Raw genomic sequence first — 144179 nt, 5'->3', positions numbered from 1 at the left:
TCCCGGCAAACAGGGACAGCTGGTTTGCCCTGCTCACGTTCAGGCAGGGCTGGGAAGGAGCCTGGACAGACGCAGGGGCGTCCACCTGCTGGAGGCTGGGGCGGCGGTACACGAGTTCTAACATCCGTTCCAGCTTTGAGGGTCTGTGGTCCCGGGTCCCTGCCCACCCCAGCAGATGCTGCACGGACATCCTCTCTGGTGCCTGACTCACACCCGCAAGGAAGCGGCCTGAGAGCTCTCTACTTGGCACTGCGCATGCACCCCTTTCCGGACTGTGGGCGCTGCAGTCCTGACTGCCAAGCAGAGGAGGCCCAGCCTGCACCCAGCTGTTTACCTCCAAGGGCATGTCCTCGACACGGGCTCAGAGGTCACCAGAGGAAACACCGCCCCTTCGTGAGAGCGGGCCTGCTCTGCCCTCTGGCAGTCACCACTTCTTTGCTGTCTTGACTTTTTATTCTATTTGAAAGGAGGACTTCCTCTAAGAGCCAGGAAAGCCACACAGTCCTCCATCAACAACGTTCTGACTGGATACAGCCCAAGCCCCGAGGCCCCATTTGGAACGCGTTCTGCTTTTCATTCAGTTTAGACTTCACCTGAATTTGAAGGGTGAAGGGCCTCCAGGGATTAAAATAAACCATTCGTAACTTGCATGTTTTATTTCCCAGTAGCTTGACTCTTTGTATATGATTTGGACTTTGGGTTCCATTTATGGTTCAGACACATTGGCCAATAAATAAAAACTACAAAGCGAAGGGTCGTATTGAAATCCGCGAGTCTGGCTCAGGGCGCCGCTCACTTCTGCCTGCTCCTCTTTACTCCGCTTTATCCCCTCTCCCACCTTCCATCTGCGTGTTTCCCACGTCTGTCATCTAACTGCCGGCCTATCTACCCTTTACTGAGTATCCGACCTTCCTCCTAGAACGCACGCCGCTCATGGCAGGGCGCCTGGGGAGCCCCAGTGCCTACTGCGGTGCCTGGCTCCTCAACACATGAACGTGGGTGAATCTGCTTCCTGTCATCAGTGGGTTGTCCTTGATTATAGCCGCTACTGCTCAGGACCATGAGTGTCTCAACAGCAGGGTATGCGTTTAGTGGATACCGTAATTTCCATTCTGGCACTTGTAGTAAGAGTCCTACTTAAGCTCAAAATTGAGTATCCCACAGGCTATATACTAAAGCCAAGGTTCCGGTCTTTCCATATCTGTTTCTGTGGCTCGGGTTCTCACTTTCTAAAGACATCAATATTCTGTTTTGACTTAAAGATGAATAGTTATCAATGGCTTAATACATTCTCCCCTTCAGAAAGCATTTCAATTTTAATGACAATTTTCAAGGAGATGACACAAAGATGACAATTGTAGGATTGGGGACATTGTAGCAGAGAAAATATTACTGGATAGGAGCGCACTGCCTGGTGTTTCTGTATTTTCTCCCCATGAACTGCTCCTACTTCCACGACCAGAGTTATAAGCTCCTGGTTGAGAATTTGCTTTCCTTCTTGTTCGGTATTTCCAACCTGGAACATTTAACTATTATATAAATTAATTTATCTCATCACAGAAAACACAAGCAAAGTTGAAACATCTAACCGCTGTGCATCACTTCATTGCTTCCGTCTTATCGAATTTTCAAAAAGGGAAACAGAAAGGTGAGAACTCACGTTTACCTGAAGGAAGACAATGACAGCTGCTGTTGGATTCTGTGATGGAAGCCACGTAGCACGATGTCGGGACAGTTCTGAACAGTTACAATCAGAGGTTTCGACAGTCCCCGGGGGCTTGTCCATGGTCTTCGTGGAAATACAGGGTAAACTATTCTCCAGAATCCTGTCTTCGGATGCTTGTGTGGATTTGTGCATAAGCCACTGCAGGACTGAAGAAGAAGCTGGCCTGGCTTAGCCGGATCAGCTAGAGACTGGACTTCCCCACTGGCTCAGGCCCACATCTCCAGTACCAGCAGATACAGAGAGCAAAGCTGCTGTACGTAGAGTTTGCCTTCACCAAGGAGTTAACTAATGGGAAAGGTTACAAACTATACTCTCATTTTTATCTTTGGACCCAGTTTACAATGATAATATTAATAAACCATGAAGGAAAGAAAGTTAAACAAAAGACTGATGAAACAAAGAAAACCAACGCGCTAAACATTCAAACTGTTTTCATTGCATTCCGTCTCCAGGGAGAACTGGAGACTTCGGACACCACATGGCTCTCCTGGGCCAGATTTTAGAATGCGCTCCTCATTTCTACTGATAATCTGCTGAGATGATATTAGGAAAAAAGGGAGAAAGCCAAAGATTTGAGTAATTATAATAAGCAGACTCTTGCTTCAGTTTTTTCACATTGTACAAATTCATAAAGTAATACTAAAAATGATAAAAAATACTTTATTTCCTTGATACAGAATATACAATATTGCACTCATGTCGCAAGTAGCGTGCAGAAAACATGAACTCTATTCAGAAACAGCCATAACAATTGTCTGGGCCTGATATCTTACGGAATCACCAACTACAGCACTGCACCTTTAACCCACTGAAAAGGGCAACGTTTGATAAATCCTTCTTTGTACTCCAGTGTCAGTGACCAGCAGTTTAGAAACTATATGCATCAGTATATAGTGAGGAAGCTTTCCAGTTACATAAATACCTTTCACTCTGAGGCATTGCTGATCTGTACCCATGTATTAATGAAATAGATACTACCAAGATATTTTCCATGCTGTATCAATAATTTTTTCTCTCCATCGTGCTTAATCATATTATCTGAGAAGCTATTCTTTTGTGAACAAAAGAAACTATTTTGCCGCAATAGTGAAAAGCAATTACAAGCTTTTTCATTCAGATTGAGCTACACAGTTTGATTTTCTCAAAGTCACTCAGCAAATCGGGGTAATTCAGTGAGGAAAGGACCTCTGGCCTCCAACCACACACTCAGGCCCGGAGCTTAGGCATGAATCTGAACGGACAAGAGGGAGCTTAACCCATCCTGCTGGGGTCTGGGGATACCCTGTTCCTGACAGCTCCTTCCAGGAGTCGCCTCCACTGAAGTGCAAATGCTTCTCAAAGATCTTGGTGCTTTTAAATGGTAACCAATTTGTTTTTCTCTTTTTCATCTATTACACGGATGGTAGAGTCCGCACCATTTTGATCTCAGATAAATCTGAGCTAGGTTTCGGTTCATCCTATTCTGACAATAGAAAGGCACATAACAATTTTACTTAAAGCATTCACATATAAAATTAATGGAACCTGTAAACAAGGGAACTGCATATATGAAAAGGTCCTTTAAAGAAAACTCCTCTCATCTTTGACATTATCTTTAAACTAAGTGTAATCCAGTGAACAGCAGAACAGCAGCATTTTTAAAAAAACAACAGGGAAACATTTCTTAGAGCAGGGAATCTTTGTCTTTCTAGAGACTACATTGACAGAGGTACATCCACCAGCCAACAGAGCCTCCCCAAATGCGCATCTGTGTTTTACTTGAAAACAAATCCCTCGAGTACAGAGCACTTTCTAGAGCAGTGAGCACTCTGCTTACAGTCAAATCTGGAAATTCAATTAAACAACACACAAAAAGATAATCAAGGAGAGAATGATTTAAAATTATCCTGATAAAAACTAAAACCATACGAAGTGTAGGAAAACTATTTGAAGACCAATAACTATGTAAAAATAAATATTTAAGTAATTCAAGGACATATTCACAGTAAAACAGTTACAAAAATAGAATACAATATTAAACAAATACATGAATATATCAAAATTGGTTTATAAAATATTTTACCACTGAGAAAGCTATTTCTCTTCCCTCCCGATTCTTCTAATAATTTTATTCTTGAAGGGATATATTCTGACAAAACATTGTAAGCTTTGACCAGGTGACAAGTTTTCTTTGGGTTGTCATCATCGATACAAAATTCCTCCCAGAAGTTTCTGAATCTGAAATCTATTTACTCTGAGTGCCATGAGCTGGTTCAGATTTAGGGTCACAGTAACTCCTTATGGACACCCAGAGGCTAACCCTTGTCTCAAACACACCCTTTTCAGAGAACGGTGAAGTGTTGCCAAGTTTGGAATGATTGCCTGATAGGTGGGTGTGTGAATTAGACCAGAGAGCAGGGCACATCACTTGTCATGAGTCCATGTTCTGTCTAAACCGAGGCTTTTTATCCTTTTGGAAGCTGGGAGCAAGAGAACCATGGAGGCCCATATTCTAAACGGTGCTGCAGAAGAGGACCACTGCTGTTGATCTGAAGGAAGGAAGCTCCAATATTCTTCTGCCAACTCTCAAGGAACTGTCCAGGTACAAGAAAAGGTTTCCGAGCAGTATTTCAGCTCTTTATCTTTTACTGGTACCTCTGCATGTCTACAACCCAACAGGAGTGATGTTCACAGAATGACCTTGCAGCTCTCAAGTGGTTTTAAAAGTGCTTTCTGATTCATTTCATAAGATGATCCGTTGCACAGTTTGGGAATTCACTGTAGTTTACGGTGCAGTGGTGCTTAGAAATTGAGGTCTACGTGTGAGTATGCAAGTGTGAGCATGTGTTTGCTCTTTGTTAGCCATAGTATTTGTGTAGAATATAACTTCTTAAGATCACAGAACTTTGATTTAAATGGTGCCAATCCATCCAATATGATTGAAGAAGTAAATACCGTGGCATTCGCGTTTGCTTTTCATGCTCTTTGCCTTTTTTCTTTTTAAAATTAATTTAGATATCATCAAAATGTATAATTGTACCTCTTTGTCAGCAAGCCACTCAAAAAGATGCCCTTGAAAATATCTCCAAGCAGTTTTTCCCTCTTCTGCTGCTCTCTGGAAGCAAGGATAGGTCCACCTAACACAAGAAAATATCTTCCAGAGCTACAGCTGTGTCATAACAGTTATAACTCAGCTAATTTCCAAGTTCTATGTTCCCATCTTCTCCATAGCACTTCCAACCTTCTGAAATTGCTTAGGCTTCTTCAATGGTGTGCTTTATTCCTGGGAAAACAGCAATCATATGGACACCTGGGTACACTGGACAAAACCTGGCATGAGGATGGCCCTGGGGTCCCAATCAACCAGACGTACTCCAAGGAGTCCCCACTGTCGGGAAGGCTTGCTTCCTGAGGATAAGGAAAAAGCTGTCAATCAACACCATTCTAGGCAAAAGTTATAAAGCCAAGCATTGAACTACGAAGTCAGGTCCCTGCAGTTTTTGGTTTTGTGATATTTTCTGCATTTTAAGCATCTCCTTTGCACATTTTAAATTTTGAAAAGAAATCAGTGGCAAAAGCAGCTATCATCTGGTTTCTCTGCATCCATCTCCCCGCAGGCCTTTTTCTGGGGAAGTAAAGAAAAATTTCTTTGAATGTTGATGGGTAAGGCCAGCGCCCACTAGCACAGAGCCGGACAACAAAACAGAACACAAAGGAAGCAGTACAAATAAATTTTTAGAGGCAAACAGATTCTTTGCTTTCAAACACAAATCTCTCTAAAAGGCCCAGGGGCTGGCCTGAAGACAGAGTAGGTAGCCTTATTACAGCTCAAGCCACTAGCTTACCTAAAATGTACTCTTAGTTGGTGACTACAGAGCTTCCCAGCTAGTCAAAAAAGAAAGAAGCAGAAATTCAGGGGTGTCCCAGTTTGTTTGCACTATCTCCCCACGGCATCTTTGCAGATGGTGAGACAGTTCTACCCCCTAGCTTTCAGTTGCCCCACATCTATCAAAGAGAAATGTGAAGAGAGCTGGCGATGTCTGAGATTTTTGCCTTAAAACCGAACAATGTTTAGCCCTAATTAATTCAAAGGGCAAGTTACCGTTCTAACAATTTTAAGATCGGTAACATTTATTTGTGCAAAAGATAGAAAACCAAAAACCGAAATTTTGGCAGGCCTATCATTTTAATGAATTGAATGACAGGAAGATGACTGAACACCAGTAGACAGAAGAGCAGTTTTCAGGAATTATACACTGGGAAACAGAATACCAAAATTATCCACATGTAACTATCTATCACTAATGGATCCCAGCGGGACTGCATGCAGATTCTACAAGTCATTCTCCAGCTCTGATATCCTCAGTTTTGGAAAGCAAATATTTTTACTCCATGGGGTAATAAATTTGTGAACCTTTTATTTAATTCTGGATGGGATATTTTTATTTTACTTTATAATATCTCTATCTAGCAAGGGGACAACACCCTCCATATAAAATGTTTTCTTTTTTCACTTAGAAAGCATATATTTGTTCATCTCAAATTTTCTGAATTTTCATGAAATCTTAAAATGAATCCGTATGGACTCCAACACAAATGTCCTGATAAACTAGAGAAAAATTACACCTTGTAGTCTTGCTTCCACAGCTTCCAGAAGTTATGGAATTAATCTCGGCCAAGTAATCCTGTGGGAGAAGGTCAGCTGCATTTTGTTCAAGCTGCCAGAAGACCTCACCAATGAAGGCGAAGGGTCTAAGCGCCCTCCTGGCTCTTCTTCAGAGGGGGCTTCGTGTCTGCGAATGGCAAGTTGAGGGGCCGTGATCATGGGCAGACATCGTCCCAGTCCCAGTGGAGCTGGAGAAAGGACATGCATTTCTTCCTCACAGTTCTCCGAGCAGCCAGCCCTTAGGTGTCCTGGGTGGAAGTTCAAATAACCTGAGCTGTTTTGGGTCTAGGAGAGTGAATTTGTAGAGAAAATCTTTACAGTGCTGGTGATTGCCAATGACATACAGAAAATTGGGCAGGTTCCGTGTCAATTCCATCTCCCTTCTCTGAGCAGTAATATGAAACAGCTCAGGATACAGGTGACATCCGACCCCCACCTGAACAAACAGAGTTATGTAGAGGGAGGGAGAGGGTGAGTGAGTGAACCTCTGTTCTTCTGCAGAGGCTCACCTGGCCAGTTTCCTAAACCTGTGTCACTTTCCCTCTTGCCTCAACTACTTCTCTGTCATAAAAGTGAAAGTTCTTACAGGCTAACCAACCTTCTTAAATCTTACACAGACTCAGACCTAAAAGGAAAGGTTATTTGGAAAGTTACTTCATGGACTGAATCCTCAACTCCCTCTCAGCTTTCACACTGGAGCACTGGGTGAGCGCTGTGGGTGAGCACTGTCGGTGAGCACTGTGGGTGAGCACTGGGTGAGGTGGGGCTGGGTCTTGATGGATCAGAGGACAGTGCTTTTATTTTTTTGGTGTCAGGTTTTATTTTGGTGTGTTTGCGCACCACTGTGTTACTTCAGCACTATTTGCACCACCAATTTCACCTACACTCTTTGCATAAAGTACAGTGCACTCTGGCCACTTGGAAGGAGCTTATTTGAAAGTTTACTTTTTACATACTACAATAGACGACAGTTTTTTTGTTTTCCTTTTCTGGGTTTCAATCGTGCAACACAGACATACAGATTACTGACTCTGTGGAATCATAAAGCGTAGAGGCTGGAAAGCATCTGCTATCTACCTTCGTTTTATGGACAACGAAGCTAGAAGTGCGGGAGTGGTTGCTACCAGAAGCACTCCCCACTCCCCACTGAGGGCTCCAGCCTACACAACATCCCTCTGGGACATGCTGGCCTCTGCAGCTTCCTTCCTCCACATCAGGGTGTTCATGGCCAACCCTAACCCTGGCCAGCATTCACTCGTCTCAGTTCCCAGCACAACCGGTGAAAAGTACAAGTTAATGTGTGCTTTTAGTTTAAATTCTGACTGCCTATATACATTCCTTGGGGATTCAGGCTAGTGGAAATGCAATAATCCTCAATGAACTACAAGGGAGCACTTAAGTCATGACCCCTCTGAGTTCAAGAGAAACAATGAACTCCTCTGTTTTTGCGAATTGTCACAACCGTACCAAGACCATGGCCACTAGGGGAAGTCAGGCTTTTTCCAGGCCTCAGACACAGGTGAGCTGTGTGCATCATGTCTGTGGCAGACTCCCCACCACGCTGAAGACTGATACTGTGTGTTCAATCAGTCATCTCAACGGCAGAAAAAATACTTCCACCACGTGAATTTCACAAACACCTGTAGCAGGTTGTCAGTGCAGGGTCAGAGAAAACAAGATGTTGCAATGTTTAAAATCTTGGCTCCCAAAGAGAGCCCTGAAAAGGTACCTTCCCTTCTCTCTTCAGCAGCCCCGGAAGTGCTCTCTCCATAGAGCTGACAGTGAGGATAAGCACTCCTTAGCTCCTCAGGGAAAAAGAACTTCTTGCGATCAACCCTGAGCTACTGACGCCCAAGGCGAAGAAATTTACCTCCCAAATTATCGTCAGAGGCAAATAAAATACAGAATCACTGCCAAGCAGCACTCTAAGATGCTAGTTCCGATCTCGTCCAGCTCCAGTTCAACAAACCGAAGCTCCTTCCTGTGAACTACGCTGCAGCGGCTCTCCGCAGGAAGGTCTCAGAACAATTTGAACAAACTTTAGCCAAATAAAGATCTCTGCAGCTAAATGAATGTCAAACTGCTGACAAGATCCTGTAGAGAAGTTCTCCTCCCTCCCACTTGGGTAAAGGCCTCCAGGAAGTGCAGAGCCTTCCTTTCTGCTGGAGGGGAGATGGCAGCCCCACCCCAGGGCCACAGGCTGACCGGTCAACTCACATCAAAGCTCTGGATGCCCACAGGAACTGGGGCTCTCAGGCTACGTTCAAATCAGGATAACTGCTGAGGTGTAAAACCACTTCCTAACTGAGCATTTATAATCCCAGTTTCTCCACTTTTCACAATAATAGACCAACTGGGATGGTGTTACCTCTCCAGGCAGCCAGAAATCGCACACTCAAAAGAACTGGTGCAGGCCCTGCGGCGACCTGGCCTGGCGGCCCTTCTGCTCTTCAGCAGCGGCCACTCTGACGCAGGAGCCTCTGCGTCGCTATCGCTAGGGTCCCTCGCTACTTGAGAAGGCTGGATCTACCCGGCTCGGTCACTCCCCAAGCCCTCACAGGCACGCCGCACACACACCCCTCCCGGCCTCTCTGGACGCAAACCTCGGTCCGGGTCTCCCGGGGCGCAGCGGTCACGCCGGGCCCTGCAGCCCCTGGCCGGGGGTCTCCTTGGCCTTCTTACAGGTGTACAGCCACTTGATGATGCGGGCGTTCCTCTCGACCACCGAGGTGGTGCTGGGCACCTGCTCCGTGAGCTCTTCTTCCTGCAGCCCCTCGTCGCCGCCGCTGTGCCGGGAGAAGCCGCTGTCGGAGGTGGCGACGCTCACGCTGCGGACCTTGAGGGCGACGACGTCCGACCCGGCGGAGAAGTTCTCCCGCCCGATCGCCTCCACCACCTCGGGCTCCAGGCCGCAGTACTGGAAGAAGGTGTCAAATTCGGCCAAGGACGCGGAGTAGCGCGAGCTGAGGTCGGACTGCGAACGCTGCAGCCCCCGGTGCCTCGCCCCGAGCAGCTCCGGACCCCGGGGCGCAGCCGGAACTCTGGAGGGCGCCCTGACCGGCGGGGCGGGAGCCGGGGGCGCGGAGGGCCCTGGCACCGCGGGAGCCACGACGGCGCCGGGTTCGGTCGGGGCGGCCTCCTGGGCCCCGGCCCCGCCCTCCTCTCCCACCCGGGACGTGCCGGGGGACCCCGGCGTCTTGTCCTTGCCCGGCCCCGGGAAGAGCTTCTTCACCAGGCCTCCCCTGGGGCTGTCGGCTCCCGACCCTCGGACGAACTCGCATTTCTGTCGGTAGATAACCAGCGAGTCCGGCCTCAGCGGCTTCCGCGCTATGGCCCTGCGCGCCACCGCACCGGGGACGCGCGCCGGGGGCCGAGGGTCGCCCGCCTGCCCTTCGCTCGCCCCGGGGCCGCTGCCCTCGCAAGCCGGGCCTGGGCCGGCTCCCGGCGGGCCCCGCACGTACTTGGAGCGGTCGGCTGCCAGCCTTTCCACCGCGCTCCTGCGCGTCGGCCCCGCCGGGTCCTGGGCCCGGGGGGCCCCGGAGTCCCGGGACAGGAGGCGCTCGCTCGGGGGCGCGTCCAGGGCTGGCAGGGCGCGCATCCTCGGGGCTCGACAAACTGCGGAAACGCGCTGCGGCCGCGGCGCCCGTCAGGCCGCCAGCCAATTCCGAAGTCCGCGAGTGGTGGGGAGCGGCTCCCCAGTTCCCGCCGGCTAGTCGGGAGCCTGGGCGAACCCGAGTCCGCGCGGATTGGCTAGTTGCCTGGGTCCCCGCCCCGCCGGCTCCTCCCCGCCTGTTCCCGCCCCCGCCCCTCACCGCGCGCCCGGTTCCCGGTTCCCGCCCCCGCCCACACTGGCTCCGGGCAGCCAGTAGCCTGGAGGACTGCGGGCGGACCTGCCCCCAGGGGGCTGCGCGCGGAGCCCGGCGCTCCGGAGCTGGAAGGGCCAGTCAGCGCCACAGGGCAGAGGAACGGGGAGGGATCGAGTTGGTTCAGATCCAGGTATCCACCGCCTCCTCCCAGCCTGGGAGTGCCTCGGGTCCCCGTTGGACGCTGGCATTTCCGGACTGGGGGAGGGCAGAGCGGCTCACGGCCCCCCCACCACCCCGGCAGGTGTCTCGTGTCCTTTGAATTCTTAAAGTGACCTCAGCGTGTTTGGAAACTTCTGACTCTTTAATTTCCTAAATCTCTACCTGAGCACTACTCTTAACTGTCAGAAAGAAAAGTCTATAAACAAGGAAAGGAAACGCGTCGCAGGTCAGGTCCGTCTATGTGTTGGGTAGTAAGAACCCAGGAACCGGGTAGGGACCTGGACTGCGTCCATACTCCGCCGGGCGCCTACGGGGGGCCTAACCGGACCGGAGCACCTGGTGCCGGGACTCGCCGGAGAGCAGTGGTGTCGGAGACGAGGCTCGGTGGATTTGGAAAAAAACCTGAACAAATTCCCAGAATGACTGCTATTTTTACCGTAATCAGGGCAGCGGGGAAACCACGGGCTCACCGGGGTAGTGAATCAGCCTAGGAATGCTAAACGTCTAAGGCGAAACATTTCCAAAATTCCATTCTTTCAAAAGTTGGACAAAGGACTAAAAATATCTGCCAGACGAGTGAAATGTCCACGTTATCTCACGTTAAGGCCGCGACTCCGAGATAGGCTGACCTTTCAAAGTTGTGGCTGAGTGCGCCTGGTGCGGGGCAACACAGCAGCCCGTGGGCCGCAGGCAGGAAGGTGCCTTAGGTCTGGGTCTGATTACGTTTCCAGAAATGCCAGTGGGCACCGAGAGGGGGCTTGTGGTGAGTCAGCAGGAGCAGCAGCTGAATGATTTCCAACAGGTTTGGCAAACTGGCGCCTACTGACCACCAACCGCTCAGCATCGCAGCAGGTGCCAAATGCGTCTTTGCACCTTGAGTTTCCGTGAGGTCAAATCCTGTCGTCAGTGACAGGAGCACAAGAAACCAGGTCTCCTGAGAATCGGACTACCCAGTTAGTGTGACCAGAAAATGCCACACTGATGCGAAAAGATGACTGTGGTCCTGAGGGTGAGAGAGAGAGATGGAGCCGGTGCCAGCTCCTGGGTTGGACACACTGTTTCCCACAATAGGGTACTACTGGTGGAGGGGGACCAGGTGGGAGCCCAAAGTCCAGCCTTTTCTCTGCTCAGGCGGCCTGGTCTATTGTCAGTCAGAGAAAAAAAAATCTTCTTAATTGCTTAGCCCAACGTGGCTCCTTTTCCTCCTTTGCACTTCATGTGCAATTGCAGCAGATCAGGGAGGGAGAACTCCTAAGCGGACGATATCCAGAATTCGTCTGAGCCTGGGTCCACCATTTATTAGCTATGTTCCATTGGACAGATAACAAACCTCTCAGGGTCTTTGTTTTGTCATTTGTAAAAATCCTCATTTTTATAGCTTAGAACATTCATTGCTTTGTAGTGAGCACTAAATGAATGTTAAAGAAAGACCTAGGCTTAGGTCTCGGTTCTAGCTTCTGGAGAGGCTGTCAGGTTGGACTTCTCAGTGACTCTGGTTGCTCCTCTGTAAACTAGAGCTCCTTACATCCACCTGTTAGGGCATTTGTTAATGAGATTATGCATATAAAGGGCTTAGCACTATGTCTGGTACAGATCAAATTTTCAATAAATAAATGTTTTGATTATGATGTTTATGACTAGTTGTTATCACATTTTAAATAATGTTCGTGAATTCACATATGAGTACTGAACATAAGAATAAAAACTACTATAATGTTGTATTTAAGATTTATTGCTATTAAAGCTAATTATATTTATATCCATAATTTTCTATTAAGCAGATAACTAACTGGATAAATAGACTGGAGTAATAAGATACTGACAAGAAAATTTTCTAAATAAATTGTTCTCATTGCTCAACTGGTAGCTTAGATTTGAGCCTAATTTCCTCTTCGGCATCATCTCAAAAGATTAGGTCAGAGCAGGAAATAATGCTTACAGACCCAATGATCCAGGAGCTCTACTCCAAGGAATATATACTAAGGAACTAAGAAGAGATGTGTGCACAGAATGAGGATATTCGTTGCAGACAAACAGTTGAAATCAACCTACATTCAACAACAGGAAGAAGGTTAGATAATGTATGACATACTTGTGGGATGGAGTATTATGCAACCATTTACAGTCATGCTTCCACAGGATATGTTATGGAATGGGAAATTATCATGATGTATGTGAAATTTTAAAAATAGGACAAATACGGTGGCAGTCTTGAATAACTTTCTAGAAACATAAAACCTCCCAAGACTAAATCATGGAGAAACAGAAAATCCAAATAGACCTATAACTAGTAGGAGATTGAATCAGTAAACAAATGTCTCCCATCAAAGAAAAGCCCTGAACCTGATTATTCACTGACCAAATTTTAAAGAAGAACTAATACCAATCTGTCTTAACCTTTTCCCAAAAAGTGAAGAGGAGGGAACACTTCCTAACTCATTCTATAAGGCCTGCATTACCCTGATAGCAAAGCCAGACAGAGACAACACAAGAGATCTACAGATCCTTATCTCTTATCAACAACGTTGCAAAAATGCTTAACAAAATACTAGCAAGCATAATTCACCAGCATATTGAAAGGATTATCCACCATAACCAAGTGGGATTTATTCCTGGAATGCAAGGGTGGTTCAACATATGAAAATCAATCAATGTAATATGCCATATCAACAGAACGAAGAGAAAAAAAAACACATGGTCATCTCAATTGATGCAGAAAAGGCACTTGACAAAATGCGGCATCCTTTCATGATAAAAACACTCAACAAACTAGGAATAGAGGGAAATGACTTCAACATAATAAAAGTCATATGTGAAAAAACTAGAGTGAACATTATGCTCAGTGGTGAGAGACTGAAAGCTTTTTCTCCAAGATTAGAAACAAGGCAAGGATGTGTGCTTTCACCACTTCTATTCAATGTAGCACTGAAAGTTCAAGCCAGAGTAATTTGGCAAGAAAAAGACACAAAAGCCATACAAATTGGAAAGAAAGAGGTAAATTTTCCTCTGTTTGCAGATGATATGATCTTATATGTAGTAAACTCTGAAGATTGTGGGGAAAAAAAAACTGTTACAATGAAAAAAATTCAGCAAAGTAAGAGGATACAGGTCAACACAGAAAAATCAACGGCATTTCTATACGCTAACAATGATCAATCTAAAAAGAAACTTACAAAACAATTGCATTCACTATAGTATCCCCAAAAAACGAGTAAAATACTTAGGAATTAACTTAAACAAGGAGGTAAAAGACTTGTATGAAAAGTACAAAACGCTACTGAAAGAAATAAAAGAAGACAAAAATAAATTGAAATACATCCCGTGTTAATGGTTTGCAAGACTGAATCTTGTTCAAAAGCCAACACGACCCAAAACGACCTACAGATTGAATGCGATCCCTATGAAAAACCCCATGACACTTCTGCAGAAATAGAAAAAACTGCCCCAAAATTCATATAAAATCTCAAGGGACCCCAAATAGCAAAAGCAAACTTGAAAAAGAGGAGCAAAACTGGAGGACTTACACTCCTGATTGAATAACTTGCTACCAAGCTAAATCAAAAGAGTGTGGCCTTGGCATAAAGACAGGTATAAAGACCAGTGGAATAGAACAGAGAGTCTGAAAATAAGCCCCACATATATGGTCAAGTGAATTTTTACAAGGGTGCCAAGACCAGTCAATAGGGAAGGGACAGTCTTTGCAACAAATGATGCTGGGAAAACTGGATATCCACATGCAAAAGGATGAAGTTGGACTTTTACCGAACTCCATATACAAAAATTAACTCAAATTGGATCAAGAACCTAAACATAAGCCTTAACACAATACAAATCTTAGAAGAAGACATAGGACAAAACTTTATGACATTGGACTTGGCAATGTTTTCTTGGATATGACACCAAAGGCACAGGTAACAACAACAACAAAAATAGATTTCACTTCATGAAAATGTTTTAAAATGTGTGCATCAAAGACACTTATCCACAGAGTAAAATGGCAACCCATAGAATGGGAGAAAATATTTGCTAATCATGTATCTGATACAGGATTAATAGTCAGAATATATAGAGAACTCCCAAAGCTCAACAACACAAAAACAAAAACCCAATTCAAAGGTGGACAAAGGATTCAGACATTTCTCCAAAAAATGATTATACAAATGGCCAATAAGCACATGAAGAAATGTTCAACATCAGTAATCATTAGGAAAATGTAAATCAAAAGTGCAAAGAAATACCACCTCACACCCATTAGGATGGCTACAAGGAAGGAAGGAAAGAAGGAAGGAAGGAAGTCCAGAAAACAAGTGCAGTTAAAGATCTGGAGAAATTGGGACTCTTATGCTCTCTTGGTGGGAATGTAGAATGATGAAACTGCTGTGGGAAAGAGCATGGCCTTCATCAAAAACTTAAAAATAGAATTACTGTATGTTCCAACAATTCCACTTCTGGTTATATATCCAAAAGAATTGAAAGCAAGATCTGGAAGAGTATTTGTACACCATGTCCATAGTAGCATTATTCACAATAGCTAAAATGTTGAAGCAACCCAAGTGTCCATCAACAGATGAATGGATATGCAAAAAGGTATATACATGCAAGAGAATATCATTCAGCCTTAAAAATGAAGAAAATTTTGCAGTAGACTGCAACGTGTATGAAGCTTGAGGACATTATGCCAAGTGAAATAAGCCGGTCACAAAAAGACAACTATAGTGTGACTCCACTTATGTGAGGTACCTAGAGTAGTCAAAATTATAGAGACAGAAAGTGTAATGGTGGTTGCCATGGGCTAGGGGAGAGGACTCTAGGGAGTTACTGTTTAATGGTAGGGTTTCAGTTTTACGAGATGGAAAGAGTTACGGAGATGGATGGTGGTGATGGTTGCACAACAAAGTGAATGCATTTAAAACCACTGAACTGAACACTTGAAATGGTCAAGATGGTGATTGTCATGTTATACACATAACAATAAATATTTTACCACAATAAAAAAGTGGAAAAAAGCAAGAACTGTGGTACAATCATACTATGGAACATCACTCAGCAATAGAAAGGAAGGAACTGATACACCCAATTCGGATGAATCTACAGTGAATTATGTTGAAGAAAAGCCCATCCCCAAAGTTTACATACTGTGTGGTTTTATTTGTATAGCTTTATCACAATGACAAAGTTATAGAAATGAAGAACAAATTAGTGGTCCCAGGGCTTAGGGAAGAAGTAGGAGAGAAGTGGGTCTAACTATAAGAGGACAACGTGAGACATGATAGAAATGTATCTTCACTGTATGAATGTCAATATACTGGTTGTGATATTTTATTACAGTTTTGCAAATATCACCGTTGGGGAAAAATGGGTGAACGGCACGCTGGATATCGCTGTATTTTTTCTTATAGCAGCATGTGAATCTATCTTTTTTGTCTCAAAATATGTTTAATAATTCAAAAATTAAAATAGTAATATAAATAAGTGAATAAATAAATAGGTGTGTCAGTTACTCCGGTACTTCAGCTTCTGAGTACATTCTAGAACATAATAAATATTTACTGGCACTTACTGTATGCAGAACACTGTTCCAGCTACCAAAGATACAGCAACAAACAATGATAATAATAATAAAAAAAAGCATAAGCCATACTTCAATGTAAGTATCTCTTTTCAAGTTGATTTAATGTTAGCTTTTCTGCCTTAATGATCAAAGTGTTTTCTGAGTTTGTTTTCTGAGAGGAATAACTGTTGATTTTAAAATAATACATGAGTTATAAACACATTTATGTACAAATAACCACAATTACTCAGAAGCATGTCATTTAGTTATCTTTGGATCCGATTTGTAAGCAGCAATACACTTCACCAATGTGCTCATTCACCTTTCCGGCGACAGACTCTGGCTACAACATTTATTCACATGATGGTCATAAACATGTGTTTGATTAAAATAGTGCTGGACTATTTTAATAAATGTTGTAATAGAAGGTTTGTATATTTTTAAAATTTATTTATTATTGGAATAAATTTGGCAATATGTCTTTCTCTCTCGATTTATGAACCAATAAACATGGAGAATCTATCTTTGAATTTATCAGTCACTTAAAACCCTGCAAAATGATTATGATACAAAGTATTTTGATTCCTAGCTGTTTTTTGCAATATTTATCACCTATTGATGGTAAACTATTAAAATTCCTCTGGGGGATAGTCTTTAATTTGAAGTTAACTAAAAGGAAAATATATAAATAAAGTGTTTTATAAATGCACGTGGAAAGTACTGATAAGGTTAATGCCTTGTAATGCAAGATGGTTCAGATAAAAATTAAGGGATCCTTCTGCCTTCCTAATATAGGTACACACTCATCAATGTGTGAATGTGTGTATAATATGGGTTATGTATTTAATAGATATGGTTCAAAAGAGAGAACATTATAGTTAAAATTATAAAACTGAAGTCCTAATTCTAGGTATTTCCATAAATAACTGAATGAATGTGTTCACATCATTTAATTTTTTTTGAGTCTCAGTTTCCTCATCAGTAAAATGGAATAATAATACCTGCCTTTTATCTCTTACAGGGTCATTATAAAAATAAAATTAAGTAGTATACATAGAAAGCGCTTTGGAAAATAGAGAGGGTTCTTCAAACAGAAGATTTTATTGTAGAACACAGCAGAATTTTGTGATAGGTTGACTCAAATTACTTAATAATTTTTGAATGACTAAATAAATCTTTTAAACATGTGATTAGTAGAGAAGTAAGGGAAAGTTAAAGATGCCCATAAGTGACTTTCCAAATGTTTACCAGTGTTCCTATGCCAACTCACCATCTTCTAATTAAGCTTGTTTCAATATATGCACAATCGGGAAAAATGAAAATTTATTTATTATGCGTTTTGTTCTGTGTTGTGTTTAGTTATAAGGGCTCCCTGACTTATCAACACCTAATTTAAAATTTATTAGCTAATTCTATCCTGAGAATAAATTAAGAGAATAGGAAAAGCATAACCACCCTGCTGTAGTGAGACATTCCCCCCATAGACACATTACTCGAAATCATACTATTTAATAATAGTTCCAGGGTTTCCCTGACGGCGCAGTGGTTAAGAATCCGCTTGCCAATGCAGGGGACACGGGTTCGCGCCCTGTTCTGGGAAGATCCCACATGCCATGGAGTAACTAAGCCCGTGCACCACAATTACTGAGCCTGCACTCTAGAGCCCACGAGCCACAGCTACTGAGCCCATGTACCACAACTACTGAAGCCTGCACGCCTAGAGCCCGTGCTCCGCAGCAAGAGAAGCCACCACAACGAGAAGACTGTGCACCACAACGAAGAGTAGTGCCCGGTCGCCTCAACTAGAGAAAGCCTGTGTGCTGCAAGGAAGACACGCTGTAGCCAATAAATAAATAAAGTTTATAAAAAATAATTAATAGTTCCAGTGCTATTACTAGTACAGTAGCTTACACCATTCAACCAGCACCACACTATTAATAAGATAGTTCTATTTGTTTCTGACACAGCTGAAATTGACACAGTTTCATCTACTTATGGGCTAAATAGTGGTTGTGGTGGATTATCCATGATATCAACTGTTTATACTGTTTTTTCTGTAAGAAGGTATATTTGAAGTTCCCTTAAGTTTATTTATAAAGGGACTTTAGAAACATATTCTTTTATAATATGCCTATCCTCTCATTGTAACAATATTGCTCTGTTTTTTTTTATTGGAAATGCATTGCATTGAACTACATATGACATGATAATATTTGAAAATATTAAAGGCTTTTCCAGTATTTCCTTTTCCTATTTAGGAGCATCTAGGTCATTCTCTGCTCTGTGCTTCAGAAGAAGGTGGATGACAAAAGAAAGGAAGATTCAAGAAGATATTTCCTGGCATTTGGGGATCAGCCCTGGATAAAGGGGTGAATGGGGAGGAAATGAAATAAACTCAGTTCAAAGACAATAAAGTTGATTCAGGGCAGCACACGATATTGTAAGGGTAAACTTTCCTGGCTCCTTTCTACCTCCAGACGAGATCAAAATCTCCTGGACCCAGATTGTAAGAATATCAGAAAGGAAATTAGAAGTGAGTAGATATTGATAACGGCGGGTGTTATGATGCTGCCTTTCTCCCCGCAGCTGAGCTCTGGAAATTGGCAAGGATGAGACAAATGTCATGATAGGCTTGGGCTCTGAAAGCAGAGGTCATCCCTGGAGACCATCTCTTGTCAGGGGACATGCATCCTAGTGCAGCGTCTCAGAGCTGGACCTGGACCCCTACCGGTGGTGAACAGGACTCAGCAAAGAGCGACATGGATGGACGACCAGAGGTCAGAGGGAGCAAAGCACAGTTCAGTAGATGAGTACAGACAGATGACAACCAGAAATCCACCTGCCACACATCCGCCCTGTGCTGAGGTAGCCTCCAGGAACCTAGGCGGGATCCTGGGTAAACAAGGGGGCCGAAAATCCAAGCTGAGTGAGCAAAAAGAGAGCTGGAATTGTTTTCCTGCCGACATTAGGGGCTAAGTGGGCACGTGTGTGAGCAAGGCTTTTATCACAGACACCCTAACCCTCGTCTTAAGAAGAGTATTTTGGTTATAAACCATAGACTTACAAATAATTTATTTTGCATTAAAATAAATATTTAAAGTTAAGGATTGTATTCATTTTTTTGTATGAATCTCTTATTTGAGTAGAAAGTAAATTACAGAATGTTATGTACATTTTGATATCTAAATAAAAAGAATAGAATATGCTATTCTGCATATATAACTATAAAAATAATATAAAAATGTGGAATGAATGTCTACCAAATTTACCACGGAAGTTTCCTCTGAGGAGGGGAAGAATGGGACAGGGGCTTCAACTATAGCTGCAATGTTTGTTTTTAGAAAAACATATTTAAAACAAGCATAAAAGTATGTAAATCTCACTCTTTCTCACTGCTTCTTGCTCTCAGAATAAGCCTTTGGTATAAAGTGCTGATGTATCATCTACTAGTTTTCTCTTTTCCTCAGTGGCGGTTGATATTGATGATGATGCGACAGTTCGAGTGTCTAAAAACGTGTCGGAGTGTAACTATTATGGTAACTGTGAGGTAGTGGTAGATGAGTTGGATGTTACAAATAGAATTTCAGCATGAGGAGATTGGGGTGAAAGTTCCCTGCTACAGGGAACTGAGACAAAGGCTTCAACCTGAGACAGTTGACTGTCATTTTCAAAGGGGGACATCTGGTGGTGGGGAAAAATAGAATGATAATAACCTGAAAAGATGGCCAAGAGAAAGATGCTGCTTTGGATGGTGAGAGGTGAACATACCGTAAACACGAGGCAAAGAACCACCGAAGGTGCGTGTAAAAAGGAAGTGGCTGGGGGCATGGTGAGGGGAAGGGACAGTTAGGGAGTTTGGGACTGACATGTCCCCACGGCTATATTTAAAGTGGGTAACCAACTAGGACCTGCTGTAGAGCACGGGGAGCTCTGCTCAGTGATATGCGGCAGCCTGGATGGGAGGGGAGTTTGAGGGAGAAGGGCTGATTTTCTTTGCTGTGCACCTGAAACTATCACAACATTGTTAATCGACTATACTCCAATATAATATAAAATGTTAAAACGAAACAAAAACAAAGCAAAAATAAATAAATAAAAACAACGCAGTTAACAAAAAAGGTTGAGTGGAGATTCACTTTCTTTAATTATGACAGTGACTAAGAAAACAAATAAACATATCTACAAACAAGCATAACATGAGAGGAGGTGGCTGGCTAAAGCACCTGGGGAGGTGAGAGTAACAAAAGCCAAGCCTGGACGGGGACTATTACTCCAGAGAGAAAATAGTGGAATAAAGTAAGAATTCAAGCAGAAGAAGACAAACCATAAAGCAACCTCTCCCCAGCCTCAGCATACTCTCTACCCTCCTTCCTGTTGAGGGTAGTGTTAACAGACTCCACAGAAGAAGTTCGAAGTAGAATATTTAAAAATAAAAAAAGATACTGGGTTCTGGTTTCTCTTTAAGATTAGAAATACCTGATATACTCTAGATAAATACATTTAACTAAATTAAGACTAAACCACATTTTGAAGCATAAGATTGAATCCTATTGTTTTCTAAACACAGTAATCAAGTCAGTTAAGCAAAAAAATGCCACCACAAAACCTTCAAAACTTAGATGAACCCCAACTGTTGAAACCTGACTAGTTTGTTACAGCAAACACACAGACAAAATCACAGATGGTATCCGATGTTCACATCTCAATTTGGTTACAATAACTCTGGCAAGAGTCTTAGGAAGTTCTTTAACAGGTGAAACTTATCAAATTTCCAGGAGGTTTTGTTGTCGTCTTTCTTTTTCTTTCTTTCTTTCTCTATTATTTAAGAAGAATAAACCTTGAGTATAAGATGTCCATGCATCATTTACTAACTTTTTTCCCCTTTGAATTGAATTTGATATTGGTGGTGCAATGGGCAGTTCAAGTGTCTACAGAAATGTGCTGGAGTGTAACTGTTATCGTAAAGCTGTCCCCAAGCCAGGAAGGTAAACATTCTCTACCGTGGGACACGTTAACTGCCTTGTTGAATGCTCTTTAGGAGAAGTAATGAGTAGACACTAGAAACCAAGTCATGAATGATGCTATGCAGATGAGCTCTCTCTCCTGCCTACCCATGGCCAGACTATGGCTTTAAAATTAAATATCCTCAGATGAGTGCATAAAGTTACGTTAAAACTACCGGCTTTCATTCCAACAGACAGAATGTCAAGTAAAAATTACCAAAAATACCTTCCCATAGTCAAAAAGCCATCAATGCAAGAAGCTGATCAAATTAGGGAAGTTTTGACATGGTGCTTCTTTAAATATTTCACAAAGATTATAAGAAAAAGATGACACTTATTTGGGGGAGATGGTTTAATATCTACCCAGTAGGAGAGACTGAAGTTATTTCCATATCTCTTTATTATTTTTAAAGTTTATTTTTTCTCATTCTAAATGTAACACAGAAATGAAACAAAACAAAAAAATGAATCAATACTGCCCATGGTACCTAGTATGCTTAAACTTACAGGGCACGAATACACGGGTTCCAAACCACTGCCTGGTTCAGCCTAAGCCCTGCAAGCTGATACTTGGGGCCCCTGCTGATGTTGGGTGTTTCCCTGCAGCTCAACCAAACCTGCTTAGTGATCTCTGCTTCCAGCCACACACCCCTGCAGCCCAGCTCCATCCTTTCTGCTCTTTGTCTGTCCTTGCTCTCCCTCTGAAATTATCCAGCAGCCCTACTCACAGGGCTCAGAGTCTGCCTGGTGCTGTCAGGTGTACTGTTTTTAAAACTATATGCAATATGTTTTCTAATCAACATTATGTAGGTTCCTCAAGCCCAGAACCTTTATTTTTCCATAACTGAATCCCTAACTAGCAGAGTTATCTGCATTCATTAAGTAACCAATAGAAGTTTGTCAGTTGATTTGTATCTGTATTTTCTTGGTCAATTATTGACATCTCTGCTTTTCAGTTACTTCTTTAAATAAGTCATTAAAATGCATCACTCAGATTTTTATTATAACAATATATTTTCATGTTTTATTTTCACTCCATAATCAGAAGTTTAATTACAGTAGCCATATTTTCGTTTATAAACCTTGACGCATGTTTCTACATATAGATAATGGCCAATCTCTGAATCTAATATGAAAGCTAAATTAACTTTCAAAGTTATTAAAATATAAATCTTTGATGAATGGGTTCTTTGCCTTCTTTTATTCAATCTGAGGAATTTGAAAAATGACATTATTACTTCAGTGCTTTGTTGTGTTCTTGTTATAATAATGCAGAGTTATAATATTACGGCAATGCCAATGAAGGTGGATTCAGGATTTACTATAGTTCATCGCATAGACATTAGAATAATTTTTTCGAATAGAGTTTGTGAAACAAAAGATAAATTATTTTCTCCATCAAAAACCACTTTTATTTTCAATAAAACCATTGCACAAAAGTTTTCTTACTGTTTGTACTAATCGGTGTTACGGTAGGCTGACTATAAGTTGCAGAAGATCTGATTACAGTTGGGGGACCATGGATCTTTGTTTGTCTGGAACAGTCCTAATTTATACCTATTATTCTGACATAATTATTAATACTGCCCCTTTACTTAACCAAAAATCTTAGTGTGTATAGTCACTCTAGTTATGCTGCCGGTTCAAACCAATTGTGTCTTTATGTAGATTAATTAACTTCTACTGGGCTCGATTTCCCATTTTTAAAATGAGGAGGTTGACCTAGGTGATATGTCAGGCCTGTTCAGCTCTACCGTTATGACCTGTGAAGAAAGCATAGGTAGGTCTGAAGAATGATGCTGCCTATACTTTTCTAGATCTCAGGGTAACAAACGTCCCCACCAAAGATTCGCAGAAAGGCTCCCTTAAAACAGCTACTTAATACAAAACAAAACTCCAGACTCCGCTCTCTGATCTGACTCTGACTCACATAGAGCTGTTATTTGCTAAGCTCTATGTGACGCATGCCTCTTGTAAAGACTTGTCAAGAATGACAAAACCCTTTCAACAATCAATCGTTTTCTTACGTAGGTCTTTAAGTTAAATAAACTTTACCTCTTCTGTGGCTATAACCTGGGGAAGGAGGCAGGGAGCCGGGGAAAAGCAGGAAGAAGCCATATGAACCAACAGCAACAGCTAAACGGGGGTGTGCAGGAGGGCCGAGTGCTGCCTCGGGCCTGCTTGTTAACAAGACACCCACTAGAAGAGGGACTTCTAACCCAGACGCCCAGGACACTTGAGATCCTCAGACGTAATACAAGGGATCTATAAACTATTCCAATATTTTGAAAATCCAAATGGAAAGTGGTCATCAACTTTATAGCGGTATTAGCTTATCCAGAGGATTGGATTCCTGTGCTTTCAGCCAGCATTCTGTGAACCCCTTGTGATGGGGGCAGGACAGGACAGATAACCAGACAGAAGAAAACCTAGTTGAGACGATTCTGTAACAAAGGACAGCTGACCTCGCTCTAGTCATTTCTGACAAGACACTTTTACTATAGAAGTCAGAGTCGCATGCAGTCCAGTTGTTACATATAACATCCCGTGAGTAGTTCTTTAGCTTGGGGATTTATGAGGAAGAATATAGGTTTTGTTGAGAATACCTGAAAGCAGTCTGCAGTGGGAGGGATACAGGCAGGTTGGCTACAAGGCTTGCATGTGCAGAATTACACCAAGTGGAGGCTGGCGGCAGTATCCTTCTCCATGCTGTGCTCCATAACCGGCCTTTCAGGGCAGCTGGGGACACTGCTCTGCTTCGGAAGCTGTTTCTTCTGGACACAGAGAATCCTCCTGTGTGTGTTGTGGTCGTTGCTCTGTGCAGTCTCTGCTGCACACCTGCTCCCGTCTAGGGTTCACTACTAGTTACAGAGAGTTCTTGGATTTTACTAAGGCATTTTCTCACTATGCAGTCACTATATGCAATTTTTTTCCTGTTGACTTCCATCTGATCTGCTCTAAAATTTGCTGGATGCATGCTTTGCTAGTCGCAGAGGTCAGTGTTTCTTGTATGGTAAATCCGACCCAGTAGGAGGAGGCCCTGGACAGGTTGTGGGGAATGATGATGGCTAAATGTGGCAGGGCAAGTTTGGAGGGGGCCTTGAAGGCCAGGCAGGGGTGAGGTTTGAAATGCTAGGAGACAGGGCTCACCAAATGTCTCTGGTTAGGAGAGTGACACAATAGTGGGGCCCTAAATAAATTAAATTAGTCTAATTTTCTTGGGTCCTAAATTAAAGTCATATTTAAAAAGGGACTTTTTATTTAAGCTCCCGACTCCAGGAAGAAAAGTGTTTTCCCAAGTGGTCTTCAGAACTCTTGAAGGAGATGTTTATAGGAATGCCCAGGGAAACAGGTTTAGTCATGAGGTAAGCTTGGGAAATTGCCTCTTAAATTATCCTTTGTATGCCTAAGATTGTCCAATAACATTTTAAACATCTTCTACACTAAAGAAATCAATTTAAGTTTGGCTGCCATGTAACTTTCAGACCTACTGGAGAGCAACGTTTGTGCTTCTGCACACATGTCTCGTAAAGCATCAGTCAGTGTTCTGCAAAACTCTGGCACGTGGGCCTTGTTCACAAAGAGCAAGATAATTCAGTATAAAAGCCCTTCTAATGCTGAAAAACCTGACGAGATAACGCACTTGTTAAATTCTTCCTATACGTCAGGAGCTGTGCTTTCTACGTGCTGCCTCCCACAGAACCAGACATCTCTGGAACCCACGTCAGTTATGGAAAGATGAACGTCCTTTCTCTAGACTGCTAAAATATCTCTGCTTTAAGTTAAGCCTATTTCCTCTTGCTGACATTCACACACGTTTTGAAAGAAAAGGATCAATATCCTGTTTATATAATAAGGAGAAAACTTTCCTTTCAATAACTTCCTTTTAAGTTTTCTCGTACTATTCAGTTTGAATCACTTTGGTCCCCTTTTTTGAACTCTCACTAGTGTTCCATCCTCTTTCTTACAATCACTCTAAGGTCGCTTTGAAGTTCATCAGAAAACAAGAAACAGGGAACAGAGACTTCCTAGTACAAAAGAGGCAGCTGAGTCATAGGTCCTGGAGCAGAAAACTCCGGGTCCTGTGGACGTGAAGGCTCAGGGGGCATGTGGGCTGAGAGGGGAGGGCAGAGGGGAAGCCTGCCTCAACCCAGCCATGGAGAGACGAGATCCACGCGCCTGCCCGAGGCCCTCAGAAGTTCCAGAGCTGAAACATTATCCCACAGCTACCTGACGGGCACTGAAGCAAACACACAAAGACTCCTCAGGAATATTATGGGAGGCCAGTCAAGATGATAAAGTGACACAATTGTTCTTTCCTAACAAGAGCCTAGTGTTGCTTAATCTTGAGTTTAATACTTCAAATAGTGACAGTTTAACCTGAGTGGAAAAAAACATTGGGGTCAACTTGTAGTCACGTGTTTATAATTCTCTCTATAAAGACGTGGAGGCTTTGTGCAGATGTTAATCTTCACTAAATATGATTTCACGTAATCGACTGGCAGTTCACACATTACCTGAACTTGTTCTGAGGGGCAGGTGAGAGTTACAACCCTAAAGACCTGTATCAGGGCACCTGATTACTTTGTCCACGCCTGTGCCAAGAAATGAAGGGCAGCCGGGGAGGCAGGGGTGGTGTATTTGCTCTGGGAGGCCGCAGGACGCAACCTCCTGTGACACAGTGGAGGGCTAGTAGTGTCACACCTAAGCAGCATTACATCCCCTCTGAATCAAAGGGATTAGGACGTTTCCAAAACTGATGCCTCAGAACTGGATATTAATTAAACAGGAAGGTAAATAATAAATTACCTCTACAAAGATACACTTCCCGAGATAATTGAAAAGTTTAATCATTTATTTTGTACTTTAAGAAGGAAGTTTATTCATTTTCAGAAATTTTTTTTCTTAAAGATCTAGGACGTGATAGACCAGGAGAAATAGCTGCATGGGCATGCCTGCTCCAAAGTCTGGACCATAGAGCAGATTCCGATTGTGAATCAACCAGGTGTGGGGAAGGGCACTGGTTTATAAAGCCAGGAAGTCTGGAACCGAATCCTGGCTCTGCCAGCTACTAGTTACATGGCCTGGGTGTATGTCATGGGATAAGTCTACCTTCCTAGCATGGCTTCGTAGGGATGGTGAAGGGCAATGTGTAGAAAAGTCTCTGACATAGTCGACAGCTTTTCCTCTTCCTCTAATGAATTCTTTTCCCGTTTACCCACACATATCCTTTCCCTCAACCCCGGGGCTCCTTAAGCTACGAAGTGTGTTGGGTGAAGGCAGCCGAGGGAGTGTGGGTGCTCTTTCCCCGGCAGCTTCCCATAGGACGCCTGGGGCAGGAACGTCTATAGGAAATTTGCTAAAGCCATCAATTTTGTATTCCAGCTGAGCAGACAGGTACTGTTTTTGTTGGGGGTTTTTTTGCGGTACGCGGGCCTCTCACTGCTGTGGCCTCTCCCGTTGCGGAGCACAGGCTCAGCGGCCATGGCTCACGGGCCCAGCCTCTCCGCGGCACGTGGGATCTTCCCGGACCGGGGCACGAACCCGTGTCCCCTGCATCGGCAGGCGGACTCTCAACCACTGCGCCACCAGGGAAGCCCACTGGTACTGGATTTTATCCTAAGAACTCAATCTTTTATGTCCCGGGGTACCCTCGGGCTCCAGGGATGGGGAATTTGCATCCATGTATTGTGAAAGAGCCACATCAATCATTAGGACTTTGTTCTAGTTTTTGATTAGACGAGGATGAAATAACATACATGGCGACTTCTCTATCAACATGTTAATTTCTAGGAAAGCCAGAGTGGGCACTGAGGCACGTTACCTGTACTCACGGCGCAGCCCTTCAACTCTCATTTTTCTGGTGCCCTTTACTTTGCCGTTTTGCAGCCCCTGTCTTCAAGGGCAGAGGCCCCTCCCCCGCTTCAACCTCAGCTGGTCATGTGACTCACTTTGGCCGATAGAATGTTAGCTGGCCCGGAGCAGGCAGGGGTCTGAGAAGCCCTCGCTATTCCTGCTGCCTCCCTCACTCCTCTGCCTCACGACGGGTATATTGTATTCCCGTTATAATTCCAACGTTAACAGAAAAGATATGTGTGTATGTATAGAGGGATTGCATATCCTGTACAGGTTTCCCTGCTATCCCAAGGTAGAGTGTTCCTGCCAGCCTTTCGTAAACCAGAATAGCTTAAGGTGAAGAGCAATGAACTAATCACGGTGAAGCACAGATACTCACAGACACAGTGCATGGCACTGGTGGCATGGGGGCATGCGAACAGTAAGAGCTGGAGATTGTACCATGAGTACAGATAACCTGCCACAGTTCACGCTTCTGGTCTTCCTGGAAGTTAAAATGGTTGATAGCGAAGTCTCCACATGCATTGTTTCATCCTTACTTTATTAAAACCTAGAATAAAGTTATAACAACTGACGTGGCTCTTTCACAACACACTTGAGGTTGTTACGAGGTTATAATTGAAGCAACAACATCAGCTCTGGCCTCAGTGATCATTGTGAAGTCCTCTTTCATGCAAAAACAGTTACAGAGCCAACTGTAAGATGTAAAAAAAGCAACAAATCCCCCAGGGCCCAAGAGTGTGTCTGTGTGAGAGTACAAATGTGAGTAACTATAAAGAGCTGGAATGAACTGTCTTAGGGCTTCATCAAGGGAGGTACTGGGACACCAGTCTCTCCTGTGTAAAGCTCTGAGCATTCTGGCTGGTTGCCCGCTCCCCTCTCCGCCACCCCCCACCCCCCGAAGGCAATGTCTTACAAACGAATGTGCTGCCAGATAGATTTTACTCACCACACAGACGGCCTTGAAGTCCCTGGCCCTGTGGGGAAGCGAGGCAAGTCCTAGCACCCTTCAGTCCTGCTGATGCTCAGGTAGACACCGTCTTGGTGGGCTGGTGCTCTGGGTCGCCATGTCAGCATTCTGGACTAGGAGTGCAGAGTCTGAAGAGCTGGCATTGATCAGAGACAGACTGCTAGACCCTAGAAACTTAACGACTATCGAGGACTGTCCAGGTAGAAGGTGGGGTAGAAAGGTGGCAATTTTTATGATCTCTAGGGTTTCCAGTCTTTCCACCAAGCAGCGGGTGCTCATCATGTGCCCAAACCAGCAGCCGATCACATTTGCCTGTTTTCTTTCTTTTTAATAAATTTATTTATTTTTGGCTGCTTTGGGTCTTCGTTGCTGCACGCGGGCTTTCTCTAGTTGAGGCGAGCAGGGGCTACTCTTCGTTTTGGTGCACGGGCTTTTCATTGCGGTGGCTTCTCTTGTTGCGGAGCACAGGCTCTAGGTGCACGGGCTTCTGTAGTTGTGGCACGCAGGCTCAGTAGCTGTGGCGCACGGGCTTAGTTGCTCCGTAGCATGCGGGATCCTCCCGGACCAGGGCTCGAACCCGTGTCCCCTGCATTGGCAGGAGGGTTCTTAACCACTGTGCCACCAGGGAAGTCCCACGTTGCCTATTTTCAAGGCTTTATTTAACCAAAAATTCAAATTTCTCTAAGCATCTTCCCTTGGGGGCATATTTCAGGTGGCAAAGCGGGATGAGCAGCATCGTCAGCTCAAGGAAACTCCCGCATGATCAGCTGCCCACATCACACTTGAATGTTTAACTCCTGTCAACACAATTTCAATCATTACACTAACAAAACTTCCTAAGCCTGAAAAAATAAAACTGAGGAACTATCACCTGGGAAACTTAACAGACAAAACTTACTGAAGATCAGCTGCATCGCTAAAGGGCTTTTATAGTTTTGCTGAAGGAAAGTGAGTCAAGGTGAGGGTGGCGATTGAAGCCGAGTTCTCCAGAGAAGCGTTCACCTATGCTTGGTGGTCCGAAGCTGGACAGCAGACCACTGAGAGATGGAAGCGGAGGAACAACAGTCATCGGTCCACTGGGAAATAAAACGAAATCCTCCAGCATATGTGTGTTACTGTGTGTATTGTGTGGAGAGGGTGAGTCACTGCCCCATCTGTAATGGGATGCAGTAACACAAGAGCTTTGGAAATGTCATACTTCCCTAAAGCAGGCAGAAAAGCAGATCAGTGGTGACCCAGTGAGAATATGGACCTTCCAGGATCTGCAGAAATTCTCTTTACCATCTCAGTGTGAACTGAAACGTTTCTGTAGCAGGCAGATCAAGGTTCCTCTCTGTTTCCTCCTCCCACCTCTCCCTGCCTTCTCCAGTCTGTGTTAGCGGGGCTTTGCCTGTGTGTGTCATCATTCGAGACAGCATTCCATAGTGCAGGAGTTTGGGGGACGCTGGCGCAAGCTATTGGACAACCCGTGTCCCAGACAAAAGGCAATTCACTATTTCTGCATTTAATCAAGCCAAGTGTCCAGGAGGCTGCATTGGGTTTGGGGACTAGTCCTGGCCGGTAGTAAAGCATTTCTGCCTTGGCGTCCAGGACCAGAAGTGGGTGTTAGCAGAATATTCGGGCTTTCAGATCCCAGTGGAGTATCACTCATCATCATTAATCACTCATCATCATCATCAATAGCAAAGTCCTGAGTGAAGGAATCCAACGCTGGAAAGAGCGTGCGTGCTGGGGCGATTGACCCAAACATCAGTGTGCTGTGTCAGCACTGACTTATTTCTAGTTTCCCTCCATTTGGGGTGAGTTTCCATATTTGACAATTAGTTCCCATCAGTTTGCTCCCAGAGGGCCTGTCCCTCCTTTTCCCGCAGAAACTCTTGGCTGTGGGCCTCAGCCTGGCTGCCCTTTTCTTGGCCCATCTCATTTCCATGCAGCCACTGTGGCCTCAGTGTCAAACAGCACAGCCTCAGCTGAAGAGAGAAACAGAAGCTCTGGAAAACTCTCTGGAGATCCACTGAAGACTTTGCCAAGGGAAGGAGGAAAAGGTAACTAGTTGGCAAAAAGGGATAATAGCTTTGGACTGTTTTGGGGGACAGTTGGGAAAGGGCAAAATGGAGAGTTTTGAAGTCAGAGACAGTACCGTCCACACATCACATTTGGAGAGATGCAGGATTCCCTGTCTCTGAGCTCCCTCAGCATTTTGGGTGTTTGGTCATCTCAGCCTGACGCCAACCCTTCGACTGCCTTGGAGATGATTCCTCACTTACTCTCAGAATCTCCTAAGTCGGTGAGCCCTGTTCCCTGAGGCAGCAACGCGCAAAGCCCAGAGCAGGGGATCTGCGGCCATACGGCTGGTTTAACCCTGCCTCTGACTTGCTAGCTGAGGCGTACTGAGGAGTACTGAGTACCCTCCCTCTGCTTTAGCTGCGTGGGGCTAGGCAAGTAGCCTCTAAGCTATTTGAGGATTAAATAGGTTTTGTAAGAAAGCGAAAGCTTTTACTACACCACCTGGTTCATGGTAGGTGTGCTATTCCTTTTTGACAAATGAAGGAGCTTGTTCTCAGGCTCACATGGCCTGGTCTCTTTAAAGACCCACCTTTGTTACTTCTCTGCTGCTTTATCTTCTTTCCTCCTACTTCCAAATCTTGGTAATAGACAAGTGGTAGTTGGTGGCCATCCCTCTGAGGTGTGGAATGTTCTCCGTGGTATCAGTTAAGAAGGAAACACAAGTTGAGATACTGAAAAAAAAAAAAAAACTTGCAGTGGCTTCACATAACAGAAGTCACATTTCTCACTCATATAGGGGCAGGGAGGGGTAGGTGGAAAGCCCTCCACCAAAGATATTGCTCCCTCTGCAGTGCAAACGCTTAGCTGAAAAGCTGCCGCGCACGAGGACTCCTGTCAGCAGCCCATCTTGCATGGTGGACCCAATAACTGGGTCCCAGTCAGCACAATACGGACAGAGTGACGTGGTGTACGCCTCTAGGCCGACCCATAAGGCATCCTTTGATCCTCTGCTCTGGTCTTGACTCCATTGGCTGCTGGGTGTTGGTGGAGCTGCCTTCAGTGCGACTTAGAAGCACACATGGAAGAGAGCCGAGTCTCCCCTGGGCTGGGTCCCTCCAAGTTTGCCTGATGTTGAGTTCCTGTCCCTGGTCTGAAACACCCAATCCTGGGCATTCCTGGCGGTTCCTCCAATGTGAAAACTAAGTCCTCAGTGTCTGCCCCACTGCTTGAAATGCATGTGGGCTCATGTCCTTTATTCCTTTTGATGAATTTGGTAGCTCAAATGCATTTGACCTGAGAAAACAAAGACAGGAATGTTTGTGTTGATGTAAACTGTTACTACATTTTGGAATATTGGTCTATTGCACTTCTTTTTATCCCACTCTATTAAAGTCTAAACATGAGGCTTACGTTTCTAGGATATAAAAATATTTTCATTATTGATACATGTACGATCTTGCCCAATCAGTTGACAGAAGGGAATATTTTATTCCTGGACTAAGAAACATATCCCTGTGTCCAATGCAGAATTTAAAAATAATTTTAATCACTAAGTATTATACACATGGGAGAAAGTTCATAAAACATAAGTGTGTGGTTTAATGAATCATTACGTGAACACTAGTGTGACCACCACTCAGACCAAGAGATGAAAGGTCCTCAGCATCTCCTGTATGACGTGTCCTGACTTCATGTCTTCCCACCGAGCATGATTAAGGCACAAATTATTACTCATTAAAGAGAAGAGGCCAACCACAGGGGGACCTCGGGGCTTCTGCCAAGAGGGTGTTAGGAAAGACCCTACCAGATGTGGCTGCTGTTCAGTAATCTGGGGGAGAGTGTGAGGAAGCAGGGCTCTGCTCTGGGATAGAGGCTCGGGGGACGCAGGCAGTTTTACGACTGGGGGGTCTCAACAAGTCTTAGCAGGAGGTAGGAGGCTGGGCTGATGGAGCTGTGTAGCCGTCACTCATACCAGCTGGGGTTTTGTGGTTTGGACAAGGTTTATGTTCTGTCTGTTCAGACGTGATCACCCAGGGCTCGTGTTTTTGTCTTCCTCCTGCCTGGTGCTGACCTGTTCAGGAGCGGATCAGCAGGCCAGCTTTGGGATGCAAGGCGTGGCTTTTCTCTCAGGGTTCACAACCCTTTTGCAATGGGTCATTTAAAAGTCCCTCTCATAACGCTGGGAATTAAGGGGTTTAGACTTGTCCACTAGACGGTAGCAGGTGCACTTTTTGACCTCACATTCAAATGGAAGTTTTTTCTTCTTCTCCAAGTACTATTGAAATAATAGTTAATTTTCCTCGATTTTTACATTAACTCCAGGAGCAAGCAGTTAAAGATTGAAGAAAACCATCAGACAGATTATCACAATTCTCCAGGATACATGTTCTTACTTCCTTAATAATTCTTTATATATGATTCTCAAGAGGCCTGCTTGCAACTTGGTGTGTGATCATGTTGTAGTGTTTAACCTTTCTCTGCCCTCAATTTCATGCTAAGTATCTATCTGTGAAGATGTGAAAAGAAATGACGTGTAAAGGACAATTTCAATACTCAGCTGACTTTCAGCAGGAAATTTGCTTCAAAACCATATAAAACATATTTTCTTTATTTGACCATATTGGTAGCTAATTTATAACCCCATGGTCAAGGGACTTGCACTATTCTTCTAACTTTGATGTAACTTGCTGTGGAACATTGGGGTGGACCTCCCTATCTGTAACATGAGGATGATAAGAGGGCCTCCAGATATAAAAGAGGTAACACCAGAGGAGATGCTGTAAGTTCTTCATAAATTGCTTCATATTTTACCAAGTTCTTCTAACTTACCTTTGCAAATTTTATCTATGTTATACTCTTGTGTAACAGTTATTATTTTCAGTAGGAGAATATTCAACCAAGAGTGGCTCAGCGATTTGTCCAATTTCATTTAGTTTGCGTTAAGGCCAGAAACCAAGCTGCTGCTTCTTTTTTCACTCTAAACATTTATAGTCTAATCGCTCTTCTACTGCATTTTTACAGCATGGCTGCTCAAGGTTTTTCTCCTAAAGAAAATTATGCTAGCTCTATTTATAATAGCCAGGACATGGAAGCAACCTAAGTGTCCATCGACAGATGAGTAGATAAAGATGTGGCGCATATATACAATGGACTATTGCTCAGCCATAAAAAGAAACGAAATTGTAAGTTAGTGACTTGAGCCACCTGGCTGTAAAGTCTTAGGAAAACCACTGTAAGCTTGTTGCTCGGTGATCTGACTGGGCATATGACGTTTCAAGAAGTTTTGTTTTCTTTTCTTTTTGTAAGAGAGCGTTCACAGAGAAATAGTATAACCTTTCCAAGGTCAAGGTTACTTATGAGCTGACAAAAAACCAATGCTGGCTGTGCCAAGATGTCACATTAACAGAAATTCTTAAAATTAGGGGAAATGGAAGAGGCTGTGTTTGTTGGAAAAGCTGGTTGTACGCACATGTAATTGGTGTGTATTTTAAGTAATGACTCACAGGTTGACTGTCAACTTATCCAAATACCGAGAGACCCTTCATCCTTAATTCATCTTGACTTTCAGGCTTACTTGGAACTGCTAAGAAATTAGCAAAATTAATACTTTTTCTGGTTTCCTGAAGGCAACTCAAATGTGATACAAGAATCAGTACCACCTAGTAAGGCAGGACCAGAATTTTAAATGTTCCTCACTGACATTAATCATTTATCATTTCTATGTTAACCCAAAGAATCTAATGGAAACTAAACACTAAAAAAAAAAAAAAAAAACCCTCAGATATGGGGATATTTCCAAATTGTTAACTGTTTACATTTATGTAGACAAAACATCTGGATATCTGACTTAAAAAGCTTTCCAACTCTGTATTTGTATTAGGTGAACAGTATTTTTTTAAGTCCCAGGACTGAAAATGTCTTATCCTTTAGAACTTGTTGAAAGAGTTGTTGCACTAAAGAAAGCCCCAGGGACAAACAGGAAATTCAGTAGATTCTAACATTTTGGCAAATTCCATTTTTATTTAAAAAAACACATTTGTAATATAGTTTGAATAAAATAAGCAGACCTTACTAAAGGTAAGACCTTACTAAAAGTAAGACCATTTAGTGATTTAAACCTCCTCCCCTGCTTATTAGCCTTTATGAGTCAGGCTTAACATAACCCTGATTCCCCTGAGTGAAAGATTATATATTATTTGATATAAATTACTTTGATTTAGGCCAATAATATTCAAGAACTATTTTCTTCTCTTAAATTAATCATCATATTTTCATCCTCAGAAACTTGGAAGACAAAGAAGACACTTATAAGATAAATTTTATGTACATTATACAGAGTAAAAAAATGTTAAAATGTGTAAACATCAACGGTAATTAGTATACCGTTTACTGAGTGCTCACTACGGGCCAGCTGGTTTACAGACTTGACCTCATTCAGTCCTCCAGCTATAATTTACTAGGTGTTCTATTTGTTGATTTGCAGGTAAGGAAACAGATTCAGAGCGTCACTTGCCAAGGTCACTTAGCTCTAAGTGGCAGAGCGGGGCTTCAAGCCCAAGTCTCCCTGATGGCAGGGCCAGCCCCTTTCTTTGTGACACCGTTTGCTCTAGGATCTTGGTAGAATATGCAAAATACATTAAAATTTGGGGAAAGTTATTTTTTCTAACTCAAACCCATTACTGAGTATTATATTCGAAGGGAATATGTTACCTTTTAAAAAGCCCTGGTTACTCCTTTCCTTCACTGCAGAGACCAGACAGCGGCGTCAGAGGTTTCCGGAGCCCTGCTGTGTGGACTGAATAACTCTCTGGGCTTTGGAGAGAGCACATGCCCTGGGCCAGCCCACTAGCTCTGAGTTCTCAGCGACCGCCACACTACTTTGTTCACTTTTTCATTTTTGACCTTAAAGCAGCTCATATTCACCAGGGCATAGAGGATTATGGCATAAATCAATTCTCTATTTTTCAGACAGCTTTTAAACTTTAACTTTCTAATATAAAACCAAGAAAACTATAACTCCTAATACTCCAAATGTAATACATTGTGCTGACCAGCAAAACCGTCCTTTCATGATGTCTTCAGGGAAAGGAAGTAGGTTAGAATTAAGACCAGCATAAACTTGAGTTGGGTTCGAATTATATTTGTTGAATAAGTGAAATGAAATATTGAACGTATTCTTTACCATGTACTGAATAGAAAGGTAATAACATTTGGTCAACAGGAGTTATTTTCCACTTTTGAGATATAAATAGGACAGCCAAAGATCAGAATTAAGAATGTACCGGAACTTTAGCTGCCCTTTCTTCATGTATGAAGAAAAGGTCACGTTTGGTTTTGTTTATATGTTCTATCTCTTGTGGTTAGCACAGTGATGGGCACGGAGGCAGTAAAAACACTCATGATTAATTAGTTTAACAAATACTCTGGTAACTAAACTTCTGACACTGTAGCATAAGGTGAAATTTGCTTTGCTTTTCCCCACGCGTTGCTGTTGTTGTTTTGCATTTATTCATTTTTTTTTCCTTTAAGGTTTTTTAAAAAAATTTTTATTGGGGCATAGTTGCTTTTCAATGTTGTGTTAGTTTCAGGTGTACAGCGAAGTGATCAGTTATCCGTATATATATGTATAACTGATAAGTTATAAGTTATGTATACATAAGTTATACATATATATGTATAACTTAAGTATACATAAGTTATATGTATATGTATATATGCATATAACTGTATATCCACTCTTTTTTCAGATTCTTTTCCCATATAGGCCGCTATACATTATTGAGTGGAGTTCCCTGTGCTGTACGGTAGGTTCTTATTAGTTATCTATTTTATATATAGTGGTGCCCCACACATGGTTGATTTATTTTTAGTATGGGACCCCTAGAGATAACAGTGGCATTTTCATGAGTTTTTTTTATAACTAAAATCACAGCTCATTTTAAATGGCGAGCCAGGATCCAAACCAAGTCTGTCAGATTCTGGAGCGCTTATTTCACACTGTTCAGATAAAGAGTCTTTGCTCCTGACGAGGAAGGAGCCAGGTGCTAATGCAGCTGCTGACGGTCTCCACCAAAAAGTCCTCTGTGTCACACGCGCACGTGCGTGTGTAACACAGAAGTCAGGATGTAGGACTCAGAATGCTTCTGTGATGGGCTTGGGGGCCGCAGAGAGCTGCAGACATTTACAGGCTCTGCCCCTGGGGGGCGGGTCACACTGCTGCAGCTCCCTCTCCCAGGCAGGGAGACGGTCTCTCTCCTGCAGTCTCAGGGAATGTGGGGCAGAGCTCAGCAGTGTAAAAATAATCACGCCAGGCTTCATTTTATACCACGGCACTGAAATGTAACTACTCTTTGTCACACTCTGCTAACAACCTGTTAACAGATGTTTCGTTTAATAGACGTCAGTAGATGCCTAACATCCCATGGTTTGAAATGTTGGTTCCCAAACAGCTATGTTTAATTTTGTATTTGCCCGGTCGCTTCTGGTCCCTCTGGCTTGGTATTTATGTCCCACCTGCTGGAATGAGACTGTTTTCTAGCATAAGGTTTATATAACGAGTGAGGGCTACGTTTGCTTAAAAGCTAGAACAACGGCTTAATGAATCTGAAACAGCCCTGATGTTTACACTCAGGCAAGGAGAGTTCTCCTCCACCGTCCAATTCAGAGGAGCATTTACTGATTGTGGATGGAGTCTCCTTCCCTCCCCAAGAAAGAAGGTGCCAGTGGCTGAATTCCCAGACAAGAAGATTCACGACTAGGACTTACACAGGTTGGTTTCCCATTTCTACAGCTTATGGAACAGGACGAACTCCTGGTCTCCTTCTAGTGTAACTTTTGAAGTGTTTTTGACTTTCTGTCATTGCAAAGGCATTGGCATATTCATGGGAATGTTGGTGGGATTCACTTCCTGCATTCCTTCATTTTGTGGATGTAAGGGTCTGTCATCAGAACAGGTCAAAGTCATCATGCAGCAGTTACAACTAATATCCAGTCCTCATGGCCCCTGTAACAATGGTTTTCTCACAGCTGTGCACCTGAGGGAGCAGTCCCTTCCTCAGGCCCTTTGGGACGGTGTTTGGCGGGGAAAGGGAGGGCACCACTGGGAGGGGCACAGCATCCCCGGTCCTGGGGAGGGCACAGTGGTGTGTGAAGTCTTTGTATGGCTCCGTTGGCCGAAGTATATGTTGGCAAACGGTGCCTGACACCCGTAAGTGCAAAGCCTTCAGTAGAAGTTCTCAGGTGATACGGCAACCATGCCCCTTCCTCCCATCGTAAAAGCACAGAAAAGTACTGCATTTTGTTTAGTCTTTGAAGGAAGTGAGGAAGATCACTTGCAATATAACAACCTTGCAAAACCTCAAGATTTTAGACGTAAAATGTGTAAATGGGAAAATCCTAGTGGTACTTACAGCTACAGCCGTTTGGTGCAAGTGTCACGACGCTGACAACAGGGCCTGTTTCAATCTGTTAGCAAACAAGAAAGGGTACTTCCCAGAGCAGGGGGACAGCAAGCCTCCTGGGAAGAAGAGGCGGAACAGCTCAGGGCAGAGTCAGAGCTGTGCAGGCCGTTCACTTAGCCACGGAGCCTGCACTTTGCAGAAGTAAGGCATTCTGCGAAAGACAGGCAACCTACACGTGTGTACTTACATAATTTGCTTGAATAAGTACAGAGTTGAATAAATGATATTAAACATCAAAGACTATGTAATACGGGCGTTGAAGCAAGAAGGGGGACTAAGAAGTGAGAAACTCAGAGAAAATTCTGTCTGCACCCATTAGCACTTGCCACCCATTCTTTAGGGCCAGAACTAGAGGGGGCCTCCTAACCTCTGCACACCATTTATAGCTTCATGGTGCGTACATGCGGAGACATCACATTTAGTTCTCGTAAGACTTTTTATTTAGTGATTGTCAACAAATATAGGACTTTATAGAAATATGGAATATGTTTAGTAAAAGACTGAAAATGACAGTGTTCAGAATAGTAGAAAATTATGATCGCAAGAATGTAACATATGAAAATAATTTACAAGAAGCCCCCGTCAGGGAGACGCTCACCCTCTGTCTGGCTCTCCCAATGTTCCCGGTCCCAGAGCTGACTTGACAGTGCTTTTGTCCATGAGAGACATACAGGGAAAGTCAGCCCTCATGGTTTGGGGGCTTGTGCTCTGCCGAACATAAAGTCAGCACAGCTGTTATGCAAGCTGCTGAATTCACCACTGGTCTTAAAAGTGAAAACCTGCCCTTGCTGATGGTTGACGTACGTTCGGGGACTGCCATGCCATGGGCCACATTTGAAAGAACAGAGGTCTTCTAACGTCGATGGGAACTGAGGTATCACCTGGAAAGTTGCTGGTTTGTGAGAGTCACTGCAGTTTCCTACCTAACAGATTTCTGTAATGCATCCTGGAGAACAAGATGAAATAGCCGGAGGACATGAATTTGAGAACCAAACCGCAAAAAGGGCTTATAAAGTTTGAACTGGGGAAACTGAAGCCCCATTACTTCTGCCCAGGGCCTCCTGTTGACAGTTGCAGCAGTGTGCAGCCCTCCCAGGACTAGAAAGTTGGAAACTGAGAGGAGCTACGGATGCCATAGGAAAATGAGGGTGCACAATGGAGTTATCCCCATCCTGGCTGTTACCTGCTCCGGTGGTTTTTTCATGCCAGCAAACTCATTTGAACAAAAGTATATACTGAAAATCTCGGACTCTTACCACACTTGTAACAGGGTCAATTAATTCAGGAAATGACATAAAGGAGTGCTGTTTGTCAGAAAAATTATTTATGAAGAACATCTATTCTAAGGCACGGAAGCCCACTGGGGCCATCATGACTTGGGACTTGGTGGAAATGGACTTTCTAGAAATTCTGCCATCAGAAGGTAAGAAAGCGTTCTCAATGGCTAAGACAAATGCTGACATGGTGATCAAGGTCTTACTGAATTATATCATCCCAATTCTTAATGGACTGTATCATCCTAATCATCTGGACTCCAAGAGGGGAAGCCATTTTGTTTCTATGGTAACTCAGGGCTCTCTAAAACCCCAGAAATACCTGTAACTTACGTACTCCTTATCAGCCCCTGACTTCTGGACAGTTGGGATGATTAAACCATACCCTAAAGAATTCTTTGGTTAATTTATACCAAGCCAGTGGCTTATCGTGGCCCAGAACATTGCTACCGGTTCTGTGAACATAAGGTCAGCTCCTTCTAGCAAGCATGCTACTTTTTCCCTCTGAGTCAATGTTCGGAGGTCTGTGCATTTATTGAATAGAATTTAAGCCTACTCTTAACATGAAAACACGGTGATCAGAAACCAATGAGTTAGCTTGTTTCCCTAGCTCATGGCGCCATCCTGTGGCTGGGTGCTGGAAGGTTAACCAAAGAAGATGGTACGGTATCGACTAGGAGAGCAGGGCTACACAGGGCTCCAGTGACAGTCACCGCGCTAAACCGAGCCTACCAGGTGCTGATAACTCAGAGGACGTCGAAGCGAAGGAGAGACCCCGCTTCACAAACGAGGTTATAGCACCCGTGACCATAAATACGCTTACATTTTTCTATAATATCTTAATAATATAGAGTGACTGTAGCGCCCGTTAAGGACCTCAAGGTTAAATTCTCCAGACAGTAACCTCCAGGTCAGGTACTTGTAATTAGGCATAATCTATAAACACTATAACACTGGGCAGTATAGTTTTTTAGAAATATAGAACCTACATATTTATAAGGAATTAATAAACATGAGAATAAAATATTTACAAATTATGAATTTCAAAAAATTAGAAAGCAATATTGTCACTACTTTAGTGATGAGCCGTACATACGATGGTACTGTCTATATGACGAGAAAGGCAGCGATATACATTGAACCATTAAAACATTTATATTCTTTGTCCTATTAATTCCACTTCACAATATCTATCCAAATTAAATGATCAGATTTGTTTAAACATATTTATCTGGAGATAATACAAGACAGAAAGTGAAGAAGAAATAAAGTTATTAAAAGCCCCCCATATAGGGAACTGGTTTAAATAAATTGTATGTTTTGGTTAAATGAGATTTGACTTAGCCAATAAGTGTCATTAATACTTTTGATATATGAAAAGTGTGTATAGTATAACGTCTAAACAAGAAAGCAGAGGACAAAATAGACTAAAAAGCTTATCCTGGAAGAAATCCTGCCAAATACTGACAGTAATTACTTTCCAGCGCAGGGCTCTCACACCCCTTGCTCCTGCCCCAGTCAAGGGTGCTGCCGACTCTGCCCTGCGTGTTCTTGTTAAAGAGAGGTCCCTGCCCTGCCAGGTACGGGTGGCCAGGAAGCAAAGCCGTGAACCCTCCTCCCTCTGCTTTTCCTTCTGGGTGATGGAAACCTCATCAACCGACTGGATGATGCCCACTGTGGAGCGCAGGCCACTGCTTGACTGACTCCACGGATCCAAGTGCTCAGCTCAGCCAGAGACACCCTCACAGACACACCTGGAAATAACATTTCATCTGGGCACCTCTTGGCCTAAAGTTGACACATAAAATTAACCATCACAGTGTTATCGACCAGAGAGGAATTATCCAGATATTGTATGAAAGCAAACGTGGAAAGCAGAACAATGCACGTTCAAGTTATATCAGGAAAAGTTACAGAAATTAACCCAGCACCTGCCAAAATCATCAGTGTTTTATCCTGTCGACTGGAATTATCTCAGGTGGGTAAACTGAAGGAAAAACGTCCATTAGCCTGACAACTAAATAACTGTAAAAAACCTGAACTATCAGCGATAGTGGGTATAGAAATGGAAGAACTATTTAGTTAATTTTTCTATTGGCTCCAATACTGGAATGAAGTTTTAATCGAGGACAACATTCAGAATGATACGTAGAAGCAAGGCTATGGTTCTAATGGGTCAAGGTCATGCGAAGCCAGAGTAAGGACAAGAGACAGGAAGACCACCCTGAGACAAAATATAATTCAGAGCACGGTTTAAGGAGAAAAGTGCTACCAGCATCGGACCGCTGTTAAATCCGCGGAGGAGGACCCCTCCCAGGAGACTGGCGGCAGCTGCCCCCTTCCCCCACCCTGTGAAGGACCAGCACTGGAGACAATAGCCTGGAGGGGGAGGAATAAGGTGCTACTGGGTTTCCTCAGGTCGCCCAAGGGTCCAGTGCTCTGGTGCAGAAGACAAAACTCTGTGAACGGGAGGTTTCCACATCCTGATATATGGGAGCTTCTGCTAGATCTAATCCCACTTCTAAAAAGAAAGAAATATGATCCTCTTGCATTTAAACATTGTGGAATAGTTAATGATTGTAAACTGGACGTTCTTGATGTTGAGATCCTGTTAACTGAACCTTCACCACTCACGAATTGGTACTTTTCCCCAAGATCAGAGACCTCACTGCAGCAACTGTAAGGTGTGACCTGACTTCAGAAATATTAAAACATGAAAAAGCATGCCAAGAAATGGAGGAAAAACAGTGGTTAAACTGGAATTTAAATCTAAAATTTGTAGTTTATGAAGCTCCTTGGAGTTCGCTCTCAGATCTCACTAATTGAACCAGATAATTTGCCTCCATGTGGGATCCCATTTCTCTGGAGGTGGAGGATTCTGATAGAATAGGACAGGACGGGGTCCTGGAGTCTTCCCTTTCCCGGGACGGGGTGGCGCTGCAGGGTGGACCTCAGCCACCAGGAGGCGCCACGAGACTGTCGAGGACACAGGCCAGGACGCAGAGGACTAAAGCCACAGTGCAGACCCACGCGGCAAACACGGGGAGGTGACCGTACAGACTCCTCTCAAGTTTACTTGCACACCACACACCAACAGAAGATAAGAGACATAAATGCCTGCTTAGCGTGTGAGGGCTGACGCTCATAACTAGTCAAGCTTGGCAAAGAAATTCAAAAGGATGGAACACCATGTGGTGTAAGAGAACGAACAGCAATTATGAAATATAAAATCAGGTGCTAGTTTCAATTCCACTTGAAAAATTTCTGAGCCTCAGTTTACACCTCTGTGAAAGGGTAACAGTGATAGTTACCACCCTGTCCTGTTTTCCTCTAAAAATTTCCCATTCCTCCAGTACCCACAGCTAGATGTTCCATAGGGATATGATATCAGGTCATTCTGTCTTTTATCCAAAAACTTCAAGAAAACCAATAAAGACATTAGAATTCCCAAATAATATATGTTTTTTTCAAAGTACAATACCTGTATATGGAGAAAAATTTATATAGAGAAAAGAATCAATTTTGTCTCAAATAAAGATTTGGTGACACTGTTAGTATGGCATTAAAGAGTAGTTAAGTAATTTCTTCCAAGAAAACGTTATATCAAAATTTGATTTGTACTTTCTGAGGGTGAATAATACCACAAAACCTGGCACAATATATTTAAGACAAAGCAGAAGCTAAGTAATTAACTATTCTCTTATCACCAGTTTCAGGAAACACAATAAGTTGGTGCCTCAAGATGTTCAAATTGTCCCCAAAGTTGAGTTACTGCATATTTTCTCAATCTTTGCTATTAGTTGGAGGAGAAAGCCTTCCAGATTAAAGATGGTGGACCAAGTACTCCCCCATAATAGCCTTTCCTTCCAAGACAGCGTCGTTATCACAGTATCTCTGTCATAGGGGGTGGAGAAGCGATCAGCAGAAGACCAGAACTGACTTGGAGCTCACACAGAGTGAAGGAAACCTCAGTCCGCACGTGTGGGGAGGGATTCTGGACGCTGAGATTCAAGGCGTCCAGGGTAGAACTGAGACAGCTCTCTGAAAGCAGAGGGATTTATTAAACTCTGCACCTGGAATGGTGGACCCTCAGTACCTCACCTCAACCCTGCCTGCACACCCATTCTCCCTGCCACTAGTGAGGAAAACACCAGCAGCCGTGCACCCTCCTTCCGAGAGGAGAGGAGGGACTTTCCTCTAGAGAAAGGAAGAACTCTAGACCAAAGACACCCCTTTCTAATATTTGGGAAATTTCAGCATAGTGAGCACTCCCTATCAAATCACCCCAAAGAAAGCCGCTTGCTAATGACAAACCTTACAAATGACAATGGAGACTCCGTTCACCTTTTTGAAGTGACGCTGTTAAATGTGAACAGGAAATAAAGCGTCACCAGACATTTAAGGGAAACGATCTCCAGGTGAGAAAGAGATGAAAGTAAATGAGCAGATATGCTTATTCTTGAGAAACTAACCCGCTAGCAAAATGAGACACAAACAGCATTGTTATGTTGCCACTACTGGCCCTGTTTAGGTTTTAGACAATGCAAATGTATCACTTTGCTATATTTTTAATTAGTAGGATAAACCACGTGAAAGTGACATTCTTAGAGGTGAAAATAGTCTAATATCAGCAATTTCGCACATAATAACTTTTTTAAATAGAAAGGATAGAATTAATTCAATATCCAGGCCAGCGATCGAGGAAGAAGCAGGACTGGAGGATTTTATCATTAAGTAATGATAGCAAGATCTGAGCTTCAAGTTTACAAAATGACTGACATATACTGTCTTGTTTGTTCTTTAAACAAACCTGTAATTAAATTAATATACCCAAATATTGTTAACTGTTGAGAAATCCAAGACCAAATAAAATGCAGCCTCCTCTGGGACACAGCTTTAATTGAGCAAGGAAGTGGAGATGAGACCAGAAGCCAGGCTGACTGACTCCGTGGCCTCTGCTTCCATTGCCCCAAAGAAGTCAGCCAAGATGAGACCCTGGGGAGGACACGAGACAGAGGCAGAGGGGAAGGAGCGGAGGAAAGGATGACATGTAAACGGAGGTAAAGGAAGGAAGCCTTAACCACAGGAACATATGTCCATGGAGTCAGAACTCATGTGAACCCATGTGACCAGACACGAATGTTATGCGTACACGTGCACTCACACAAGTGCACACATGCATATGAATATACAAGTGTGTGCATGGTCTTTTGTACACCATTCACACATGAGTGCATATCACGTGTTCATGCACACGTGTGGTGAGCTGTCCAAGCAAAGGACAAACAAGTTACCTGGGCGGCTGGTGCAGGGTGACTGTTGTCTCTACTGGCAATCTCATCTTGTCTAGGACTGAATCCCATTCACACACTAATGGCCGTGCGCTTGCTGAATTCAACTCAGCTTCCTTTAGAACCAAAAGACACCTCTGCGTTTCATCAGAACTGATTTCCTTTTCATTTTCTCACACAGCCTCTAGGAAAAGAGAACAGCTGAGAGAGAGAGTGAGCGGGAATATCCGCAGTGTTTGGTTGAATACAGCGCCTGGAGAGGAACTTTTAATACCTCCTAGTCCCAATAAAGTATAAACAGTCAGGGGGTGTTACAGACATCACTGCAAACCAGAAAACACAGCTGAGTCATAGCTTCATGCAGTGAGCGTTTGGCTGCAGCCTTAGAGGGGCAGTGAGAGGCTGAGATGTCAGATAAGATCAAGACATAAAACATCACCTCCTCTGTCTATGCAGCACCACTGAAGTTCACAGGAATTCCCCATTCCCTCCCCGCTTGCACACCTCTGCTCAAAGGATGGATCCCTCCACAGAGAAGGATCGGTGCCTCTTGTGTAGCACCTCGAATAAACACCTGCCTTGTTTCATTCTCCACGTCGATGGCTGGGGACATCCACGCTCTTCACATGCACCCCCCAGTGCGACCAAAAATGTCAATACTACGTTGTCCCGGCTAACCTTAGCACCTCCTAGAGTAAAGGGGCAAGTCACAGCTAAGAGCCAGCTCTGGCTAGCTCAGATTCTCCGAGGCGAAGGGACACTGCTTGTCCTTTGTGTGATACAATGAAGCCACATCACACCCTTGGGATGGTAACCGAAGCTGTGCTCTAGCCTACCCTCTTCAGATTTTTCATTCCGCGTGAATACAGACCTCTTTGATCTTTCAAATGATCTGTTTTGGAAATGTGTAAAAATAAAACAAGTTGAAACTGTGTGACTCCCAAGAAAAAAAACATTCAGTTTAGCAGAGCGCCTTTGTAACCTAAGACGCGTTGGTCATTGATGACGGTGACTTCAATTGCACTCGACACTCCCATCTGGAATAATAAAAACAACAGAACAAGGTCTTTGCTCTTCCTCTTCTAAACTTTGTGAACATCAGCAGGTCACCTAGATCCTCAGGCTGCCTGTTTCTTCTTTTGGAAAAAAAGAGGTGGCTTTGCACAGGACTCTGGACCCTGGCGGAATGGATCCGGGCAAAGGGCACAGGGCACGCTAACTGCGTGTGCAGTCCTGGGGATTAGTGCAGATTATTTTTAGATACTGTAACCTTGGCTTTACTGACACCTTACATTAAGCAAGTCTCACTTACCAAATGCCACAGGATGCAGGCCGACAAATGTGCTTTGAAAGAAAATTCCTGTGAGCTAAGACTGTCTTGGACAGAAAATGTTGAGATGGTTAAAGAGAACACACATGTCTCCACACAGGGCAGCCTCCCTGGAAGCCTCGGCCTGTAAAATGTGGCCCCATCCCTTCTTTTAGAAATGTGTTTAGATTTTATGGATTTCTGCCAGGTTTTGTTATGTAATGTACTGAAAGGTCTTAATTACAGATTTTTAAATGTTGAGAAAAATGTTCACCAGTCTAGTTTGTAATATATATAATAAACCTGTCATATAATTTATTTTCTTTAAAAACAAGCTTCTTATACAAATTGCCTATGGAACTTTTGTTTACAATTTAAGGTCATTTGGCGGTTCGTGTCTTGTAAACAAAATTCTCTAAAATGCTATGGTCTGTTCTCGGGGTGTTACATTCCTACAGGCCATGACCAAGGCAGGGTTAGTCAGCTCCTGCAAACACAGACCCTCCTGGGTCTGGGAGCTCAGACGCCTAGGCTGTGCCAGATGAAGTTTCCATTCCTGAGTCATAAACGCCTCGATGCTTGTATCACAGAGAAAAGACCACCTTTAGCTTTGGCACAGTGATCTGGCGAAGGCCTCAGACATCTCCACTGCAGCAAAATTTGCAAAAGGCCTGTCTGGCTAGAGGGCTCTGATCCAGAGAAGAAAGTCGTGGAGACTCTGGGTTTATTGCTCATTGAGTCTGGCAACAGAGCGTGCCCATCAGGAAGTAACTGGGCTTTGAGAGGAAAGCGGAAAGGCACTGGGTTTCAGAGCTTGGACATACTTTTTTTTTTGTAACATCTTTATTGAAGTATAGTTGCTTCACAGTGCTGTGCATTGCAGCTCTGTTTACAGTAGCCGGGACATGGAAGCAACCTAAGTGTCCATCGACAGATGAATGCATAAAGATGTGGACGTACTTTTTTAAACTTCAGTTTTCTTCTAGTTAAAGAAAAATAACAATATCTGTGTCTTAGGGCTGGCGTGTGGGTGAAATGTGTGGCCCGGTGAAGTGCCCAGAGCAGTGTTTGAACCAGAAAGGGGAGTCGGTGCGCTGGTCTGTTCAGCGCTGGGTGCTGTGTAAGGCAGAGGCGGAAGGCACGAGAACGTCAGAGAGCGGGGCATAGTCCCAGACGAGGGACAGGGCGCGCGAGGGCAGCAGGAAACCAGGGCTCACCGGAGCAGGCAGGCACTCCTGACTGACCGCTGAACCTCACGGGTCTTCACTCCTGTGCCTCTGGATGAAAGGTGACCCCCTGTGCACATTTTCATCCCGCAGTGCGGTTGTTTGTAAGCATCCCTCGTTTCCCCTGCTGGCCTTAAGAGCAAGTTAAATACAGGGACGGCATCTTCTTCCTTTGGCCCACTGGACCTAGCTCAAGGTTTCCCAAAACGCTTTTAGACTAAGAGGAAGAAAAGGAAAGGAATAAGTGGACACAGCCCCAAACCGAGAGACATCATCTATCTCAGGAGCGTGAGTGTGTTTATGGAGGTGAGTCCCAGGCAGGCCCTCGGGGTACCCGTGCTGCCCAGAGCTCCCTGTCCTGGGCCCACTCCTGTTCCCCACACAGCGACATGCTGCCCTTTCAGCCACGCAGCTGACATATTGATCTAGCTGAAGACGGGGTAGAGAGGCAATCAGGGAGCCTGCGTAGCTGAGTTGTATAAAATTCCCTTTGTGTATTTACAGGAAAACAAACAAGATGATACCTCTTTTAAAGAAAATGTGCAAATTATTTAATTATTTCCAAATATTCACTGCTTTTCACTGGGGAAGGGAAACTGTTAGGAGTACGATTTGTATTCCAATTCCTCCAGGACCATGAATGTGAACTATTCTAGGGGAAATAATACTCCAGTTAAATAGCTCATCAATGGAAATGTGCTTCTATTATAAATATGTGAAAGTACTATTAGTTTTTGTGGCTTTTTGTAACATAAAGCACACATAATCAAACTGATTTGGGAAGATGTGTTGTGGCATTCAGCTTCAAAAGAGTTATTCAACTTTTGGAAGCTCTCTGGAGATGGGTGGTCAGAATTGATCAAATCTTTCTTGCGGTAGGCAGCCCTGAGTTGCCCCCGCAATGATCCTGTCTCCTGGTACCCATGCTTTTGTGCAAAGTCCTCCCGTGAGGGTGGGCTGAACTGGTGACCCACGTCTAATAAACAGAATGTGGAGGAAGTGATGGGGCATGCTTCCAGCAGAGGCATCTGAAAGACTCTGAGTCCTCCGTGCTGTTGCTCTCTTGTTCTTGCCTCTGCCTGCTCTGATGCAGGCCGGCTGTCACGTTTTGTGCTGCTCTGTGAAGAGTCCCACATGGCGAAGAGCTGAGGGTGGCCTCGGGCAAACAGCCACGAGGAGCTGAGGTCCCCAGTCCAACAGTCCATGGAATCAAACACTGACAACAGCCATGGGGCAAGTGCGAAAGCCACGCCCGCCTCAGCCAATCTCCAAATGAGAGCAGCCCCAGCTGAGGATGCGAGAGCGGGAGACCCGTTATGTCACCCGGATCCCTAAGGCACAGAAGTGTTTGTTGCTTCAGTCGAGTAAGTTTTGGAGCAATTTGTTATGTAGCGTTAGATAAATCTATTCCTCTACCATGAATTCTCACTTTTAAGAAATATCCACCTGAGTATCTAAGGATAAAGTGGTCCACTGTCTCCGACTTACTCTCAGATGGTTCAGAAAAAATAATATGCATGTATAAAAACAAATAAAGATCTATAAAATAATAAGCAAATGAAGCAAAATGTAAACAACTGGAGAAAATGATGAAGTTTTTTAGAGTATTCTTCCAATTATTTCAACTTATATAAAAATAAAAAATAATCCCTAAGGCCAATATAAAAGATCAGTTTAGGAACAGAATAGTTAAAATTATAAAAGTGGTGATTAACAAAGTTGCGAGAATAAACAGAAATACACAATCGAAGCCCTCGTCACAAGAAAAAGAAAGGAAAAAATATTTGGAACTATGCAAGGTGACAGATGGTACTCAGACTTATTGTGGTGACCGTTTCACAATGTGTACAAATATTCAATCATTACCTCGTGCGCCTGAAACTAATACAATGTTATATGTCAATGATATCTCAATAATAAAAGTTTTTAAATAAAAGAAAAAAGAAATTCTGTTTAAAAGCAAAAACAAGTGAGCCTATGTTTTTGATTAGTTATGAGTGTGGTATCTGCATATGGAAACCTGTGGTCAACATATCACACCATGTCCAGAGTAACAATAGCTATTAAGAAAGAAACCTGACTTGCCTAGATAAAGAAAAATTGTGTAAGACAAAAGCACTGGACTGTTTACTTTTTAAATAGTTATCAGTTTCCATTTGGAAAATCTGGAAAAGCCTTTGGGAAACGTGGATGTTAGCTATTTCAACTACTTCTTTGCTTAGCAGCTCTACTTTTATAAACAAAAATGTATTCATCTTTAAATGCACACCTATATAATTCTACATGCTTCTGTGATTTTTTGGAAACATGTCATATTGGAAATACTTATTTATATTGATGTTGAACAAATGTGTACAACTTATTAAAGAAACAGTTGTTAATATATATCAAAAGTGTTGAAATACAGCCTTTGACTTAGTATTTTAGAAATTTCTCTGGGCAAGTGAGTGCTACAAGAAAACTTTATGTACAAAGATGTATACGACAGTGAAAAGCTGGAAATAATCCACATGTATAACAACAAGAAATTATTTAGCAAGTGGAGAAAATGGAATATTATGTAATAATTAAAATTATGTTCAGGGATTTTTTTTAATGGAGAAATGCTAAAATCTAAAAAGCAGTGTATAAAAATAGCAATGCAATAATTTTTTAATTCATTTCAGACTTGGAGGAAACAATCTTCTTCTCTTAATACTATTATATATTTCCAAATTGATCTGTAAAAGTATTATAGCCGTGTGCATATATGCCAAAAATATACAGTAATATGCATACGATACTCCATTCCCTTGTAGGAAAGAGATGATGACTTATTTGATATTTTCGTTAATGATTAATGCAGCTAAGAAGACATGTCAGCTGTGTTAAACAATTTTTGGTAAACTATAGACTTAATTTGCTAAAGTGGACACCAGGGAAAAATTAAAAGGAGAGTTTTTGTTGTCATTTTTAAAGAATATGTGCGCATGCCAAAATTGAAGGGCGATTACGCGGAGAGTTTCTTTTTTTAAGACTATTTATAAGCGGTCTCGAGAGAGACGTTTTATATTTATATTCTTAGAGTATAGTACACACATCAAATATAATTGGAATAATACTAAGCTAGTTGTTTTCTGAACAAATTGTATCTCCATGTTGGCTTCAAACCATTTGCTGATAAGATTTTTTTAAGTAAAAAGAAAGTATAAATTCCTCTAAAATATCACCATTTTCCCTTGGAGTCATTTGTATGCCCCCAAAGTTTAACCGATGGAGGACCTTCAAAAGGAGAGTTAGTGGATATCTTTCTTTCGACCTTCTCACACGTGCTTACAAGTCATACAAAATCCTCCTCACTCCAGTGTGAAATATTGCTTGGGTGAGAAAGGAAAACCTTGACAAAATAGGTCTTTAGCGTCCTGGGTAACACCCAGAATAAGATTCCAGTGAGGCTTCGGTATCACAATGACTCCTGGATCCTCATACAATTAAGCCAGAGATTCTCAACCGGGGGTGTTCAGGTCCCTGCCCCCCCCAACATGTGCCAATGTCTGAAGACATGTCACAACTGGGGGGAACAGGGTGATACTAGACACATGTGATACACAGAATATACATCACAAAGATTATTCAGTTCAAAATGTCAGTAGTGCTGAGGTGGAGAAACCCTCAACTAAATGAAATCTCAAAATGATACATTTTCCTTTTCTTTAATACTTGTATTAACCCTAATATCAGATGACAGATTCTAGGCGCGTGCATCACTTAAGGGAAAAAGTCCCCCCGTTTCTCTATTAACTTGAGGTAATTGTGTGATTTAACAGCATGTGCGCTTCAGCAGCAGCAACAGCAACAAAACAAATAATCTTGTTAGAAAATGGGCAAAGGACTTGAACAGACATTTCTCCCAGGAAGACACACAAAGGATAAGCAAACACAGGAAAAGGCTCTCAGCATCACTAATCATTACAGAAATGCAAATCGAAACCGCAGTGAAATACCACCTCATACCCACCAAGGATGGCTACAATCAAAAGAATGGACAGGGCTTCCCTGGTGGTGCAGCGGTTGAGAGTCCGCCTGCTGATGCAGGGAACACGGGTTCGTGCCCCGGTCTGGGAAGATCCCACATGCCGCGGAGCGGCTGGGCCCGTGAGCTTCGGGGGAAGTAAAGAAAGAGAGGGTTATTTTAGAATTTTTTTAACCTCCCAATTTTACATTGCCTTGGCCGCACTATGGCCTATCTAGACATTTTTCCATAACCAATAACTCACCATAAGCCTGAGGAGAAGGTTGATTTAAAAAAACCACCAATCCTTAAAATGTCTTTTTTTTAACTAGCTCACAACCTGTATCTGATAGAGAGCAAACTAAATAGAAGTTAATTCTGAACCGAGACAGGCCCTGGGTCCACAGGAGGGGCAGCAGACAGGGAAGATCGGGGCCCACAGGACAGACTCTCACTGTGGGTTCCAAAGACCAGAATCAGGCCAAGCAGGCGTCACCAGCCGGTGACAGCGGGAGCACCCCTCCTGAGGGACCAGGACCTGGCACGTCCGCGGTGGCCTCACCAGGACCCGTCTGCAGACACAGATACATGCACGCCTGTGTGACTATCCCCATCCAGCCTCTGGCTTCACGACATGCACCTGTGGTGAACCAGGGCGGGTGTGGGTGGAGCTTCAAAGATCATCTCATGCAGAAACAAGACCGTAAAAAATGAACAAACTCAGAATCCTTTTTCTTTCACTGACATTCTCCCTACCCTAACAAGTCATTTGCTAGCATTTTCCGACGCACTTTTCCAGTTCTCGCTCATAGGTATAATCATGTTTACCTCACTTTAATCATTGCTTAGAAGAACGCTTCTGGTATGGTATTGACTTCACCTTTATTATACTGTGCGTATCATGTGCTGCCCCATGTCAGGTGTCTCCTCTCCACGCACCCTTCCCTCTTCCTGACTCTCTTGGGGAAAATACACACACAGTTTGTCTTCAGTACCAGAGCGAGGCCTGGCATCTCTCCCCTCAAAGAGTGTCCTCCCACCCCTTTTTTGGTCTTTTCTCACTGTCTGCTCTTAAATTGGCCTCTAAGCCCCTTCTAAGAAGGAGCTGGTCCCTGAAGGGGAAGCTTGCAAATAATACATAACCAAAGAACAAGTCAGGTGACAACTCTGAAAGTAAACCACGCCAGCACCTTGTGTCCGTTGTCTGGGACATCCGGGCAGGTGGGCGTCCTTCCCTGGGGTTGCCCTGCATGTTTGTCTGACCTGCCCTTCGGCCCGGAGCCGTGGCCGCCACTCTGGGTCTGCCCCACAGAGCCCAGGGTGACCCCAGGCCTGGAGATGGGCCCCTTTAGCCTCAGACCACGCTTCTCAGTCAGCCCTGCGGGCCACCCAGAAACGACGTCGAGTCCCCACAGTGGCTACTTTATGCTTTTTCTTTTCTCCTGAACCTCTCGCGTCTCATGTAGAGACTGAGCTACGTGAGATCAGAGATGGGAAAGCCCTGCTCTTCTGAGCCCAAGCCTACCAGCCCGACGATTTCTGAGCACAGTGTGCCTTTCACCCTGAGACAGTAACTGGACGAGTCTGAACATATCAAAGGCCACCTTCTCGAAGCCCCACCTTCAGGTGTCCTCTCCAGGCCCTGCAGGCACCATTGCTGTCCACGTGCTCCACTTCTGCACTTTTCTCCACCACCTTCACGGCGGATTCTTCACCTGCCTCCCTGCCAGGCCTCCCTCCGCGCAGTTCCCCTCAACCTGCCCTCGCCCCACTCCAGGGGGCTCAGGCTTGTACCCGCCCAGGGAGGACTGTGGTCTAGACTGTCACTGACTTCCACACCAACCCCCAGGGGCTCTCTTCTGTCTCCACCTCACGTGTCATCCCAGTAGCTCTGGTCCTCCTGACCAGTGCCTCTCATTTTAACTATTTTTTTCTCTTGTTTTTTTTAAATTTATTTATTTATTTATTATTTATTTTTGGCTGCGTTGGGTCTTCGTTGCTGTACGCGGGCTTTCTCTAGTTGCGGCGAGCAGGGGCTACTCTTCCTTGTGGTGCGTGCGCTTCTCATGGCGGTGGCTTCTCTTGTTGCGGAGCACGGGCTCTAGGCACGTGGGCTTCAGTAGTTGTGACTCATGGGCTCTAGAGCGCAGGCTCAGTAGTTGTGGCACACAGGCTCAGTAGTTGTGGCACACGGGCTGAGCCTCTCCGTGACATGTGGGATCTTCCCGGACCAGGGATCGAACCCGTGTCCCCTGCATTGGCAGGCGGATTCTTAACCACTGCACCACCAGGGAAGCCCTCTCTTGGTTTTTATTTCATTAAATCTTCTTGCTTTTCCCAACTTTGCTGGCTACTCATAGCCCCAGTCTTTCTGCTCTGCCCCTCACGGAGCTCTCGCAGGACCCGGTCTCCCTCCTCCTCTTTTGTATTCTTCTTTAGGTAAATGCATGTTCCAAAGGTAGATGTTAGCGTTCTTTGGGCTTTAGGTCTGCAGACACAGGTCTCGCTTAAGAGCACCCCCTTGGATGTCTAAGAGGCACCCGAGAATTCACACAGCCAAAGGAGAGCTGCAAGTCCCCCATCGAGCAAATGGACCGCCTTCCTCCCTTGCTCTCACCTTCAACGTCCAAGCCATTTGGAAGCTAGGTTCCACAATAATTCCTCTGTAGCCCCTTTTTGGCCACCACTCCCTGACATTGGAGCACATCTGATTGTCACTCTTCTACCAAAATATCTTGTAAAGGCCTGAAATTTTGGATCTTGGCCTATATGGCCCTAAAACCCAGGCCATCCTTAAAGCCCTTTGTCCCAAAGAGGATGTGTATTTGCCCTATCTAGTCCTGGCCTTTACGTTTTAGAATTAGGGTTTGGGGGTCACAGAGGCACGTGGACTGAAACCCCAAACTGAAGCGCTGTGCTCAGGAAGACTCTGGAGTGACTTTTTTCTCTTTTATCCTGTTTTCCCTCCACCAGGATTCAAAGAGAGCTAAGTATTTCTCCCAGGTTGATTTGCTTTTCAAGCGCTCTAGTTGTCCCCTTTCAGAGGACCTGAATTTACAAAGACCATTTCCACTTCCTGCCACGTGAGCCCTGTGAAATCCCACACTTCTGGCCACCAAGAATTAGCATTGCCCTGAGCCAATCAAGACATGCCTGTTCTTGCAGATTAGACTCCAAGGCTTGCTTTATTTGTCTATGTCCTCCGCTGTAAGTTTTCAAACGACTCATTTGTTTTTGTTTTTCCTGGCTCCCTGGTCCATAGGTCGCCACATCACAGACAGTGAGCCCTCTTTGCTATTGTTCGTTGTGGTGAAGAACTTAGTGTAATTCTCAACCAGTGCGGTGTCAGATCAAACAAACCTCGAGGAGGGGACTTTACGACAACGGAGGGGAGGTTCTGACCGTGAGGTCTTCGAGCATCTCCAGCCTGGGCAGACGAGTCTTGGTCTTTCTGGGGAGGAGTGAACGAGGATGAGAAGACGGTTGTGGGCAAGCCTGACCGCAGGAGGTCAGAGGTCAGCTGTTCCACAGAGAGGCAGTGGGAGGGGGCATTCCTCATCTTAATGCTCAAGGGAGGGTCCAAGTTCAGGGGCCACGGGGAGGAGAGAATCTTAGCCAAAGTTTGGTTAACAAGCCGACAGGTGTGTTTCCTGCAGCAGTGGCGACAAAGCAGTTCAGCTAATCGTTAATGGGACAAAGAACGGGAACATGGACAAGTGGCCTTGTCACTGGTGAACAAGGGGGTCTCATCTCAGGTGTGGGGAAGATGTTCTTTGCAGTCGGTCCTTTCTCAGAACACAAAGTGGGGATGCCTAACCTTTGCTCTTTGCCAGGAGCCCACGGCTGGGCAAAATGCAGCATCGTCAGTAGCTAGAAATAATTTTTGTCCAGGATGGATTTCATTCTCTATCCAGTGTTCAATCTTGTATGGAGTTCCCTATGCTACAGTGTTGCTCAATTCTTACCTCAGGTCCCTTATTACCAATCACGCAGTATTTAGCTCACAATACTGAGAACTTCTTCCTGGGAGAAGAATTAAACTGAAAATAGAACTTCCATCCCCCAGAATGTGGGAGCCTTAGTGAAATCATTGTAACTGCCTGGGAAACGGAAGCGTAAGGACTTTAATCACCTTGTTTCTAGAATTACGTGGTTTGTGCCTGCATGCATACGGTATGAACTCAACCTTTCTCAGCTAAATATTTCATAGCATTTTTAACGTCCTATATTTAAGAAACCCTTCAAATATTGTTGAGAGTTAAAAACCTGGACCAAGTGGACCCAACTTAACTGCTGCAGCCACCCCAGGGCAGACCTGGGCAGTGGGCGGCAGGGAGGCCCAGGCAAGGGCTACCCCTCCGTTGTCACCCAGACGGGGGGCAGGGTTACAGTTGCTACATATTCACAGTTACTCCTATTCCATAAGAGACAATTTACTTCTAGTGACTTAAGCAGGAAACGTACTCTCTAGGTATGTGTACTGATGCGGATGGCTGCCCAGGTAACTTTCAGAACCTAAGTGACACAGTAACCCATCCACATTGCAGTGCACCTACCTGGCTTCTACAGGGTTGACCGTGTAACCTCATGGGAAGTCCTCTCCTCAGGACTGACACTGTCATTATAATCTCTGTGGAGGTGCTAAGAGAGAAATTCCAGCTTGTCTGGCAAAGGTACACCAGAACAAAAAAAAGCAAACTAATATCCTGGTTATGTTTATTTTTACCCTTTGGAAAAAAAGTAATTTCTACTTGAAATCTTTTTTAGCTGTTATTAAGAAAATAAAACATGATATAAAATGTTAGACAAAGAAAAATTTGACTGCACGACCTCAGCGCCCTGACACACAGCCTGTGCTCACCTGTATTTTCCCTTCCAACCTCCAAACATGTATACATTTCGCTTCGTCATAACGCATGTAAAATTGTGTGTCCTCATTTTCTCTGAACAATATATTGTAAGCACTTTTCTGAGTTGTTATTTAGTTGTCATAATCTTAATTGTAACGGCTGCACCATATTTCAGAGTTTCTCAACACTAATAAATATAATGTTCATATGGCTGTAAATAAAATAATATTGAACCACGATGGGCCTTTAAAACTTAAATGTGATTACCTGCACGGCCAAAAATAGCTGGCTTTTCCCTGGGCTGCAGGTACTTTGAAACTCGTGAAATATTTAAAAGTAAAGTTAATTCATCTCATTTCTTGCATCCTTGGCTCCAGTCTCCATGGTGTGGGTCACCTTGCTGGGGTGAGTATATTACAGCAAGACATTAAGCAGCCCTCGCTGCCATTCTCTTTTCTCCAGCTGTGTTGTCTGCATTCCCACAGTTTAAAGTTTATTTTAAACTTTATCCTTTCCCACGTTCTTTGTTTCTTTTAGATAGTGTGCATGTAATTATAAAAATAAATTCAGATCAAGGGTGCCTTTGGAGAGATGGGTGCATCTCAAAACAACCAACGTCTGTAAAAGGAGGTATTCCTCCTCTGTTTTGTGCCTGTTGTGTGGGAATAAAGCAATGTGACCATTTTAGAATAATTAGCGGGATAAAAATCCAAAACACTGACTAAAAGTTAGCCTTGCTAGTCTGTTGATCATTTTTGAGTTCCTCAAACTTACACCCGTATGTATTTATGTCTTTTTCTGCCTTAATTTTGTTTTCAACTGCTTTGCAAGAGTGCAAGAATGCAAGCTACAGACTTACTTCCGTTGGGTTGGGCCTTTGCCGACCTGACATGTGCTCGGTGATAGACCTGAGGAGAGGCGATGAGCGAGACACAGACTGCGCATCGGAGCCCGCAGACAGGAAAAGGGCTGTTATCCGGCAGGCTTGTGTTTTGGCTGTGGGAAACGCCTGGCTTCAAGGTGTCTGGGGCAGGAAGGAGGGGATCTGAGAAGGCTTCATGCAACCTGGATGACTTTCAGCTTTATTTCATAGTGTGGCATCAGAAAGAGTTGTTTGACCAAACACTGCTTCTAAGGCATCCTTGTGCTATTTTTCGAGACCCTGACGAGTGACAAGAGAGCTAGAACCTCCTATTTTGCACAGTACAGTAATAATTCTCACACCACTACGGAAGCACGGGGATATTAGTCTTTTTTATTCTCTGCCTTGAATGGTGTCTGGCACACAGTATTCAATAAACACATGTTGACTGAACGTATAGATGGTCGAATAGGCATTTCACGTAATAGACTAGTACAGATTTCATTAGAAAGTGCTCTTGTTATATATGTAGGTACAAATTTAACATGGGAACTGCAAGGCTTACCCAGCTTCCATTTATTAACCAGCAGTTACTGCAGGTCTGTTAGTAGGCTAAGCTCCGAGGGCGCAGCTACAAAGCCCCGTCCTATCAGGGACATACGGAGATGGAAACAGGCATAGAGAATACAGTGTGCATTAGGTAGGTTCAGTCCTCAATAAACATGCTCAGAAACTACAGGTAGGACCAGAAGGTATCCACAAGATCCTTGGGTGCAGTGATTCCTGAATTAACAGCCTGTGTGATGCTCAAGGACCTCCTACTCTCACGTTCCTTGAAGATCATGTCTACTGATGATCGGGCCAGAAAGTGGCAAGAGCTAAATAAAGCTACGGATGGTTGACGTCTGAGCCTCCAGATGGGTTTATGCATCTTGATCAACGGCGAGTGCCAGTTCAATTTGCAAACTTTATGTGACAATAGTAACAATAACCTCAGTAATGCTTACGGAGCATTTCCTAAATGCCCGGCACTCAGTGAAATCACCTAAATGCATTACTTTATTCCACACCATTTCTACAGATGGGAAGCCTGAGGTTCAAAGATGGAAAGTCCTCTACACAAATCATAGAGCTTGTAGGCAGTCGAGTCCAGGTCTGGTATTTACCACTGGGCTCAGCAGTCTGATTCTAGCATATCACACTGACTTAAAATTTATGTGACTCTATATAAATTACTTCAGACTCAGGACCCAGACAGGATGTGGTAGAAAGACCCGTACCTGCAGATGGTTGAGAGCCGTCGGTGAGGCAGCTGGTTTCCCCACAGTCTCAGGGCTGACTGGAGCCTCCATGTGAGCTTGGAACCAGCACAGCCACCAATCTTGGAGCTCTGGGTCCGCCACTTACTAGCGGTGTGATGTTGGGCAGGACACCAAGTTTCTTCACCACTAATATTTGCACAATGGTACTGTCTTCCTTCAGCTGTGAGGATTAAATGAGAGAATGGTCTGGAAAGTACCTGGTAAACCATGAGGACTGAAATACACATGTAATATTTTTATTTGACTTAAGTGAAAGTGTGGACAATTCGACATGCTAAAGAAAAAAAACATTGCTCACCTCTGTGAATATAAAATACTTACATGAGATTTGAAAATTTTGCTTTATTGTTTTTAGCTAAATTCTTTAATCAGTCTTTTCTTCGTATGACACACGTCCTCTGGATTTACTCTGTAACCAGGAAGGATTTGGGGGTATTTGACGGAGGGATCAGTCTATCAGATACTCAACTGGCCCCACAGTTTATCTGAACGTGAACCTTAACCATACGTGAAAACCAGATGACGTCTGGAAACTACTGGCAGAACAAGCTGGTCAAGGAGCAGTGTGTTCACAGCGCGGCTTTGTCCAGACTGAGAAAGGAAAGGGAAATCACTCAGGACTGATTTCTTTTTGTTTCTAACGAATGTCAAAGTCTGGGAAGCTTTCCCAGAAATCTCACTTCCTACATGAGCACAGCAGCCCTAGGACCACCAGGTGACCTGCTAAGCTAAGCGAGAAGGACCCCTTGCTTCAGGCAAAGTCTCCTTCCTTGGTTTCCACTTTCCATCCTCTGCTTATGTAGTCCCACAAGAGCTGTGTCTGAAGACAGACAGCACTGTTTGCTCTGCTATGATAATAAAAACACGGTTATGAAATAATGTAAACGTGCATATAAAAACATACAGAAAAGCCAAGTACAATAACAGCCCAGCCAAGCACAGCAATTTAGCCCTAACCCTTAGGAATGCCAAGGAGAGAGACTCGGGCCTTACAGGCATAATCAAGCAATGCTTAAAAACGTGCAAAACGTTTAAAAACTCCTCATGCACAAAAGTCAATTGCAATTTTTTAATTTTAACATAATTTTAGACTTACAGAAAATTTGCAAAAATACTGCACAGATTTTCCGCATACATTTCACCCATCTCCTTCCGATGTTAGTATCTTATCAGTTATCAAAACGATTAACTGCAGACTTTATTTGGATTTCCTGTTTTTCCATCGATGCCCTTTGTTGTTGCAGGAGTCTGTCTCCTTGCTCTCGTTCAGCATCTAACATTTCTCAGTCTCCCCATCTTTCACGCTGAGAAAGTGCTTTTGGAGGGTATGCTCAGGTACTCTGCAGACTGCTTCTCAGTGCTATTATTGATGGTGTTCGCCCTGGCCACTTGGCTGCAGCACTATCTACTGGGCTTCTCCCTCGTAAGGTTACTGTTTATCCCTTTTCATCAAAGATCTCGGGGAGACACTTTGAAGATATGTGCGAATCCCTTGCCCCTAAGTTTGCATCCGTGAGTGGATCTGGCCTGCAAGAATGATTACTGTAGTGTTCTAACGGCGATTTTATATTTTCTTGATTCTTTTCACATTATTGATTAGAATCTTCCCTGAGGAAGAGCTGCCCTTCTTCCCCATTTACTTACTTATTCAATTATTTACATCAGTATCGACTCTGGGTGTTTGTCTTCTGGGTTATAATAGATAGTTTTCATTACTTTTTTCTCAGGTTATTCAAGCTCAGGTCACTGGGAGCTCTCCCCAGTGCATACCTGGCCCTCCCCAGGTCCGCAGACCCTTTCTGAGCACTTCCTTACTTTCTGGTCCCACAGATTTCCCAGGCTCATCTTGTATTTTCCCTGCCCCCAACCCAGGAATCAGCCAATTCTTCTATTGATATTTAGATGGTATTTTAGTGGTATTTCAAAGCCAGGATCTGTGGGGGGGGGGGGGTGCTGGATGAGCTCATGACGACCGGGTTGCCATGGCTCCTGGGCTCTCTCAGGGGACAGAGCTGGAAATGCATGGTGTGGACATTCTGTGCGCATTTCTCTGCACACATATTAAAGACCATGAGCTCGCGGGGCTGCCTCTGATTCTAATGCCACACCAAGGGCTCATTCACGCCTAATTCCCTGCTGTACTTGTAACTTCTTTTCCTGAGGATGCGAAACAGGGCTTTCCTGTTTGTTCAGTCCTAGCACTCCAAAGTTATGATTGCTACCCCACACTACTGAACACATTTACTAACTACAGTGTAGGACTAGTGCATAATTTTAAGTTTGTTTTTTTCAGTCAAAATCCTGTTAAAGTTAGGTTAGCACTTTTCCTTCCTTCCCCTTCCAGCGACTCACCTGCAACACAGTTCGTTTCATTCTGTGGTTTTTACTCTCATTTTATGTCACTTTCATGTTCTTTGCTGCAGTTTAAAATGATGCTTTATTTACATGGTAATCTCCAAAGACTGCTGTTAAATTTGCTGGAAACTGCTCCCTGGAGGTGAATGTCAACATCATGGGGCCTTAGATGTTCATCTGTGTTCTTGTACATAGAGAGGCATTTCCAAAAATACTATAACAGAGATTGGATTCCAGACAAGCACAAAACCTGTCCAACTCCAGGTGATTCCAAGTCAGACATGCCCATCTTCTCCTAGTTGCCCCCAGAAACGCCCGACGCTCCCACATGCTTTTACCTGTGTGGTTTACTTCGTCAGCATCCATTCTGACGTTAGTCACTTAATCACACTCTCGCATTCCGAAGGACACTGCAGGATCAAACCAGGGAGAGAGTGTCAGGCTGGCCCACTTTTCTCAGGTCCCAAGAGGAGAAAAACATATTTTGAGAAGACAGATTTCCTTCCTTTCCTTTGCCTAAGATAGATATTGGGTTGGCCAAAAGGTTCATTTGGGTTTTTCAGTAACATTTTGGCCGACCCAATATCTTGCTGAAGATAGACTGTGAATTAAGAGTATGGACATTCTTGAATTGCCATGTTCGCTTTTTAAAACTATTCCTTTGCCACCTTTATTTATTCAACCGGGGTAATGGGCTGTGGGGAGGGGAAGAAGATGCTGACTCTTGTGTTTATTGTAGTTGGATTATATTAGATTTGTCCTTTTACTCTAGTTTGTAAACACATTTATATACTGAACTGTCATTTTACATATTTGTAATCCCTGCCAAATTTGCTTAATCTACGAATGTGATAACCAAGACCTTTTTAGTGAAATCCAACACTCCAATGAAAACTTTGAGTAGAAATAGGGTCAGGAAGGGCAATTATTATTCCAATTTTCCATAACATTAACATTAGTCTGTAGTATTGCATTTCTCAGATTGTGTTTATTTTATGTCCCCCCCCAATTTAACTTAAGTGAAATTAAATCAATAATGTGTTTCATTGACTGTACATTGCATTGTTTGTTTTGTAGACTGGAGATCAAACATGGAAACTGACTTTCACAGTGATCTATGTCTTCATTTTTACAAGTTCTCTCTAAACAATTCTACTGCAGTAACAGCATCTTTCTCGTGAAATTCTAGGTTTAAGAGGAAGCAGATATTTGCCACATTTCTTAAAAGCAGGTGCCTGTAGCTCCTAAGGTACTGTTTCTCAAACATCAGTCACTTAGCTGTAATTTCACAAGTTTATTCACCACATCAGAAAACCATCTTCCTTGTTACTTGACACTTTTCAAAAGGAAATCTTGTATTGGCATCTTAAATGGAAAATTGGTATCATTTGACATAAATAAAAACAGGAAATATTTATATGTAAGCCTGAGTTCATAAAAAAAGATCACTTTTTATAAATAAAAATAATTAAACATACTTAACACAGCTATTGGGTTTTACAAAATGAAAACTTAGATATTTCCCAAGTGAGAAAAAATGATTTATGAAGAGTTAGTAACAAACATATTTTGAGTAGATGTCATTTACTCTAAGATAAAGGTAAGTTTTTATTTAAGAAAATCAATGTTTTATTTAAGAAAATAAATGTTAAACCATTCTCCAAATACCAACTCATGTGTTTGAAAAAAATCACAATTATTTTACCACTACTTCTCATTAATTTCTCATTAGTTTACAACGAAAATTAAGAAAGTAACTATTTTTAAAAAATACTTTTGTTTCCAAAAGACTTCTAGAGCAATGGAGTGTTCTTTTGCTGTGTTAAACTATTTCATAATGTCTTGAAAGAGAGCATACAAGGTCTATTTTTTTACTTACTACTGCCACCTGGCTTGAGAAAATATTCGTGGAGCTCAAATTTGAAATGTTTTATATGACTTTCTTTAAAATTGAGATTGCAGTATCCTGCTCTTACCGTAACTGACAATTTTTAACCGTCATGTTAAATCTTCAGCATAACTCCCATTAATGAGTGAAAAGGTCCCCAAAAGCAAAGAAAAACCGCCCAGGCTTTTAGCCTTGAGAGTCCTCCCCGCCCTGCAGCTGGAATCAGCCCAGGGTGGAGAACAGGAGGGGGAGGGGCGCCTTCCGACAGAGCCAGGTGTGAGACTGTTTGTGCGGAAGCCTCATTCCTTTGGGGGCTCACCCAGCAGGTGGCAGGAGGAAACTGCAGGAATGAGCCCCGTGGAGGACCCGGGCTTAGCAGAATTTTGTTTTGAGGAGGTATTGTGAATACCAAACCTAGAGGAAACATCCCTGTCTGCGTCTAAGGAGCTGGCCCCATCACCAGTATACATACGGCAACACATTCTGGGGCAGAAGATAATTGTTTCTTCCCTTTTTTGGTTGGTTGTTTGTTTGCGGTACGCGGGCCTCTCACTGTTGTGGCCTCTCCCGTTGCGGAGCACAGGCTCCGGACGCGCATGCTCAGCGGCCATGGCTCACGGGCCCAGCCGCTCCGCGGCACGTGGGATCCTCCCGGACCGGGGCACGAACCCGTGTCCCCTGCATCGGCAGGCGGACTCTCAACAACTGCGCCACCAGGGAAGCCTTGTTTCTTCCCTTTTTGATATAGCTTATCTAAACTGCGAGTACAAGCGATTACTTGAAAAAGCTGGTTAAGCCAGTGTGTCAGTTAGACATTCTTCTGGTTGCAAAGAAGTGCTAATATTTATTGAGCTTTTCACGTGTTGGGCACTGTTCTGACTGCTTCATGTGACCGTCAGCGATAAGGCAACCAAGGCACAGAAAGATTAAATAAGTTGTCTGAGGTCCCGGTCATGGAGGCTGGATCCGGAGCCTGCAGTCTTAACTGCTGGGCTCGCTCTCCTGTTACAGAAGGATCTCATCCAGGACAGATTTTTTGCCAGTATCACTAGGGGAACATGGGCTCTGCCCGCTAGATGAGCCCCATCTTCACGGGATGACCGAAATCACCACTGTGTTTGCGGGTGCATTTCCCCCAGCGCCCCAAAGTAGTCATCAATTAGCTCCTAGATGAGTTCAGCGGGAACTCTCAGTTGAACATTCTTCGAATACGTGTGAAATTAAAAAATAGACATTCGTGACCTTTTGCATGTTCCTTATGCTGTGGGAAACAGCATCTTAAAGTGTTCCAAACGTTTTCCCTACCTCGGATCCGACTTATACTTGGCATAGAGCTCGACTGTTGGCCCTCGGGGGTAGTGTGTGTGGAGGAGGCCCCGCCCCCGCGAGGAAGAAGCCGGTGCTTCCAACCCTGCCCTGCTGCTGCTCTCCTTGGAGGTTTCCAGAGTTTTCACATCCATTAGCTCATTTAATCCTCCCAAAAGCTTGTTACGTGGCTATGATAAAAATTTACCAAGACTCAGAAATTCTATTATTGATCCAATTTCACATGGAATTGAACATTCTTTCAAAATCCATGCTTTTGTTCATGCGGCCTTCAGGAGCTCTTGCCTATGAGAAAGAAAAAAGTGGTACGTCTTCTCCCAGAATATCCTCAGCCTGTAGCTTCTAATTTTCTTCAAAGGTTTAAATTACATGCTATAATTATAGTGATGTTTGAATCTTGAAAACAAGGGCTAATACTGTCATATAAAAATAGAAATTATATTTTCCTCAGCTGTTACAATTTACTTATGAGTGGATTAAGTTACACGATCAAATGGATTGATTTCATGTTATTTTTAAATTAAGACTTTACTTTTTGAGCAGGTTTTGGGTTTACAGAAGAAAAGGAGCCCCTAGTATGGAGAATTCCCAAGTCTCTGTCACCTCCACCCCCAGTTTTCCTTGTTTTTAACATCTTGCATTAATGTGGTACATTTGTTACAATTTCGTTTTATTTTAATGAATGGGCTGGATTTTCTTTGTAGTTCTGTAAAATTTATTTTAATTTTTAAGCCACGAAATAAATTGTTATATCCATAGTAGAAGGCATTGCTCCGTCCATTTTTATCATTACTTTCAGGGCAAATCTGATCGCAGGGGAGGTTCTAGAATGATGGATTACTTTTGTTAAAGAACTACCTTCTGTTGGTAAGTGCGAGGCTTTTCATTATGCAACATAAGGATCACTTACTCAATTTTCAATTTAGCTAAAAAAAAAAATCTGTACATGACTTTTGCATGGAAAACAGGGTGTACCATAACACAGGTGTTCTGTGAAAACGGCCAGTACTGTCCCGGGAAGGATGAGCTAATACTGAACACGTATGAGGCGCCGAGTGCTTGGCTCTCTGCTCATGCAGGCCTCCTTGGAGCCCTGCCAAGCCAGTGTCTTCAGGAGTGAATTTCTAAGCTGTTAGAGCAGGTAACTGGCTGAGCACGATGTCTACGCACAAAACCATGCCAAGCACTGAGGGATCTGACCAAGGCCGATCTTTACATTTCAAGCTTTTGGGAAGAGGGACCATCTCATAAATTCTCTGTGACAGTCAGATTTAAAATGCACCCCATTCTGAGGCAGGGAGATCTGCCTTTCGGTGTCCAGCACTCTGGGCTCAGCCGTCCTAACTGTCCGACAGTGGGCTGTGCTGTCGACGTTTTCCTGCCTGCTGTCTCTCTCTGGTCTGACTGAGTTGGCTACTCTGTCACATGTGTTTTCAGGAAACCCCGTGGCCTCATTTTACCTTTCCTAGAAGCAGTAAGGTAAAACCACATTGGGACACATCTTCACAAAGAAGAGGCCTGGTGATGTTGGAAACATTTGGGGGGGTAGTTGTTAAAATTTACTACTGTCTTTTGTAAATGCAGCCCTGACAGCACAGGATGTTGAGTCTCAAAGCCCAGGCCACTCAATGTGACCATAAATTAACGAGGTACTTAAATAGGCAGGAAAATGAGAATACTGAAATTGAAGAGAGAGTGTACAGAAAATACTCTAGATGACAAAAGACAAAACTCAAAAGGTGTTTAGGCCTCTAGCTTTTTTTTTTTTTAAGTATTTTTAATTCTAATTGAACCTCTTGATAAAATTTCCAAATTGTAGATAATATTGAAGAAATGCTCATGAACATCTTGGGTGAGAAAAGAAATTTTTCTTTTTTACAAAAGCTGACTACTAGTGAAGTCTTAAGTGTAAAACAAATATGATATATGAATAATGGTTGGAGGATTTTGTTTAATTTCATTAAATATAGACTGTTTCTGTAGACTCAGAAGAGTGTATTTTAAGTTCCAGTTCTTTTTAACAGTCTGTGATCCTTTGCAAATGGTTTAATTTTCTTGAGTCTTCTCTTTGTTTCCTTAATTGAGAAAGGGAAATTCATTCAGTAACAGAGCATTTTGCTGGGCACTGAAAATATAAAGTTGAATAAGACTTGGTCTTCTCCTCAAGGACCTTTGGTGAAACGGGAGGCATGTAAACAAATGAGATGATGAGATATTTAAAGTAGGCAGATGCGAAGCTAAGATACCCACCAAAACGATGAAGTGCCGAGACGTAACCTTAACAGGAAATATGTGAATATCACGTGAGAGCTTTAAAACACTCCTAAAACAGCATTAGACTTGGACAAACAGAAAGACAGCCATTATCCTCGCTTTGGACAAGTGAACATCATAAGGATGACAATTTTCCTTACGTTATATATATATATATATATATATATATATATATATATATATATATATATATATATATATATATTATTAATATAATTTAACACAGTCCCACTGAAAAAATAGTAAGTCTTTTTTCTGGAGATGGTTAAGTTGATTCTTAAGTTCAGACATGAAAATAAACAAAAAGAACAGCCAGGGAAACCTGCAAAAAAAAAAAAAGTGAGAAGAATTGCTTAACTTGCTACATTTAAAAAATACCATAAAGTCTTGTAATCCGATCAGTGTGGAAAAATGAGCAGAAAAGTCTTTCCTGTATTTTCAAATTTTTCAACTCACTACGCTTTAGACCTACCTTCAGCTTAATGATTCTCTTTTTGCTATGTCTAAATTACTGTTAAATCCACTTATTGTGTTTTTGATTTATTGTATTTTTCAACTCCAATTTTTTTTCATTTCTCTCCTGTAGTGTCAATTTTCTGCTGAAATTCTCCACCCTTTTAATTCCTTGAATGTATACATCATAATTTATGATAATCCCATTGCAAATGAGTGCATTCACTGTATAATTTTTATAAGTTTAAAGGTTTAAATTTTGTAAGCTTGCAAGTATGCAAGACAATACCACATAGTGCTTAGGGACACATACATATGTAATAAAAGTGTAAAGAAATATATGGAATTAATAAACAGCTAATTCAGGATGATGATTACCTTTGAGTCAGAAAGGGAGGGAGATTGGGAAGAGTGTTTTATTTCTTGCTGGGTGATGATAATGCGAGTCTTCATTTCTTTTTCCATGTCTTATGAATTACGTTATAAAAAAGTCAACACATGTTTGTATAAAATGTAAGTCTATAAGAACACAAAGCAGGATAATAATCTGGAGCATAAGGATAGTTTGGCTGCTGTGTGGAAGCAAGGAATCAAAACTGGAAGCCATGACAATAGTCTAGGGTTAGAGTTAAATTCAGAACACTCTACTGTTGTAATCGTGGTGGTGGTTAAATCACTTATAAATCTAGTGTGAAGGTTAAATAACAAAGCATTAAAATAACTATAATTACAAGAACTTGTTGATGTACACACAGGTAAAAGAGATAAATTGTAACATTAAAAACATAAAATGGAGGGGGGGAGAGTAAAAATGCAGAGCTTTAATATGTGTGCTAAGTTGTTATCAACCTAAAACAGACTGTTATAAATATAAGATGTTTTATGTAATCCCTCATGGTAACCACAAAGCAAAAATCTGCAGTAGATACACAAAAGATGAAGAGAAAGGAATCTAAGCAGACCACTACAGAAAAGTATCAAATCACAAAGAATGAGTGCAAGAGGGGAATATAGGAACAAAGGAATCACAAAACCACCAGAAAACAATGAACAAAGTGGCAATAGTAAGTCCGTACCTACCAATTATTACTTTAAGTGTAAATAGACTAAATTCTCTAATCAAAAGACACAGACTGGCTGAATGGATTAAAAAAAAAAAGACTCAACTATATGCTGCCTACAAGAGACTCACTTCAGCTTTAAGGACACATGCAGACTGAAAGTGAAGGGATGGAAAAAGATATTCCACATAAATGGAAACCAAAAGAAAGCAGAGGTAGCTATACTTATATCAGAAAAAACAGACTTTAAGCCAAATACTGTCATAAGAACAAAGAATGTCATTATATAGATAAAGTGGTCAATTCAACAAGAGGCAATGACATTTGTAATTATTTATGTGCCCAACATAGGAGCACCTAAATATATAAAGCAAGTATTAATAGGCCTAAAAGCGGAAATAGACAGCAATACAATAATAGTGGGGTACTTTGATACCCCACTTTCACCAATAGATAGATCATCCAGACAGAAAATCAATAAAGAAACATTGTCTTTAAATAACATGTTAGACCAATAGCAGAAGAATACACATTCTTCTCAAGTGCACATGGAACATTCTCCAGGATAGAGCCTATGTTAGGTGCAAAACAGGTCTTTATAAATTTAATGTTGAAATCACATCAAGCATCTTTTCTGACCACAGTGATATGAAACTAGAAATCTACTATAAGAAGAAAACTGGAAAATTCACGAATATGTGGATACTAAACAACATGCCCATATATGGCCAGCCCACAGATAACATCATACTCAACGGTGAAAATGTGAAAAATTTCCCTCCAAGATCAGGATGCCCACTGTCACCACTTCTATTCAGCATAGTACTGGAAGCCCTAGCCAGAGCAATTAGGCAAGAAAAATAAATGAAAAGCATACAAATTGGAAAGGAAGAAGTAAGGTTATCTCTGCAGATGGCATGTTATTATATGTAGAAAACCCTAAGTGTCCATCAACGGATGAATGGACAAAGAAAATGTGGCGTATATAAATAGAAGCAGAAAATCCTGGAATTTGCGACAATATGGATGGAACTTGAGGGTATTATGCTAAGTGAAATAAGTCAGTCAGAGAAAGACAAATACTGTACGATCTCATACGGGAAGCTAAAAAAGCCAAACTCCTAGAAACAGAGAGTTGATTTGTGGTTACCAGGGGTCAGGAGGTGGGGGAAATTAAGAGATGTTGGTCAAAGAATACAAACTTCCAGTTTCTAAGACGAATATGTTCTGGGGATCTAGTGTACAGCACGGTGACTATGGTTGACGATATTGCATCGTACAACTGAAATTTGCTGAGAGAGTAGAACTTAAGTGTTCTCACACCCACAAAAAAGTAAATATGTGAGATGATGGATGTGTTAATTAACTAAGGGGGGATCCTTTCGCAATGCATATGTATTTCAAAGCATCATGTTGTACCCTTTAAATATTGTACAACTTTATTTGTCAATTATATATTAATAAAGCTGAAAAAAAGAGGTCAGTAGCATAGTCATGGAGGTGGGTTTTAACATCCAGACCAACCACAGACCTCTGGTTACTTTACAAAAAGAAAATAAGAAAAACAAAATCAAGACATTAACTTCACATTTTAAAAACATTTATTTAGGGACAATGGAACCATATCAACATAACTTTATTCTACTGCTACCAATGAACAAGTGTAACCTCATAAAGAAGGAAAGTTAACAGATGTCATCTTTTTTTAATGCATAGGGGTTGACTTTCTTTGTCATAGCGTGTTTCTTACATATAATTTTTGAAGGTATAGAGATAATTTTTAAGGATTAATATTCTAGTTAATACCTACAACTCTAAGTATTACTTAATACACTATTTAAGCTGATTTATTCTTTTCTAGTCACTTTGCAAATATATAAATTGGTATTGATGCCCCTATCCTTAAGATTCTCCAGATAAAATAGTCATCATATACCTAGCCAAATCAGATGTTTAGTGATGTTTGAAAATGAACACAAAAGAAATGTGACCATATAAATTAGAGGATATTAAACTATTAAATAGTATATGTGATAAAAATCAGTGGAAAGTATTTAAAGATATGTAACTATATATATATATCTATATCTACATATATAAACAAAATCTTTTACATACTGGATAAAAGTTTACAGAATAAACAGAAGTGTTTTTAAACTTATACTAAACATTGTTTAGCTGAAGAGTAAATCCTGCCAGTGTAGTAATAATTTTTTTGTAATTCTCAAAGAAGAAAATAATATAAACTTTAATTCATGGTAACATAGTTGGCTGGAAAAATGCCAGTTTGACCTCGAAGGTTTCCTTCCCACCAATCAAAATGTGAATCTGTTTTTGATATAACTGTGATTCTGTCTCCAGCTTGAAAATTCAAATCTCCTGGCTGTTGTCCTTCAAAAGAATATAGTGCTGTCACTTCAAGAGGTTGGTTCAAATTGCCTAAAATAAGAAAAAAGCATTTATTCACATTTTATGAGAAAAACTGGAAGTATGTGTAGGTAAGATACAAATTAACAACTCGGGGCTTGGTACTCTGATGTCGGAGGCCAGCAGAACTCACAGCACATGGTCTGTGTGATTCTCATCACTTTATTAAACTTACGCTTTTCTTCTTTGGAAAGAGTAAATATTTGGTAATAACATTTCCTAAATCCACACAAGTCAAACTGCATATTGCTATGTACTTAAAAATGTGTTTGGCAAATATTTGTGGTTATAATTGTTTAAATTTTGACTAAACTATAAGATAATATTATTGTTTTTCCAATTTTAATAGAATAGTCATGGTAGCTTCAATGAATTATAGCTATTAGATAAAAGATGATATTTATGCACTTGATTGTATCATAAAAGATTCAATTTAAAAACCGTGCTTTGTGGTCATCGATAATGAGGATTCCAGCTTGGATGCATTTGCTGATTCATCAGTAGACACTTCTTTTCCCCAGGCTTTTACGGCTATTTTCATTTCTGTACTTACTTGATCCTTTCTCTCAAAAGAGAGATGAAATTCAAATTAGCACATCAAGAAGCATGTCTACATATATTTAACCAGAACTTCAACCCATATTGTGAAAAAAATACCTTGAGAATTGAGGGGGTAACATGAGTAAAAGACATTAAATATTACAAACTCTATAGCATCATAATAAATATAAAGAAACAGATACTTTCTGGGTACTCAGCTACATGGAATTTGGCATTTCCATGTTTCGTATAATTTTGTGCAATTAGATGCTTGTTAAATGCATCTCAGTACAGTTGTACTGAAAATATAAATAACCAAATTCTAAATCCAGTTACTTATTTGAGCCTATAATACTATAATAAGAAAAAATAAAGTGACCTTGGACTATTAGTAAGAAATGAAAATAGTCAACACTCTAGTTAAACTACATTTACTGAAGCACTGAATGTGTATCTCACACAAGATGGGGCCAGAGTTCTTTCAATAAAGCATGTACCATGTAGTTGAGTTCTCTTAAAGAAATCACTTTAATAATAGCTAATATAATTATATTAGCGGTATTACTGGTACAGTTTTTTCTATAAAATAGAAAAGTTCTGTATATTTTTATATTTTATACTGTATTTACTTTTAACCTGCTAATTTTAAGAAATAAGATTAAAAGTGTGTCATTAAAAGAATAAAATTTTGATATAGTCTGGATAAAATCAAAACCCGTTAAATGACTACTAACACATATGAATGAACAGTCGTTACTAGGTACTTTGAAAAGTAGCTATAATACTACATTGAGATGGGACGTGCAGAAAGGCCATGCCTCACTGTGATTAGAGCAGAAGAACGTAAGTTAATGTTAAAGAAAAAAATCATTCTGAACACTATTTTCCTATATCAATAATTACATTTATGACCTCCATATATAAAGCTCAATCTCAATTAACTGAACTTAATTAATGAAAACCCTTGAGTAACTCTTCCTCCCCCTCTTGTCTCCCAGACGTTTCGGATAATAGAAAGAAGCACGTAAAAAGAGAGTGCTTGTGAATATCAGGGAATGTTCTGGAAGCCAGAGCCATCTTAGCTGCCATACATGTACACATTTGTAGCACTGATTACAAAATCAGAGATGCATAGGAATGGTGACCAACATGATAACAGGTGTCATTCGGTGTGGCTATGATAAGAGCAGCTCCTGTAGCCCGAGCCGGGCACTGGGATGAGCACCCTCGTCCCGCACTTCCTAGGAGGCAGCTCCCGCATCCCCACTTCACAGAATATGAACCTGAGACTTGCAGATGTGAAGTGATTTGCCCAAGGCGGGGAGATCTGAATCTGGAAGTCTGTCTCCAGGCAATCTTAATCACTGCTGAGATTACACCCCAGGTCCTCAGCAACCATGAGTCTGAAATTGCATCCAACAGACTGAACTTAGGTTCATCAGTGCATTTTACTTTTGTCAGGCAGACTTTCAAGGAGAACTAGTATAGTTTCCTGCATCACTGAGTTACCCAGACTCTGCAAATAATGAGAACAACCGATGCTGAGGACCCCTAGTAATCACTGATAACTGAATTTGTTTTTAGCAGTTTTAGAAGTATATTTTATGATGAATAAGTTAGAGGAAGAAAGATGTTATGACCTAAAGAAAAGACAGAGGGGATCACAGACTTGGTTCAATCCCTGCCCCCCGACCAGGGGTTGCCATTGCCTCTGAATTGCGGTTTCCAAATAAGATAATGGGAAAGATGGGTATAAGGGCAAAGCAGATGGCTCTGAGTTGCAGCAGAGGACAAGGCGGTGCTGCTGGGTTTGAGGAGGCCAACGGTCAACGCTCCTCTTCCCACCTGAGTTTCGAACAGAGGTGAGGCAGAGAGGGAGGTGTCGTGGCTGGTAGAGCTAGTGAAGAGTGTGGCTAAGACAGGCCGACAGAGGGGTGCCAGATTCCTCAGCCAACTCACCAGTCAGGCAAATCCCTCTACCTCCTGGCAGGAGTGTAGAAGAGTCGGGAGTTGAGGGGTCGTTGGCAAAGTTCATTCACATGAAAACGAAGGAGTGAGCCCGGCCGAGTAAGGGCAGGTGCTCCCAGGAGGGACCAGTTCACAGGCCAGTGCCATGCCCTGCTGCTAGCTTGTTCTTCAATAAGCTCAAAATGACTTAAAGTTCCTCTTTACTGTAAATATTTGTGATAATTTCCATAAGGAGAAGTTCAATGCCCACAAAATACTTCATTAGGAAAGGTGAGCCAAGGAGATATGTTCTTCCAGGAAGGGAGACCACCCTGGAAACCACGGACGCAAAGCCCACTGGGTCACTATAGCAGCCAGCGTTCACAGACGCCTTCCTTCTGAGCAGTATATGCCTTCAAGTTTTATATTCCTGCACTCAAAAGAATCTGGAGGATCTCTGAAGCAATTGACCATTTTCAGCAAAATATTCAAGTTTAATTCAAATAGAGGTTATTTTTCTCTCCCAAATCAGGGCTACGCTTGACAGGAACCAGATTACAATCAGCTTTGGCGACTGGCAGCTGCTCTGAGGCTCATAATTAGCAGGTCTGCGCCCGCGGGATGCTGCTACTTTACTTCTCAGCGGAGCCTGCGTGACGTAACCCATATGCAGCCGACACATCTGGCCCAAGACATGACTCAGAAGAATCTCAGCCTTTGGAAGTTCCCCTTCAAGAAGCAACCAGAAATAAGAGAACACAGCGATGTTTTGCTTCACATTTACTGCAGTGATGAGCCGGGTGGCTGACTTGATCCTAGCGCCATGTCCCTCCAGGCTACGTGTGGCGTCTATAACTTTGGTGACCATGTCCTCTGTAGGAGTGTAAGGGTCAATGGCGAGTGAGCCGGATGAGGCTACCAGGCGAGGCCACCAGACCAGCGGTTCTCAAAAGGCAAAGTCTGGGCCTTTTATGGTTGTCACCCCCCCTGGGGAGGGGGCATCGAGTGGGCTTAGTGCATGGGTACTGCTGAAATCCGCACAGCACAGGACAGCCCCACAAGAGAGAGCCGCCCACTGTGCCCAAAGTGTCACTGACAGTCGTGGGGTGGATGAGAAGAGGATGATGGAGGCTGACCGAGGAGGTACAGACCTTCAGTTACAAAACACCCCAGTAAACAGGGCTGTGGACGCTCAAGGCTTGTTTCACTGAGAGGCCAGATGACAAGGTGGTTTGGAGCTTCCAAAGGGTGCAAAGCAAAAGTACGTACAATCTGGAGAATTATCGTTATGCCCGGGCAAAATTGCAGCTCGTCTGTGGGCATGGGACAGGCTGTGGGGAGCCAGATGTCCCGCTCAAATGGGTTTTCAGCTCGAGCCTGAGGACTGTGGGTTGTGACTTTTCCCTGCAAGGCTGATAGACCAGGTGTAAGGAAGCCCTTGGTAAGAATTTAACCGTTTCACACGGTAATGTAAAGTAAGATTTACTTTTTAAATAGACTTTAAATCTTTCCTTACATTTTCTTCTTCAAAACTCTTATATTTTGAGAAAGAACTAAAATAAATATTTATATTAACTTATTACGTACTGTTTATACCACTTAACTCGTCCTACCCTCAAATATAAAAGCAAAACCCAACCACCCACCCAACCATGGGAAGTAACATTGTGTTTGGATCACACAGCCAGTGAATGAGAGTATTGGCTGTAAGTCGGAGCCTCTGTCTCCAGAGCCCAGTTAGGGTTTTGTTTCTTCTTATTAGACATTTTCCCTTATTGCTTTTTAAGAGATATTTCTAATATTTATTAGGCATCTATACTACAGGTACAGACTTCAGAGAAATCTGAGAAAAGGAACCCTACTTCCCAGAGTCACTTTGCCAAGGCCTTCTTGGGGGTGATCCACATTGGGGGGCGGGGGTGGACCACAGCCTCGGCTCAATTGTAGCTAATGTCCCTTATCCCTCAGGTCCCGATGGGCCCCCTTCACCAAGCAAGTCCAGCCTGTCTGTTGACCTTATCAAGTTTAATCATTCTAACTGTGTAAAGCATGTTTGTTTTTGTTTTTTTTCGGTACCCGGGCCTCTCACTGCTGTGGCCTCTCCCGTTGCGGAGCACAGGCTCTGGACGCGCAGGCCCAGCGGCCATGGCTCACGGGCCCATCTTCCCGGACCGGGACACGAACCCGTGTCCCCTGCATCGGTAGGCGGACTCTCAACCACTGCGCCACCAGGGAAGCCCCAGAGCATGTTTTAAATGAAGTGCTTCTCAAGATAACGTGGATATCCCATAAATCAAAGAAGCGGCGCTAAACAACTTCCCAGATATTTTCACAAGCTGCCAGATTATAATCACAAACTAGGAAGTTCGTGATTATAAGATGGTTATGAATCATTTGTAAAACAGAGATATTTTCATTTACCAACTCTCTCCCGGTAGCTGGAAAGTTCAGGATAGAGATTATATTCATTTCTGTTACCTGAAAAAAAGTAAATAGATAAATAAAAGAGGGGGAACATTTAGAAAACTTATTAGTATATAAAATACCCAAGAATGTCAAAGCTTGTTCTCGTTAAGCAAATATTTTAAATCACTCTGATAGAAATATCATTATTTTATCATCTTTAAATCAAGAGGAATACCTGAATATTCCTCAGGTATTCCTATTTTCTACCCGAAAATAGACCAAACGTAAGGCAGATGGTAAATGTCTGATAGCCGTATGACCAGACGCACCTAAAGTACAACTCATGGCCTTGCAATTACGCATCCATGAAAACTACAGACACCTCCTTTTCCAGAAAATACCTGAATGAGCAAAGTTTGTAATCCCCAAGCCAGTGATTTCCAGACATTCTTGCCTGCTTAACATCTAAAGTAATTTTTAAACAGCAAGTATTCACTTGTATGTTTTTAAATTGATACCTAAAATTGTTAACTGTAAGCTTAAGGGTGTACTTTTTAGCATATTTCAATATCAATTACTTAAACATTCATCTCACTCCCTTTGTGGATAAAAGGATCTAAATATGATAGTGATCTGAACCTATCAGCATTCATTAAAGAAAATCAACAAGATGTTTTTCATTTTTAACCTTCAAATCATATTTTCATTTAATTTGTCCCAAAGATTTTCTAGCAATGTATTAATATTGTACTTTATGTAAGTGTCTACAATACAAATTTGTACATAAATTTACTTTTAAAATTGTATTTTATGTAACACGATCACCTATTAAATAATTTCTTATAGATTGAGTTATCATAATCATTATTAGCACACATTGATCAAAACTTTAAATATAGTATGAATTTGTTAATTTACTAAACAGGAAAGTAAAAGGTTATTTGAAATGCATCTCAGTAAGTGGACAAGACTTTTAAAAATTAGTTCATATACACGGGATGAGTATTATTTCTGGAATGACATAGTTTCAACATAAAATTGTATTTCAGTGTTCTTTTTTAAAGATATAGGTGTTAGGTATTAAGGAAGCTGGTTGTTATAAAAACTAGAGAGGGCAAGAAAGAGATATTTTATAGGAATGTAACAGAATTTTTTTATGTCCCTTCTAAGATAGAGGTAAAAAAAACTGCATAGTTATCTATCATCAAAACAATAGCAATAATAAAATATTACTTATGAAATAATAAACTATTACTATTACAATTTTTTATTTTGGTGATAAGTAGCTATGTGATTTTTAAAATAATTAATATATAATGATAATATTAATTACTATTCTTATTATAAATTCAGATAACAGTGCCATTAGGTCTCTCTTCAGTTTTGTTGAAAGCAAAAAAAAAAAAAATGTAAATCACCTAATCTACAAAGTATTTACTGCTCATCAGACTTAACTAACTATACCAACATTAACACCCATATTTCACACTGGATCATTGTTCTTTCATTTTGGGGACAATGTACTGTAGTATGATTAAGATGGTTTGGGGTTTGCTTTTCTTATTCAAGTGTGAAAAAAAGGTACTGTGAAAGGATAGAAGAGAGAGAGGGTAGCCTGAACATCATGTTCTCACTTGGACTGGCTTTAAGAAAGAACACGTGTGGAAACTGGTCATCTGTAAACTGTATCTCTTAAATTACCTATGCCCAGGTGCCCTTTCGCAGTCTCTGTGTTCCCCCTAAGGACAGAGGTACACCACTTTGAAGGCCAGTGGCCTCAGAAGTTTATGAACAGAAAAATATAGAAATAAGCATTGGCAAGGTGGGGAAGAGGGTACAAATACCAGAGAATCTATTTTTAACAACTGACTATAAACAAGAGATTTGGGGTTGGTGATCATATATAAGACAAAATATATGCAAATTAAGACTTTCTCAACTATTAAAATAAGCACTCTGAAATATAAATGGGAAAGTACATTCCATTCAACACAGCAAACCAAAATCACAAAGTATTTAGGAATAAATTTAACAAGAAAGGCACAGAAACTATGAAATCTTAGGAAAGACATAAAATAATATCTCAACAAATGGAAAGCATAAAATAGGAAGATTATCATAAAAATGCCAAGTAATGTAATGTAATGTTATTGTATGTAATGTTATTGTAATTAATATAAAAATCACAGAATTCATGTAAGTACATAATATTACTTCAACTAGAATTGCATATTGGGGGTCGAGGGGAGTATTGGTAAAATGATCTTAAAGTATATGAAGAGTTAAGTATCCACTAACTGCAAGAAGAAACCACTGCAAGAAAATTTAGGATACCGTGAATGCAATCTTGTATAGGAGGGAAGTCCTTAACCTTGACTAAAAAATACAAACCTATGAAAATAGGTGACAGATATATTTTTACATAAAAATTAAAACTTTCATATAGTAAAATACATGAGAAATAAGATCAACAGACAAATGATACATGTAGAAAAATAAACTGTCATCCAAATGACAAAGCCCTTAATATACAAAGCACTCCTACAGGCTGAAAATGCAACAAATATTCCAAGAGCAAAAAATTAACCAATGAAATAAAGAGACTTTTCAGACAAGATTAAATTCCAAACACCAGCAATAGTATGAAAAAATATTTAAATCACTAATAGGGACAAAACTATCCAATTAACAAGGAGATATAACCAACCCTCAGACTTGTAAACACCTCAAGACACTCCAACATTAACAGTGATGAGGAATGAATATGGTGAGGAATGTTACGGTGGGGCGTGTACATAGCAGGGAGTGTAGGTGTATGATGGCGGTGCACATGGTGGGGAGTGCATATGGTGGGGAATGGCTAATGAGACTCTGCAGTAGTAAAAACTTTTAAAAAGCAATCTACTAAATCTGTTAAAAATTTAAAAATATATCCTTTGACCTGTCATGTCCGTTCCTGGTATTTATCTTTTAAAAAGTGCCAATGTTGTAGACAACTTAACTTTAAAAGATATTAATTGTGGCATTGCTCAGCATGGGAAAAAAACTGAAAGTTAGTATCTATCAGTAAGAGAGTGGCTGAATAAAATAGGTACATCTACACGATGGAATGTTAAATAGCCTTTAAAAAGAATTAGAGTTGTATCCGTCGATTCAGGGATTTCCATGAGGTGTTGTTGAGCAAAAGGAACAAATAACCCACAAACAAACAAGCTATAGTAAAGCATAAATAATAAGACAGCATTTTTGTGAGACAACAGCAAAATATTCTGCCTATGCGTATCTACGTGTTTGCACACGTGCCCACGTGTAGGAATATAGAAACATGGAGAAAAATATCACTCCTGTTGTTCACATGGGTGTGCTGGGATGAGTATGGAAGAGGGTGCCGTGCAAGTTAAGACAGAGGAGAAATGGGAAAAAGGGAATGAGTCCCAAAAGAAAAAGAAAAAAAATGCTTTCAAAAACCATATTTATGAACCACGTATGTACTTATATAAAATTATATACGTGAGGATATATAAAAAATTAAGATTTCATTTTTTAATAAAGAACTTAAGAATACGTCAGGTTTAAAATAAAAGGTTGAAAATAGACACCAGTTTAAAATTTTCCTTTTATTGAATAAAAAATGGGTGTTCGCAACTGGGGATGATACGCTGCATGAGAAAAAGTGATGAGCATGTGAAAAAAATAGGAATCGAGCAACAAATAATGCAGCTAAAAAGTCAAGGAAGAAGGAGAGTATTCACAAGGACATCTGGTGAATAGAGTTGAGTTTGCAGAAACGTGCACAGGCAAGAAGGTGAGCTGGCAAGGACACTGCGAAAAATAGGGAGAGCAGCCCCTGCCGACACAGATCGACAGATCAGAAGACACGAGATCACTGTGGGAAACAGACAAGCCAAGGCTGGCTGGAGTAGGGGATCCAGTGACCAAAGATGATGGTGAGATTTTAAAATACATGCTCAGGAAGAATATGCATGAGAAACAAATCTTCCAAGATTTTTCCATTGTCAGGTGAGAGGAGCTTCTCGAGATAAGGTAAGTAGCTTTTTAATCTACACTGACAAGGAATTGATATTGAGGACGAACAGGATTTTTATGTCAGCATGATACAGATACCTATTCTCTTAGCAAGGAAATTTTAGAAACACTATGTATTTTAAAGTATACACATGGGTCAGATTTTAGGTAATCACTCAGATCTAAAACATCAATAAAAATAGATTCAACGCTCTCACATCTTACTACTGAAAGTAAGAGGGTAAACAAATGAATCACCACAACATGAATGAAAAATAGACTATCCCGTTTGATAGAAGAAGGCAGCATCCCAGCAGAACGGGACACAGAGTAAGTTGTTGGGTGGGGGCGGGGGTGGGTCATACAGAAGAACAGGTCTGTTCCTGAGGATCTTCCTGGAAGGGGTGAATTTAAGCTAAAGGCACAGCCAGGAATCAATATAAGGGCTATGAGTCATGTTTCACGCCCAATTCTCAACTGTACTTCCTTCCAGCATGAAAACTGGGCAAATGGATACAGAGCACGGAGGGGGGAGGGGCAGAACGGGCTCCGTGCCCTCGGCAGCACTTTGACACTTCCAGTCCCCTCCTCCCAGAACTTATCATACGCTGTTGACCCTTGAATAACATGGGTTTGGACTGTGTGGGTCCTCTTATACGTGGTTTTTTTCCGATAAATACATTGGAAAATTTGTCTGAGATTTGCCACAATTTGAAAAAACTCACAGATGAAATGCACAACCTAGAAATATCAAAAGAATTAAGAAAAAGTTAGGTGTGTCATGAATGCATGGAATTTATGTAGATACTAGTCTATTTTATCATTTGCTATGATAACATATGCCCAAATCTTTTACTAAAAGTTAAAATTATCAAAACTTACGGACACACACACTTACAGACCACACATGGCACTATTTGCAGTGGAGAGAAATGTGATCAAATGTAAGGCTGCAGTATTAAATCATAAGTGCATAAATGAACATACTTACGTGCACACATAAATGTACATACTGCACTACGGTAACAGTGCGCCACCTCCTGTTGCTATAGCGCTACGGTGAGCTGAGTGTTGCAAGTAATCATCTCCACATGAGGAGCAATCTCTCCAGTAAACTGTGTATCACTGTAATAAGTTCTCTTTCATGGTTCTGGTGTATTTTCCATTGTATTTAGTATGATACCGTAAACCTTGAATAACACCATGGGACCCATACAAAGTGCCACTAGTGGTCCTGGAAGTGCTTCCAAGAAGCAGAGAAAAGTCATTACAAGCAAAAGCTGAACTGCTTGATGTATACTGTAAATCGAGGTCTGCGGCTGCGGCTCCCCACTATTCCAACATAAATAAATTCAGTGTAAGTACCGCTGTAAAAGATGAAAAGGAGGGACTTCCCTGGCGGTCCAGTGGTTAAGACTTCACCTTCCAATGCAGGGGTTGCGGGTTGGATCCCTGGTTGGGGAGCTAAGATCCCACATGCCTCGTGGCCAAAAAACCAAAACATAAAGCAGAAACAATATTGTAACAAATTCAATAAAGACTGTAAAAATGGTCCACATCAAAAAACAATTTTTTTTAAAGAAAAGGAAATTCATGAAGCTGCGGCCACAGCTACACCGACAGGCGCAGAAACCTTTTGCGTCTTTGGTGAAATATCTTTTCATCTTGTATTAAAAATGCAGTTTTTATGTGGGTGCAGGATTGCTATCGACTCTAATATGATTTGAGAACAAGCAAAGTCATTATATGAGAGCTTAAAGCAAAAAGAAGGTGAAGGATCTAAAGCTGGAGAATCAAATGCCAGCAAAGGCTGGCTTGATAATTTTAGTAAATTATCTGCTTAAATACTGTCAAGATAACAGGAGAAGCACCTTCTGCTGACCAAGAGGCAGCAGACAAGTTCCCAGATGCCATTAAGAAAATCATTGAGGCGATAGGACATCTGCCTGAACAGGTTTTTAATGCAGATGAAACGACCCTATTCTGGGAAAGAAAAATGCAACCAAGGACATTTATTAGGAAGGAAGAAAAGCATCAGGATTTAAGGCAGGAAGGGATAGACCAACTCTGCTCCTTTGTGCACCGGCAGTGGAGTTTATGATCAGGACGCCCTCGCCTACAGAACTGCTAAACCCCAAACCTGGAAGGGAAAAGATAAACGCAAGCTGCCCATCTTTGGGTTGTACAGAAAGAAGGCCTGGATCGTGAGAATCCTTTTGCTGGATTGGTCCCTGAAATCAGGAAGTGCCTTGCCAGTAAGGGACTGCCTTTTAAATTCTTTTGATATTGGACAATGCCCCTGGCCCCCCAGAGCCCCGTGAGTTCAACTCCATGAGTAGACCACCAAGTTGTGTACTTGGCCTCAAACACAACGTCTGTATTTCCAGCCTCTAGATCAGGAGAGCATCAAGACCTTTAAAGGCTCTCATCACACATGGTACTCTACAGAAAGAACTGTTGATGCTATGGAAGAAAACGCCTATAGAGAGAACATTATGAAAGTCTGGAAGGATTACGCCACTGAAGATGCTATCGCTTATAGGAAAAGTCATGAAAGCCATCAAGCCTGAAACAATAAACTTCTGCTGGAGAAAACTGTTCCAGATGTCGTGCATGACTTCAGTGGATTTACAACAGAGCCAATCAAGGAAATCATGAAATAGATCGTAGATATGGCCAAGGAGATGGGGGCGGAGGGTTGCTGTGAAGGGTTTCAAGATACGGATCTTGGAGAATTTCAAAAGCTAATAGACGCCACACTGGAGGAATTAACAAAAGATGACTAGATGGAGATAAGAGCTTCTGAACCAGTGCCAGACGATGAGGAAGAAGACGTAGCAGTGCCAGAAACAAACTGACATCAGACAATCCGGAAGAGGGTTCTGATTATTCAAGACTGCTTTTAACTTGTAGGATATGGGCACTGAAAGCAAAGCAAACAGTGGAAGGAGGACTGGGATCCTATAGACTCACTTTTAGAGAAATGAAAAAGCACAACAGTCAGAAATTACGATGTATTTCCATGGAGTTACACTGAGTGTGCCTGCCTCCCCTGCTTCCCCCTCCCCCGCCCCTCCCCCACCTCTGCCACCCCTGAGACGAGCCCTCCCCCACTCCAGCCTGCTCAACACGCGCAGGAGGAGGATGAAGACGTTTATGAGGATCCACCTCCACTTAATGAACAGTAAATAACCAGCATGCTGTTTGGTTAATAAACTTTTCTGTGGTGTACGTGTGAATGTCCGCATGTGAAAATCTAATAATTGTATGGGACCTCTTTGTGTTATCACCATCATCGCCTAAGTGTTCATCGTGTGGAACATCCTGGGCAAGACTTGTATAGAAGTGGATAGCCTATTCTCACATAGGCATAAGGTGAGTCATATTTAATACAAAATTAATAATGTGTTAGTTTTCTTACTGTTTTATAACTTGGCTTTCAAAGAATTACATTGCTGTACCGTATGCCCCTCTCTCTCTCTCTCATAATTGGAGAAACTATCAGTCTTCATCGCGTGTAAGTGGTTTTTAAAAAATGTAACAGTGTTTCTAATACTGTATTATCAGTATGGCTGTAATGCTGTGTGCTATCCAAATTTCATAGCTTCTCACTCATTAGCGCACAGGCTAGGCTACCGTGAAGCAGTTCTCACTCATTAGCGCACAGGCTAGGCTACCGTGAAGCAGTTCTCACTCATTAGCGCACAGGCTAGGCTACCGTGAAGCAGTTCTCACTCATTAGCGTACAGGCTAGGCTACCGTGAAGCAGTCATATTGCTGCTTCTTTTTCACCAATGCATGAATCATTATACCTGTAAATACGAATTTCTTTTTCTACTATCTTTTCACTTTTTATGTCTAGTGTTAGTAATACATATAACATTTACAGTTTTTTGTATCATATGAGACAATATTGATGTACGTACTGACAGACAATTCATCTTGTAAACAGACAATGTAAACTTATGGTATAAATAAATACAGTAAAGTACGATCAATGTATTTTCTTTTCCTTATGATTTTCTTAATAATATTTTTTCTAGCTTACTTTATATAAGAATATAGTATGTAACACATATAACATACAAAATACGTGTTAATCAACTGTTCATGGTACCAGTAAGGCTTCCAGTCAGCAATGGGCTATTTGGGGAAGTCAAAAGTTATATATGGACTTTTGACTGCATGAGGGGTTGGTGTCCCTAACCTCTGCGTTATTCAAGGGTCAAGTGTACTTCCTTCCAGTAACGGCAGTTACTTTTCCACCTGTGATATCTCTGCTCCTAGAAGGAAAGTTCTTTAAAGGCAAGAGGTAAGTTACATTCATCACTGTGCTCTCAAAAGCCACAGTCCAAAGCCACTTGCAGAACAGTTAATATTACATGAAACATTGCCTACTTTAATATATTGCTATTTACTGGTAACCTCTACACATGAAAAGCAGAATTCCAAGAGTGACTGTCATAAAAATGAGTGATGGAAAGAGGTGTAAAGGCCAAAAGCCTGGTGCTTTACGAATTTATCCTATTTTAAAACCACCTTATGAAACCCTGAGCTCCCAAGAATGTATGGTCAAATTAATATTCAGAAATATAAATCTATGTGTATATGAGAAAAATAGGCTTAGTTTCCATTTCAAATTAGCAGGATAATAGTCTTTGGAAGAAATGACAAAAAAAGAAAAACTTTAAAGATAAATCACTTTGTGAATTGGAAAAAGCATTTTCTGAATGAGAATAGACATTTTCACAAATTACAGGAATGAGAATTTGCCTTGTGTGTTTAGAAGAGACCGAGCATTTGTTTTTCTCTCTTTAATACTCATTAGTTCTTCTATTTGACACTAAAGTAATGACTTTAGATCTATCATTAAATGTAGCTTGATTTCTTAATAATATTTCACGATTACTTAATTATAAATGTATTTGAATTGCAACACAAATATTTACTTTGAGAGCCAGAATTGAGCTGTGCTTGTGCAGACGATTGCCGTGGTCTTGACAATGGTTTTGAAGGTAATTCTTTAGCCTGGGAGGAAAGACAACAACAAAAAATGCATGTGATTTTAAAACTCTGTTTTTACTTAGGAGCATATAAGGCCCCCCCCCCCCCCACAGTGGGTGTACACGGCAAACGTTATCCTATGCACTCATTAACAGAGCACACGTACTGCTCTGGGCCACATCTGGTTGAACTGGACAACACGCGGGTGACGGCTGGGGGCGCGCTTCTATAACCGGAAGCTTCCCTCATCCTGGCACCTTTGACACCGCACAGGTGGAGCAGAGCGATGCGCTGACCCGGAAAGGGCCACGCGGCTCCGAAAGGTGCGGAACTGGACGAACGAGGCGCACAAAACCCTCTGCACGTCAAGGCCCCTGGCTAGCGGCAGTTATTAGTATTATCAATTAATATTATAAAGTTCTATCCTTGCAGAAATGCAATCATGGAGAACCATGTTTCTTCCTGAAATTTGCATAGATGACTGTCAAGGTTTTATGACATTTTCACAAGAACTTTATGTTAATGAAATTAAAAGGGAAGTGTAGTAGGTTATTAGAAACCTGATATCAAGGATAGAATGTTCTATATAAAGAAATTTTCTGTGGCTACTAAGAAAAATATAAAAACCAAGCATGATTACAGAAGCCTTCTTCCTCTCCCGTGCTGCTTTTCTTGCATTGATTCGTTGTCCTTCATTTTCATACTTTTCAGTAAAAGAATCAAGAATTTCATAAAGATCTTCTGCTTCAGCAGGCCGTGGTATATCTCCAAATAAAATGTCATAAGCTCGAATGTCTTGACAATAAAATCTAATAAGAAATATATTAAGAACATTTATTTTGCAGACATAGATCTTTTCTAGAGTTAAATGTAGGACACACAACTGTGTATGTGTGTGTGATTTACTCACATATGGCACTTCATAGATACGACTTTTCAAACAGCAACTACAAGCCATGACCCACGTCAAAGCCTCTAAATTCACCTCTCCAAGCTCACCTCTAGAGGCGATCACCATAAATGGTCTGATATTTATATGCTTTTCCCAATAATATAAAAGCACGTCATATATACATACAAACATATATAGAATATTTATATACAAATGCATATAATAAACATATATTTATATAAACACTAATACACATATAATTACAATCACATACCTATACATCTTTATAGGTTTTTACTTTTTAAGTTTCTTATAAAAATGGTGCTAACATATAGTTTCCTTAAAATGTTTATTTGTATCAAAATTATGTAAGGATTTGCCTTGCATGTTTAGAAGCCCTGCAACTGATTAAGAAGTATGTTTGTTTTAGTTTATCCAGGATTTAGGTGAACTTTAGTTGGAAAATCTTCCAACGGCCTAGAATCACAAATTTCTAAAAGCATTCTTAACTTAAATTTCTCAAATTAATAAAACCAGAAGTAAAAACATTTCTCTTGACTTTACAAGATGGAGAAATTTAAGAATCCCCCCATTCCTCCTATTTTCTGGTTGTTGGGGTCTGCACTGAACGTTTCTGCATGTGCTGTGGGATTCTGGGTAAATGGGCACCGCAGACTTGGTACTCAACTTCTCTCAAGTCTGCTGTAAGCGGCAGACGTGTGTCCACCACCAGCTGAGGCAGCCCTGTCAGGGTCACTATTAGTGGGATTCCTGCCAGGTTCTAGAATTAGTCCTCTCAGTCTTAGCTTTTTATCTTTTTCTCGGCAATTAGACATACTTTCGTGGAAATACAGAAGAGCAGTTTTGGGGAAAATTAGCCAGATGCCAGTTTAAAGTGGAAGTTCCTCGTCGCCTGTTAGGGTACTTCCAAATCTTGTATTTTTTAAATCAAAATTGGTCTCTATCTTATGGAAGAAAGACAAAGGCTGGGACTAACAATAGGAAACCTCTCATGAGGAACGCTGCACTTTGATGTTATGGAGACGGCTGCTTGCCTTCAGCCTCGAGTCACCCTCTGCCAGCTTCACACTCTTCTTCTGCAGCTTCCTCGCCTCTCTCAGCCTGAACAGAATTAAAAAGAATTAGGGCGTTGCTCTGGATGAGGCTTTGGCTGAAGGCAGTGTTGTGGCTGGTTTGGTCTTCAATCCAAACCACTAAAACTTTCTCCGGAGCAGTAATAAGGCTGTTTCGCCTTCTATCATCTGTGTGTTCACCGGAGGAGCACTTGTGATTTCCTTCAAGGACTTTTGCTTTGCACTCACAGCTCGGCTAACTGTTTGGCACGAGAGACCTAGCTTCTGGCCCATCCTGGCTTTGACGTGGCTTCCTCACTAAGCTTGGTCATTTCTGGCTCTTGATTTAAAGTAAGAGACGTGCAACTCTTCTTTTCACTTGAACACCTGGAGGTCTTTGTAGGGTTATTAATTTCAATATTGTTGTGTCTAAGGGAATAGGGAGGCCTGAGGAGGGGGGGGCAGGGGGTGGTGGTGAGTGGAAACAGCCAGTCTGAGGAGCCATCGGAATACACACTCGTTTACTGATTAGGTTCTCCATCCTATAGGGGTGCGGTTCCTGGTGCCCCAAACAATAACCATGGTAACACCAAGGTCACTGATCACAGATCACCATAGCCAATGTAGTGATAATGAAAAAGTCTGAAATATTGCAGGTATTACCGAAACGTGATGCAGAGACACAAAGTGAGCAAATGCTGTTGGAAAAATGGTGCCAACAGACTTGCCTGTGCAAAGGTTCTCTGTACACTCTTAACGACAGGAGTCTACGAAGTATTACTTTCTCATCGCACGCTCTTCAAATCAATTAAAGTGATTTGCCTTGCACTTACTTTCGGTTAGTTTCTTTCCTCTCAATCAAACAGCTACCTTCTAAAGACATGCCAGCGAAGAGGCCTCTTGACTTGCAGTAAGTAAAGACAGCCGCGGAGCTTCTTAGGGAGACGTCTCCTTCTAAATTCCTGCAAAACAGAAGGCTTTGCATCACAGAACTGTGAGCACGTTCACTTGAAGATGTCTGATTGGCACTGCGCTTCTAACCCAAAAGAAGGATCCTGCTCTGCACTTACTTCAATCATTTTTTTTGCGGGGGGGAAGAAATATTGTTTATTGAATATTTAATGAGGTCACGTCCATAGGGCTTTCTCTTTTTGTAAATTTTATTTTATTTATTTATTTTTTATACAGCAGGTTCCTATTAGTCACCTATTTTATACATATTAGTACATATATGTCAATCCCAATCTCCCAGTCCATCACACCACCAAGCCCATCCCCAACTTGAATCATTTTACATATTTTACTTCCTGCTGGCCTAAGCTCGGTGTGTTCAAAGGGGTCTAGAGGACGGACGGTTCATGGCAAGTGCACAGCAGGCCAGATGGTGGTAGCACAGCGTGATGCACGTGGAGAACACACGCACAGCTGATACTTCCCATGTTGTCTTCCTTCCCTAAAACAGGGAAACACACCTCAAGAGTAAAAGACTGTGGTTCTTTTTACAGTGAGTATTTTCATGGAACTTAGAAACATTTTTAAATGATTTTACTGAGTAGCTTCTATAAACAGTCTGGGTTTAAAATATTTAATTGCTCAATTAACTCAAGAATAGTTATTGATTAATAGAGAAGGAAAATACACTTTAAGTATTGTAAACATCACTCAAGTAAAACACTTCCATTTCAATTTTTCATAATTTAGTTTGAAAAAAACCCTTTTTTTCCCTGATCAATGCCGTCCTTTCTCAGTTAATTAAAATTGACTCGACCTGGCTCCTTCAAAGCTTGAAGGTGAATTTTATGTTGATTCCGGTAGACACAACAGCCTGCAGTTCTGAAATATTTAATTTCTTTTTGTGTGTTTTAGTTTCAGATTTTCTCACAGTGGCTGTGTTTTGTATATTTCTTATTTGTAAGCAGCCTCAAACCCTCTGGGGCACGTGTAAATCATAAATTTCTGTCATTTTAATTCGTTTCTCTTAATGAAAAACGATGTAGTTTTAAAGCCTTTACTATCCAAGAGCTGTTCAAATGGGATTTCAGCGTACTCACCTTCCCAAGGGCCCAACTGCCACAGTCAAATTCCCTCCAAGTGTTAGGTTACCACCTTTTGCAAAAGCTTCTACTGCTCTGTCATAATTCAAAATTATTACCAAATCCGATACCTGAAATGTAGACAGCCATTTATTTTAAAAATAATGTCTAAATATCATTTAAAATATATGTTTACTAAAACTCAAGATACGATATGTAATGTAGCAAGAATTTCAATGTAGCCAAAGAAAGTATGAAAGCAGAGCCGTGCTGTATTTTCCGCTGCGGATGTGGGCCGCTAACCTCCCGCCGGTAATCAGAGCGCAGGCCTCTGGGCACTCTCTGTGCATCGAGCACGTGGTGTGAGGTCTCCAGGCATCGACTTCTTCTCAGCAGCCTCGCGGGTTAGTGAGGCTGAGTGACGTGTCCTAGTGACACGTGAACAGGTCACACACAGGTTGGAAGGTCCGGGGGCCCGAGTCTGGTCCCCACCGGCGCCCCTGCAGGGCCACGCGACCCCCAAGCAGAAGCCGCCCCAAAGCGCAGAACACCAGGAGGAAGATTAGTTAACCAGTAGTTATGCCTATTACCACGGTTAATCCTCCAAGGAAAAGCAAAGCTGGAGCGAGTCTCCACGCTCCGGGCGGGTCGCTGTGGACAGGGCGTGTTCTTCAGACTCGCCTCCTCTGGGGCGGGACCCCCGGTGAGGCCACGCAGCGTGCCCAGGCCACGGCCCCGCATCCCACGACCGCAGAGAGGCGCCGGCTGGGGAGGCCAGGCTTTCAACCCAGCTCCTCTTCGCAGCACCGGGCCATCTGCGGCATCTTGGCTCCATTTGGCCTTTTCATCGTTAAAGTCCACGGCAGGACCCGCCCCCTGAACCACCACGTGGAGTCAAGCACGTGTGTCAAGTGCCGGAGAACTGAAGGCCTGAGGGCCTGGCGCTGGGAATCTGGGCTCAAAATGGAAACCATTTGGGTGTTAATTCCACTTCTGCCCCTGGCATATTGTGTGACCTTGGGCAAATGATTGAGTGGCTCAAAGCCCCAATCTCCTCTGTAAAATGGGTATAATAGTAACCAGATTTCTAAGTATATATAATCGTATAGATATATGTATATACATGTATATAGGCATATACACAAATCTAGGGTTGTTTGAAAGATGAGTTGAAATCATTTGTAAACCCTGGCATCACATCTCAATAAAATATGCAAAGGCCAAGCAGATTAATGTTTAAAAGATGACTTCATTTATATCGTTCTTTAAATTTTTCAAATCTTTGTTTTCATCTGACAGAAGAATCTGATTATTACCAAATGTGATTGCACTCGGAAGGGCCTAGTGGAATTCCTGATACAGTTTAATATGAATCCCTTCATGAAAAATTACACTCAAGTTCCGTAGGACAGACCAAATATGCCAGCTAATTGACGCATGCAAAACATATCACTGTGACTCATGTCAACTGTTAATTCCATTTTATACATGGACAGTTTCTGATGATCATTATGTTGAATGATACAGAATTATTTAGCGTTTCTCATGCAAAGTTAAGCAATTTTGCCACTGATTACATAACCAAATCTTATGTACTTTTTAAGATAACACATATGAAATTACTTTGCGTAATGCTTAGAGTGTACACACTCAGTGTAAGTCTCCAGCCGTGACCTTGTGGATACTCTAGTTGTTATGTCTCCTTCTACTTGGTACGTCTTAGGATAGTTAAGTAAGGCACAACTCTGTGAGTCAATAAAGAAAATAAATTAATCCTTTAATTTTATGTCTAGTCTCAATTCAGTTCTCCTGAAATAAGAGTAAGATAATCCTGTGTTCTTTGGTGACGTGACTAATTAGAGAACCAGGTCCAAAGCACCACAGTTTGAAGAGCAGCGGTACTGACGACAGCTCTTGATTTATTTCCACAGCTTAGAATAAAAAGCAAAACAGATTTCCTGAAAGAAAACCGGAGCAACGGAGCAAATAAACAGTTAAGACAGACGTTTAAGAATTTGATAAAGGCTTCTTAATAAGTTCGCATTAAGATACAGTTAACTGTAAATAAAATGCGAGTTTTACAATTGAACTCAATTCTTTAAAAAGAATTCAAAAAAATACAAGTATCATGCAGGAAAAGCTGGGGAAGAAATGTTCTCAGGAACCAGAGGGCTTCTCGTCCCCTGACACCCTGTCCCCAGCATGGCACTACCCCATCTCCCTCTCAAGTGTTTACCCACCTTGAACCCAAGCTACGGAGTCCCTGATGCTGTCGTCCTGTAACGAAGAGATAGCTTCCAAGCCCCAAATCCAGACAACCTGGCGAGAAAGCCCAGGGCTCCCTCCTGTGGTTCTAGTGAGACCCGTCCCCAGCCCCACCCCTAGCCTCCATAGAAGGGTCTTCTTTCCCATCTCTCAAGCCATTCTGCTCGGGAGTCTGTCTCACTCCCCAGAAAGCCTCATCATGTGGGCAGTAAGCTTTCAGACTCAGTACGTGGCATCATCAGCCTCAACGTTCGACCCAAATTTGAGGGGTTCCCATCCCCTTCCACTCCTCACAGTAACAGATCCCCCCCTTGCACAGCAATCTTAGGGGACTTCGAAACTGAACTCTGATCTCCAAGGGTAGTTTCTCAACTTAAGCCTAGATGCCTTCCTCATCATTAAAGGAAAAGGGTTCATCCAAATTCTCCTGGAAAAAGCGGAGTCATTCTTCTCACATTACAACCTTGGGTGAAAGCGAGGTTGATCTGATTTGATGGCCCAGTGTGGATTCTGGCTTTTGGTAAACAACGAACAGTTGGATAATCCAAGGTATCAGGGTTTTCAGACCTTTGCGCTCTGCTATAATTGTCCTGGAAAGAAAATTTAATGGTGTTTAAACCAAGTCTTAGCATTACCTTTCCTTACTGCACTGACTTTTAAACCTTTCATTTGTTGTTGTTGTGTTTGGTGGGTATGTGTGAGTTCTACAACCTTGGGAATTCTCAGCAGCTCTCGTGAGTGGACCAGTGCCATAATCTATACTTAACTAATGCCCAAGCTCCTGAAGGCCAGCAGGTTCTGTACACGTCCCTAGCTTCACACACCTTCAGAACCGTTCCTGGTCTAGATTCCAAAGTGGAGCTAGAACTAGACTTCCTGATAGTCAAGTACGCATTCCACGTGTAATGAAGGGGTCGCCACCTGGGGGAGGCAGCAGGGGGGCGGAAGCTCGCAGGGGGTCCCGGGCCCAGGAGAGGGGTCTGGTCCCACCACGGGGGGCGCTGCAGTCCCCTCCAGCCCTGCCACCACACACCACACCCACGTGCTGCCAGGTGGCGAGAGCAGCTGACCCCAAACGCCAGCCCCCTTGCCTCTGTCGTAAGACCTGCCTTCCCCTCCTGTCATCAGACCAGGGCAAGTTTACCTGGAACTACGGCCTTGCTTGGACCCTTCCTCTTCTCTGTCCTGCTTCCCTTAGCCCCTTATAGGTTCCCCCCCACCCAGAACATTTGCTCAGTAAGTCACGTGCACCACGAGCCCTGTCTCAGGCTCTGGCTCCAGTGAAACCAATTAGAGACAACCACACACCACCTCCGCAAGATGCTCAGCATCTCTGTGCGTTGAAAATAATCACATGCGCCCCACCTACCTCATCCGTGCCCTGAAATCCACGGCGTGTTACATGGGTGGGAGTTACGGTTAGAGCCAGCTGGGGCACTAGAAGCGAGGAGACTCACCCGAGCGCCCACGGACGCCAGAGGCCTCCCTCTGAATGGCCAGCCTGTCATTCTCCGACTGGAGGAGTCACATAACTCAGTTATCTACACAATGACGGCAGCGACAGCCACTCAGCATGGCTACGGTATGGAAATGATTCTATGAGAGTACGTGTGAGAGTTTTATGAGAATGTTAGCCATTATTGCTAATTATTCCATTCCAAAACAGAAGGGCAGATAATTAAGTTATTCAACAAACATTTAATAGTTTGAACCGATGATGGCAGTGCTTTAAAGAAACATTTATTTTGGGTGTCTACTTGTGCTTGACACTTGGCCAGTCTGAGGGCACAGGTATGAAGGACTCACAACCTAGGTAAGGGCCGGGCAAGAAAACCTCCAGACTGGCGCATGCGCCGAGCGCCCCATCCCACTAGGAGCAAGCGTCTGGCGGAAGAAGAACGCCAGAGAGGAGCTCGGGCAGCCTGGGGGGCTGCAGACTCGAGGGCATGGGTCCCGCTGCCTGAGGTGGCCACGGGCCTGCTGCACTTCATTGGAACTGGAGCTGGGGCGACAAGAGCATCCAGACGCAGGAGCTCCGCGGGCGCATGGCCGCCGACCCCCAAGCTCCCTCGCTCATCCTGGGTCAGAGCTGCACCCCGAAGGTAACTGCATGTTTCTGGCCAGGTCTGAGATGCTTCCTGGGGAACCAGCACGGCCTCTCGTTAGCACTGAAAAGTGACCGACAGCTCTAACCTTACGGCTACGCTCAGGGAAGCAAAGCCAGGTCCTATCGAAGAGGCACAAACTCCTAGGACAGTCTTCTAATCTCTACTTGAAGAGGATATTTTTAAGTTAATACTTATCTTCCATGTACAGTATTTAAATGGAATTCCAGAGTTAATTTCTACTCAACCATGAGGGTAAGTGGCATTCAAAGTTTCCACAAACGGCAAATATAAGCAAATGCTCTTTGAGATGGAGCCCCAAAGCCTGGGGTCAGCGGGCAGTGATGAGGGACACCTGGGTACAGCACCAGGACGTGTGAGCAGGGGTGCACAACAGATGCTGAAAATACGCTTTCCACACGAGTGCGATGTTTCTGAAGGCCATGATTTGGTTGAATATACAACCAAAAGGCAGTCATGTTAGCAAAACTAAAACATGTTCCTCTTTTTATGTCACAAATCTATGCAGCAGCAAGTAAAGGTCAAATAAAAATGAAAGTCAGTAGTGGAAACACTTCCTCCTAATAAGGCCAAGGGCATTTAAAACTACGGCAACAGAGCAAATTCATAAAAGGGTAGTTCAGGAAGAAACTGACTGAAATTTCAGAAGAAAATGATTCGGGAATATCAGGAGATTTGATTTACCAAATCACTTAGCAATAAAGCAGCAGACGAAAGCTTGATATCATGTAGATGCTCCCTGTGGGAGAGACCTCTGTAAGCAAGTGTGTGCTGGTATACTTTCCAGTCCATTTGATAGAAACCATAGTCATTAGCAGCAAAGTTGTAAAGTGAAACAATACAAAGTCAACCTTTACTTAAAAAATTGGAAGTAGTTTGAACATCAGGGATACCAAACTGGATTTTGCCACAAATGTTGATACATGGCATTGAGCTGTTTGCACCCATGACTCTGCAATCAGAAGCCATAAACTGCCAGTTGTAGTTTTCAGGTCTGAGAACAAGTGTTCTGCAGATGTGCTAACGATGGAAACAGATGAGATGGTAAATGAAAGAAACTCTACTCTCAATGAAGGCGAAGGAGAAAAATGATAAACATTACACAGCTTCAGGTAGAGAGTCAAGAAAATAAAAGGGAACGATTTCCATAGGTGGTTAAACGAGAACAGTAGGAGATCACTCGACTTTCACGTAGCAGTTGCTTTTAGAGAATAGGGTAGTCGTATGTACACACGTCACCACTCACCTCTATTCCTAGTTCAAATCCTCCACCAAGCCCAGCTATCCCGATGGCCGAAGGTGCAGACCATTCTAATAAAAACAAACAAACATTACTCTAATATTAAAACTCCTTGGCACATAAATATGGGGAGGAAAAATGCTAAAATATGAATTAATAGTGTTTCTTCTTAAAATAATGAGATTTTGGCGTTTTTGCCTATGTTTTTAAATGTTCTTTAATAAATATATATAATTTTTTTTTTTTTGCGGTACGCGGGCCTCTCACTGCTGTGGCCTCTCCCGTTGTGGAGCACAGGCTCCGGACATGCAGGCTCAGCAGCCATGGCTCACGGGCCCAGCCGCTCCGCGGCATGTGGGATCTTCCCAGACCGGGGCACGAACGCGCGTCCCCTGCATCAGCAGGCGGACTCTCAACCACTGCACCACCAGGGAAGCCCTATAATTTTTTAAGTTAAAAAGGTTTGAAAGGTGTTAGTTATTCATTATGAGCCTCATAGCCTCACAAGTCTATGTTTTCTAATCTTTCCCTACAAACATGCATAATACCAAACTATTGAATTCTCACCAGTTAAATACACATAGCATTTGATCATTTCAACCGTCCGTATTCCTAATGTTTTACAAAATAATTGAGCTGGAATTCCAGTCTTTTGTTAGCATTTTATCATAGATATAAGAGAGCAAATGGATTCAAAAGAGCTTATTATAATCGCTTCTAAGGGTAACATAATACTAAACCGTTTCTATTGTAAATCCTGGAGGGCAAAAACTGCTTTGACACCCTTTGTGCCTAGTAGAAGCACAAGAAATAGGTTATAAATTCAAGACTATTAAAATTCTAACAAGATACACATCCTTACATTTGGAAACTAAGTACAATAACTCCATTTGCCACGATATGGTACATTTCAGGATTATCGCGTGCCTAGCTTTCCTGATCTGGACACAGTTGTGCTAAACAGGTCTAGAAAGAATAACTGGGGGTGGGGGGAGTCTAGATGGAGCACGTTCTGAAGATGCCCAATGTTTCTTGCTACCATGTATTCCAGATGACAGGCTAGTGCTTGAATATACCCAGAACTCATCTATCTGGGCTTAGAGGGGTTTTGATTACAGAAATTAATGTCTCATAATCTCAAAGTTATTTTCCACTTCCTATGTTAGGGACTGTCCCTGTTTAAAAACTGCCCACCTGGGCTTCCCTGGTGGCGCAGTGGTTGGGAGTCTGCCTCCTAATGCAGGGGACACGGGTTCAAGCCCTGGTCTGGGAGGATCCCATATGCCGCAGAGCGGCTGGGCCCGTGCGCCACAACTACTGAGCCTGCGCGTCTGGAGCCTGTGCTCCGCAACAAGAGAGGCCGCGATAGTGAGAGGCCCGCGCACTGCGATGAAGAGTGGCCGCCGCTTGCCACAGCTAGAGAAAGCCCTCGCACAGAAACGAAGACCCAACACAGCAAAAATAAATTAATTAATAAACTACCCCTAACATCTTAAAAAAAAAAACTATTAAAAGTGATTAATTTCTAAAAGAAAAACAAACTGCCCACCTGGCCAGGGTCTGGGGATTTGCTGTGCCCCACTGGGCACATATTATATTACCCTCTGAAGAGTGACCAGCAGCTACTTGGGAAGATGGGAGACAGAAACTTAGGTATCTAAGTAGGAAGGTCCACCCGAGGTTCTGATAGGAGCCCCAGGTGTCGACGGCTCCTCCCCCTTTTCTGACGGTCACCGGTCCATGACCATTCGGACCTGCAGGGCTGGGGGCCCCTTGCAGATGCAGAGCCCATCTCACGGGGGACTCGATTTGAGTGTGCCTACTTGTCTGGTTGTACTGCTGGGAATCTGCCCACGAAAATTTGCGTAATGCTTCTTTTCTTGAGAAGAAGAGAATGTTGTCACTTTTTGTTTCGTAGCCAAGCCCAGAGCTATGAAATCTGAACCACCTCAGGGGCAAACTCTCATTTGCTGTAGGGACGCCTCACAGGGGACAACAAATCCTGCTGACTCAAGTTCCGGGGCTGTGCGCCCCCCAAATGCCGGGTGCATCTCCTGTCAGTGGATGGCCCGTGTTCTCCCTCAAAATAAAATTAAATTATCTACACTAAAAAGAGCTATTAACAGAAAAATGTGTTCAATTATATAACTGAACAGCAAATGTTGAATTCATATAAAAGCCTTTTAGTTGGTTATGACACACCCACACACATTTTAAATATCATATATGTTGGTTCTTGGGATTCAAGCAAACGTATTTTGATGTCATGTCTGAAAAATCAAGTATTAGATTTCGCCCCAGAAAGTAAAACCAAATTATACTGATCTTGATATGATTCTGCCCTGGGGATATTCTTTAAAATGTTTCAGCTTTTAAGATCCCACACAGGAACAATGGGGGAGAAAAGCTTCCATAAAACAAAAGAAAGCAACTGAAGGTGAAGCTGAGGAATAGGAATGCGTATGTAACAACAGAAATACAGTGTCAATGTTTAGTATATGCTCCATGGGAGGACAACACAGTGTGTAAAGACGGGGGCCCCATCTTCTGATATTCTGAGTCTCACGGGTCGGCTGACCACAGAGAAAACGGAGGGAGCGGCCCAAGGAAGGTAGTCCAGGCGGCACCGGAAAACCTGTCTCTCTCCCTACAAAACCTGTTTATAGTGGAAACAGAACAAAAAAGGGACAAGGATTCTCTGCCCCTCCCAGTGAAGGGAGGCTAGCTTACTTCCATCTGGAAGGCGTGCCAGCACGATCCCACTGCCACCTCTCGCTGTGACCAGAAACCCAGCTTTTATCGCAGACAGGACCACCAGGCCCTTGGCTTTGGCAATGACGTGTGCTGCAAAAGATGAAGACAGGTGAGCGCCCGGCAGGTGACAGCTCAGCAGGCCTGTGCACGCAGGTTTGCTTCCCAGGGACCAGGGCCTCCCTATAGCCTCAGCGGCACAGGGAACTGCGAGGAAACCGCCCCAGGACAGAGAAGCCTGAAGCCTTCGGTGGCCCTAACCCAACAGGGCAGGCGCTCAGAATCCTGCAATGGACACAAGAAATGAGACACTGGGATGAGACTGTACTGATATCTAGTGGCAGGACAAATAATTTGGAGATTTCAATTAATTTACAACATTATTTATAATTTTAAAAGTTACAAAAGTATCTTCAAAGAAATTAAGACCTACATAGTGTTAAGGAGAAACTTCAAAAGCGACTGACATGCAGTGTGCAGCAGGACGTTTGAACTTAGAGCCACATTGTTGAGTTCAGCTTCTATTAATATGAAAATCTGGATTCAAAACCAGGAAAATTAAATGATTTTGCCACTTAAAAACATTTTTTGACTTTATAAAGTGATCTGATCAGTATTCGAATAACACATAACTACCAGTGCACTGAAAATATAATTCAATTTACAAAATATTGGTTTATCCACATTTCAGGGAAGTTTGTTACACAAAAGGAAGGTTATTAACATAGGTACCCACTAAACACAGTGCCTTACTAGTCTGTGGATCTATTTACACAATAGTACATCTTTCAAATAACAAAGGAAGCCTAAACATTGGAAATTATTCTCGGATCCCAATGTTACTTTTAAGGTAGTTTAATTTACCATCATTTTAGTCAAATATTCTGTCAAGGAAGTCAAACCAGACAGTGTACTCAAATACACAAAAAAGGCTTTGTAGGTGTCCCTAGGAAACACTAAATTTCTAATACACTTATGCACACCATTTCAAAATTTAAATTAATAACAGACTCTCAGAGACGGTTCAACCAAGAGCACGAGGAGGGTAACACACAGACCATTCCTGGAGCTCTTGGTACTTGAACAAGGTTTAGAAGTAAGTCTCTCTTCTCTCGGACGGTCATCACCTAAGTGTGCCTTAGCTCGTGTTCTAAAGGGTGTGACACACGGTACTGATGCTGACAGCTTCATTATACATCAGGTAGGTTTGTTTATACAACACATGTTGGCAGAATAGCCTCACACGCCATTCTCAGTGCTGTTACAGTGAGTAGTGCCTCTCTTCAGAAACATTAGGTATAACAGAAGTATATTTTTAAAATGAACATAGTTCAAATGTCAGGTGTGTTTTTATATCTCATCCACCCTGATTCCGGGACATTAAAATACCAATAATCCCTGAATAATTGTCCAATTAGCTCTTCATTTGTAACGTAGGTGCACTGACTGCAGATTTACTCTCTAAACTGAGTTTCACTTAGTCTCAGAGCCCCTCACACCAGATGACCGTGAACTCACAGCCTAAGAAAGTCTAAAGGTCTGGGCATTTTGTTTTCAAATATTTTTTAGATTTTATCTCCTATCACGTAATACACCTCCCTAGCTTTAATGTACGCGTAATGGGCCCTCCCTACTCATCCCAAGGACAGACGAGGCTTGGTCATCTGGCAGCTGCGGCCTCCCTGGCTTCCATCAGACACACAGCCCGCACCCCTGCGGGCCTTCGCTCTTATTCAGGCTGCTGTGTAAACGGGTTTTCATTTTCTGAGCTACACCCAGTGAAAGGGAGTCGGGTGGCCTTTGACTGGAAGCAGAATAAAGGCAAGGCAGAATTTTGCTGGACAAAATCCACGAGAAATAATCCATACCCCCAAGTTTTTAGGTAGGAAATACAGCTTATCTGTAGCTTGGGCCAGCCTGCCATGCATGCAGATGCTGCTGTATGTTGGGAAACGTCTCTGTCTCCTGCTTCAGAAGACAGCTACAGAAAATTGCGTTTTTCTGGCTGAATTTTCTTCAAGTGTTACACAGTGCTTCTCTAGCTTGTGCGTGCATGTGACGCACTGGAGATCTCGTGAGAAATGCAGACTCTGACTCATCAGGCTGAAGTGGAGCCTGAGGCCCTGCGTTTCTAACAAGCTCCCCGGTGATGCCCAGATGTGGCCACCTGCCTTCAAGGAGCAAGGCTCTATGAAGCGCTGTTTTCTTAAGATGGGAGGAGTGGCTGGGCCAAAATAACGACACTTCGTATTATTACCATAACAACAACAAATGAGAAAGTTTTACAACCCTTAAAGGTCTGTTAAATAACTTCAGAAAATCTGGCTTAAGGAATTAAACTGGTTTCTCTAATGCAGGATGAGTTATTCACTAAGAGGGAGACCAGCCCGCAGCTGCCTGAGCTAGTCTGCGTGTGAGTGTCTGCATCAGACAGGTATTCTCTGAAACACCTTTAGAAATAACTGGTACTAGTAATGAACAGACAGTGGTTCCCAAAGGCTGGCCTCTGGACCAGGTCTTGCGTGGTCAGCCTGACTACAGGAGAATCACATTAGAGACGTGATAAAATCTCACTCCTGGCCACGCTGCTCCCAGGGTCTGATTCAGCAGGTCGGGGGGGAGTTTAGGAACTGCACTTTAATGACCCAGGGAATACAGATGTGCAGCCGTGCTGGGAATCATTGATTAGTCTTCTTAAACCACTATAAAGTATAACTATCTTACCTAGAAAGGAAAAACACAAAATTAAAATTTATTTATGAGATTAGCCGGTGAGTTTGCAAGATGAGTTTGCCAAAGGCCTCAGAAACTGAGGATAAGGACCTGTGAGTTTGGGGAACGTGCAGTGGAAACGGACACAGGGTACTTAGGGCCATGGGCCCTGCAGAGCGGAGGAGGAGAGGGGGCTGCCCAGGACACCAGCCGGGACGACGGGCCCAGAGGAGAAAGGTGGTCTGAGGACCTGTGTGAGTCAAGGGTTGCAAAGATAATTTAAGAAACAGAGCAGATGTAGAAGTGAAAGTATGTATTTCATTTACCTACCAGGAATGATCTTATCAGGTCCACTTCCGGAAGTTATTTCTGTGAATTCTCTTAGAATTTTAGCAGCCTTCTTTGCTTCAGATTTCAAATTGGAAGGTATAGGGTTATTCACTGAAAGATTAAAAAAATGATTTTAATGAAGAGATCTACTAAATAGAAGTTAGAAATTTGTTGTAATTTCATTTTTTCATACACAATTAAGCATTATCAAATTGTATCCTACCAGACAAAGGAAATAAATTGAAAATCCTTATTTATTGATCATTTCATCTTTATTTTCCTACTAAATTAAATTCACTAAGATTGGGAAACCCTAAACTCTCAAAATCTCAGAAATTAAAAAATCATGGAATTCTAAAGGATCTTAAAATCTGGTCCAGTCTCCCAATTATGTATCTTTTCCCTGTAATTCTTAACTCAGCACAATATTAACAAAAAATATTAAAATGTTAAGAATGAACAAAAGATGTATTTTACTACCGTCTATAACAGATAATACAAAATTTAATATATTTGACTATTTTGTTGAAAATGTTTGACCTGTCTGCACAGATTTTCCATATTAGTAAAATTCTAGCAGACTCAGGAATTGAGTGATTACTTCAGTTAATGAACATTTGCGTTTGTATAGCATTCTATGTTTTCAGCATTGGTTGGGTATTCATAAACTCAGAGGAAGGTTTATTCATCCTAGCGATGCTCACATAATCTTTCCAGCTCTGAAGTATGTGGGATGGACCATTCCTTTATCACAGGACAAGGAACCAGAAGAGTCAAAGAAATCAAGAGGCTTCAATATAAATCCTGCTGTTCTGACCATCAGATGAATTTTTCATTTCAAAGATTGTGTTTTCAGACCTGAAATTTCCATTGGTTGTTTTTCATTCTTTCCATTTCTATCCTCATTGTGTTTTTGTTGTTCTTTCAATCCTTGAGCATATTTTAAGAAGTGTTTTTATACCCTTGTCTGATGATTGCATCATCTCTGCCCTTTCTGGGCCTGTTTTTTGACTGACTTTTCTCCTAGTTATGGGTTATGTTTTACTGTTTCTGCCCATTGCTAGTGAAATTTGGTGGTTGCTAGAACTATGAACACCGCCATGTTGAGGATCTAGATCTTGTTGTCTTATTTAAACAGTGTTGCTGCGTTTGTGCTGGCGCCAGGGAGTCACTTGCAGATCAGCTCAGCCTTTCCAAGGCTTGCTTTTATGTTTCACTTGGAGTGTGTAGTCTTCGGTGCCAGGCCTGCAGTTACCAGTGACTCTGGGCTGTCTCCTGAACGTCCTCGGATGTGACACACTCTCTCCACTCGGCTGGTTGGAACTGCTGCTCCCAACGCTGCATAAGCTCTGAGGACTGTTTGCCTCACAGCTTCCTGAGAGCCGTTCTTTGCCCTGCCCTGAAAGTGTCCCCTTCACACAATGCTTCCTGCGCAGCCAAGGACTGCAGATTTCTGGAGCTCTTTCCATCTCTGATTCACTCTCCTCTGGGAATCTGCTCTGTAAACTCCAGTTGCTCAGCCTCTCCAAACTCAATTTGTCTCTCCCAGTCAGAAAGAACCCACGCCACGGTGGGCTTCCCTCCCTGTGCTGCAGCTTGGAAAGTGGTCCAGGCAGAAAAACGGGCAATTGTGGACTTCACCTCAATTTCCCCTCTCCTCTGGGATCCTAGACCCACTCGCCTGTCGTCCAACATGAAAACAGATGCTCCATATGTTTTCCCCAGTTTCTGGTTGTTTACGGCAAGTGGCAATTCCAGTACCAGTTTCTTTGTCATGAAGCTCTCAGTGTACTTTTGTTTTTTATGATGAGTAATATTGAATATCTTTCCATTTCTGTCAAATTTTTTTTTTATTTCTTGTCCATTTATAGAGGGTATTTCTCTGTTCCTTATTGATTTGTATATTAAGGGAATTAACCTTTTTTTCTAGAATACGAGTTACAAACATTGATTTCCTCTTTGCCATTTGTCTTTTCAATTTTCTTATGATGGTTTTTCTGCTTTTTAAAAAATGAAATCAAATTCATATTCTCTTTTAAGTCTAACAAGTGTCTAACTACTAAACAAAGCAGTTCCCAAATTCATATGGAAAAATAAGCAAGAAAAGCTAGAAGAAAATGTGTGAAAGAAGAAGAATGAAGGGGATAAGCTCTGGTTTAACATATTATAAAGCCTCAATAATTTACCTCTTAGTGATGTAAATACGGACAGAAAAATCAATTTGACAAAATAGAAAATTCAGGGCTTCCCTGGTGGCACTGTGGTTAAGAATCCACCTGCCAATGCAGGAGAAACAGGTTCGAGCCCTGGTCTGGGAAGATCCCACATGCTGCGGAGCAACTAAGCCCATGCACCATAACTACTGAGCCTGCACTCTAGAACCTGCAAGCCACAACTACTGAGCCCGCGTGCCACAACTACTGAAGCCCACGCACCTAGAGCCCGTGCTCCCAACGAGAAGCCACCACAATGAGAAGCCTGTGCACCGCAACGAAGAGTAGCCCTGACTCGCCGCAACTAGAGAGTCTGCGCGCAGCAACGAAGACCCAACACAGCCAAAAAAAATTAAAAACTAAGTAAAATAAAATAAATAAATATATATATATAAATCCATTAAAAAATTCAGAAATTGGCCCAAATATATAAATTAATTTAATATATGATAAATATTGCACCTGAAATCATTGTGGAAAAGCTGTTGTACACAATAAATAGTGGTCCTTTGGGGGAAAAAAGTCATCCACAGTTTCACATTACATAACAATAAACTCCAACTGCATTGATGATTTAAAATACCAAAAGTCAGGGCTTCCCTGATGGTACAGTGGTTGAGAGTCCCCCTGCCGATGCAGGGGACACGGGTTTGTGCCCCGGTCCGGGAAGATCCCACAATGCCGTGGAGCGGCTGGGCCCGTGAGCCACGGCTGCTGGGCCTGCGCGTCCGGAGCCTGTGCTCGGTCCGCAACGGGAGAGGCCACAACAGTGAGAGGTCTGCATACCGCAAAAAAAGGAAAAAAGAAAAAAAAAAAAAACCAAAAGTCAAACCATAAAAGAACCAGAAATTATGGGAGAATTACTTTTCAAATTCATAGTGCAAAAGGCCCAACTATGAGGAAAAATTGTTTTTTTCTTTTTTTGGCCGCACCACGTGGCATGTCGGATCCTAGTTCCCCGACCAGGGATTGAACCCATGCCCCCAGAACTGGAAGCATGGAGTCTTAACCACTGGACCGCCAGGGAAGTCCCTGAAAATTTTTCTATATTTTTTAAACCACCAGAAATTATGGCATAAGTGCATTGTAACAATAAAGGAAAAATATAGATACACAAATATTGAAGAAAAAAGGCATCCCTACTACTAATACTCACCAATACTACTGTCTGCATTTTAGTGTGTGCTTCAGTTGGTTCCTATTGCTAAACAAGGAGATTATTTCCTTTTTTAGTTTTTAGTGATACCACTGTTCGATGGTAATTATCTTGAGAGAATCTTAGGAGTTGGAATTAATGACTGAAAAAAATAAAAAATGTCTAGCTTTTTATTCCATTATCAAATCACCTTCTAAAATTACTAACCAACCTTAGAACCACTGGGTATTACCATAAAAAATTCGTATTGTTACTGGGGAAGCTGGTCGAGGCAAAGTGTGCACATCAGAAAGGATGACAGATTTTTATTGTTTGTTTACATTTTGTTTTGCATATTTTCTGTTCATGTTCTTTGCTTATTTTTCTGGTACCATACTCCTTTTGTCTATAATTTTAATCATGTCACAAGTTTGTATCTCCGCTTCTTGTTTTCATACTTTTATGTATAGTTTTTCAGTATTTGTTTTTATTTACATGGCAATATCTCTCTGAGCTTTCTACCATTATAACCTTTCTATTATTGTGACTAAAGGCCTTTAAAAAATTATACAAGTATTATTCTAAATTTTCTTCCTCCAGAGCTTTTATTTTACATTAAATATTTGACCCTCCTCAAACTTGCATTGGTATAGGATACGAAGTGAGAACCTAATATTTTAAAATTATACAACACAATTTATTGAATGATCCACAGCACTTAATTAAAAATGCTACCTTCATGACAAAAGCAAGAAAGGAATATTTATATATATATATATATATATGTGTGTATATATATATATATATACTCATATATTTAAAAATATATGAGAGAGATGACATGGTAGATTAATAAATTATTCTGGGACTTTAGGTCATTCAAAGGAAAACAAAATAAAATTAGATTACAATATCACATCATACACACACAAAAAAATTCAATGTAATTGAACGCCTAAATATTAAAAGCAAAACTTAGTACTTTTAGAATAAAAAGAATAGGGAATATCTTTATGATTCGAGGATGGAGGAATGCTACAAACAAGGCACAACAATAACGGGAAACTACAGATACATTCAACTACATTAAAGTTTAAAAAGTTGTATCAACATATGTTTAAAAAATAAAAATATAAGCCACAGATTGGAAGATATTTGTCATAAACATAAGTGACAGAGATTTAGAATCCAGAATATATAAAGATCTTTTATTTTTTAATATAGAAATTTTAAATTTATTTATGTTTATTATGATTGATATGATTTATGGTTAATTGATTTATTATAATTACAAATCAATTTGAATTTTTCAATTTGTATTTCTATCATATCTTTAGTATCTTCTACTTTTTCGTTTGTTATTTAAAATTTAGGATTCTTCAAGTTGAATTCTTAAATCCTTCTTTAGTTCTGGACATTTTGCTTCTTCCATTTCTGTTTTTTTTAAATTTTTAATTTTTATTGGAGTATAGTTGATTTACAATGTTGTGTTAGTTTTCGGTGTACAGCAAAGTCAATCAGTTATACATATACATATAGCTACTCTTTTTTAGAGTCTTTTCCCATATAGGCCATTACAGAGTATCGAGTAGAGTTCCCTGTACTATACAGTAGGTGCTTCTTAGTTATCTGTCTTATATATAGTAGTGTGTATATGTCAATCCCAATCTCCCAGTTTATCCCTCCCCCCCAACCCCTGGTAACCATAAGTTTGTTTTCTACATCTGTAACTTTTTCTGTTTTATAGATAAGTTCATTTGTACCCTTTTCTTAGATTCCACATATAAGTGATATCATATGTTTGTCTTTGTCTGACTCACTTCACTCAGTATGACAGTCTCTAAGTCCATCCATGTTGCTGCAAATAGCATGATTTCATTCTTTTTTATGGCTGAGTAATATTCCATTGTATATATGTACCACACCCAGAATATATACAGATCTTTTAATATCAATAAAAATATGAAATCACTATAGAAAATGGGGCAAAGTGTTCAATTAGTTAATCCACAGAAGAGGAAACCTCCATGACCAATAAATATATGAAAAGTTGATCAAACTCCCTAGAAGCCAGGGACATGCAAAGCTAGACCATAATGCATTACTGTGTCTTGTCCTTTAGGTTGACGGAAATTATAAAAGCCTGCCAATGAGCATGTGTAGGTTGTGCAGGGGCACATAGGGAAGCCTCTGTCCCATTGGTGCGGACGTGAGTAGGTGCAGCTGCTGTGGGAGCTGTTCTGAGGACAGCTGGAGATGACCCACCAATTCTACTCCTGGACGTGCTCAGAGGCACTGGCTGCCCGGCTGAATGGTGGCCCCCAAATTCACGTCTACCTGGACCCTGTGAAAGGGACCTTATTTGGAAACAGGGTCTTTGCAGACGTAATTAAGTTAATCATTCTTGACTACCCAGGCGGCCCCTAAGTCCTTAAGGAGACAGAAAGGGGAAGATGCAGAGAGGAGGGGAAGGCAACGTGGCCACAGAGGCAGAGGCTGGACCATGCGGCCACAAGCCCAGGAGCACTGGGGCCCCAGGAGTTGGGGGAGAGAAGGCAGGACTCTTGGAGGGGTGCGTCCCTCCAAGCACGGCCCGGCTGACGCCCCACGGGCAGCCTCCACGCGGGAGAGGGCGTGTCTGTTGTAAGCCGACCAGTCTGTGGTAACTTGTTGCGGCAGCCCAGCCACCGAGGCAGGGCTTTTAACAGAACAAAGAAATAAATACATTCAAACAGGAGACAAATGTCCCTCAAGAGGAGGACGGATATATCTAGTTTGATGTAGTATTAAAATTGTATTCTATACAGAACGTCAGATAAACTAGATCTACTGTATCAACATGGCAAAATGTGAGTAATATTGACAGCAAAAACAAGTTGCATAAAGATATATAGGGTGTCACACATTTATGTAAACATTTACATAAATGTTATACAAATATTTATATATAAAGATAAAGTAAAATGATACTTGATTTGGGGGTGGGGTGGCCCTGGGGAAGGCTTATATAGGAAGCTTACTGGAAACTTGTACATTTTCCCTTAGGCTGTGCATAGTAAGTCACGGATGTAAAAATTGTTATTCTCAATAGTCCTTTGTGTGTCTGAAATATTACAGAACAAAGACTGCTCAGCATAAATTGAATCCTGTACTATTAAATATTTAATATATTAGTGGAAACGTGTGACTCCAGCTGTAAAAAAATATGTATATTATGAATAATTACTCCGTAAGTTGTCTTTTGTTTAAAATCTGACCTCTCACAGCCAACATGTCTTGCATGAAGAGGTGTAGAAAAGTGAAAAATGTACCCTTATGTTTTACACAAACAAGAGAGCACACACAGCCTCCCCTCCCTCACGCATGTGCGAGCGTGTGCCAACACACACACACACACACACACACAATCCAAAGGACAGATTCGGTGAGTGGCTGTACACTAAATATTCAGTTGTTATTATATGCATTTGTATACCATTGACAATTCTGAAATTTGCATTTTTAGGAACTAACATAAAGTTGCTCTTCATCTTCTCGATCATGTATTTGTTTAAAATCACACTGTCCCATTTTGACGATGGTACTGAGATACTGAAAAGCTGCTACTGTTGGTTCTCTACTTTCACTTGCGATGGTGAATATGAAACACAAAGATGAACACAGAAAAATTCTCAGAAGCACATAATCTTTAAATAGGGAAGGAATCTTAACACATCCATTTAAAATTATGTCAATTTACTAGTGGTCTTTAAACTTTTCCTATTCTCAATGCTTTGGTTATGCAGTCTGGACTTAGAAGGTCTTAGAAAAAATACAACGTAGAAAAATTCCAAGTGAACATATTTATGTAGATACTTCGGCCTTTAAAGTACATTTTATGGAAGTGGCTGTTAGTCATGACTTGACTAATGTCAGTAGCAAGCTAATGACATACAGTTGGTTTTGGTATTCCACAGTGAGCAAGAAAAAGTGTGCACGGTAGGGGGCATTTCCAAGTTTCCGATATGGTATTGACACAATTGACGGCTTCCGAAAACCACAACCGGTGTGAACAGCCTCGATGGGAGCCCGCCTCTCCTCCTCTGGATCACTACAAAGGAGGTACCGAGCTGGCGATCAGCAAGGCAACCCGAGTGCGACTAGAAAACCGACTAACGTGCACTGTCCATTTGTAACGCATGTGCTTTGATACCTGGCATAGGACTAGATGAGGCCTTTGTTTTCTTAATTTCTGTTGGGATCTAAGATGATGCAACCTTACTCTTTATGGAATGATCAAGTCGCATGCAGGGGGTCTCCCGTGTTAGCTAGTTTCCCACACACTCGTCTGTTTCCCGCGTCAGCACAGCGCTGGTCCCGGGAGCTGCCGCCAAGAGACAGTAATGGATGTCGCTTCTACGCCCAAACAGTGGGAAGGAGCGTCTTCTGCACCCTCCCTTCCTATCACGGGCTGCCTGAAGGGGTCTCCAGGGTACAGCCACAGTGGGAGGGATGGAGAACCCTGGATCAGAACACGGGGGAAGCTGCCCACCACAACTCTTCTTGTGCTAAGAAATCGAGATTTGGGGGCTTGTTGCTGCAGCTGACATAACCCTACTTATTATGCTTAAAAATTATTTCTCATCCCTCCATGGTATTCGCTGCAGAAGAAAGATGGAGAAGTATCTGTAATTTTTATTTTCTAACTTAGGACTAGACTTGTTTTATATACATTCTAATCACTTAATTAGTTTGGGGAGGTGGATAACTGGGTAAAAACACATAAAATATAACATACCACATGTTAATATCTTTCTCTTTGATTACATAGCATTCCTAATAGACTACTTGCAGGTCCTTCCAAAAAAGCAAAGCAGTAGTTTTGCCTTTTTATTAAAGGTTAAAATGGATAAAAAGATAGATCTTTGCTGTACCAAGTGCTCCTATTAGCACGTGCCTGAAAACTTGATGCTATAGGCCCCTTCCTGCACCCTCCTCATTGCGCCCGAGTCATGCCTCTGGCCGGAATAGGTGTGGCAGGCAGAGTCCAAGGGCAGGTGGGACGCACACTGCGGGTCAAAGAGGGGATGTTCACTGTGGGAGCTATTCACTCTGTGTGGCGCCCTCGGCTGAGGGCCAGTCCTCGGGTCGGGGGCAAAGGTGAGGAGATGCAGCCCTCCTTGGAGAAGCTGTCGCTCGGCCCGAGGACGGCGGACAGCTGCGCTCCACCAGGCTGGGCTCCCTCTGGGGGCGGCAGGGGCAGGAGTCCTCAGAGCAGTGGGGCCTCTGGTTTCTGAGTGCGGGGGGCTGTGGAGAGGACTCCGAGAGGGCTTTCCCGGGCCTCTGGCCAAACGGGCTCGCCAGATGGCCTCTCACTGCTCCCCGAGGGAACTCGGCATCAGCCCCTTACAGGAGCCCCACAGCCCCGCCCAGAGCACGTACGGAAGGGGCGTCGGGAGCTCAGAGGCCCCGAGGACTCGGGCACACCCAGCCACGCACTGTTCTCCCATGGGAACGGCTGGTTGAAAAAAATGAATCAAAAGAAGAATATTTTATGTGAGAACACACTTCCAAAGATGAAACAGGTAAAATCCCATCCTAGATCAGCATTGATAGCTGAACATTTATGATCTGTCGTGATGAGGGGCGCTAAACAGTGAACTCAAGGTGAAAACGTTCTCCCATAAAGAGAATCCCATTCTACCCACCAGAAGATTTGGATTACAAAAAACGTTCTCAATTATTATTATAATTCAGTTTTCATCAGTAACAATTTGTGGGAGATTGTTTTCTCTCTTGTTGCGTGGGTGTCAATACATAGCCTCAGTTCTCCTCTTGGCCCTCAGAGCCTGATACACGGGCTGCCCGGCCCTAGAGGGAAAAAGCCAACCTCTGACCTCTTCAAATTCCACTCATTCTTCCAAATCAACCTTAAACACCGCTTCTACTTGAAACCATGAGTACGTAAATCTTAGACCAGACCTGAGATTTGGCAAGATCCCCCCACCCCGGGGCCATCCCTGCCTGGGGGCTGAGCAGAGCTTTACCACGTGCGCTGCACAAAACAACAGATGACCCAAGCAGCAAGGAAGACACCGGCCCCAGGTCTTGTGGGAGAGGCCCCAGAGGACCCAGCAGTGCCAAGGTTGCTAACACCGCCTTCGTCTGTCTCGCCAACTGCAAATTGTCACTTGCCATCTGACTCTACAAAGATGAGGTCACTGCAGTCGCTGACCTTTAACACGCCCTGAAAGGAGCTCAGGGCGGAGCTCAGGAATGAGGCCCTCTGTGCTCTGGAAAGAACTGGCAGAACAGGCCTTCAGATACTTAGATCTTGTCAGGAGAAGATTTTAAGAGCACAGTTTCTCACATTTTCTCATATCTAGAAAAGCACTAAAATCACTGATAGAGGCATCTGCTGTGACCGGCAGCGAACGTCTGCCAAACTGTGTGCTTGACTACATGTACCCCCTTCACCGAAATCACGTGTACACTGGCCTCCCCACCCCGTCTCTTCAGAGCAGTTCCTCAGCACTATCTGAGAGGCTGTCTCCCAGGCTACAGTCCTCATTTTGCCCCAAATAAAACTTAACTCACAACTCTCACATTGTGCATTTTTTTCCCGTCGACAGCCTCCAAGAGGGAGCGAAGCATTGAAGGCCAGCCCTTTCAGGGTCCTCTCAGCTTCCCCAAGGCTCCACCTTTCCTATTCACACTCACACCTCAGGTCCTGTGACTTTAAGCACCATTTATATCTGATAATTCTCCAAGCCTGATCTATTCTTTAACCTTTCCCTAAATGCCAGACTCACCGTATCAATTACTGATTGGACCTTGAAATCAAGTATCCAAGTAAGCATCTCAAATTAATCACATTTAGACTTAACAGTGATGCCCTAACCTCCTCTCCAGCCTGCTCCCCAAGTTTCCTCTCCAGGTAGGCTTCATCCGTCAGGGAGCTCACACTCAAAACCTGAGCCAACTGTAACTTCCATATCGCTCTCATTCCCAGTGCCAATCCACCAGCACGCCCTACTGGAGTACAGACCTTCAACACGCTCAGAATCTGGTTACCTCTCACCCGCTCCCCTGCCACCAGTCTGGCCCAAGGAATATCTGCTCTTGTGGTGTCTGTTTAGCCGCCTCCTCTGTGGTTTCTCTGTTTCCAGTCTTGAACACCTATGGTCATTTCTCCAAAGAAATGCTCTAAGTAATAGCTCATTGATAACACGCCTCAAAGTTTTTCCACCATATTTAGTCTACACCATGGCTTTTATCTACCCTGTCTGTCTATCTGTCTATCTGATCTGATCGTTCTAACCTAATCTCCCTCTCTAGAATGTAAGTGCTATAAGGTTAGGCACGTTGGCTATTTTATCAACTGTAATGTCTCCAACACACACCATAATAACATATAGTAAGTGCCCAATAAATATTTGTTAAATGAATGAAGCATTTGTTGCTTTTAGGAATTAAAGATCAAAACCCTGTGAGGACTAGGAAAGGCTCATTTACATAGAAAACCCAGTGGGTTTAGAAGAACATGTGCTGAGTAAGCGCAAAGGTTCCCTGACTCTCAGACTCTGTAACATTTCCTAGATCTTGAGAGAGAGGAGGGTGAGAGGGAAGCGTGGTACAAGTTGATGGCATAGTACCTTAAAATAGTCCTTTCTAGGCTGCCACAGGAAAGGTAGGACAAAAGCAAAGCAAACCAAACCCCAACTAAGGAGGCCTGAGTGTCAGGAGACCAACAAGCACACTGGTCTAAAAAGCCTCAAGCAGCCCCACTGCCAAGTGGCACCCACCCCACGGAGACCCCTTCAGCCCAGAGGGCATGGGAGAGCCAGCTCTCTGCTTGCGGGAACTCCTGCTGTCCCATCAGAGCTGGGGTGCCAGGACCCCTTCAGCCCAGAAGGCATGGGAGAGCCAGCTCTCCGCTTGCAGGGAGCTCCTGTTGTCCCATCAGAGCTGGGGTGCCAGGACCCCTTCAGCCCAGAAGGCATGGGAGAGCCAGCTCTCTGCTTGCAGGGAACTCCTGTTGCCCCATCAGAGCTGGGGTGCCAGGACCCCTTCAGCCCAGAAGGCATGGGAGAGCCAGCTCTCTGCTTGCAGGGAACTCCTGTTGCCCCATCAGAGCTGGGGTGCCAGGACCCCTTCAGCCCAGAAGGCGTGGGAGAGCCAGCTCTCCGCTTGCGGGAACTCCTGCTGTCCCATCAGAGCTGGGGTGCCAGGACCCCTTCAGCCCAGAGGGCATGGGAGAGCCAGCTCTCCGCTTGCAGGAACTGCTATTGTCCCATCAGAGCTGGGGTGCCAGGACCCCTGCAGCCCAGAAGGCATGGGAGAGCCAGCTCTCCGCTTGCAGGGAACTCATGTTGTCCCATCAGAGCTGGGGTGCCAGGACCCCTGCAGCCCAGAAGGCATGGGAGAGCCAGCTCTCCGCTTGCAGGGAACTCATGTTGTCCCATCAGAGCTGGGGTGCCAGGACCCCTTCAGCCCAGAAGGCATGGGAGAGCCAGCTCTCTGCTTGCAGGGAACTCCTGTTGCCCCATCAGAGCTGGGGTGCCAGGACCCCTTCAGCCCAGAAGGCGTGGGAGAGCCAGCTCTCCGCTTGCGGGAACTCCTGCTGTCCCATCAGAGCTGGGGTGCCAGGACCCCTTCAGCCCAGAGGGCATGGGAGAGCCAGCTCTCCGCTTGCAGGAACTGCTATTGTCCCATCAGAGCTGGGGTGCCAGGACCCCTGCAGCCCAGAAGGCATGGGAGAGCCAGCTCTCCGCTTGCAGGGAACTCATGTTGTCCCATCAGAGCTGGGGTGCCAGGACCCCTGCAGCCCAGAAGGCATGGGAGAGCCAGCTCTCCGCTTGCAGGGAACTCATGTTGTCCCATCAGAGCTGGGGTGCCAGGACCTCTTCAGCCCAGAAGGCATGGGAGAGCCAGCTCTCCGCTTGCAGGGAACTCCTGTTGTCCCATCAGAGCTAGGTGCCAGGACCCCTGCAGCCCAGAAGGCATGGGAGAGCCAGCTCTCTGCTTGCAGGGAACTCCTGTTGTCCCATCAGAGCTGGGGTGCCAGGACCCTGGGAGTGCAGCAGGGGCAGCTTCAGAACTAATGATAACTGAAGACCCAGAAGCAAATCTGAGTGGGCAGAGGCAGCACACACCTGACGCTTCTTCTCAACACCCACTCTGAGACGTGACTGAAAATGAGGACTCGATAGAATGTTTACACTTCCAGCACTCGAGCTTGTGATTTGAGACTCTTACCCACACAGCTGTCCACCACTCAGCTGCAATCCTTACAGTCAGAAGCAGTGCTTTTTACAAAGCTTTGTGCCCCTGTAGAGCCCTCTTCATATATCCAGGTGCTCAGTACATAGCACTGACTTGAATTAATAAACTTCAGTGGAAATTGGTTCCTTTTCCTACTGAGCATCTATGCCTCTGGTTTTTGGAACCAGCACAGTGTGTCTGTTTCCACGGAAGCCACACCTGAAGGCGACCCATTTGCAGAATTAGACCAAGTGTCCTCCTTGTGCTACAGCAGAGCTTTGTAACCAAGGCTGATCCACGTCAGCATCTGCCCAAGGGCTTGTGTGGGAGCTGCCGGAACTGCCTCTTTCACAGGCACTTCTGCTTGGACTTGCTGCAAGGTTTTGTCACCACTGGGGAGAGCCTGAGAGCAAAGCCATGCAGAGGAGCGCTTGACTAGAGTTGGAGAGAGGACCTGGGCTCTGCCGGCACTGCTTGAGCCCGGGGCTGGGCCACAGCTGGTGCCACAAGCAGCTCCGGACTCTTCAGTCACGTGGGCCAGTGAGATCCTTTCCTGCTAGAGCCGATTTGGAGCAGATGTTCTGGCCCGTGCAACTAAAGCTCAGTAAATGATACGTAAACCTTCCCCCAAAAGACTTTCTACTTTGAACTCCATCAACCAGGCAGAATTAAACCAGTTAAATAAGCAAATTCCACAGTTGAGAGTTGCTATTGCAAACATCCTGTGTAGGGAAGGTCAGAGCCTCTTTTATAAACATGGGAAGGAAAGCTACTGGACTGGGGAATTCACACGCAGCCCGGGATGCCTGCAGACCACAAAGCTCAATCCCTAAGCCTGAGTGCTAGACACAGCCCTGCGTCACTGCGAGCTGGGTGTCACATGGCCACGGTGAGGACACCTTCACATTCAGCTGAATTCCAGAAGAACCTGGCTAATTTGTTTGGCTAGTACAGATCCTATTACATTTCTAATATGAGCATACTGCCAGGTCATAGTTGTATAATGGTGAATTTTTCCATCAGAGCCAACAAGTAATAACAACGATTTCGAGACAAGCCTCAATTCCTGTCCTCAGCATCAAATCATGGCTCATCCACTTTTCCTCTGCTGTACCATTCGGCAGAGGGGCACGGTCTGTTCAGAATGTTGATATGATTATAGTGCTGAAGTTGTGAAGACAAGGTCATTATTAAGTCATGGTTTGCATCTCAACATGCATAAAATTCTTAAGTCTCTTGAATTCCAAGGCAAAGCAAATCATCTATAAATATTTGAGTTTCTTCCTAAGAGAAGGATGGATGCCAAACCTCAAGCCAAGAAAACAGATGTAAAGTTTTCTTTCAAAAGTAACTGAAATATTTGAAAATTTCCATACTAAGACTTTTTTTTTTTTAATTAAGAGGATTTTTTTTTTAATACTGAGGAGAAAATTTTTACTTTGGAAACCTCAAAAGCTTGAAATGAGCTTAAGATGTAGAAATAATTCCCATATTGGTCATGGGGCAGTAAACTCGGGGCTGGGGTGACTGGGGGCCACAGTGACATCAGAAACTATTTGGAGTAAGCTGCCACCCGGGTGGTAAAAGTGGCTAGTCTCCGGCCCAGCCCTGCAGTCTAGAAGGGAAGCAGGGGGAGGAAAGGCCCCTCCCAACACCTCAGCGTTTTCAGACTTCAGCGCTTCCCAAACTTTCCCTCTGGTCAACAAGCATCTAATATATTATTTTCCTTAATGGAGTCTCAATTATGAGAGGGCTACCTATAGGAAATTTTTTATTAATTTTTATCTTGGCTATAAACCTTAGCTAAAATAAAAGAAACCTTATATATCTATGTAATCTTTTGAAAGCCGTTGAAATATTGAGTTTAGCTTTATTAGGACGTTATCATCTCGGACACTACCACCTGATAACTATGGCCATTGTTTCTTTCTTTTTTTTTTAACATCTTTATTGGAGTATAATTGCTTTACAATGGTGTGTTAGTTTCTGCTGTATAACAAAGTGAATCAGCTATACATATAGATACATCCCCATATCCCCTCCCTCTGTCTCCCTCCCATCCTCCCTATCCCACCCCTTTAGGTGGACACCACTGTTTCTTAAACTAATTCTTATCTCTCTGTGGCCTGGGTTTAACTGCTTCCTTTGTCTTAAGGAGACAAAGTCTGTCAGTTCTAGAAATCAAAACTGGTCTCTCTGGTCAGGTCATTAACCTTCTAATCCAAACTTCAAACTAAACTAATGATTTGAGCCCCAAACATTACCGTGGCCTGTGCCTCTTTTCTTGTTCCCCTGACCACAGGATTCAAACAGGGGACAGAGACTATGGAGTGACAAGAACCATAACTTCCAGCATAAGGAGCCCCTCGACTTATACCATGTTACCTTTTCTCAAACTGAAGAGTGATCCTGGCTCAGAGAAGGACTACACAGGCCACATTAACCTGGTCAGTGACTGTGAAAAATGGACTCCTCCCAAAGAAAATAAAAATTCCGTGTGTTTAGGTCTCAAACTGCACAGGATGATGTCTTATCGTGACACACTTGCACATAAGGCAACTTGTAGAAAGACGTCTGTGACCACCGGTCACTCAGCGTCACGGCAGCAACATCCCCTTCGCTTGTCAGCGTTCTCTTTCCAACCACCATATCTTTCTTTCTAAACAGTGAGAAAGCCCCTGAGAAAACTTCCTAAATGGAATAAAAGCATCAAATCACTCTTGATGAGCACAGATTTCTTTTAAATATTTTTTTAATCTTACAAAAGATGAGGGATAGTATTAACTCATTTTAAAGAAACTCTGTTTAAATAGAATATTTGTAAACCAAATAACCAATTCTCCTTAGTTTATGCATGATAAACAGGATGGAAGTAACAACTGATTTTAACCTCCAGCTGGTCACTGCGCAGGTATGCCAATAGCAGACCACACAAAGAACTAAACGGCACCATGGAGACTTGTTATTTCTCTGAGGTGCGTGTGTGCAGCGTTTCTGACTAACCCATTATTAATTCAGGCATCTCCCACACCTCAATAAAAACTCTCATGAGGACAAAAATGCAGGACACGCATGTGTCGTATACAAAAGAAAACCTGAAAACCTCCTCCCCTTTGGTAGAACATTCTGGGGCCATCAGATTCCTACTCTCTGTGGGCAGGGTTCCCCTGTCTGTGTCATTCTCTCCAACTCAGCCTCAGCAGCAGCAGTGGCGACACAGAACTGTTTGTTGAGATGAAGTGAAAATAACACATTTCCAGCTAGCAGGGTAAATCTCATTATCTCATGGTCATCTACCTGTTCAGAGCAGTTTCCTATTTCATTACACAAGGAAAAACCACCACAGTAAAGGAAAGAGATCCAAGGTCCAGCGCTCACAGCACCAGGGAGGCGGCCACTCTGCCCCAAGAGGTTCCCCGGAACTGTGGCTGATCACAGGCAGGGCCAGGTGAGGTGCGGAGGGCCCGGCACTTACACCTGGGGAGCCCGGAAACAATGGCAGCTTTCTGCCTCCGGCTGCGCGAGCCAGGCCCAGGCTGAACCCAAACCGTCCAACAAAGGTCCAGAGTGTCCCCCACTAAAACAGACGGCAGCGAAAAAAGATAGTGCCTAATACTTGGCTTTTCAAATATTAGATATTTACAAATGAAGTGAATGACAATCGCTAAAATTAAAAACGAGAAGAGCCATTCTGTGAACTGAATCAACTGGGGCCAAACCTGAATCACAACCGCATTTGTGGAGAGTCCAGGGAGCTGGTTCCTCTTAACTTTTAACAGTTGTGGGATAACTGAGTGTTAATAGATGCGCAACAGCAAAAAAATCCCAAAGACATCGTTTCTACCTCTTTCACCAAAGATTTACACTCCTCAGCAAAACTTTTGTATAGCGCAAGGGGTGGTCCCGATTCCAGGTGAGGTTCAGCGGCGTCACCGACACCCGTACTCACTTGCGACCCCGAGCCTGGTCCGTTCCGGCGCCCCTGGAGCTGCCGACACCTACCCAGGAAGAGGAGAGGCCCTCCCCGCTCGGCTCCGCCTCCCAGGGCAGGGACCGGTCTAGCGAGGTGCACACCTGAGACAGGTGAGGGAGCAGGTAAACACCCGCTTTTCCGGGGCAAAGCACCTACTTTACACATATTCGCAGGATAAAAACTGCAGCTAAGGGAGGTGTGCGCTCGCCCTCACCGGTCCCAGGGCGGCTGCTGAAGCAGCCCAGCTTCGACAACTGGGCAGCCCAGCGGCCGTCCCGCCGCAGAGCGGACCTTGCGCAGCGGTTCCGACCCGGGCACTGGGGGCGGGGGTCTCGGGGTACCAGGAGGTGCCCTTGCGGACCCCGCCCAGCCCCTGATCGCGGGCCTCACCTTCGGCCGCGCGGCCCAGGTGACGGGCGCTCACCTGAATCCCAGGACTGACTCCCTACTCTCCGAGGACACTCGGGGACCCATCAGGCCCCGTCTCTCTGGCTTCAGTCTGTGGCCCCCAAAACCCCGGGACTCGGGGCTACGCCCTCTCCTGCCCTCGGGTGGTCACTCAGCAGAGGCGCGTGACCCCAGCTCTCCCCCATTGGGCCCCTCCCCTTCCAGGTGGCTCTTGGTCCCGCCCCATCCCTCCCCTCCCCGCGCCCCACCCCCCGCCCTCGGGGTGGCTCTCGGCGCCGCCTCCCGCGGGAGGCTCTGGGGCCAGACTGCGCAAGCGCGAGACTGCACTCTCACTCCGGGTGGGGCCGGGGCAGGACTACGCGGGCGCGCATGCGCCGCGCCAGAAACGTGCCTACGTGATTAGTGGGCGCCTCTCTGAGCGCGGGAAGATGGCCGAACAGGCGACCAAGTCAGTGCTGTTCGTGTGTCTGGGTGAGACAGCGCTGATCTAGCCCCACTTTGACTTTCCTGGAGGGCTGGGAAGGGCTTCGTGCGCTCTGGGCTGCGCCGCTGGGCTGCGCCGCTGGACCGCGCCGCTGGACCAGGAACGGTGATGCGGAGGAGGCCGGAGAGGGGAGACCCGAGGGTGGCATGGGTCGGCGCCGTTGCCTGGGCAGCTCTGCAGGCGGGGTGTCCTTGACGTGCCCGGTTCTCTCTCCAAGCGGGGTCTCCTGTTCAGTCCTGTCTCCGAGTCGGATCCCCTGTCACCTGCCGAAGCCCTCTATGCAAGCCTGGACCTCTAGCTTCTGTACAGTCCTTTCTCCAAGTCCGGTTCCCGTCTCACCTGCAGCACCTGTACTCCAAGCCAGGGTTCCTGGCATTGCACTTGCCTAGAATCCCTTTTTCCCCTTCATCAGACAGACTCGAGGCCACTGGGCTGATCTGTCCTTTAAGGGCCTCCTGATGCGCCGAAACCCATGACAACACTGGTTTGCTGGCATGTTGCCTCGGCCCATGCTCACAAATGGATCTGACCTAAAGGCAGGGGAAGGGCAAAGGTTCAGGATTTCTTGGTTGTAAAAGCCAAACCAGAGAGATCTGATTCCCTAGGTCGCTGTGTAACAGCCCCATGTGCCAATATTCCTCTACATGAAAATGAAGGTATTTTTTATTTTTAATTCTTCAGGTAACTTCCAGCTCAGAATTATTTTCATTTTTAGGACTTCAACAGTGAGCCTCCCTTACTTAAAATAGAGTTCACTTTCCCTTTAGCTTTCAGGATTTTTCCTTTGATAGGGCACCTCAGTGCTTCCACCCCATCGCCTTAATTCCCCAGAGAGGACGGCCCATATGGTCAATAGTCCAGTGACTTAAAACCTTCTGATGAGTCTGCATTTCCTGCATTTCCTTCCACTCCTCTTTAGGTGCACCCTTAAAGAAGGCCACAGAAGTGTGCTCAGCGTTTCCCACTTTACCCCGTTTACCGTTTCCTACCCACACACCCTGGGGACTCCCTGTTCCCCAGGACTTCAGATGCTCAGTGTGCCTTCCGTTGTGTGCTTCTTTCTGGGAACCCATTTTGCATTTTGCCTGGAAAGCCTTTCTAAAAGGGCAGACCCAAGTATTCCCTTCTTTACTTTTTCCAGATCGTCTAGGTAGAGGTAGTTGTTCCCATGACCCTTTATAGACACCTTTCCTCACACAGATTTTATTATAATTAACTTGATAGCCTCCTGAGATTATAGCTAGATTTAGCCCTCTTGAAGGCAATAACTGTGGCTTATTTTTCTTTGTATTTCCAGCTTTAGGACAAAATATGATGCATACTAGGTATTTGCAGAATTGAATTTCTATGAGGGGAAAAGTAAAAGGCCTCCTTGTTTCACTTTGACAGTAGGCATCATTTGAGTTTTAAGCTCTCCACTGAAGGCTGACTGATGGCTTCAACACAGTTTTTTAAAGGGCAGTTCAGCTCAGGTTGGGCATCTAATAGGATTCCATTGCCTTGTTTATTTCACTTAGTATTGTTGATTAGGCTGACATAATGCACTATGGTGGCTCTTAATGGGAGATGTCTGCTTGTAAGTATTTATCTTCAGTACTTTTTTTTTTTTTTTTTAAAGCAACTGCCACGGGACCAGGCACTGTTCTGAGTGCTAGGGATGTAGTGGTGAGGGAAACAGACAAAAATCCCTGCGCCTCTAGAGCTCACATTCCGTCATCAACAATCAAGGATTTGGTTAGGACAGTAAGGCAGGAAAGGGGGAGAGAAGGAGAGTGCAACTGTAAGTAGGCTGTTCAGGGGAGGGCTTACCGACAAGGTGACATTTGAGCAAAGACTTGACGGAGGTGAGGAAGCAAGTGTAGGGTATTTTGGAAAAGCACTCTGGACCCAGAGGAAGGCAGGTGAAAGATTTTGAAGTGAGGGTGCTGGCCATGTTCAAGAAGCGGCTGGGAAGCTGAAGTTCTGGGCCTGGTGACCTAGTACCTTCGCAGTCAGACACTCCTCTGTACCTGAGGACTCAGGTACTGTGGCTGTTTTCTCAGGTCCCAGTGGATACATAAGCAGTACTGCTCTTGGTGCATAGGGGAGAAGTTACTTCCTGACATACAGTGAGTGTTCTGGGGCAGGAGTCTGCAAACTCTTCATGTGAAGAGCCAGAGAACAGATACTTTGTGCCCTGTAGGCCACGTCAAAGGTGCAGTGCGAAAGCAGCCCGGCCAGTGCATGAGTGACTAGGCTGGGCTGCCATTGTGTGTGGACACGGGGATTTGAATTCTGTGGAATATTCTCAAGATATTCTGAGTATTTTTCAACTGTTTAAAAATGTAAAACAATTATTTTTAGCTTTGAGAACTATATACAAAGCTGGTGGGTCCTGAGCCCTAGTTTTCAGACCCACATTTAGGTTCTGCGGTGGACAGATCTGGTGAGGCCGTGTGAGGACTTGGGCTCACTGAGCGAGTTAAGCCATTGGAGGGTTTTGAGCAGAGGTGGGAATTTTAAAAAGAAGCCTTCAGCTGTTGTGTTGAGATTGGACTGAGAAGGGGTGAGGGCCACAGGAGGGAGACCCACAATTCAGAGAGTTTGTGTGTTGAACCAGAGCTTTGCCGGTGGAGGGGGTGAGACATGGAGTTCTGGGGAATTTGAGGTTGCTGTTTGCCATTTCACTTGGTAGCCTGTATGCAGGACAGTAACAACAGTACACTTCTGAAACATAAAAGTTTTATTCCTTCAAAGCGTTTATTTGGACCTGTTTCAGACTGAAGTGCAGGGAAGTGTCAGATGTATACCATCGGTAAGGGTAATAGCAGAAAAGAACGGAACTTCTTATTTTGGCAAGATTATTAAGTGTTTAATGTTTTAAAGATCTAAAGAATGTGTGCTGTTAATTGTGTCCCAGCCAGCAAACTGGGAGATGAGAGAGAGCATAGTGGTGTCAGGTTACCTTTTTCCTACAATTAACCAGTATTTAAATACTCTTCATCCTTTAAAGACCAGCCCTAATTGTTCTTTTTTTCTCATAAGAAACTTTCTTATTCTTTATGCTTTTTAGAATCTTTTCCCGTGCTCCTGTAGTATATTGCTTGTCTATCAGCATTTGTTTTCTTGTTTTTATTATAGCTAATTCCGTATCTCCCATAAATACATTGCTTAGCATGTGGTAGAAATATTTTGAGGGAAGATTTTCTGTCTTTTATCTTTCTTCCCCTGTGTAGTAAGGAATTTGACCCCATTTAATGAGAGGTCTTGCCTCTGTCCTGGCTGCTGGGAGGTAACCTTCAAACCCCTTGGAATTCCCTTGGAGTGATAGGAGTGTTTTGTGATTCAGGGATGACCCTACACAGCTTATGCTGAGGCGGTAACTCGGGTGGAGGCTGCGAGCCACACGTGGCAGGGGAAGGGGCTGGACATTGAGTTCAACCACAGGCCAGTAATTCAATCAGTTGGGCTTATTTGTGAAACCCCAGTAAATCCTTGGCACTGGAGCTCTGGGAGGCGTCCTGGATTGGCAGTACTCTGAGTACTGTCACACATGGGTGACGGGAATGTGACACGTCCCCAAGGACCAGAAAGTTTCCGATTTGGAACTTTCCAGAATCTTTGCTGTGCTCTCTGACTTTGGCTGGTTCTGCTTTGTATCTTTTTGTGATAATAAAACTATAATCATAAGTATAGCATTTTCCTGAATTCTGCAGTCCTTCTGGAGAAATATTGAACCTGTAAGGTTCAGCTGGTTTGAAGTGAGGGTGAACTGGGGATCTGTGAACTTGCAGCTGCTGTAAGCTCTGGGCAGACTGGACAGCCTGGAGGACCATCCCTACCCCAGCTGGCTGACTTTTGGGTCCACAGCACTCAAGCAAGGGCTCCCTCCGCACAGGTCCTGCGGTAGAAGTCTGTGTGGAACTACTCTTAGGCCCAAATACATTTGCTTGTATATTTTATGAAACAATAGTCATCTTTATTATGTGCAGTATACTTGAAAATGCATATTTTAAACTCTATTCTGTTGTATTTCATTTTAAAATAGGCTGGTTGCGACCCACTTTGTTGATTTCACGACTCGCTTCTGGGTCAGTGGTAGCAAACCTGAAAAACGATGATTTTGGTCATGACTGTTCTGATTTCGGATGTCTTTGTCATTCGTACTTTGAGTACTTGGACAGTTGGTGTGAAATCATTGAGCAGGGTTGGGTCAGCTGTTCCCCCAGGTTCTGCCACGTGCTGGCAGGACGGTCACCTCAGAGAAGAGTACCTTGCTTCCCTCACATCACATGCTCACTCTGCCCCCTCCTTTTTTTTAAGGTAACATCTGTCGATCACCCATCGCAGAAGCAGTTTTCAGGAAACTTGTAACTGATCAAAACATTTCAGATACTGTAAGTACTGTTCACAGCCTTAAAGAGGACAACCTGAATGGCTTTGGGGCAGAAAATTGTGAAAAAAATTCTTTTTTTCTCCTGCAGTGGAGGATAGACAGTGCAGCAACGTCCACGTATGAACTAGGAAACCCTCCTGATTATCGAGGGCAGGCTTGCATGAAGAAGCATGGTGTCCCCATGAGTCACGTTGCCCGGCAGGTACCGTACTTGACCTTGAAGGTGCACTTGTGTGTTTTGTGTTGCAGTGGGTCATTGACAGTGGCGCTGTTTCTGACTGGAACGTGGGCCGGTCGCCAGATCCGAGAGCTGTGAGCTGCCTGAGAAATCATGGCATTAACACAGTCCATAAAGCAAGACAGGTAGAAGAGACCTCGTTTAATTTCTAATACGTTGATCCCGTAACCTGAGCGGTTGTGAGAGGCTTAACCAGACTTATGTATAATGAGTGCGTTTATTTGAGTCTGTTTATTTAGGGTCGGCCTGACCAGCCACAATACACCCATTCTGGTTCCACAGCTCTGAAAGGTTTGCATGGTCTTGGAATTGACTTGTTAAAATGCATGGTCGAGAGAGCCCTGGCTAAGAGCTGGCAGACCTGAGCTGGCATCGCCCTTTTTTCTGTGCGTGAGGTCTTTAAACTTTTAAGCCCTGGTGACTTAGTCTGCTTCCATTACTAGGTCGTTGTTAGAATAAACTTCGGTTGTAAATACAGAAACATAGTGCCAACTGTGGAGTGCCTTAGAAGTACCGGGTAGCGCTGATATTATTACGGGTGCACAGCCCGCACACCAGCAGTAGTACTGCTGGGTTTTGGCTCTGGAATGCGGCCCGGCGGAACGTCCTGCGAGGAGGTTGGCGCCTTATCTGCTCTGCAGGGTGGAGGCCGCCAGCTGCATGTGCCCTTGCACGTTTGAGATATGGGCAGCGTCATGGAGGCTGCATTTTAAATGTAACTCATTTAAGTAGCCACTTGGTCTGGTGGGCACGTTATTGGGCTACAGGGTTCTAGACTCCCGTGGCAGCCCGGAAGGGGGGTTCTGAGGTTTTCCTGGCAGCATTCGTGGTGAGACGTCGGGGTCCGTAGGCGGCCCGTCCAGTCCCTCCCAGTCTAGGGGCTGCTGTGGGTGCTCGTGCCGGCACCTTCTGTAACCACGGGGACCAGCTGCTACAGAAACACGCTTCGTTTCTGACTAGCGCGTTGTTCTAAATCCAAATCAATTGGATTCTGTAAGAACCTCGCTAAAATCTGCTGACTTCCGTTTGTGTCCGTCCTGACAACATGTAGGCTCTGTAGGGAGCCTATGGCTCTGTAGGAGGGCCCTGTAGGAGGGCCGTGGCTGAGTGTCACGTGAGCGTTTGAGGCCTTCAGAGTGAGAAGCCCGATATTGTGAAAATCAGTTGTCAGACACATTGCATGTTTGTAAGTGTGGATGGCAGCGTGAGAACTATAATTTAGGATTAGTGCTCGGATCAGAACTTTTTGTAAGACTGGATAAAGATTCCTTAGTCGTTGTTATACTAAATTTTGTCTCTATTTAAAACTTTGCAGATTGCTTTGCCATATAACATCGTATTTTAAATTTTGGTCGTTCTCAAATTTTATCAATTACGGAAAGGAGTGGTTGGTAAACACATTTTGCAGGTCAGGAAACAGTTCTGGAGAGAAAATAAATGACTTATTGAAGGTTATGCAGCTGCAAAGTGGTAGGACTTGGATTTAATTACAGGTTTATTTGTTGAGGTGTGAGCCAGAAAATTCACAAAACAAAATGACTATAGAAACACTTTTAATATGTTAATAATGCCTCAGAAATTAGTAATGCACACATTATTTTTGACTTAGATAACTGAGATCTGTGAACTAGTTTCTGGCTACATCAGTTGACTCTGCATGTTAACAATTTACTATTTAAATTAACTATTTTAAGGACCCTTTCTTAAGTGGAATTTTCATTGGAGATGGAACATTTTTTATGTCATTTGCCCATGCTAGTCTCTTCAGGGTTGTGCATACCTTGCCAGTTTCTATTTTGTTTTTCAAATAATGTAGATTTATTTTGAGTAGACCTTCAGAATTATGAGCAATCATACTTCCATGTTTTCTGCTTTTAAGATCAGATTATTTTTCATACACTAAGTTTATAATAAAAGTGGGTACAAATGAAATATTTTAAATACACATGCCTTAAAAAAACAAAGCTAGAAAGTCACTGCTTATGAAATTATTACCAGTTTTAGAAGTAGTACTTCCACATGACCTATTTTTTCTTTTGTTGCTTTTAAGAAAATTTTCTCAGCAATGATTTTTTTAAAAATGTGCAAGTCCTAGTAGGATATGTCAGTATCACGTCAGATCTTTGTTATTTTTTAGCATTTTCTGATGTTTACAGATTTCCTCTTTAGTGAGTGTCACAATTTGTATGAGAACTATTCTAATATTTCGATTAAACCTGGGTTTTATAGACAGAATACATTCAGGGTACTTTTTTCTTTTTAGCGCATGTAACCATCGCTCTGGAGTATGTGAACTCTCACATCCGGTTAGTTCTGTGGGGATGTTTACTTTATCATACATTCTTTCCCTTTCCAGTAAACTTTATGTGACATACGCACAGATGTCAGGGTGCTCAGTGCATCTTATGGCACGACCAGCTCTGCTCCCTCTACTCCAGAGGTCACCACTCAAAATGCCGCTACCTTTTCCGCTTTATGGCAGGGGAATCCTGTAGTGTGTATACTTCTGTCAGCTTTTCCTTTGTGAGATTCTCCGTATTGTTGCTCATAGCAAAGCTTAGTCATCCTCATTTGTGGACTCAGTATCATTTTACAGTTAGGCTACAGTTTATTATCAGTTCCACTCTTGATGAACACTCGGTTGTTTCTAGTTTGGGGCTGAGTCCACTGAATATTTTTGTATGTGTGCAGTTCTGTTGGGTTGGATACACACCTGGCATCACACACTGTGTCAGGGTCGAGCAGCCTCATAAAACAAGTTGGCTAATGTTTCTTTTCTCTTCAGTTAAAAAACTTTTGTCAAACAATGATGGTATTTCTACCTTAACTGTTTGGAAGGATTCATCTAATGCATTGTCCTTTGGTTGCTTCCTGCAGTTGCTGTCGTTTTCTTCTGCTGTCTTGAGCTTTTCTTTGGTGTGTAGTTACCAGCAGTTTTATGTGGTCAGATTCACTTCCTGAATTTGTGTCTTGATGGTTTTCATCAGTGCTGGAAGATTCTGGGCTGTTATCTTTGTCTACTTTTCTTCCCCTCCTTCTTCTGAGATTCAGCCTAAATGTATTTTGAACATAAATTTCTTGTGCTTTTTCTACTTTCTCCATCCTTTTTTTCACTCTGTTTTTCAGTCTGAGATTTTCCTCCTGACCTGTTTTGTGATGTACAAATCTTTCTGTTTTCAAACAGTCCATAAGCCTCTATTTCTTGAATATTTAGTGTCTGTTACTTTATTTAATTCTTTAAGTTTTATTTGATCTTTTAAATTGACTCCAGCTCTCTGGTGAAATTCTGCATCTTGCCCCATATTTTCGTGAACAGCTCCGATCACAGTTATTTTACACAAAGCCTGATACCTGGGTCATCTGTGAGTCTGCTTTTCTTTCTTTTCCTCTTTGTTGTATTGCTCGGCATGCTTGCTAGTTTGGATTAAATGCGGAGCATGATGTATAGACAACGTAGAAGCTTTGGGTGAAGGACCTTCGCCCCCAGGTGGCTCCGCTTTGGTGGGGCCGGGATTGGTTTGGAGCTGACTGGTTTCTGGGCCTGCCTCGCGGGGCTCGGGCAGTGCTGGACGGGCCCCTCTCCAGTGAACTTCCAGGAGCCCCCCTGCCGGGGAGGCGTTCAGCACACAGGGCTGTTCCTGTTTAGCAGCTTCTGAAGTAGTTCTTCCCTCCCCACTGAGTCTGCTGCGTGCGGCCTTCCACTTGTTCTCTTGGCTTCTTCCTCTGAATAGTTTAGGAACTTGGCAGATGCTCTGAGGAGGAGACGTGTGGTGTCTGCTTCACCTCCGGCATCTCCATCCGGTGAGGTTGCCCACTGGCCCTTTGGTGCTCCTGCCTTCCATCAGCGGCCTTCTGCCCAGGCTTCTCGTGACCTGGGAGGCCGGGTGGTTTGACCCACGCGATGCTGAGCACCCCTTTCATCCCCCATCGTGACGATCACGATGTCCTCAGACGTTGCTAACAGCCCCTCCTGTGAGAGTCTAAAGCACAGTCCCCAAAGTGGGTTCCAGGGACCCCTAGGCCCGTGAGGTCAAAATGTGTGAGTCAGGGATCCATTCAAAGGCTCAGACTAACCATAACCAGTGAGCTTGGACAGAGTAGGAAAAGTTTGCTCGTATGTTTTCCTGTTCTGCATTGCAAATAACCTGTAAGAAACCACTGCTAATGAGCTTTGGTGTTGCATCAGAGAATAGCCACAGTTACACAATGGCGGTGAAAATACTGCTTTTAAGCTGCGTACTTGTGTGAGGCTGGGTTTGCATATTTCAGCAGATCAAACGCAGAAGCACAGAAGAGAACCGGCTGCCTCGAGTAAGCAGACATTAAAGAGATTTGCAAAAATGTAAAACAGTGCCACTCTCCTCCCTAAGTTTGAGTGTGGAAAATAGAGCTGTTTTTCATTTATAAAAATGTTATAATAACAGGTAATGAATTTTTATTATTTTTAAGTGAATAATAAGTGTTATAAAAATTTCACTTTTAATAGCTTTGGTGAATATTGGTACAGTAGATAAAACCCTAAGTAACAAGTTGTTTAGACGGAAGGCCTAAATAATTTTAAGAGTTAAAAATTTCTGCATCCAGGAAGTTTGAGATCTGTCTTCCGAGCTCTAGCCAGGGCCCAGGATCAGCAAGTCCTCTTGAGGGCGGGGGCAAGACGCCAGCTGCCCTTTGTGGCCGGTCAGCCCTCGCAGGTAGCCAGGCTTATCTGTAGCAGCAGAGGGCCCGCCAATTTGCATACCTGGTCCTGTGCACGCAGTTGGGATTTTGGCCTTTCTGAGCCTGGCTGTCATGGGAGCACGTTAATGATTGTGCAGAAGTGTTTAGTTTTGATGGGCGTTTTCTACTTTTTTTCTGGCAATAGGGTTGTTTTGCCACAAGCTATTTCATTTATAGCTGCAAGCGGAAATCCTTTACCATGCATTCTTTATAAGATGTTAATTATAGCTGTTCCTCTTCCACAGTCATTTTAACATCTAAACATCATGTAGCTCCATGTAGCTGTCAGCTACTAAGTCTTTCTTAGGATCTGCAATCGCAGTAATTCCAAAATTAAAAACAATGTTTAATATTTAATCTCAGGACATTTCTCAGACAACTAATTTGGGGAAATAACTTGTAATATTTGTTCTAATAGATTTTAAAATAAGCTAGTACCTTGGGAATGTTAGCAAAATTTGGTCCCAGTACTTTATTAATGTGCTACACTAAAAATTAATGCAAGTGCATACTAAGAGCCAAAATTTATTATTTTTAACAGAATAGTGAGTATATTTCTGGTTCTTCTGCAGCACTGATTATAGTAGAGTGTCACTACTCTGTTTAACCAGGTATTCAAAATCTTTGTAGTTTCATTGTGCCACTCTATTTTAGAGGATTTTTTTAGTGATGAAGATGAGTATTGAAAGCATTCTTAGAAATTATTTCCATCCTTGATTACGGCATGTTTCCCTTCCTTCCTTCCCACCTGCCTACCATTTTTTTAATTGAAGTATAGTTAATTTACAATGCTGTGTTAGTTTCAGGTGTACAGCAGAGTGATTCAGTTATATATATATATATATTCTTTTTCCGATTCTTTTCCCTTATAGGTTATTAAAATTGAATATAGTTGTTCCTTTCTTATTCTGTTATTACTTATACTAATAAAAATCATAAGAGAGTTTTTGTTTATATTTTAGTGAGCTCATGTTTATGAATTATGTCAGAAAACAGTGCACAGTTCGGGTGAGAATTAGTAACAGTGCTGAGTGGCGCTCTCTTCTGTGTCATGTCCAAGTTACGGATATTTAGTCAGAATAGAGAAGATCCAGAGATTCAGTTCCTCATGTGTTTCTTTCTTGTGAGCCTGACCACCCTCTACCTCAAATGTTGTCTTCCTCTCTGCCCTCTTCTCTGCTTTATTTTTCTGTGAGGCATTGTCACTCCTGAGAGCTGCCCACCCTGCGTAGGAGGGAAGCCCCACGAGGACAGCCGCCAGTGCTGCAGTTGCTCCATGTCACTGGGGCTGAGGATGAGTACTTTGGGAATGAAAAATAGGGCTCAGACACGGAACATTTTATTAAGTTAACTGAATTATACTTTGTTTCTAAGAAGTCTAAGGTGAAGTATAAACTTTGCATCCACATATTATACTATTTATGATTATTCTAGGGAACTGTATAAAATAAAATTTATTTGCAATACAATTTGAGGAAATCAGGTTAACTGTTTAAAGTACCTTAATTGATTTATAACTTAATAAGTGAGTAGCAGATTCAAGTATAGCCTTTTTTTTTTTTTTTTTTAAGGTTCTGTTTTGGATCCTCTAGGCTTGATTGGTCTAAACGTAAACATTATGTTTTCACTTCTCATTTACTTTTAGGTTACCAAAGAAGACTTTGCCACTTTTGATTATATACTGTGTATGGATGAAAGCAACCTGAGGTAATCGTATTTTTAAAGGTTGTTTCTCTTCAACTCGGTCAGTAATAGGCTGGGCAGAGTGTTGTCCAGAATGACTTTTCTCGTGCCTTAAACTTGTAATATATAATGATGGTCACAACATGTGGAAGTGCTTATTTAGAATAGTAAGAAATCCAGGGAATAATTTAGAATTGAAGTCTCATAGATCTGTTTACACTTAGACACACCCTTTGGTAAGGAAAAGTCTGATATATAAGGTGATGCTTTGTTTTGCAGGAGAATGAGTTTGTTATTGCTGTAATGAATCATGGCCAGCATGGTGTTGTATTGTGTTTCTCATCTTATTCCCCCTTACAGCTGCCTCACAGCAACCCCCAAAAAAAGACTAACAAAAAAGAAGACGTTTTAGTTCATTTAAATTGTTGATTGCCTTAATCAATTTAAAAAACAAAAACTGTCAGATTAAGGTATTAGGTAAAAATGGCTAAGACTGGTGCGTATCGTGTGCTGTGCACACCAAAGCCCTTCCTCTGAAGGTTTGCACTGTTGCTCCGTCTCATCAGAGAGGAATTCGAGGCACAGAGAGGTTACGTTACCTGCCCAAGGTCACAGATTCAGTGGTGGGTGTGTTGGAATTTTAGCCTAGGCTCTGTGAGGCATGAGTCACACTCACCACCGTGCCCTATCGCCTCACTTGTGCGTTTGACCTCAGGGGACATGGATCTGGGCAACAAGGAGCTTGGTGTGGCATTTCTTCAGCCAGGCACTGGTAACCAATGATGAGAGCGTTTTCCTGGGCCTCTCCTCCTGAAGTCTGAGGTGGGCTTACATGTATTATGGGCTTCATGTATTCAAATTAAACCTAACGAACAATATGATACAATGTGACCATGCAAAGGTAAATGAATGCGATGTATTTTACAAATATAGAGGCAGACTCGGGCTAAGTGACCAAAGGGAATGTATGAGCGGACCATGCACCAGTTGCAAGACGGGCACCGTGCTGCCTGTCACACAGTAGGTCTTGCTGAGTCAGATGCCTCAGCAGTGCGCCTGCAGGGCCCTTGGTGTCTGCCCTCACCGAAAGGACAGAGACGAGCCCGCGGTGTGAGCGCAGGACCACACTGCCTTGCTTCCCTGCTAACCCGTAAATGTTGCGTGTGTTTGATTAACAGAAACTCTTTCCTTTAGTCACTGTTGTAGGGTGGACAGGTACGGATGCAACAGGCTTACCTAGGTTTTCATTAATCACGAACTGCGTTAAAATACATAGATTTTCTATTTTTGTTTTTCACTTGTTAGTTTTGTTTTGTCCACATTTTTCTCAGTTACAGAATAGCTCATCAGTATCATCAACAGTGTCTTGTTAGAGAACTCTGTGTGGCACCCTGTCTACTAATGAAATGTCCAGACGTGGTTGGCACTTGGTGGTGCAGCCCGAGCCACCCCTGCTCCCACCTGCCCTTCACGTTTCAGCCTCGGTGGCTTCCTGGGGAGGGTCTGTGCTCTGAGGCCTCGCGGGTTTCCCGTTAGACTCTGTTGTCCCCCATAGAGATTTGGTAACCAAATGCAGGAACAGTCCACACGAAGCTCAGTGAGAAAGCTGAGGTGGGAGATGGGCGCGTGGAGTGGGTGCAAGGACCGCCGTCAGGACACCTTAGCGTGGAACCTCCCGCCCTCTGGGACTTGGTTCTCATGGCGTTTTGCGTTCCACTCTGTCACCTTGTCAGGAGAATGCCGATTATTGTCTGGCTCAAAGCTGTACGTTTCGTGTAAATCCCCTGCTGTTGCGAGCTCCCTTGCCTGAGACACAGAGCCCCAGACTGCAGCCCCAGGGAGGGCCGTGCAGAGCTGCCGAGTGTTTGATTTCCTCTTTAAATCAGGTCACTTTTGCTGGATTTTGATACAGGTGCTTCATAAAACCCTAGCAGACGTCCCAGTTTAACTTGAAACCATAGATCAGAAAACTGAGTTCATGTTTCAATTTTACAGAGATTTGAATAGGAAAAGTAATCAAGTTAAAAACTGCAGAGCGAGAATTGAACTACTTGGGAGCTACGATCCACAGAAAAAGCTCATCATTGAAGACCCTTATTATGTAAGTATGGTTCTCACTTCCATCCTGCGGTTCACGGGTAGGGATAACGTAAACACCAGCCTGTCTGTGTGCCCTCACGTTGGGAGTCGGAGGCAGACTCCTGAAGGGCCTTTTCCTTACGCAGGCTTCGTTACTCTTCCTTTTCCCTGTCTTTTCAGGGTAATGAAGCTGACTTTGAGACCGTCTACCAGCAGTGTGTGCGGTGCTGCAGAGCCTTCCTGGAGAAGGTTCGCTGACCCGGGTCCAGCCCTGCTGCGGCCCAGGCTCGTTCCCACAGGCCCGCATTCTCAGTCAGGTGTCACAGTGTCGCCATTCCCTAGCCAAGGCCACAGCCCTTTTCTCAGTTGACTCACTGTTTCTTACCTTAAAAATAATTGTAGATGGAAACCAGTTGTTGCGTTTGGTGGACGAATAAATAAAAAATTTTGATTCAGCCAGTTTATGGGGTAAGTGTTCTTAGACTAGTTGAACCTCCCACTTTGCCCCAGTTACAAAAATAGTGGAACAAAGAAAATCGCAGAGCAGCAAAATAGAACACAATGAAGTAAAGCATCACTGTAAGGCTCGGCAGCATCTGAGCCATCGGCACTTCCAGGAACCTGCACTACCTCTTCCCTCTGTGTGGACGGGGCCCCTGCCCTGCACTCCCTCTTGATGCCAGGGCCTGGTGTCCAGTGATGTTGGCGAGAAGTGTTCACACACAGGCACAGTGCACACTTGTGCATTGACAGGACAGGAAGGAGGAAGATTTGCGTGACTCGTCTTCAGCACCTTCACTCCTTAGTTTGTGTCTGTCTCGTTGATTTCATAAGGAAGTCACCTTATGTGTTCCTGTTTGAACCACTTTGCCTCTGGAAATGTAATTATGTCCGGGAAGAAGGACACTTGTGTGCTGGTTTACCTTAGGGTCAGTGTGGGGACCACGTCTGCTTTACATGCATGTGATTAACCTGAATGTCAAATATAGATCAGCTTAGGTGGGAAAAAATAAGTGGGAAAAAAGTCCTTTTATGTTGGAATGCTTAAATATTGATATGTTAAGTATTCTTTTATCAGTGCTTAGTTTATAGGCAAATATAGGTAATTTCTGTGCACTTGGAGATAACTGATCTAAAATTCATATGAATATATGTCAGAAAAGATTGTTTTCAAATAAACTGGGGAAATTACAAAATTACAGCTAAGTACAAGTCTGGTGTCTGCCTGTTTTTCTACTGACAGGTGGGGAAGAATCAGAAAGCATTGCCTCCACTGTCCCTTTTGGATGATGTGTGATGTGTGCCTGTCTGCCCCGTGCCGGGCAGCACCCTAAGCAGCGTAAGTGCCTAAGTAAGCACGTTGCTTCCACTCAAGTAATCTGTTCATGGGAGAAGCTGGCAGCCCTGCAGCCACAGCAGCCTTGCCTGCGCCCCATCCTTAGTGGAGTGTGGGTTCTCCTTGGGGCCAGCACCCCAAGGCAGCCCCCTGTGGATGGCTAGATGAGGGACAGCTTTTCTTCTCTCGGTCTTCACCCCAGTTCATCGTTGATGACCCGAAGTCCCGGGAGGACTCTGGGTCACAGATCGGTCTGAGTGACGGTCGCTCAGAAGCAGGGAGAGTTCAGAGGAACGGCTTCTGGTCCTCAGTATCACAGGGGCCTCAGACGGGGGACCTTCAGTCCTGAGCTTAGTCGGGCCTGAGGGATGAGCAAGGTGTCTTTCCCACCAGGCCACCGGGGGCGGCAGACTCAGGGACACCGGGGAGGCAGCGGCAAGCAGGCTGGCCAGGCGTGTGTGTGGTGGCCTGCGGGATCGCTCCATGAGGGCTTATCCTGAAACGTGGGAGGATTGAGAATTTGATAATGGTAGCTTTAAAAAGTAAAGAATTGAGGGAAAAAGTCGACCTGCAACTAGGAAACAGGAAAGTAAAGCACTTCAACAATTACACCCTAGTGCCCTAATCGTTCAGTAATTGCTTAATACTCTCAAAGTAAGGAAATTTCTTACTCTTTTCTGTTCCTTTATGTTGATGAATAAATCTCTCTAGTTTGTTTTCTTTAACATTTACACACATGTCTTAAACACAGACCCTCAGACAAATCCTAGGGTTCCTAATTGACTTTGTCCTTAGGCTGTATCCAGACTAGGGCTCATGTGAACAGGAAACCTCGTTGCTGAATTCACTTGTCTGAAAAATTAGATCCAGTCAGATTTGTTCAAAATATATCTACCTGTAAAAATCTGGAGCTTTTTGGAAGTCTTAAGGTCCCTCTTAGTTTAGCGTTTCCATTACAAGGTCACACAGGAAATACGGAGTTTAGTGTTTCCATTACAAAGTCATACAGGAAATACGGATGCAACCTTATTTGAAATATTCGCTACCAAATCACGTACGTTAAGAAATATGTCGCCAGTATATAGTGCCACTCTCTTTAAAAAATGCTAATGTCCCTTACAAGAATTCATAGCTTTCTCGTTTTATTTATTTATGCCTTTTATATTCTGTGATATCCTGCCAGTATTTCAATCTTTTCAAAAGATTTGTAAAGCATGAATTCCCAATGATGAACTTGTTCAGGAGTAAAGAGTCACTTTGAAGACTTCATTATAACAAACACTTCATTTATTACTTGCGTTTTATTTACAGTATCTACATATTGCACAGTGTCTAGATGCTATTTTACACTTATTATACAAAGGACAAATGAAATTAGCCTGAGCACGTACACAGGTTTACACTCCAGTGTCTCCACAACTGAAGTTCTTTTCTGTCTCTTTTTATTTATTTATATTTTTTAAATTTTTCATGCAATTCCAAATGATACTCTGGGCATTTAATTGTAAAAGTAATAAAATATTAAATAATACCATATGCTATATGAAAATATAGTTTTAGATTCTGCTGATTCTGCTTATGCTTCTCAAGAAGTCTTTGCGGCGTCGCCTAACCAGGAAAAGGAGCTCTCTCTGCCGCTTCACAGCGTGGTGCATCAGGCGTGGCGCTCCTGCTGTCTAAAGTGACCACGACCGGTGGCAAGCGTTACTGTCGGGCACACGCATCGACTGACTCTGTGCCCACAGACGGTGTCAACATACAAAACTCAAGGTAAAGGAATTACGGGAGAGGCTGTCTGCAAAAATAAATCTCTGTTCATGGGGCGTGTCCAGAAGGCAGTGGGCTCTGCCCTGCTGGTCTCCAAGGCACTTCTCACGGTCCCAGGCCGCTGCTCGTCCGCGGCGCTCTGCTCGCTGCGAAACAAACACGTTTGGGTTCAGAGAATGATTCACAGTTGCTTATTGATTCTGGAAGACCTATACATTCAATTACGTGTAACACAATGTGTGCATAGATGTGAGGAATTGCAGTCTGCATGTTTCCCTGTGTGCCAAAATGTGTGTCTATTTTATTCTGGAAAGTAACTCAGTGCTCACGGGCCTGCTGTGCTAAAGGGATGGAAATCATCACAAACGAAGAGACATGCTTGCTAGGGTCTGAAGAACAGTGCTCAGTGTTGATGCGTCTGCCGCCAAGTCCTCGGTAGTTCAGTCCACGCTGATGTGGGGTGATCCTGGGTTGCTCAGAATAGGCTGCATTTTGTAGAGCGAGCTGGATACTTCTTACTCAAAACTCCGCTTCTCTGAAAGTATTCCAGGGCTCAGGCTTGTAACTTACTGGAGCGCCAAGTCCAGGTAGTGAGGGGTGTGTTTGGGAGGCTCTCCTGCTGTGTGGGAGGATGGCTGCGAAGCTACAGCTTCTCTTTCGCTCGAGGAGATCAGGTCATGAGTTTCAGCAAGAAGGAGCAAAGGGCTCGGGCTCTGCTCTGAGACCACAGTGTGGAGGGTCCCTGTGCTCGGACCCCTCTAAAGACCCACTTCTTTCAGACTGAGCCTTTAAGAAGTTGAGGCTCTGGTCTGGAGTAGGAAGAGGAGTCTTACCCTGCAGCTTTGTCGTGACATCTTCATGTGTTAGGACGGCGGAAGAAGCGTATGTGGACGCAGCTTACGCCACTTAAGGAAAACCTGCTGCTAACGCAGGATGTGTGCTCTGCCCTCCGGGACGTCAGGGTACACAGAAACCCTTGACTGTCTGCGTCGTCACCAGCCAGTTAAGACTTTGCTACTGCAGTTTAGAACTTCTGGAGTTGGAAGAAATTAATCTTTTTTTAAATGTTACAAAATTATTTTAGCAGAAGTATCTGTATTTTAAACTACCCACTTCTTGACCAAAGTGAACATGGTTACCGACGGCGGTGACCAGTGCGATGTGGGTCTCCGTGTTGTGTTGGGAAAGCCCTGGTGTGCCCGTCCTGAGACGGTGCAGAGGTAGGTCCACGCTCGGGTGCAGTTCCACGGAAGCGTAGGCTCCTGGGTACCATTACTCTCGACTTTTCGCTCCGGGGAGCTGTCTCTGCAGGAGAGCAGTCTTTGGGGAACCGCTGTGGGGAAGCAGGCGGTTAGCTCGCAGGCACAGAGACAGGAAGCCTGTGGCCTGAGCGGTTCTTCGGTGGATGTGGACGCTGGGCATCTGGTCTCCCCACTTGTGAGTAGATGGCGGTGGTTTTCCAAGGATGTGCCTGGTTCATCTTTGGAAATAGTGATGCTTTAACTATAAAGAAATGCTTAATGGAAACAGCATTCTCATCTCCCCAGGCAGGTACTTTGGGAGACTTACAAGAATCCATTGATTGCTTTAAAAATAAGAAGTTTTCTGTTTGCCATGTGGGCAGTGGAAGAGAAACTGGACAGCATTCAGATGAGAAGTGAAGGTGGAGGAATTTCTCAGCTTTGGCATTGAAAACTGTGCTTTCACTTCCCCCACATAGAAAGTGTTATACAAGTTTCAGTGAGCTTGGGGAAAATGTGGGATGATACCCTCCACTAACCACTTGTTTCACTGAACCCCCATTTGCTAGTGGGACTTCTGATGGGAAGAAGCAGCGCTAAGGACGCAGCTCAGGGCAGCACCCACTGCCCGGCTGACCCCGAGCATCTGTGCAGACGTTGTTCAGCGCAGCCTTCGCCACGGTGAGCACCCCTCCTCCACTCACAGGAGGCGAAGGGACAGCCATCTGACTGCAAGGTAGACCCAGCATCTGGCTGTGCCTGGCACACAAGACACACAGCTAGTGTCCAGTTGTGAAGTTACAGTTTGTGGCTGAAATCGATGGCATTTGTCTCAGGAAAATAAAACCTTTCAGCCCATCCCTTGACTCTTGCTGACAGTTAGTGTTATGTGTTACATGTCAGCCCTCAAGAGGCCAAGGTAAAAAGTTTAGCTCGTAAACTCAATGTGTGTTTATATTTTTACCATCAGAGGCTTTTAAAAAATAACTTTGATAGAAACATTTGAAGAGGATACCTATTCTTAGCTGTTCTTTTTCAGTGTATTGGTATAATGACAGAATTCAATGCAAACATTTGCCAGATATGTCGCTAAAATTCGCATGGGTATGGTTAGTCATATACTCATTTATGAATGTTTGAATGAAAGCCTACAAGTGGGTGGGCAGATACACACCATGTCACACGCTGAAGTCAGTAGCCAGTGGGCTGTGTGCAGGTTAATGTGAGCTCGGCCAGCGTGTCCTCCTGCGACCAGGTCTCAGTGGCTGCCTGGGGTGCTGTGTGTTTACTGCTGACCAGTACCTAGAGCTATTTTGAGTGTTCTGTCAGCCTTACTCAGAGTAAGGCTACTTTACCCAAAGAATGACTGTCTCTAAACTCCCATGAATTTTTCATGTCCCACATGCATCCAGTCTTTGGTGCGTGGGCCACAGCGACTGGGCTGTCAGCTTACCTTATCCCTCCATGCACATCGGACTGACAGCCAGCCGAGTAAGAAGCCGGGCGCATCTCTTATAGTCTACAAGGGAAATAAATCACAGACCCTCGTCAGCTACCTCAACAACTTAAATGAATTGCATTCACTTTAAACAAGCATAGCAACTGCTAAAGCCATTCATTCCTTTAAATATTCTGAATTCCTTGGAAACAATACATAGACTGTCATCTGCAATCATGGCTCGAAGTTGTTGATTTAATAATTTATGGTGCCTCGGGCCTTTAGCATCACGTGACAGAAGTTAAATGATGTAACTGGGAGGCTGTGGGAAGTGGGGATGCAGAGTCTCCCACGCGGCTGCTCTCTGCCTGTTTTCTCCTCGCAGTAGCTGCTGGGCTCATTAAAACAGCTTTCGTTTTGCTTCCTAGAGTACAGTTGGTCTTCCCGCGCCCTGTGTTACTTAACTTTTAGGTCACGTGCGGGCCGAGTCCCCTCTTGAGTTAATCATAACACAAAGCCTTCTGCACAGAAATTCTAAAGACAGTGGGTCAACAGCCAAGTACCAGAGCAAAAAACCTGGCTGGACAATGGAGGGAAGCAAGAGCTGATTTCTGAGCGCAGGCTGGTTTTCCTAGGTATCTCGTATGGTTTCCTGTTTCAGTAGTCTCATAGGTGCTGCCTCAGAGGACACAGCAATCACGCCCGTAAAGGGATTCCTCAATACGAAGTTCACTTCTCAAGAGTCACAAAATCCTACTTAAAGATGGAAGAATTCAGACTCGTAGCTGAAATTCTGAGTGAATGAGTAAACTGACAGCGATAAACACGCACGGCATGTCTGTTAGGCGAGCACCTAGGCCTTCCAAAAACACACCCGCTAAACATCTAGAGGACATGATAGTTTGGGCTCAAAGGAAACAATTATGTGACAGCTGGGGGCTTTTCTGCTCTTCAGATGTGCCGTGTTTTCAGGATGTGCTTTTCCTAGAGAGACCACACGTGGAGGCGGCGGACTGCAGGAGCTCAAAGGAGATACTGGCATTTGCCACACACCCTGAGATCCTGAGGGCGACCACCACCCCGCTGGGCCACATGTTCTCCACCCTGATGTCCACCAGGGGTCCCTTAAGGTGCAGACTTTGCTCAGCAGGTGTGGTGGACTCACAAGTCCTGCTCTTCCCGAGAGCTCACCCCAGGACCACACCTTGAGTGAGAAGGTCTGTGGTTCCTTCTGTCTAACCGGCCAGGATTCTGGGAACTGTCGTATGCAGCCTTGAGCAGCACAGAAGTGGTCAGGTTGGCTCTGCAGCTCTTTATGGGCCGAGAGAGGTGGGACCCACACAAGCAGCCACTTGTCCAGGGCACAGATCTGCTTCCAGGCCCAGGGGCATTTCTGACCGGGCCTGGCCCCACCGCCTCACCTTATGGGTGACTAGGAGCTTGGTGGCGGCCCGCTCAGCAAAGGAGGCAGCAATGTGGGTGGCGCCTGCGATGGGGCACACGCAGCCTAAGTGCCTTGTCTGTGTCCTTGTCCGTGAATGAAAGGATTCAAGCAATGACCCTAAGGGTCACTTTCAAATTTAGAATCTGATCCTATTATTGTAAAAAAAGACTTAATATAAAAATATATACACATTGAAACAAAATGAGAAGGTTCTCTGACCCCTAGAAGCAGGCTAGTAATTCTCCAACAGAAGGTGATTCCATTTCAGAGGAAGGAAAGAGGGAGGTGAGGTGTCCCAGGTCCACATGGCCTGGATGAGAGGGTGAGCCTGGAGCTTCCGGGACACGGGTGCCGCCCATTGACTCGTGCCGCTGTCCCCGTGGTAGCCTTGAGCGGGACCACGTCAGCTCCCTCCTGAAGGCGCTCCCTGTCTGCCTGCCATGTTTGGGGACGTGCGAGACAGGAGCTCCATAAAGGGGTGCAGCTGCCTGCACACAGCAGCTTCCCCTTCGTGGACAGGGGCTTACTGTTTTGAGCAGGACGGGCAGGTCTGGTCTGCTGCCCCTTCGGACAGTCCTGAAGGCAGCTCCTAGGAGACCTGGCTTATGTGTACAACTGCCCTCCTGTGAGCCTTAAATGGAAGGCAAGTTGTGGTCCCTACACACACAGAAAAGTTGGTGTAGGGCTCTAGCAGATGTCCCTCTAGCTAATAAGTTACTTGTCATCGTTGTATGTTTTGTGAAGAGCACAAGAAAGCACTTTTGGGGGAATGAGTGCACTTGTTGTGGATGAACCAGGAAGTTACAGCTGAGAGCCAGACAGAAAAGGGCACCTGCGTTTCTGAATTAGTGAGGAAGCCAAGTAGAAGAGCAGGAGTTTGAAGTACCAGTAAAATTCCTGGGTGATGGGGTTACAATTACTGGTGGAAACAGAAAGTCTCTGGCCAGGGCAGTGGGGATGGCCCAGGGCCAACCATAGTTACCTTACACCCTGCAGTAGTCATTTTAGCAACTCATTTGAAACATTTGTTCCACTGTCAGAGTTGAGTGGATACAAGGACAGGCATCAGACCAGAATTCGAGAGCGTGCATGGAGGAGTCCAGCCCCTTCCAAGAGCCGATTCATTCCAATGACTGTGAACCACGTTCCGTTTGGCACTAGCTGCTGCTGCCTGCGGTTATCTTAAGTGGTGTACTCACCCCAGCCCCGGACTGTATAGTCAACAGGGAGTATAGTATTAGCAAACCTGGGTTACAGAAGGGAGGGGCCTGAAGCCTCGTCTACACTGTACCGGCATTTCTAAAGCGAGTTGGATGCGGTCACTTACAGGTGGGGATGGTGCAGTCTCGGGTGTTGTGGTAAAGTCTGTGGAAGTGTTTGCTGCACTTTGGGCTGAAATAAAGAGGACCTGGAACGTGGAAGAAGAAACAGATTGTGAGGGCTGCGGGATGCCAGGAGCTGGGGAGCGGCGAAGTAATGCGTGGAAAGCCTACCTGTCAGATGTTTCAGAAACTTGTCTTTCATCCTTAGATCTCGAGGAACAATTTCTGTTTGAGGGAAAGTAAGTTAATTATTAAATTGCCTGAAAGGAGCATGTTTTCATGTGATCCGAAGTGAATGTTTAAAGTTACTGGAAATTCTGCCCTGAACACAGCAGCCCCGTGATGGCAGTACGTGACGATGTGAAGACGGGTGATAGGGCACATTTTCCTCAAATCATATTAACTGCTCTCCGAGCTCCGGTCTTAATGCCCAGTCTCCACACTAGGATAGAGGCAGGGACTGTAAAGTTATAGGCAAAGAAAGGTGTGTGTGTGGTGTGTATGTGACAGTTATCTTCCAGTGAATAAATCACTCGTAGACAGTTTCATCTTGAAGAGCTTGGGAATCAAATTCAACAACCTCTCAAAGTTCTAGGAAGAAAACCTGATCTCCTACTTCAAACAAAAAATTTGCTATAGGTATGTATTCTTCTAGGTATATATTTAGAAAAAGGGTTAGTTGCTGTCAAAACCACTTGTTATGAAGGCTGGTGTGAATGCATGGAAACAGACATTAACCTGGTTGGATGAGATCAAGGTACAATTCCCAGGGAAAGACTGACTGTACCGGCACAGCGCCTAGTTAGCGTTGGTAACTAACCTGACTGACGTTCTTTCTGATTTCAGCCTTGTTTTTGCTTTTTTTTTTACAGTCATCTGGATTCATTTTCACTCACCTGTTCTGCACTAGTAATGCGATGGCACGTGGTCACACCACCACCAATTCTCCTCATCTGAAGAGGGAACATTTCCATAAGAGTCTTACGTGCAAGGTTTAGACAGCTCCTAAATGTCAGTCTTCATTGACAACTAGCTTTAGTCGGTCTATATCAAACTGACCTTATCATATTTGGCCTAATTGTGTCATGAAAGCATTAAGAGCTTTCGCGCTTCCCTTGGTAATTTCCCAAGGGGCAGCCACTCTGGGAGGCTCTGCCGTGGGGGGGGGGGGGAATGGGAATTTCTGTCTCAGTCGAAACTGCTTTGCTGAAAACGTTTCCATTTCCAAAATAACAGATGACAGTTCTATGCTGAAATTACTGACCTAGGTAACAACTCACATGTCTTAGAAGCGGATGAGGGATAGTTATGTTATCTGCCAGGCATCATTCATGGAATTCCTATTTCCTTCTCTAAAAAACGTATTTCCCAGTTTTTTTAACAGTCAAAATGTATTTATATTTTAAAAATACGTATGTGTTCTCAAAGACAATTCTATTTCCAAGCAAGTACTAGTTCTTCTAGCGTCTCCTGAGACAGGACAGGCGGACCCGCCGTCAACACCGCACACACCCGAGAGGCCTTGGGAAGCGGTCCACTCCGTCTACACAGCCACGCGGGCGGGGACACTCACCCACTCTCTGCTCCTCCGCGTAAGCCCCGTAGTCCGAGACCTCCCTGCGGCCCAGGGTGTAGTCCTGCCGGCCCGAGAGCTGCAGCCTCTTGGACTCCCCCGAGTGGTACTTCCTGAGCTCCTGGACGATCTCCACGATGAGTTGCAGCAGCGTCTGCCTGTCCGCGGCCTCCCGGGTCTCCGCGATCCCCCGGCCGGGCCCCGCCGCCCCCAGCACGAGCAGCAGCCCCAGGAGGAGAGGACGCCCGGGTCCGCGCATCCTGCGCTCGGCCAGGCTGGGCGGATCCGACGCGCTCCCGGAGCTCGGCTCGCTGCAGGGACAGGGGTGCGGGGAGACCCGGACAGCCAGTCGGCGGGGGGAGCGGGACGGGCGGGAGAGGCCACTCCCCTCGGTCCGCGCGCCCCGGCCCTGCGGACCCAGAGGACGCCCGCCAACCCAGTGGATGGACGCCCCGCGCCGTCCCGGGCCTGGAGGGCGGGCGGGGGCCCGGCGGCGGGAGGCTGGGCCGCGGTCTCCACGAGGACTCGCCCTCCCCGAGGTCCCACGCGCTGATGCTGAGAGCAAGCCTTGGGTGCGCCCGCCCTCCGCGCGCGGGCGACACGGGCCCTGGCCGCCTTGCGCCCGCGTCCCGCCCCCGCCGCCGGCCTCCGAACTTTCCTGGAAATGGCGCATCGCCGGCGCCCCGCGGCTCAACGCGTCGCCACAACTTTCCGTCCCCTTTAGACGCCGAGCGGGGCGGCGGCGGCCGCTCGCAGGGTCGGGCCCACACCCATCTCCCTCGGGGAGCGGCCGCGCTCAAGTTTCCAGCAGCGCCTTTGTGTGGCGGTCGCCCCCTCCTCCCGCTGTCCCCGATCCCCCCCCACCCCCCACGAGGAGCTCCCGCGCCGGGACCCTCGCCCCGGCCGCCTGCTGGGCCAGGTTCTGGAAAACCCTTGGCCCCCGGTGACGGGGCCCGGCCCACACCTGCCCGGCGCCGCCCGCGGGGCCACCTGCGCGCAGGAGCCCGGCCGGGTTACCTGTCCCCGCGCCCCGGAGCCGCGGGCGTCCTCTGGCGTCTGTCCCGGCGTCTGTCCGCGCGCCCCAGAGCCGCGCGCCCCGCTCGCTACTCCATGCCCGGCGGCGCCCGGGCCGGCGGAGCGCACTGGACGCGCGGGGAAGGGGACGCGGTGCCTCGGCAGCTCCGAGCTGGGAACCCGCGCTTGCCTGGGGTGCGCGCCGGCAGAGTCCGGCCTCGGACCTCGGGGCGCCTCTTATCCCCGCGGCCGCCGACGTCAGGAGGGTCCCCGAGGGCCCGGCGCGGGGCTTTAATTAGAAGCCGCTGAAGTGTTCGTATCCCCGCGCGGATCTTCGTCAGACACCCCCCCCCCCCCGCCAACAACTCCTCCCATGTCTCCGTATCCCGTCTGTCTCCCCTCTCCCCACCCCCTCCAGCTCCCCCTCCGAGTCTCCCCCGTCTCCTCCCCCAGCTCCCCCACTTCCCCCCTCCCGCATCCCCCCCACCTCCCCCATTTCCTCTCTGCTCCAGCTCTACCGCCCTGTCGGTCTCCCTCCCCTCTCCCCTCCCCCCTCCCCCATTTCCCCTCTCCTGCCTCTTCCCCCTTCATCCCATCTCTCTCCTCCTCCCCTTTGTCCCTCCCCTTCACCCCCCGCTTCTCTCCTTCAGTCTATTTCCCTCCGTTCCTGTCACTTGTGACAGGATGAGAAGAAACGCCTTTACCAGGAACTCGGATCTGTTTTTGTCTAAATGTAGATCTTGGGCTATTAAAAAAGGAGCTGCCTGACTGCCTCGGCATTTAATAAGTCAACTGGAGTCTGTGCGTTTTGGGGGGAATCTGCCGGCGAGGCTGGGGACCACTCTGGGGCCGAGGTCCGCTTTGCCCGAGGCCGGTCCTAGGCGGGCAGCCCGGAGGGCAGGGGCTGGGTTAGGGCTGGGCACCTCGGGGCACAGCTGCCGGGCAGGACACCGGCAGCACCCCTCCCCCGCCACCACCCCCCCAGCCCCCGGACCCACGCACGAGGACAGCGCTCTGGACCGTCAGCGCCCACCCGCTCCCGGGTTCTCTCGCTCCCTTTCCCCGGAAACGCCCGCGGGAGCGCTCCCGGGTCACCTCCCTCCAGGCCCGACTCTTTCACAAAGTTTTGGTTCTTTGGATTTAGGCAGGCACATTTGTGAGAGTTCAACAATTTATCTCCTTTAATTTTTTTTTTCTTGTAAAATGTATTATCAATCAATTGCGCACTTTCCCATTTTATTGGCGCTTTCTGGGCAGGAGCTGGACATCCTCCAAGTCGGCGATCTGACTGTGAAAGGTGTTCTCAGTTCAATACCCGAAAGGGAGCGTGGGGACCAGAATTAAAAGCCTCAGCCATTAGCCGGGCAGCGCACAGTGGGTGGATGGGGACGGATGGCGAGGATGCTGCGGGCGCGGCACTGGCGGCCTCGACGCCCCAGGCAGGGCCCGCGCCGAGCCTCTGTCTCTCCGTCTCTCCCTCTCCCTCCCTTCCCTCGGTCTGTTTCCTCAAGAAGACAAGAGTGTGGCAGAGTCAGGTGGGGTAAATAGAACAGAGACGAAAGATACTAAATTGTGAGTATCCAAGTCCAGCCCCTTCCACACACGCACCTTTTAAGGGTATGTGCTTAAAGGAGGTGGTTTGATTTCTCAGTGAGGTTTTTTTTTCCCCCCCAAGCAATATGACTAAAATGTGAATGTATCTGTCAAGATATACTCTAGAAACAGTAAACATTCATATCAAACTGCTCTTAAGCAGATAAACTGAGATATGTTTCCTTTTTCCCTTTCCCCTTTCTGTGTGTAAATGGAAGTTTAAGCTCCTCTTGGGAGAGCACCGCCTAGTGACAAGTCTTTCTCCGCCAGCACTCACCAGCATCCCTCAGGCAGCCCGGGTACTGTCTGCCCCGGACTCCTTTCCGGCATAATGGAAGCATGTGATGCTGCTATTGTCAAATATTTTGGTGTGAATCTGTTTTTGGAAAAACATCTTGCTGCAGTGAAAAAAGAAAAGAAATTAGCCCAATCACATATTATTTTAAATTTACAAATAATCTTTCTTTCTAAATAGTATCTTACCATATCAAAAGCTAGATATTTTTTTCTAAAAAATACCAGTAAGAACTATCTTCCACTGCCCCACCAAGCAAAGAAGTCTTGTTAGTAATCACTATTATCTTTTTTTTATTTTGCAGTTTTTAACGGGACAGACAAATGGATTCTTTGAATGACTCCTTCTACCACCCAGTAATATATATATGCCAACACTTCAGCCCAGCTTATTAGATACTTAGATGTATAAACAACAGCGACAGAACTGGTACTTGGTCAGTCTTTAGATTCAGGAGATCTGGCATTTGAGGGTCAGACAGTTCATGTATTAGTTCATCCGCTTTTGCAAAGCTCTGTGCTGAAATGACGGTAGGTGCCCTCAGTTTGAGACTTTTTTACAGACTTTTTCAACTTAATAAAAGAGTGCACTGATTTAGAATCTCTACTGAGCTTTTCCATTTGTGGTATTGTCAGAATGAACTTTTTGGAGCTCTCCGATCACCAGAAATATGTGCATTGTGCAGATTGCTGGCACACCTGATTGGCTGAATTAATTTGCGCTGGAGAAGGCGGAGCGGACTGTAAACTGGTTCACGTGGGAATGTGAAGTTGTAGCTGCAAATCGCTTAGACTCTCCACTATCTTTTGTGCAAAATGGTGGTTGGACTGGATGGTTTCTGAAGTCTAAAGCTATATAATTCTATGATTGTTACCAACAAAGTTTAAAAACAGCATAATGCAAGTTTCCTACAAAAAGCTGAAGGTAATTCACTGAAATAATCACTATGAGTTTCACATCCGTTTTCAGGTAGGAAGAGGTGACATATTCATATTAAGTAATTTAATTCCGTCCTTTAGAAAGCGAGCAACTTTCTACTATGAAGTGCCCAAAAAAGATAAACGAGAAAATTACACAACCAACCATCTTCTAGCATTATTGGTAAAAAATAACTAATGGCTTAGTTTTCTAGATTTGACCTAGTATTTTGAGAAAACTATATTGGATCATAGAAAGGAAACTAACCAACGAGGGAAGAGCTGTGTTTAACTTACTTTTACTGTAGATCTATGTTGTCAGAGGAAAAAGTTTTTTTTTTAATTCATAAACACTAAAACTCCAGTGTTTCAACTACAATCAATTTTCTCTTTCCCCCACAAAAGGAATATATTTTATTTGAGATGACTATTAACTGATTTCAAAGGCTTCTAAAGTAGATACATATTAACGAACTATACGTTTGCAGATGGTAAAGCAATTATCCTCCAAGAAAGATGCTTAAAACTTTTTTAAATAAAATGAGCTGTTACATTTGTTCAACCATTACGTTGATCATTTAATAACGTAACTATACTCTTATTAGAGAGAAAACAATTACCTTTCACAAAGGATAACATTGTGTGCTACAAAGGAATATTGCTTAATGTTTAACTTTTATCAGCTCTGTTATTTTCACTATTAATATGATGTTAGTATGCTAGGAATGTCCTAGAAACTGTATAAAGCATTTAGGAAGACAAGCTTTCTAACAGGACTGACCTTCTCAGTATAAATGTATCAATAATACATGTAACCCTTTATAAGTAACAACACTACCTAGTAGTGTATTCTGGGTTAAGGAAATACAGCTTTCACCTAGTTCTTTCCCTCAGATATGAAAGGGAGCACACTACTCTAAGGATATGTAGCTCACCCACCCCCCTTTCACTCCTCGATACACGCTTTTGAATTTGCAGAACCATGTTGCACGCTGGTCCAGAAACAATAGAGGCCAAAGGCTGTGCACAGGCTGGGGACACGCTGAGCATGACTGACTGACTCTAGCTCAGATTCTTGTCCCAGGGCCAAGCTGAAGAGGACTCCTCAGAGGCGAAAGGCTTAAAGGGAGCGTGGACCTTACCTTGTTCCTCGGAACTGGTTCAGTTACAAAATCCAGCTGGGGAAGATGTC

At 43.8% G+C, this 144179-nt stretch overlaps 4 protein-coding genes across 8 annotated transcripts; 1 reads left to right on the top strand and 3 right to left on the bottom strand.

The window, feature by feature from the left end:
- Nucleotides 1–2370: 2370 nt before the first annotated feature.
- FAM110C (family with sequence similarity 110 member C) lies at nucleotides 2371–10091 on the bottom strand. Of its 3 annotated transcripts, XR_009521491.1 has the most exons (3): nucleotides 8975–10091; nucleotides 6332–6807; nucleotides 2371–5113 (listed from the first exon to the last, which is right to left on the bottom strand). XR_009521491.1 is itself a non-coding variant. In XM_060027180.1 (2 exons), the coding sequence occupies exon 1, from the start codon at nucleotides 9967–9969 to the stop codon at nucleotides 9004–9006; it is 966 nt and encodes a 321-aa protein (XP_059883163.1). In that variant the 5' UTR covers nucleotides 9970–10091; the 3' UTR covers nucleotides 2371–5330; nucleotides 8975–9003. The 3 variants fall into 3 exon arrangements, 2 of the variants coding, with proteins under 2 accessions (XP_059883163.1, XP_059883162.1); XM_060027180.1 differs by lacking the exon at nucleotides 6332–6807 and having other exon boundaries at nucleotides 2371–5330; XM_060027179.1 differs by lacking the exon at nucleotides 6332–6807.
- Nucleotides 10092–68314: 58223 nt separating this feature from the next.
- On the bottom strand, nucleotides 68315–115128 carry SH3YL1 (SH3 and SYLF domain containing 1). The gene is made up of 10 exons (XM_060027178.1): nucleotides 115038–115128; nucleotides 98498–98608; nucleotides 95435–95548; nucleotides 92711–92775; nucleotides 87092–87204; nucleotides 85874–86002; nucleotides 83716–83884; nucleotides 83021–83099; nucleotides 74061–74117; nucleotides 68315–69164 (listed from the first exon to the last, which is right to left on the bottom strand). Coding segments are annotated over exons 1-10 (1029 nt in total). The 5' UTR covers nucleotides 115039–115128; the 3' UTR covers nucleotides 68315–68973.
- Nucleotides 115129–115819: 691 nt separating this feature from the next.
- On the top strand, nucleotides 115820–130265 carry ACP1 (acid phosphatase 1). 3 transcript variants are annotated; one of them, XM_060027177.1, is made up of 6 exons: nucleotides 115820–115940; nucleotides 120256–120329; nucleotides 120578–120691; nucleotides 126931–126992; nucleotides 128964–129069; nucleotides 129228–130265. In XM_060027177.1, exons 1-6 carry the CDS (start codon nucleotides 115898–115900, stop codon nucleotides 129303–129305), a joined length of 477 nt encoding a protein of 158 aa, XP_059883160.1. In that variant the 5' UTR covers nucleotides 115820–115897; the 3' UTR covers nucleotides 129306–130265. The 3 variants fall into 3 exon arrangements, 2 of the variants coding, with proteins under 2 accessions (XP_059883160.1, XP_059883159.1); XM_060027176.1 differs by lacking the exon at nucleotides 120578–120691 and adding an exon at nucleotides 120417–120530; XR_009521490.1 differs by lacking the exon at nucleotides 129228–130265 and having other exon boundaries at nucleotides 120417–120691; nucleotides 128964–129039.
- Nucleotides 130266–131660: 1395 nt separating this feature from the next.
- Nucleotides 131661–140463, bottom strand: ALKAL2 (ALK and LTK ligand 2). The gene is made up of 6 exons (XM_060027649.1): nucleotides 140186–140463; nucleotides 139169–139479; nucleotides 137767–137820; nucleotides 137601–137681; nucleotides 134845–134910; nucleotides 131661–132296 (listed from the first exon to the last, which is right to left on the bottom strand). Exons 2-5 carry the CDS (start codon nucleotides 139425–139427, stop codon nucleotides 134846–134848), a joined length of 459 nt encoding a protein of 152 aa, XP_059883632.1. The 5' UTR covers nucleotides 139428–139479; nucleotides 140186–140463; the 3' UTR covers nucleotides 131661–132296; nucleotide 134845.
- Nucleotides 140464–144179: the final 3716 nt, after the last annotated feature.

The sequence above is a fragment of the Delphinus delphis genome, chromosome 12 (genome assembly GCF_949987515.2).
Source record: "Delphinus delphis chromosome 12, mDelDel1.2, whole genome shotgun sequence".
NCBI classification, from domain to species: domain Eukaryota; kingdom Metazoa; phylum Chordata; class Mammalia; order Artiodactyla; family Delphinidae; genus Delphinus; species Delphinus delphis.
Note: the sequence above shows the minus strand (reverse complement) of the source record. Positions and strands in the feature narration are given on the sequence as shown.

Coding starts and splice junctions, on each gene's coding strand:
- ALKAL2 (XM_060027649.1), bottom strand. CDS start 139,427: ATGCGCGGACCCGGGCGTCCTCTCCTCCTGGGGCTGCTGCTCGTGCTG. Junction 137,821..139,168: donor CGCGGAGGAGCAGAGAGTGG/GTGAGTGTCCCC, acceptor TCCCTCAAACAG/AAATTGTTCCTCGAGATCTA. Junction 134,911..137,600: donor AGACTGCACCATCCCCACCT/GTAAGTGACCGC, acceptor TTTCCCTTGTAG/ACTATAAGAGATGCGCCCGG.
- SH3YL1 (XM_060027178.1), bottom strand. Junction 83,100..83,715: donor GGGAGAGGAAGAAGGCTTCT/GTAATCATGCTT, acceptor CTTTCCTCCCAG/GCTAAAGAATTACCTTCAAA. Junction 69,165..74,060: donor CAGCTACCGGGAGAGAGTTG/GTAAATGAAAAT, acceptor TTCTTATTTTAG/GCAATTTGAACCAACCTCTT.
- ACP1 (XM_060027177.1), top strand. CDS start 115,898: ATGGCCGAACAGGCGACCAAGTCAGTGCTGTTCGTGTGTCTGG. Junction 115,941..120,255: donor AGTGCTGTTCGTGTGTCTGG/GTGAGACAGCGC, acceptor CTTTTTTTTAAG/GTAACATCTGTCGATCACCC. Junction 120,692..126,930: donor CAGTCCATAAAGCAAGACAG/GTAGAAGAGACC, acceptor ATTTACTTTTAG/GTTACCAAAGAAGACTTTGC.
- FAM110C (XM_060027180.1), bottom strand. CDS start 9,969: ATGCGCGCCCTGCCAGCCCTGGACGCGCCCCCGAGCGAGCGCCTCCTG.